We start from the raw sequence: 105,379 nt of genomic DNA, 5'->3' as shown, positions 1-105,379 counted from the left end.
TGGGGCAAGTACATTTTTCCACATTTTCTCAAATCATAAAATTAAATTGGATTCAGTTACTCTTTATGACAGCATATGCCAAAAATTTGGCTTCACAGAAATTAGAAATGGGATTAAAATTTTCTGAATAGTGTATTCATCTTTTGACTACCAAAAATCAATTAATTCTATACTGCTAAATTTTGTTTTAAGAAATTCACTATATAGCTTGGATTATTTTCTATAGCAGTAAATGCAGATAAAATTGCAAAAGTAAATCAATCTTAAATTCAATTGAAATTTTCGATAGCATTTTGAAAATATATTTTTCAATCCAAGAGATAAGCACTTTTCAAAAATGTTGTAAATTATGAAATTGAATTAAAATGTAAATGAAATTGAGAAATGTTAGTTTTCATAATACTTGTAACAGTGAAGATTCCCACAGTTCTTAGATGCATTTTTTGGGAACCACTGTATCAAATAATAGATACTTGTGATTTTGACAGCACTTCTATTGACATATTTTACTTATAATGTAGAATTTATTCTTCATTCCAATCATTCACGTTAAATTTAAAAAAACAAATATTTTGAATTTTTTATTTAATAAATAGTTAATTAAATATTTATATATGACATGCTTGTAAACTTGCCATATGTAAATCTTGTGCTTTATCATAATTATAAAAACTTCATTTTATTCAAAATTTCTTTTGAAATACTTATTTTATAACATAAAATGTAGCACTATTAAATTTATGCAAAATTCAATCAAGAGGAAGTGGTGCTGAATAGATCAGCTTCATTCTATTTAGTATGTTTGTTTGTCTCTTGTTCTACATTTTCAGAAATCACTAAAATTGTCTGAAGATATTGCATTCTATTTCTCAATTTTTGATATAGTTTCATACTCAATACATCTTTGTTAAATATAAAATCTGAAAGAAAAAAAATGGTACATTAAAATGGGAACTATAACACAGTCTTATGTAATAATGCAAGTAGAAATTGTGAAATCTAAACAAGTTTCTTTTTTCTACATCTGAAATTTTCAATTACTTGAGATTTATTGTCTAACACATTAAATAGATTAAAAATTATACAGAATTTTAAAGGAATATATATAATTTTTTTAAATATTACAGTTTATTATGGAGTATATATGTTTTGTGTTTTATTGTAGCATGGCATAGCTTTGAAGTCCCAGAAGGCAATTGCTGTGCAAATTAAATGTAAATATTTTCTGGGATATATTTTTTGTATTATGTTTCTAAATTTTTATTTGTAAAATATTTTTGTATATTGGCATGCTATTGATATCAGGAAAAGATTTATTATACTTTTATGATAAAATATTCTTTAAATAGAAGGATGTGCAATAGAAATAATGTTTGAATTAAAAAAATTTGCAGCTGCTGTTTCTGTATTGTTCAGTATATTAAGAATTAATATTTCCATTGTATATTTAAATGTATTAAAATTGATAAGTATTATTGCTATGATTTTCAGATTTTGCTATTATAATCTATTTATTTTTTTAATTATCATTATCTCAGTGATAAAGTTATTTCTTTGGAACTTACAATTCAGTCATAATAATACAATTTTATACACTCTCCTTTTTATAAAACTTCTACGGTTAAGTAGTTAAATTTTATTTTCACTTGAAATATTACACATTGCTGTTTTTGTTTTTAATACAATCTTACCTATCTCCATAAATATTTAAAATGTAGAGGAATGCTTTTTTTTATTATTATTATTTCTATTATCTATAAGAGTTTATTTCATTTTTATTGTACTCGGCTATTTTCTTAATTCTGTCATTTAAAATAATTTCCCCCACATTTTTTTTTAGAACATTGTTTTAATTTTCCCATTGAAGTTTTAAATCAGTATTTAGCGCAAGTGTTTAAAAAACAAAATTTATTATTTTTGTTTTGTATTTATTGCTATTTAAAGAGTATATCTGCTCTAATTAACTGTGAAAAAAAATCCAGCAGTTTTAGTCAAATTACTTTCAACTGTTTTTAAAGAAAATACTGTTGCTATGTGGTATGTTATTGCTTCCTTTATTTTATATTGCCTATATACTATTACTTAGTATTTATGCTTTGTAAATCCCTAACTTATGTTTACATCCTACTGTTCATCTTAATCTGAAACTATTCTAGCATAACCCTTTTGGAATATAGAGTTCCATTCGATCTGTGTCTGCTGATCATGTTATAAAAGAAAGTTCTTGGTGCTTAAATGCATTGTACATTCCAATTTCACCGAGTGAGTAAGGAGACATGACTTAAAAGTAATCACTCTTTCAGAAATAACCCCTGTGGGGTTTGAAATGTATATAGTTCAAGTTTATTTATATTTAAAGACATTTCTAGTAGAATTTAGTCACTGACTGTTTTTTACTGTCTGTTTATATTTGATTGTTGTATTGATCGGAAACAGATGTATTTCAAAAGCCAACTCCCGTACACATATGTGCTTTTAACTGTATGTAGCCTTTTAAGGATTATTTAGCTAGCGATGCACTGGTTTATGATAGAGTTATGAAAATATACCAAATATTCAGTTTCTATAAAGAGGTTGCAAATAATTAGATTTTTCGTATTGAGATGCCAGTGAATTAAGGGCCCCTGTTTCGGTATTTGTATTAAAAATTCTGGTTTCAAAATTGGATGATCACGAGTTTGCATCAGTTCCAATGAAAATCTGTTGTATTAAAAATGCACCTTGGCTTAGTGTATTTTTAATATGCTAATGAGGGTCAAATGTCTTTTTTGATGGTCTGAGATAGAAGTTTGGAGATTATGTTACTGGCTCAGGTGTATTCGTGGTCATTGGTAATTATAAAGTCCATCATTAAAATGAGTTTTCAAGCCTGCCAAAATTATATGGCAATAAGAGCTGTCCACAACACAACCATAATAACCTTGATGAATAATGTATCTTTGCAACTATTTTTATTGTAAATAGGATTTGAGTTCGATTACTTTAGACAACGTAATGGAATTTCAAATTTTTTTAATAACAGGAGCAGTTATCCTCTGAAATCATTATAATTTCATTGGGATATAAAAATGATGCATAAGAATGTCATAATATGGAATAACCTAAAGATTCTCACGAATTCCTTGGTTTTTCAGATCACTTTAAAAGCATCTTTATTCATTCTCAAACAATTAACACAAAATTATTATTTTGAAAAATTTCAAAATTACATTCATTTGCTGCTTTTTTTCTTTTTTCTAACATGCAATAATAAAATACTTACTGTGCGTGTGTGATGTCTAAATTTGTTGCTAAAGAGACATACAAAAAATAAATGAACAGGAACTGCAAATATTATTTCTTCTTAAAGCCTTTCAAGGACAGTTGTTTCTCATAATAAACACCTTTAAAAAATCTGAGCCAGGCAGTAGACTTTTGATGATTTATTTAAAATATTCAATCATTAATATCTGATAGAAAAAATAAAAAAATGGCAATATCCTGTTTACTTATTTCTTGCAAAATTTACACTTCCATTACCATCATTTGCATGGAGAAATATAATTTGTTTGTGCCCCTGAAAGAGAAAAAGAATTTTCCTTTTCCACTAAAATGTTAATGTACTTTAAAAAAACTCATGGAAATTCATTGCAGTGTGCAAGCAATTTAATGAAATTTGTGTAACTCTATCTGCTCTTAATTCAGTGGCGGTTCCATGAGTGAGTTGTCTTTTCTGCGGTTGTGTTTCATATAAATTGTTACATTTTAAAATTTTGGCTATCTTTGTTTATTATAAACAGTTTTACAGAGTTTTATACTATTTATTTTTGTAGTGCCTTTAAAAATTTTTTGACAATTCTGCTATTTTTATAAAATATATATTAGTTTATGGGTGTTTTTTGAATACTTGAGTATGTAAATAAAAGGAAAAGTTTGTTCTCTGGAAAAATAAGCTTTCACCATATTATAAATTGGTACAAGAAAACTTTTTTTTTATAATCAATCATTAACCCCCCCCCCTCTCCCTTCTTGTTTAGACTTAACTATGAGACATATGAGAATTTATTTTCCAAATGTTACATTTAAATTTATTATAAAGGATTCAGTTTCCAGCGAATCAAAAACAGCATGAAATTTCATCAATCGGTGCATCGCAGCCAATAAATAGCTTTCTTTCAGTCTTCTCTGTGGATGAATTTTGTTTTTTATCTAAGGAAAGAAGTCTTAAAGAAAACACATTGTTATAGAGAAAATGTCATTTTAGTGTACCATTACTGTAAAATAAACAGCTTCAGAGAGAAAAATTTAGTGTATTTTATTGTATTTAACAGAGTGAGTTCATTTGAATGCCTTTTTTTTTTTTTTTTTTTAACCATTTTACTTTTTCAGATTGTTCACATGGGTGAAAAATTTTGAAAAAATTTACTTCACACTAAAAAATTCTAAGCAGTTTAACCGACTTGTTTTGTTTCATGAGCCTTTTTTCACAGGCTACTGAAATGAAACTGGTTGTCAAATTCTATATTCACAGATCCTCTCACTGAGTAGACTCAAAATGTGATGTTAATCTATCATTTTTCTATCAAAAATATAAAAAGATATCACTTGTTAGGTTTGTCAATTATAACATTAATATATGAACAATAGATAGATTTGGACCAGATTTAGATTTATAATTCTAGAGATTCTTAGATCTTTAAATAGATTTATAATTTTTGCTATAAATATTCATAATGAATTTCACTTAATTCGCTTATTGCATTTCAAGTTATCATATTCACATCATTTTAATCTCCTCCCCCTTTTTCTCTCAGCGAATTGAATTTTTTTTTGATGATAAACATACTTTCTGTTCTATAAGATATTTATATTGCCCAGATTATTGGATTTTTATTGAAAAATAGTTTTTAATAAAATTATGTCGAGCATGATGCATTTGGTGTGAGAAAAATACGTCTATTTAAAATCATTATCTATTTATTTATAATTTTTCTTAGTACAACAAAATTTCATGTCTAAAAAAAATTTTTTTTTTTTAATTTATTATCAGCATAAATTTGTCTATTTAATGAAAGCCAATAGTCTATGACGGAAAAAATTAAATTTTTATATACCATAATTTAGCCATTTATGTGTTACCTGCATATTACTATTATCTAAATATTATTTTTTTATTGAAGATGGATTCGAATAAAGATCAAACATGTGCAGAATTTGTATTTTCTATCCATTCAAGAACAATGATATGCAATACTGCAACAAGACTATTCGTGGAGAACATATTTCAGCATGTTACAAGAGTACAAATGCTAATTTTTAACATTTTCTATTTTGTTATTGGAATATTGTAATACTTTAGCATAATACTTTCTTCTACAAAATAAATTACGCTAATTTATTTTAAATTAATCGCCATTGGCGACTGGCTGCTTCGCTAGGGATATTGGTTAGATTTAATTTTAGTCTTTTAATTTCATGTGCACGATTCAGCCAAATTGTCAAGCATTAAAGCTGTGTTCTAATTGTCTTATTCTAATTATGTTTGTCGTGTACATGAACCTTTCTAATAGATATCAATTCCATAGCGCTATTAAAAATCATAATGTCCGGCTCATTTATCTTCTAAATTTTACGATATTATAATTTAACCTTTTTATTCGTCTTGTAAACTAAATACATAGATATTAAACAAAATTCTTCTTTGTCAGTTTTCAATAATGGAAGAAAATCACACGATTAAATATTTCATGAAACAATAACAAATGGTTTGAATTTCAAAATAGCAATGTAATTTGTACTTGAAAATTAAGTAAAAAATATTTTTTAATAAATTGTAAATTTTAGGGAAAAAAATTGCATGTCTATTTAATTGGTAACTTAATTTTTTTATTCTAAATTTTTAAAGATATAAAATTTATTTTTGTGCAATAATATTTTTCTAAGTTAACGCGGAAAAGCGCCGAAATGTAGCATAATTTTCAATTAAAATTTTTTGAAAAAAAACTTTTGTAGCTATACATTTCTATCCTCAAATTTATATATATGTCAAATTTGGCCTGTAAAGCGTCAACACATACACAATTTATTATTAAATTGTGTATGTATTATTAAATGTATGTATGTATAATTGTTATGTATGTATTATTAAATTGTGTAATTGTAAATTTATCTCTATTATTAAATAATAGACTAACTCTGTTTTAAGTTAACTCTGTAACTTCAATAACCAGAAGCGTACCTATATAAAATAGCACCCAGGGCAAATATCAAAGCAGCGCCCGATCCCAATCTTGTAACTGCAATCATCGTCTGAAGTATCAAATATTTTTTTTACCTATAATGGCTCAACAGCTGGTCAATACATCTTCCTCATGTGGTCTTTTCCCAGGTAATAGAGAATTTATATTTCATAAAGATTCAACTCTGTGCCATGTTACCAATGTATGTAAAAACTGCCCCCAAGATAATCTTATTTCACTATTGGAATAGCCCAAACTTTAACTCAATCGAAAACCTATGGAGCAAACTAAAGAAAATCGTAGCAGAGAAGCAAGCCAGCAATAAACCCAATTAAAAGAAGCCATAATTCAATCATGGTATCACATTAAAACAGTTTAGGAATTAAAAGAATAAGTGAAGTGCATAGGACGATGTTGCAACTTGTTGCTCTTTAGTTAATGCTAAAAGTTATCTAAATAAGTATTAACTATCACAGCTGAAAATCTTTATATATGCCAATATAAATACAATTATTTAAATAAATATATAAAATTTGTATACATTTATATACTAAAATTCCTATATAGATCATTCTGTTTCCTTTTACTTCTATATTATTGTTCCAATACAAATATCCATTATAAAAATTAATTAATTTTTTGGTTGAGTTATCTTGAAAATGATATACAACAATGATATCATTTTGATTATGAATAAAAAATGATATAATGATATATTTTCAGTCAATTAAATTGCTGTAACGAGTCATCAAATCTCAGATATGCGTGTGTGTGTGTTTTTAATGTTTTCCATTTTTGGCCACTATTATAGATAACGCTAATATTGCAATATGATGAAAAATTGGACAACTTAACCTAATAAAGACAAATATATTTGCGGAGCCTAGGAAATATCGTTATTTTTATTTTTTAAAGTGAAAAGGCCAGATTTGGCTAGGCTGCATCTGGAGACTGAAAAAAAAATCGCGGGAAAATAACAAGATTGTAATATATAAGACGATTGTAATTCTAATTAATAAAAATAGATTCTTCAGATTTCACGTTATACTTACTTTGCAGCCGTCTTTTAATGACAAATGATTTATAACTAGCAATAATAATAAAAACCACCCACTGAATGCTCAGTGAAAACTGAAAGCTAGAAACTGAAATAAAAACTTAAAAAGACTTAAATTATAGATTTTACTATCAAAATTTAAAAAAGAAAAAACATTCTAGCCAAGGAATTAAGATATTTATCTTTCAATATTTACATCGATTTACATTACTTTTGATGGTACTTTTGACACACAAAACAAAATGCCTAAATTCCAAAAAAACAAGAAATTATATGCACAATAAATACATTATATAAAAATTTATTCTGTGAAAATGAAAAATATATAACCATGATTTTTACAAATTCTTGCATGACATTGAAACAAACAAAAAATTACAATAGGCTGATGAAATGATATGAATTCGAAAAAAGAACAAGCTCTTAGAATATGCTTCATTTATATGAACTAGGTACAAGAAAGAATTATTTATAAGAATGACAAGCATACCAAATCTACAATTAAGTTCAGGATTGGCATACTCCAACGCAAATATCTTTCTTTGGGGAGAAAAGGATCATATTCAAAGTAATGGCACTTCGGTTTTAATTGATTAAGTAAAAAAAAAAAAAAAAAAAAGGAATAATTTACAGATGATATATAGGGAAATTATATTTCACACTTCGTCCATTTTCGACTGTAATGTAAGTTGTGTAACATTAGATCATTCAGTTTTGTTCATTCTTAAAAAAATTAAAAACATTCTTTAAAATTTAAAAACATTGAATATCTTCACTTTCTTTCTTAAGAACTTCTGCATCAAATGCATACAAGTTCACATGTAAAATTATGCCATTTTCTTAACCCTGCATTAAGATTTATAAATTATAATGAAAGGTAGGAGTTAAAATCGAAACGGAATTATTTTTTTAAAAAACTTTTATTCGATTCAATAGAATCTTAAAAAAGGGGGATGAACTTCAGATTTATGTTGTCATAATCACTTTTTACACATTATTTTCCATACTAAACTACTTTCTGCAATATTTTGATTTGATTTCGGAAATACTATTCCATATATTACTGATTCAAGAGAATTTAAGTAACCTGTTCAAAAGTTTTAGTTTAAAAGCTTAAAGAAAATAGATTTTAAGATATTTAATAAATAATAATTAATTTTACATAGTTATAGGAAAAAGAATTTTAAAATTCGGAAAGCTTGAAAGAAGTTTTTCTCTTGGTATAAGTTAATAATATTTAAAAATTTCTTTCCATACAGATTTTTTGAGACAAATATCAATTTTTATTTAAAATAAAATATAAATTTTATAATTCAAAAATATTTTCAGAGATTCATTTTTTTCATATCAATAGCAATTAATAAAGACTTCTCGATAACTTACAATAGAATACAATTATGCAATCAGGAAAATGCTCCAATTTTTTAAATTTCAGTTGAAATATTTTAATTCTCAACTAGAGTGATGAATTAAGTTGCAATACAAAATGAACTAGTCTAGAAAGTTATACAATAAAATATTTTAAAAGCAACGATTCGTTTTAGAATAACGTAGCATTTACTATAATGTTATAGGAAAACAGTTATAATTCAAAATTAGAGAAATGGAGTTGATTTCAATTTGCATAACTTAAAAGATAACTAATTGCATAATTGTAATAGCAAGAATTATAATTTTAAAAAACAAGTTCCTAGTAAAAGTAAAATATAATCGGACATTATTCCATACCACTTACCATAAATACTAATTATAACATATTTTCAGAATATTTAAAAAAAACATCATTCTGCTTTAGAATGTGTTATGTTCTATATTTCCTTTAACAATATTCGATTGCAGCAATAGATCTCATTTTCGCCATTTTTTTTTTTTTTTTTTTTTTTTGTAATTTTTATTATTAAGATTCACCGACGAACTTTAAAGGAATAAGACGTCGCATGCAACTTCGTATCCTTTAATAAAATCCAACTGATTTACAATATCACGAATAATTCTCGTATTGTCTTCATGAGTACTAGATGCCACACTGATTAGCCCACGCAACAAAGACTTGTGATAATTTAGTTGCTCTTTTAAAAATCTATATGACTTAAGCATTTCGTCATTTAAGTCATTCTCATTCTTTTCAATAAGATCAAAATTAACTGTATGTTCACCAAGTCCTCTTACGTGTTTATAATACTGATACAGAACTCCATCCTCCTTAAACAGATCAAAATCTTGGAACAATACGTCGATTTCAGCGGCAGAACACTTTTTTTCATTTTTTATTCGGCAAGTAGTATTAAAAATACATGGTCGGGTATTTTTCGAATTACTGCCATGAAGTGGCTTATTATGCGAAGTGCCACTTTCAGAACAACTTTTTAAAGACATTCCCTTAGAACGAACAGCAACTTTATCAGACTTTTGATATTCTGTAATTGTACACGAACAATCTAAAATATCCGTGTTGTTTTCAATTTTTCTCTTTAATGTATTGTCACTGCTTTCGGGGATTCTTTCCGTTTTCGTCCTACTAGAAATTTCATCAATTTCCTTTAATCTTTTCGGATCAGCCTTACAAGGTACAAATATCTCATCTTTTCCCGAATCAACCTTATAAGATATTGGTTTATTTTGTTCTGGATCAACCTTACAAGATAAAGATGTATTATTTTGCCCACGATCATTCTTACAAAGTTTTGATTTAGTTTGTTCCGGATCAGCCTTATAGGATATCGGTTCCTTATTTTGTTTAAAATATGCATGCAAGTAAACTAAATTTTCCTCAATTATATTAAGATAATAAAAAGTATCGAATTCTTTGATTTTCGCAAACACGGGAATCAAATTATCAGATATCTCAGTTGAAAAATATTTTAAACAAAGATATCTTATCTTAAGGCGTTCATATGACATGTTTAAAAAATGGCAACTTTTACTCATATCAAAATTACTACAAATAAATAAGGTACGAGAATGCATAAAAAAAATTCTACATATTTCTGTAATAAACTTATTTTTAAAATAGCATGCACTATTCATATTTAAAAAGCTAAACTGTTCTAATACAGGAAAAGATATTCCTTTCTTCTTCAGCAGTATTAATATAGATTCAGTATTATAAGATTCAGAGCCAAAATAAGACTTTAGATCAGTAAAATGAAAGAAATCATCCCATAGAGTATTTAAATTTAACCAAAACGTAGAAAACTCACTATTGTTTTCTAAGTTCCCATTTAGTTCTTCTAACTTTTCAAAATTACAGTGTAAATTTGAATCACTTGTGGAATGTGCTTCGGGAAGAACAGGAAGAGAATCCAAACACACATGCACAGATCTATTATCATTATCTCCGATTTTTTCTTCAGTTTCTTCTAATATTTCACTATCAAAACACAAAGTCGAAAATGCATTTAGTGAGACCTCAGCAGAATGCAAACAAACATCTGCATTAGATTCAGATGATATATTTTGCGACGGAACAGAAACAAATGATTTTATTGGTACAGTTGTTGAAATCACATCACTGGCATTTTTATTTATGATGTCATCATTTTGTTCAACTGGGATTTTAACTTCTTCAACGGGCGTAGAGTTATGATTGCTTTCGATTTCTGCTTTACCATTTACCATTTCATAATCACCATATAAAATTGAATCATTAGAAAAAAATGTTTCTGTCAAAGGAGTGGGAAAATTTAAATAAACACGTGCAGTGTTATTCGATTCAGATTGTACATTTTGTAATAGATCAGAATTAATAACTGGATTTAATACTGCAGTGTTTAAATTATTTTTGTTTTCAGTTACTATCTCATTTCTTTGTTGAATATGGATATTATTAATGCTTTTGGTTTCCTCTTCTGTTTTATCTAATATTCCATCGTTATAGCATGAAATTGAATCATCGCGGGATAAGGATTTTAGTAAAGGACGGCAGGAACTGAAGCAAACATGCTCATTATTATTCGATTCAGATGGTATATTCTGAAATACGTTACAATCAACAACTGAATTCACTGGCCCAATAGATGGCTTCACACACTTGGAGTTGACACTTAAAATATCATCATTTTGTGGAATAAAGATTCCAACATTTCCATCTGCTTCAGGTACTGAACACTGTTCTTTACAAGCTTGAAGAAGGAGATGCTTCAAGTCTCCATTCAAGCCATTATTAGAATGCCTGATTAGATGTTTTGCAAATGGATATTTCAAAAACGTTTTAAGAATATTTTCAAAAGAAGGATTCGAGATCGGTTTTTCTTTGGAAATACGCTTATTTATACGCATCACTAAAAAATTCAAATAGTATTTCCAGCATAACTTACTGACCAGCTTAAGAGGTAATTTTAAAGAAATAATGACACGTTTACCTATTTCGACTTGTGAACATACATGAACAATCTTTAGAATACCTAATTCGTTAAAATAATTACATGATGGGACTAGCGAATTAATATTTTGCATCTGAGATGATTGAGCATCAGAAACATCTAATGAGGCATGACTATCTGGATCAGATTGTCCAGTTCTGAAAGAGGCTTTATCACAGGAAATGTCCTTTCTAATGGCAAATTTATTTTCTTGCCTTTTAGATTTTAACTTCAGATACTTTTCACGCCATATCCTCCATTGCAAATTGGACATAGTTCTATATTCTGTTGAATTACTAGCTGGCTCGTCGATTCTTTTCGATTTTTCTGGAGATACAGAATGCAAGCTTTTCATGTCTGAAGAAATTTTTGATGGCAGGTAGTTTTCTTTAGGTTCGTTCTGCCCATTGGCGTTAACAGATCTAAAGATAATTGGATAATTATATTCACTTCTAAGAACTACATCATCTAATGGTAAATGCTGCCCTTCAAGAGTTGAATTCCAGTTCCGAGAAAGAAGCGAATTTCCATTGCGTTCTGTACCACTTCTGCAATTTAGTTGGTTTTCAAAAGAAACTGTCGTTGCTGCATCAGAAATTTGGTCTTGGTAAATGTCACTTTCTGCACTTCGCTTTCTTTTCGCTATCTTACTGTCAGCACAAAAACTGAAGTTTTTTTCCTTATTAGTTAGGCTTTTAGCCGAATTGTGAAGTACATTCATTTCAAAATTGTCACAATTTGATTTTTTGGAAACATTAACGGAGTCACCAATGATTGCACCAAGAATGGTTCCAATTTGTGATTTGCTGATCGATTTATGGCTACTGCGATTTTCCAATAAGTTTACTTCGTCTGATGCACAATTTTTATTGAATTCCATCGATGGTACCGCATCACAGAGAATTTTTCGCTTCTTAAGAGGCAATGTCCGTGAATTCTCATCCATCGAGTTTGGTGAAAATTTGGTTTTACGCTTTTCTAATGGAGAAGTAGATGATGAAATATAATGATGCTGAATGATAATGGATGGCGGAGACAAAGTAGATGAACTAGAAGTAATATCTTTGACAGAAGAAATATTGGTTTGACAAAAGCTAGGCACATTATGTTCAGAAAATATTTTGCTATGTTTCCGACGAGGATCTGAGTTCAATGAAGAATCTTTAGAAAGTACCACATGGTTATTAGGATTTGATCTGATATTATCTTGCCTTTTTATTTTATTTAAAACTACAGGATCACTGGCCCATTTCACTCTCTTGAAGATAATATCTTTCGGATCCTTCATTTTTCGTTTCTTCCTGTTAGGGTTAAGCCTCGGATCATGTAACTTTCCAGCGGAATCCTCACAAAGTTTAACAGAATGTTTCAAAAATTTTCTTGAAATATGTGTATGATTATGGAGTGAAGCAGGGGTGTTTATCGGATTGGAATGTGCCAATTGTGAAAACGAAATATTATTAATGGTTGGAGAATTCAAAAAATTCGACTCGTTTTGAACTATATCATTTTCAAAAAAATTTTGTTGACAGCTTATGATATCTGAATAAGAAGGATGTTTAAAGGTACTTATGCTCGGATGTGGCTCTTTTGAAAATGATGAATTCATAGAGTTCGACAAGCTTTTAAGCGCTCTAGATTCATTAACTTCTAATTGCACACAGTTACCTTCTGCTTCTGAATAAGATTCGTTAAGATGGATTTCATGACTTTTCGTTTTTTCCTGAGGTTTCATATGAAAAGTCTGCCCTGAATTAGATATATAATAGATATCATCGTTAAAATAAGAAATCCTGAAAATTTGAGCACCGTCTTGCTTTTTCACAGTTTGGTCTTCGGTAAGAAAAGAACGCCACTGAGTTTTGCAAGTTTGTATCACATTTTCCAAATCCCCTGAGTGCTCAGAATTTTTAGCTGGAGGATTACGTTTCATTTCAGAAAGCTTTCTTGGATCAAGAATTTTTTGATTATATTGAAGTTCACTACTGAACGTTCCATCAAAATTCGAACTTGAGCTTTGGTCTTTAGAAATTTCAAATAAGTCGTTAAGATCATTTGATTCAGAGAAATTGTCACTGTCTAATGAATCATCGATTGAATTTTTTGCACGTCTTTTAGATGCATCAAAATTATTGAAAGCTGATGAAGATGGATAGTTGATTCTATTTTCATTACAAATTAAAGAATCAACTAATTCGAAGCTTTTTTTCATTGTGTTATGCTCAACAATGTAAGGAACTTCAGAACATTTATTTATCAAAAAACTTCGAAAGTTATTTTTTATAATTTTAAATAAATCACAACAATCAGAAGACACTTACTAAAACATTTTTTCTTTCCTAATGAAGCCACAAGTGGAAAGTCATCTTCATTTCAAAACTATAAATAGAATAGAAAAGAAAAACATTAATATAACGAGTAACATAATGTATAGTAAAAGTAATTTAATATAATTGATAATATATTAAAAGCTATGAAAGACAACATCTTACATTAATTAGGTAATGCGTTTCAGAGATGCAATATATATATATATATTAATACGAGTGACAACAGTAGTAGTATAGGGATGATGGCTCTCATATAAAAAGTACCTTTCACTAGATGATGGCTCTCATATAAAAAGTACCTTTCACTAGATGATGGCTCTCATATAAAAAGTACCTTTCACTAGATGATGGCTCTCATATAAAAAGTACCTTTCACTAGATGATGGCTCTCATATAAAAAGTACCTTTCACTAGATGATGGCTCTCATATAAAAAGTACCTTTCACTAGATGATGGCTCTCATATAAAAACTTTTTATATGAAAACCATCATCTCTATACTACTAAAAGAGCGAGCAATGTTTTCTGCAAGGTTATAAATTTTATTCCCACTCAAAAAAAAGAGGCACAGACTGATAATTGTTGAACGATTTTTATTGTATATATAAGAAAGAAATATATGTATAAAGAAAGGATATGAATACAAATTATTTTCATTTCATTCGAAAAAGCAGTGCAAACAATTAATACAATATTAAGTAAGACAAAACAACAACTTGAATCATATATATATGTACATGCAAAAATAGTATAAAAATTGATTACATTAAAAAATAAAATGTTCTTGGTATTTATTAATAATATCTCATGGAAGATCTTATATTGGTTCGCATTTGCGTTATAGACTGAGAAAACCATGAAAAAACTCAGTCCAACCAGTCGATCTGAGTAAACATTTGATTCACTTACAAAGCATGTGAATATAAGAAAGAAATGTATATAAAGAAAGGATATGAATACAAATTATTTTCATTTCATTCGAAAAACAGTGCAAACAATTAATACAATATTAACTAAGATAAAAACAACAACTTGAATCATATATATATGTACATGCAAAAATAGTATAAAAATTGATTACATTAAAAAATAAAATGTTCTTGGTATTTATTAATAATATCTCATGGAAGATCTTATATTGGTTCGCATTTGCGTTATAGACTGAGAAAACCATGAAAAAACTCAGTCCAACCAGTCGATCTGAGTAAACATTTGATTCACTTACAAAGCATGTGAATATAAGAAAGAAATGTATATAAAGAAAGGATATGAATACAAATTATTTTCATTTCATTCGAAAAACAGTGCAAACAATTAATACAATATTAACTAAGATAAAAACAACAACTTGAATCATATATATATGTACATGCAAAAATAGTATAAAAATTGATTACATTAAAAAATAAAATGTTCTTGGTATTTATTAATAATATCTCATGGAAGATCTTATATTGGTTCGCATTTGCGTTATAGACTGAGAAAACCATGAAAAAACTCAGTCCAACCAGTCGATCTGAGTAAACATTTGATTCACTTACAAAGCATGTGAAATAAAATTGAACTAAGAGACAATTTTCCCCTTAACAGAAGGTAGCTATTGAATGCTTAATAGTTTTTCAAAAAAATTTTTTTTTTGAAGAACATAAAAATAAACGAAAATTTTACTACCATTATTCTTCAAGCAAGGAATAGTGACCAAAGCATTTTCCGGTCACACCATCCTCATTCAAAAATATTTTATCGTAAAACGGAGATAAAGAAATTTTGTTTGATATGGTTGTAGAAAGAATATGTGATTTTGACTGTATAGAATATTGCTCGTGACGATGAATCGTTTCATTAAGTAAAGAGGTTTTAAAATGTTCATGTGTTATGTTTCTTAAACAACTCTGTTTTACACCTTTTGCCTTTTTCGTTTCAGTATTTTCACATTTGTAGCTGTACATTTTGCATCGTAAACCGATAAATTCTGAAATAGGTTTAGATTTCGTTTCGTCTTTTAAAAACCCTAACTTATTTTGGTTCTCCGAATTAAAAAATTCACTTGAAGATGGATAGTTGCTTAGATCCATGATATCAAAAAATTCATTTTTAAAATCTTTGTAAACATTATTTGTAAATATTTGCATGAATAGAGAATCAGTATCTGTGTATAAGAGTTTGCAATTTTCTTTATAATATTTTTTGAACTTAGAGTAATATAAAGTATACATGTGTAATTTAGCTAGCTCAAGCACGCAAAATCCTACATAAATTGGTTTGTCGAGAACTAGATTAATTTTTTTCATCTTAAAGACAGCGAAGTCTTCGTTTATGCTCTCAAAGTATTCAAGTAAAGGACTTGCTAAATGCTTTCTACATTCAGCGGGTGTAAGAGCAGTCTTTAAGTTAATTCTTTTTCTGACGTTTTGGCATGTTTTGCCGAAAAAAGCATTATTCATTTTTTTAAAGAAAGATTTTTCAAACTCGCTTTTGGCTTGTTGGCGTTTTTCATTATTAAAATTTATATAGCTTCGCAACCAGTCTGATTGTGAAAAAGCCAAGATCCGATAAATTTTTTTTAAAGACATCCCATGCTTTAAATAGTATTTTAAGTTCCTGTAGTGTAAAATGTAGCGTTTCTTTGGATAAAAATTTGGTGTTAACTTTTTACACTCGGTGAATGGAATATTTTTTTCAGACAATATTTTTTTTTGATAATCTGATAACATTTGTTTATTTATATTTAAGTGTTCTGCTGCTAAGGGAAAATCATGGAAATCATGAGCTGATTTATCATATAGTAAATCTACCTCTAATAAATATCCCGTTTCTGAGTATCGAGATACATTTGCTAAATCAAAAACAGCTATTTCTTCAGGTGAAAGCCAACGAAAATCCCCCACAGGTAGATATTCAGACATGCAATGTCCGTAAAGATTGTTAACATCTAAATTCACAATATAATTTGTAGGTTCATCGGGGTTATAACAAGAAAGATATGGATTATTTGCCTGGGCATATCTTTGACCGAGAAAGCAAATTCCACCTCTCATTTGAGTCTCAAGTAAGACATAGTCTTCTACATTCGATAACAATTTTAATTCCTGACCTGTGAATTTTAAACCAGAATGCCACGTTAAATCAGCAATAGTTAGGAAATGAGCAGGGTCCAAATGATAGTGCATCATGCTTGTTTGTCGAAACGATTGAAATACTTCAGCTAAAAGAATTGTATCTGTATTTTGATACAATTCAAGGTAATCTTGAAAATTTTTACAATGAAATTCTTGGTAAACCCTCAGTGCGTGTTTGTATTCTTTTTTTGTTATGTTCGAATTCGTCAAAATGTTAAAAAAGGCTTCGTGAGGTGGAAATGTCTTTTGTTTTAAAATATCTTTTGATGAAAAATAGCTATAAGGAAAAAATCCTTTTTGTTTGAGTAAGTTTCTATTTGTTTTATTTTGGAAAAAAGAATCAAAAATGTCAAACCGATGTTCAGAAATTTTCAAAATTTCTACAAGAGAAGATAAGGAAGAATCAAGAAATGCGTACGAATCAATAAATTTAATGTAATTATCGAGGGTGAAACTAGTAAATTTTTGACTATTCGTCGGAATTATATCAATCTGATGCGCGAATTCTGGAGACATATGTTTTAACAATAAGTGGGAATCGTACCCCTTAAGGTTGTGAATGACTACAGGAATGAAATTACTTCTTTTTAAATTTAAATTGCATGAATTGTGACAGAAACCTCTAAATATGCCTAAAACATGGCAATGATCTCTGACAATGCGATCACTCGGTTCAAATTTTAATTTGCATATGTAACATGTGCTAGGCTTTCCCGTTGGTATATTTTCCTCGATCATTGGTTTATTGCATGATAGTCTTTTAAATAAAGATTTTGCTAATTTTTTTATTGTTTTTAAAAATATTTGTACTGGATTTTCTCCGCAATAGAATTTGTGATATATTATTTCATTTTTTATATTAATTGCTATTAATGCGAAACTGATTGGTTCGTGATGCTCTAGGTTGGCTGAAAAACTCTGAGATGTATTTGGTAAAACAGTAGATATATTTTTCGTTATGCATTCAAAATCCGCATACAAAATAAAAGGATGGAACAACATTTTGTAAATGCTAGTAAATTTTACAGTGTTTATTTTAGGCGGTGATAGTTTTTGGGGGGCATTTTGGCAACACACTCGCTTATGATCTACAAGACTATTTCGCCTCTGAAATCCAATCAGGCATCGCGAGCAATAATGATGAATCCCTTTTTTGGAGTTTAATAAACGATTTAGATTTTTAATTAAGAAGTAATGCTCTTTATACAGAAGTAAATTTATTTCCGAACCCAACTTTTTATTACTGATATATATGGGGAAAACTTCTTTGTCATAAGTAAAAATATTTATCTTTAAGCTGTTGATACTTTCAAAATGCTTTATGTTAGAGAGTTTCATGGGGAAGGTTACATTTTTCAATTTTAAGTATTTTAGTTTATTTTGGTAACTGCTTGGAGCATTAGGATTTTTTTCAGGAGGAAAGAGATGAGCTAAGCAACTATATATGAAGCATTTGTGATCATCGCAACGTATATTTAGAAGAGTTCTTTTTTTTTTAAACAGTCAGGTAATTTTATATTACCGCAACCTCCCCGCGGTTCTCTGTACTGTCCGATATTAACATCTAAAAAGTTAATTTTATTAATAACCCAACCACTACCGTTTTGGATATATGTTTCAATGGAATTGAATATTTTCTGAAAACAGCTTTTAACTTTACTTTTTACTTGGTTATATGATATTATGCGTTCAGCAAATGAACAGAAGTAAGCGTTTTGCAGTAAATTGTCAGGATGAGTATCTTTAATAAATTCAATGCTTATGCATATTAAAAGACGGAAAGGTAGGTTTTGCTCTAATAAGAGTAAGAAAATGTTTTCTCGAATTTCGTTATATAAGTTGTAGGGATCAGAGTGTATCGGAGAGTGTCGGTAAGCTGAAATATAACCTCTAAAACTTGATTCTATTCTATTAAACGACATTCTAAGAAGATGAATATAGGGAAAATTGTCAAGTTAGTTCAATTTTTTTACAAAATTTTCATTTAACTCGTGAATGTCAATTTTTCTTTATATGTTCTGCAAACACATTTATAGCTTTTTTTAAAGCTCCCAATTGGTCAAGATTCATGTTGAATCTGTTCTTTGTTTCATCTCCAACATTCTTTTGGAAAGCAAGATAATAGGACTTTCTGTATTCCTTGATGCTGATGTTAATCCCTTTTCCTAGGTAAGCGCTTATTGGGGGTATGAGCTTTTTCTCTTCTGTCGGATCAGAAAAATTATACTCGAAATTCTTTGCTCTTTTGGTGGACTCCTCTTTTTTCTCATCGTTTGATTTTCTTTTAGCTATCAGAAAAGGGATAATATTTTGAAATTAAATCTAAAGATACAAAATGTAAAATGATTTTACATTTTACCGTCATGTTTTTTCTTTGGGAATTTAAAAATCTAAAGTCTAAATTGACTTATAAAATCAAATCTAATTTACCGCTTGTATGCTTTTCCTTGGAAGGAAGGGGAAATAACTGCTCGCCGTCTGAATCGCTATCAGTTAAGCCTATTAGGAAGTGTGAAAACTTAACGTTATTTTTAAAAAATTATGTTACACATGCTTAGCAATCTAAAAAGAATATGAAAATGCAATCACTTACTGACGCTCGCTTTGTGACTGTCCATGATAGCTGAGTAGTACTTAGATACACGCACTCTGAGGAAGACGGAGACAGAGATGAAGATGAAGTCTTCAACAAGATCGGTAGTATATGTACAAAGGCTGATGTAGCTTATATTTATACCCCTGTTTATGTAAGTGGCAATGGAATAATTGTTTATTATCTGTAGAATTTCCCAGGAACGCCTTGTTCTCCCTGAACTGGTGACCTTAAAGTAATTTTAAAATAACTTTATGTGCATTTTCCTACCTTAACCCACTTTCACCACCTTGAGAATAAAACAACGTAATTTTACGGTGATATAGGATATTACAAAAAACATACTGATGTAGCGAAGCAAAATAAGACAGACGCAATTATACAGTTAAATTATATTTTTATTCAGGGATTGTTAAAATATTACATCGAGTGGTACAATCAGTTTCTTCGTGTTGCTTATGCATGTAGAACATCGATTCATTGATGATGTTACATTAAATGACAGTTAGTGCTGCTTAGTATTACAATTTTATATAGAGTTTACAATGCTGAGCTATTCTCAGTATCTTAGCTGTATAGTTTAGTATTTACATTTATTTTCTTTGAAGTTGTCAACAATTCCATTGCAGATCTTTGAATCATGAGTAATTGATTCGCCGAAGTTCGCTTTGTATTACGTTTTACAATCAAATGTCTGTCGATAATTCATAGCAGAACCGTTATGGAGTTCTCTGACAATATCATTATTGTTGAGAACCTTGAAATAGGCAATCTTCAATCTGCAGTCTGAATCGACTGTATCCATTTGATAGGAGTTCGCAGCTTGAACACAGGATATCATATTTTCGTAAAGGGAATCGGTGAAGCAATGAATCATATAAGCTGATCCAGTACGCTTCAAGTACATAAAGCCATATCTCAGTTCGGAAGTCATCGTTTCTGCTGAATCAGTTGAAGCACAATGAGAATTCCACAGTTAGTGTATCTCTTTTATATGCTCTGTATGAAAAGTGACCTCCAAAAAAATATGTTAAATTTATAGAGAGAGCATATATAATTATATTCTGTTGAAACATGTCTAAAGACGTCTATTTCTGAAATCGCGAGCTTCACAAATTTGATTTGAATATGGAGAAAAGCAGCAATTTTGTAAACGAAATTTGCTAGCTACAAATTTTTTAATAAACTTCTCGTTATTTTCAATTTTATTAGAATCTAGAGGTGACAAAGTTTGCTTTCTCACAAAATTGTACAAGAAATGAAGGCAAAAATGACCACAAGTATACGACACTAAGCTTTGATATCTACATTTGTTCCAAGCAAATTTTGCAGCGTTATTTTCTATGAACTTTAAAATATATTTGTTATTCGGCACAGAAGCATAACTACAAAAATAGTAACATTTGTTATTCCGAAATGCTATTGCAACCCAATGACTTCCCGGTTTTGTTTTAGGATCTAAATTTACAATAAAACATGAATAACTATCTATTGTCTTAGGCAATTCATCTGAAGCGTATACGCCTCCAAATTTAGAACGTAGACGGAAGTCGCTGCATGCAAGTCTGCACAAAGTTGTGCTATCCATTTTCAAAAATCTGAAAAAATACTGCGACTTTTGTCGATTTCTATAGTATTTCGATACTCTGAAAAAACTATTAAATTTACAGTTTCAGATAATGCTTTGCTGAATTTTATATCAATAGTTAAATTACCATTGCGTGAAATACTTTCGTGCATTCCGTCCGCGTTGAGATCGGGCGTCAAATCTACAGCGAACAGCGTATACCCATCTTTATATTCAGTGTAACTTATATTAATGTCTTGATCTTTATGATATCTACCCAAATCAGTAAATAGACTCATATAACATCTGCTGTAACTGTTAGAATTATCAAATTTTGGTTGAAAGGGCTTTGACGGAATCATACGATTGCCATCTAATATACAAAGATATGATAAATCATAATGCTTGAAATTGAATGGATTTTTTGAAAAATCCCCATTAAATGCAGCATTAGATACCATACCCATTATAAGTCGTGTCGGTAATTGTCCAATGAACGCATTAGGGATAGTTATTGATTGCATTCCTGAAGAAAGTGCGAATGATTTCACTTCTGTTCTGCGAATAGGCATTTTTATAACTCCCTTGCTTAAAGCTAATTCATGGGCAATCACGACTGAGGGAGCGACTTTAATTTTCCTAACAAATAATGATGCGTGATATATAACTACTTTAAAATCTTGCGTGGCTGACATCAGAGCAAAAGAATCCTTATTTCTTTCTAATTTGATCCGAAGATTCACCGAATTTATAAGACATTTGCTCTGATTGCCTAGATCGAAATGTAATGGACCTATCATATCTATAAGTTTACTATCTTTGCAGATGTTATATCTAGTTTGGTAACCGGAATTTGCATTATCACCAACATTAGCTAGTTCTACTGATTCATGCTTAGAAGCAGCGTCTTTGTAGAAAAGACCCGATGTTAGCATTGATTCTTGAACAGCTCGAGGTGAAAGCAAAGCATCGAAAATACATCTATATGCGTAGTTAGCTTGCGAAGAAACCTGCTTGTCATTTAATGTAACTGAACATTCAGAAAATAGCGTATTAAGGAGATAATTGATAGGAGCCACTTGATCAGGCGTTCCAATTACTGCTCCATTTCTCTTTTTAATTTTCACTTGTAGATGCAGAAGTGTATGGGATAAGTCCAGATAATGTTCACCACTTCCGCTTACGTAAAATTCAATTGGCGTCTTTTCATTCAGAGATGCAACAGGAAAAATCTCAGTGAATGAGCTGTCTTCTGTTGATAATTGTACAGGATTCACGTTAAAAAGGTCTAATTCACTCTGCAAGCAAGCACACGCTCGGGAATCCATTATGAAAATATGTCTGCTTTCTTTAATTTCTTTCGGCTCCGCTTGACACGTTGCGAATGATTTTTCTTCTGTAATTTCTTTCTTTTTATACCCGAACCGCTCTGAATTTTATGAATAATGTCGTCTTTTATTTGTTTTGATGTTTCGCGAAATCGCGATCTTGCCGAGTCTTTAAGAGATGAACCTGAAGCAACATCTGACATTACTTTTGAACCTGCGCTTAGAAGGTGTTTTCCTAAATACTTTCCAGCTTTCAGTGCTATGGGAGAAATAAATCGAAATAAATTTGAAAACATTCCATATCCTCTTTGGTGGCCAACACCCTGAAAATATGGTCCACCGCCAGCCTGCACTTGCGAGCAGTAATAATCTTCACAAGCTTTTTGATCCAAATGCATTCTCTTTCACGATCGGATTTAAAATGATTCATCACAAAATAAGTAATAGTTTTATAGTGTTCTGCGACGGAAGGAGAGAACCAAGAGTGATTTCCCACTGGTAAAAATTATACCATCTCCAGAGCTACTTCTCAATTCGATTTCTATGCAATCGATATAATTTTTGCGCAAAGGAAAATACAGCGGTCTTTGATAATTTATTACTATTTGGTCTTCTTTTTTCGACATAACAGGAATAATACGGAGTAAAGGAGCAATTGTATCCCCTACAAAGTGCGATTCTATGATATCACTATAGACATAAATTTCGGTGATTCCTCCATCTAACTCCAATTGATAGTCAGATATATGAGTTCCGCCATTTAATGTGGATTCTTTGAAACCTAAAAGATCTCTTAATCCTTCTTGTAAAGTCAGAGTTGAATTTTCTGGTATATGAATTTTGATCTTATTGTTCGCTAAATGATTAAAAGCAAGGTGTTTAAAAGATCCAAACAACTGCTCTGAGTTTTTATAAAATCCGACTTGTAGTTCCATATCCTCTGTTTTTTTAATTTTCACAGGAATTGTTGGTTTATCCGTAATGCTCACGCGGAAGTATTCGTTCATAGGAGGCCTTTCAATTTTTTGCAAAACATGTAACGTTCTACCCGTTAAAACAATATCTTTCGTCATGCCCAACATTCGCATAAACAACGGGGCATATAATAACCTAAACTCGAGTTCAACATTCTTTTGAACCGTTATTTCTACTTTATCTTCTTTAAAGTCGAATATAAAATCCGCTGCACCTCCTATACCGGTCTGCATTAGATTATGATTTATATGCTGAAAGAGTTCGTGATGTATGTTGTTCATATCAGTATACTTATGATTAAACCTGGTGACGCGAATTATAAAATGCCTTTTCATATTTCGAGCGATAATTTTGAAAATATTGTCTTTGTTTGTCTTTGATGGTTTTCTGTACATAAAACTTTCCGATGTTTTTATAACTCTATCCTCTCTAGGTAAGTTTAACATAGTTAACAATCTTGGTGAATCAGCAGCTGTCAAGTGTAGTTCATAATTCGGAGCAATAAGTATATTCATATTCTTGTGATCCAATTCGAAAGAGACGAAATGTCCACATATTGCTTCAATACTTTGGTTAATGTTATCGATTATATCCTCATCAGAAGTTCCCTGTTCAATTTTTATTCTGATTGAGTATTCCAGAAAATCCTTTTCCACCAATTTTGTTTCCTCGTAAGTTATCGAATATTTATTATTATGATTTCCGATGTTGAACCAGGTTCGAGGAACGAATATTTCTGATAAACCAACTTCCCATTCACCAGTTAGTATTATTGGACGAGATAATTTCGTTCTGAATGATGCTTGCGTATTTTTTGGAAAGTAATCCATGCTAGAGTTGCTGGGAAGCGTAATGTAAAAATCGTTCACTTCATCCATGCTGCTTTTACCCACGAGTTGAACCGATTATCAAAGCCTTTCCACTTCACGTAATATTCTTTCTTCGTACCTTTGCCCTTTGTTTTAAGCACCTTTTCTATATGCCAATAATCCTCAGGGCGTTTCAATATTTTCTGGAGTTCTTCTGCGTAAAATCGTCCTTTTATAGCTTCTGATTTAAGGTCTTGAAGCTCGAATGTAGTTGGATAAGAGGGATATACTTTTGACACCATAAACACCTCATCGCTCCACCCTGGTAAATATCCTCGTCTGAACGATTTATTCGCTTTCGATATTCTTACTAAATCTCCCTTATTCAAAATCACTCGCGAGTTCTTCAATGTGTAACCATATAATTTTTTGAAGATATGTGGTTCAAAATCACGAGTGACTTTTGAAGGTGCCATGCCAATGCTACGATGTTCACTGTCATTATACGACTTTACTAGTGACTGTAGCACATCATCATATCTATAAGATTTTCTATATGTGAATACCCTGAACATTTTGTTTTTTAAAGTTCTGTTGAACCTCTCAATAACACTAGCTTTATGATCACCTTCAGCTGAATAGTGGTTAATGCTGTACCTCTTAAACAATGACTGAAGTTGCGTATTGTAAAATTCCTTGCCCTTATCGCTTTGAATGTGTTTAGGCTTAACCTGCTGTAACAATTTTTCAAAAGCATTTTTTACAGCCACAGAAGTTTTGCTTTTAAGAGGTATAACATAGGCATACTTCGAAAATACATCAATTACGGTGAGTAAATACTTAAACCCATTATTATGTTCTGCTAAATGCTGTAAATCCACAAGATCGCATTGCCATAAATCATTTATACCATATGAAAGCGTCGACATCCGAGAAAATTTATACCGAACTGGTTTATGTAACGAATAAGTATCTTGGGTCATTAACCAGCGTTTAGCTTTCTCATATGGAACTTTAGAGATTGCTGATAGTTTCTTTATTCCGCCAAATGATGCAGGATTTGCGAAATCGTAATATGCTGCTTCTAATATTCTTTCCATTTTCTTTTCGAGTTTTGCTTCTTCTTCTTTGCTTTTGAATCTGGAGATTTCAGATTAATTTCGTTTTGGATCTCGCCTGCGTCTGTGTCAAACCCGAAATTTTCTACTAGCTTCTGGTTGCCAATCCAACGTGTTGGTATTTTTATCTCTTTAATACCCCTCCAAAACACTGAAAAACCATGTGGTTCATAACCTTTCTTTACATTTCTCATTAAATATGAAAATAAGTCAATAACGTTTGTGTTTTTAACGATTTCGTTATCTTTCATCAATTCACCATATTCATTCCAAGCATAGCTGCGTGTATTCAATTTTTCAGCAATAGGCGAAATAAATTTTTGGAAGTTCGCAGGAACTGAAAGTATGATATCACGTAATATAGAATCTTCCACTGAGTTACTTTTAGGCGATTCTTGAACTTGTTCCTTAGAGTCTTCAATAGTTACACGTATCGGTGGTTTAGGCACATTTATAGCATGCTGATATTTTAAAAGCAGTTGGCTCAACAGTTTTGCTTTTGCATCATCCGAATAGTTTGACTCATGAAGAAGGTTTAATATTTGGTTTTCAATACCATGTACTCCGGTATCTGATGTTTTCGAAAAGTAAGTTGCTGCTAAATCTTCAGGAACGAGAGCCATTCTCCGAGACATTGCTGCGAATATTAAATTCAGCTTCCTATTGCTTTTCCGGCAAGGCCTACTAACGCAGATAGAACTGCGGGAAGAATGAGGGGTAGGAAGCCTCCCGTTTGGTTAATTAATTCTTTTCTCTTTTTTTCTAAAGATAATTTTTTATTAACAATTTTTCTTATGGCCGTTTTATATTTACGTAATTTCTTTACGCTCACCGATAAATTACCACCTAAGACGTTTACACAAATTTCGCATAAGCAATGTAACTGACTTTTGTTAGCAGTCCGTATTATTGCTCTTTTTTGTGCTGGAGATGCGCTGAGTAGTAGTTTCAGTAAGTGATAATGCTTCTTTATATTCTTCATTTTATCGGTAAATATATCCAATAAAATCCATTGGAATCAGGGAACACGCTCTCTCTGAGCCTAAATTTTTCATCCGTTCTCGGGTGTAGGTCCACCAACAAATAGTTAAAATTGCCTTGCGTGCTCTTTTTGTAAGCATCCATAAAATATGCTGCCTTATTTCCGTATACTTGTCTTGCGAAGCACTGGATTTGTCCCACGTCACGATTGTTTTTAAATAATATTACATATTGTGCATTCAGACTTATGTCTCGCATCACTTTATTTCGGGGAAATAGATTCTGCAAAATCAGAATCACACTGATTCTAGAATGGTGTGCTGTAATAGTGAACAATTCCGCATAATCTTGGCAAAGTTGATCCATCTGATCATCAAATACATATAGATTTCCGCTTTCGACTTTTTCTGGAAAACCTTGAACAAATTTCATTTCTTTTTCTTTAGCAAACCATGGCTGAAAAACTTTATAGCACCAGATAATATTTTTAAATTCAAAATCATATGCTTTATGTGCAATCATTTGTCGCACCAATGAGGTTTTACCCGACTGCGATGCTCCTACACATAGTAAACACGAAGGATGTTTCAGTTTGAACATTGTTCACATACTTTCTGAAATTCCTCCTCAGTCATTTGAATTCCTAAAAAGCTTGCTGATAAATATGTTGAATTTACGTTAAAAAAATATCGTATGTCATGAATATTTGCACCCTGTTTTAAACATTCATGATAAAATAATTTCCTTCCTATATGTATCGAACGAAAGCACGTTTTATTATTAATTTTAATTTCGTTGTCAGTCGTCTCAAGGTGGTTTGATATTATAAAAATTAATTCTGCTGTAGCTAGAATTATTAAAACAAGCAAGCTCAACTTTTTTCCATCCATTTCTCGTGTATGCTGACTGACTAAATGACGATTTCGATCGATAAATTTCTTTATATTCTTTTTTTCTTCAGATGTCCCCCATTATAAACAAATGCTTTTTTTTCACCTTGGAAAAAAAATGGAACGCGCATTTCCTCTTCTTCGCAAACTTGTACTTAACCTTTCCTCCCGACCTGAATACACCTGCTTTAACGGATCATTTTCTACCGTGATTTCAATGGTACCAAGGTTCGTATCTGCATACTCTCTTCTCAGCAAACTTCATTTGCAGCGTGCATCATTTCAGATCTGTAATTTATCTGAAGGTTCTTTTAGTTGTTGTGCCTCTTTTTTTTTAGTGGGAATAGAACTTATAACCTTGCAAAAACATTGCTCGCTCATTCTAATCGCCGCGGTTCAATCGAATGAGCCAGCAATGCTTCTCTCACTCATTGTTTTTCATGATTTTATTCTTGATCGTAACGTTTTTTCCCTTCTATCAATTTCCTTTCGGTGAAAAATGAACTTGTAAAGTTATAAAAACAATTCTAGATCAATTTAATCGCTTCGGTTTAAATATATGAGTGAACAATGTTCCTCCGTATACAGATAAAATTTTACTTATTTCTTATTATAATCTAGAGACATTTGTTGTAATTATAATGTTATTCTAAATTTTTAATTCTGAAATGAGATAAAAAAAATTCATTTAGTTGAATATTTCAACTATTTTGAAAGGCACTTTTTATATGAGAGCCATCATCTAGTGAAAGGTACTTTTTATATGAGAGCCATCATCTAGTGAAAGGTACTTTTTATATGAGAGCCATCATCTAGTGAAAGGTACTTTTTATATGAGAGCCATCATCTAGTGAAAGGTACTTTTTATATGAGAGCCATCATCTAGTGAAAGGTACTTTTTATATGAGAGCCATCATCTAGTGAAAGGTACTTTTTATATGAGAGCCATCATCTAGTGAAAGGTACTTTTTATATGAGAGCCATCATCCCTATACTACTAACAGTTAAAGTAAACAAAATATCATCACACGAATTTTAGATTGCTTCGTTGAATGCACTTTGCAAAGTTAACTGATGGCGCTGCAAAATATAATTAAATGTCTTGGAAAGTATTCGCTGTGCCAACAAAATAGTCAATTTAGTTAGGAGAAAGAAGCCAAGAAATAAGTTATAATTATCGAAATAACTGAAAGTTTAATCGAGCACAAAAATTGGCTTAACCGTCACCAAATGGGTAATCGCTGACTTTTTGACGAAAAGTGACGTTAATATCTTCCAAAACAATTATCTCACAAAAATTATCTTTGTATCATTTTAAGATTAAAAAAAAATTACAGAAATGAAACTGATTTCATTAAATAGGTACAGTTAATATCTCTTTAATTTTCACAATATTGTTTAGTTCAATTTGAAACGTTTTTAAATGTTACGTTGTTCAAACTCATGCTTCAAAACATTCAAACGCGTGCTTTTACCAGTCATTAACTCCGTAATAGAATTTTCACTTTCGCTTTTATTTCATAATATATACATTCTTTTAATTCATTACTTTTATATTCATTTCATATTCATATTCATTCATTTAATTACAGAATACATTATTTATTTATTTATTTTAAATAAATAAATTATTTATTTTAAAATGAGATGATAAACGAAGCCGCCAAAACCTGCACAGCCTAAAAACTAATTTGACGCTGCTTTTTACCTTCTTTTATTGTATATACGACTAACATTTAAAGCCTTTGAAAATTCATGCAAGGACTTTAGTGTAAAATAACGTATTCAATCAAAAAAGAAATATTCTTCCCCTTTTAAAAACTAACAACTCTGAACACGTTAACTGTGGAATATATTATTTATTTTGCTATTTTTATAACAGACTTCAAAGGGGTGAATAATATTCGTCATTCAAATTATTCATTATTTATTGAAACTGTTTTAACCCTTTGCAGCGCAGTGTTCCACTACATGGAACATTTAATTCCCGCCCGCTTCTAAAATCGCAAAATCCAACTATAAATGGAAAAAAAAATGTTCCATGTTAATATTAAAATGTTAAGGTATCCCCGAACACGGTAAAAAGGTCGTTATTTTTTTAAATTATAAAATTAAATTATTTATATTAAAAATTTATATTAAAAATTTTTGCTAAAAAAACCGGAAGTGGATATTTAAATTACCGGATGCATCGATTTAAAGGGCCAAAAACATGTTAAAAATTTATATAAACATAAATTTAGTTTTAAATACGGACCCCCCCCCCCCCCTCACACACACACGGGCAAACGCAAAATGCTAATGAGTTTCAACGATGTTTTGTGGAAATTTGTACCTAAAGATGTTTTTGTTGAGCTCCGAATCCTCAGATTAAGGGCATTTATGTCTGTAATACATTTTAATGGAGGTTTTATAGGATTACTGAATATCCTTTAGGTTGTTGGAGTGTATCCTAGTGCAAATTCAGTTAGAGCATTGGCTAAGTTCGACAAAGACAGAAAAATGAATCTAGACGGCATTCACTGTCAAATGCAAAAATTGCTAGAAAAAAAATGATTTAAAAAAGAAAATTATTAAAAGCTGAAGGTCTAATCTATAAATGTGGTGAATTTTAAGTATGTACGCACATAATTTATTATTAAAACATGTTACTGTATACTTTAAATACATTTTTCTCAAAATGGATTTTTACTTATTTTTTGCTCACTTCAAATCAAATAACTCAAAATATAATTATTATATTACTATGAAATTTGGTGAATTTTGTCTTTATACTATTTTCTAGGGAATGAACAAAAAGAATTTAGATTGAGTGAATATTTTTTTTTAATTTACAGCCTATTGTTTGAATAATAACGTCATAAATTTACTAAAAATTTCATAAATCTTCGATTGGATTTATTATTATAACCATACGCTCGTAGTTCATTCTCTAGAGTAAACTATGTATTTTATTTTGGTATAAGTTTTGTTCGGATGAGAGTAACAGTTTTGGATGCAGCCAGTTTGTAGTTTTTTAAGAATTTGCTTAAAATTATGCTAATACATAACAATTTTCAAAAATTATTAATGTTTATTTGAAATATTGACATTCTATTACTAATCCTTCATAGATTTAAACCCAGAAATATGGTTAACGTATGTTTACACCATATTTTTCTAAAAAAGTGTTCCGAACGTGTTCGGATTAACTTTTAACCTTCTTTTTTAATAATAGATAACAATTTAGATCAAGCTGATCCATAATTTTTAGCTATAGCACGTTATGTAAAAACCTATTTTTTTTTTCAAGGAATTTTATTAATTTTTTTTCTAGTAAAAAATAATTGTTAGAAAAATAATTGCAATCTTATTTTGTTGGTTGTATCTTAAACTATTTATTATGTATTTTTTAAAAAAAAATTTTATACAGAAAAAGTACGTATAATCATTGGATAAAATTAGGTGTTCCATTAGCTGGAACATTGCGCCGATAGTATTACTCGGCGGGACGCTATGCCGGGAAAAGAACACCTGTGCCTTCATTTCCTGTTCTCCCTTTTTCGTGGAAAATTAACTCAATTCAAGGAATAGTGTTTGGGAGGGTTAGAATTCTTGGAAATAAATGAAGGGTTCGACGTTTTGCGGGCTTTTTTTTTTTTTTTTTTTTCCTTATTATTATTTGTAGCCTTGCTCATCTTTGCTACTTAGTACTTAGAGCTGCACAGTTTCCGGTTCTTCATTTTGAGTTCGTTTATATAATAGTGTAACGTTCGCTTTATATAACAGTTTAAATATTTTTAATTATTATATTAAATGTTCTATTTTAAATATAATTGTAGCATTAATTAATTAATTGTATTGAAAATGGCACTGAGATCAACTAATTTTTTCCAAAACACGAAAAATGCTTCACAAATTGCTCTCCAATAGCTAATCTAAGCATGCGTCCTTGTGGTGCATATTGGATCATGCTAAATCTGCTATACAAGTATAAAGTCGTTTTATTTTAATTCAAATTCTAGAGATTTTTTTCTAATTTCCGCGCATTACTGCAATGCTTGCCTAGTCGCACTTTTCAGAGCTCTAGGTGATGGAACATCCCCAAAATCAAAACGATCTTCACGAAATTCACGATCTTCACGAACGATTCACGATCTTCACGAATGTATTCCTACAGACCTAAATAGGTTATCTACGTAGTTTTTTTTTTTTTTTTTTTAGTTTAAAATTTAAAAGGTAGTGCGCTGCAAAGTGTTAAAAGTTATTTTTTTAGCCACAATTGATATTATTTCTAATTATTAAAATAATTTGACCATTAATCCATTTATTATGGAATACTTATCAAAACAGTTTGAACACAGGGATACGGTGGGGGAAGTTGCTGACTTAGAACAGTCACCTAGACTGGACCGATTTCGTAAGCCAATTTTATTAAATATTTAGGCCATAAAATAGACAATTTAGATTGCAGCAATAAAATGTGGTTTATGAAATCATTTTTAGAGAGAGCGCAAGGCGAATGCAATTAAAGAAGAACAAGCGTTTACATTTTGATATCACCCCCAAATATGTTTTTAAGAAACTAATAGACCTTACGCAATTTTAAAATAACAAAATATGTTACTATATTTTGAAGACAACAAGATTAGGAATACTTTTCGATGCTGTTCAAATGTTGCTCAGATTAGATACCAGAAATATTAAACTAAACTGGAGTTCTTAAATTAATGGGAATATTTTCTTAAACCAGAGGAATAACTCAATTATAACTACTATTATTTCTAATACATTGGTAGTGAAATAAGAATAAGTTTCAAGGAAGGCTCCATGAAACATTGGAAGTGGAGAGAAAAACAGTAAAGGAACATTTAAGAAATCAAATATTAGTTCAAAAAGAACACAAACTGTATGAATTTGTATAATAAGTAAGGAAACAGAATATGAAAGAATGAGCAAAGCGTTATCTTAACCAGAATTTCTTAGTCAAACCAGACTTAACACCAAATTTCTTTATCTTGATTGTGCCATTTAAGGTCGAATAAAGATTTGCCCTTGGCAACTAAGGAACACTTAGGCAATGTACCCTTTTATATATAGCTACAGATTTTTCCTTCAACAATATTTGAAAATTTTTATCTATCTTAATTTAATTTCTTTATAAGCAGTTTCTATTATAATAAATTGAAATAACGATGAATAAAATTTTGGATCACTTCAAGAGAATCAGTTTCAGCAGGATTAGTTAAAGTTTCATTAGAAAATAATAACAACAGAACGGCAAGCATATTTACAAAACTATTTTAAAACAATCAAATTATTCTAATATAGAGGCTCATAATCTTTGGAACCTGCAAATGTTTCAAAGGTTAAAAGTAATTATGGATAAGTGAAAATAATATTTGTAATGGTAGATAGCACAAGACATACGAAGGATTGAGATTTTAGAAACCTTTTAAAGTTATTTATTTGAAAATTAAAAATTGTTTAAGACTAAAAGCTTATTCACAAAATAAGAAGGGGGAAAAAAAGGAAGAGTCATTGATTAATAATTGATTATCACTAGCTCTAACCATCCATCATGACTTGTTTCAAAAAGTCGAAACTAGTACTTTTGAACTATTCTACTCTGTAAAAAAGTGATAAATGACCTGTAAGAAGAGCACTTTTCTGAAGTTATTTGCTAAGGGTTATAAACAATTGTCCCTCCTTTCGTTTCATACCTATTTTGGTGAAATCAAAGCAGACAAACGCAGGCGCAAAAGCATGGATTCTCTAATCTGAAAATATACAGGACACCATTATGCATTACGCTGATGCTATTATATGTTCTCAGCTAATTCCTACCCCCTCCCTCTTCTTTTATTGTTGTTCAATTAATCTTTAATCTTAATCTTTCATTTTCATCTTAATTATTTAATTTTAAATAATGGCATTTATCGAAAGATAGGTATTATTCCAAAAATGTGTTTTTCGGAGGTTCGAAATGTGAAGATTCGTCGAAATCTCGAATCCAACTTTTTGAACAATACTTTTTCGTTCTGAACTTCGCATACGAGAATGTATACGAAGTTCAGAACGAGAACGAAATATAGAAAATACGAAATCTCAACAAACACAAAGAATTAAATCAGATATAGGATTTTAAGAGAAAAATGGCATATCTATAACAAATTTGTGTGTGTGTGCGTGCGCGTGTGCGTGTGTGAAACAGTAACTCAAAAATACAAGTGGAAAGATTAATTTTAATACGTAACCTTTTACACCAAAATTTGAGAATAGGTTTAAATGTTAGACACAATTAGTCAACCATAAAGTTTAAAATGCATTCGATTGTCCTCACTAAATAATGGAACAGATGTCTTTTCCCCGTATTGTTGAAGAACAGAAAAAATTGCAGAAAGAAAACTTCGGCAGGCTGAATCCAAGAAATAGAACAAAATTTTCCCATTACTAATCCAAGTTAATTATGGATGCCAAAAAGCTAAAACCTTTCTTTTAGTTTGAAATAATTTTAACTCTCTCTATATTTTTTGAATAACTGAATTCCTCGAATTTAATTAAATTAACTCATTAAAGCAGAGCGTTCTATTTATAGTTCAAAAGCAATAACATGTAATAAAGCATTTAATTTATTCTATTTTTCTTTGTCTAACAAGGAGAGGGCGCGAGGTTGAAAATTCAGTTCGGGATGGGATTTACTACAATGGTAGCATACGTTTAGAATGTTCATTAAGCGCAATAGCCAGACAATTTCGGAAAAATGGCCCTCAAACTTTCTGCCTCACTTATATATAGGGCTTGCAATATCGGTATACCGAGATACCGAATACCAGGATTTTGAGCCATTTGTACAATTTTGTAATACCGGTATTCACAAGTTTAAATACCGTTTTTTCGGTATTTACTAAAAATTTCTAAAATTGGCTCCACTATATGTTCAGGGATATAGCAAACCAACATATACCAACATAGCAAAGTAGTATACTTTTTTGTTTTTATGTCTCCCTAACGGACGAAATTAATTAGCTAATTAACGGCTTAATTAATTGCTTAAATCTAAATTAGCGCAACATGGATTATCCCTGAAAGAAGATATTTTATCCATAACAACTGATGGAGCGACAATTATGAAAAAAGTTGAAAAGTTGATTGGTGCAAATCAGCAATTGTGCTATGCTCATGGAATTCACTTAGGAGTAATAGATGTATTGTACCAAAAAAATAAAGAACTCAACAATCCAAATACTGTGGATATAGAAATCAACTTTCCAACTGTGGATTCCAACTTTGAAGAGAATAAGAGTGTGAGTGATATTGACAATGAAGATAATGACAATGTAATTGTTGAAGAAGATATTGCTAGTGAGGATGAAATATTTACCCATCAAGAATTGCTTCCTACAATTTATAAAGTTCAAAAAATTGTTAAGATAATTAAAAGTGCAACTACAAAAAATTCCACATTACAAAAACATATACTAACTGAAAATAAAACAGAATATATATTAATATTAGATTCTAAAACACATTGGAACAGTTTACTCCTAATGATGGGACGATTTTTTAAGCTGGGAAATCCAATCCAAAAAGCAATAATCGACTTAAACCTGTAAGTTAATTTTTCAGATAGTGAATTCGACTTAATATCCCGAACTGTATCAGCTCTACTTCAAATAAAACTAGCTGTTGAGGCATTATGTCGGAGAGATTCTAATTTATTAACAGCTAATGCAACAATAAATTTCATGTTGCAGTCACTGAAAGAACAGCACACATCACTATCTGAAGAATTAATTATATATTACATTGAAAAATCGCACATAAGAAAAGCATACCGAATTAAAAAATGACTTACGGTATTTACATAATTATAATGATTTTAAAAATAAAAAAAACAATTAATTAAAAGAGACTAACCAATTCAAATCTAATCAAGTTTAGAGTAAATTTTCTTAACATTTTTTACCCACAAACCTATCCACATTCAGATGAATTCGGTTAAATTATTGAAGATTATGATGTCGCTACTGTCGATAGTGAAAAGGAATTGTCTCTTGAACAAAAATTAGAATTAGCGATAAATAAAAAAATTTCAACGAACCAAAATACAATACAGAAATCAGCTATATCCAAAACTATCCGACGAGAAATCGATTTATTTGAAAATGAGGGATTTAGAGATAAATACTTGGAAAAAGTATATCGCGCATTGCTAATACTACCACCAACTAGTGTAGATGCCGAAAGAGCGTTTTCGATAGCTGGCAATTTTTGCACAAAATTACTTTTCAGGCTTAATGACAGTACAATGGATGCATTATGTATTTTTAAGATCACATTTCAAAAATTTTATAGTAGTACCGCAGACTGAATAGTGATATTTGCACTTTTTTGTGATTTAAATAAATAAGATGTTCCTTTACTTTTTCGTGATTCTTTATATTCTTTATATACAAGGGAAAACTTAAAGCAATCAATAAAAAGACAAATTTCATTTCCCTTCAAAAAGTATTTGTTTTTCTTCAGAAAATCAGGCAGCACACATAGCATATCGTATGTTACTAAAAATTTTGAACCATCTGTCTGTACATTTCATAACTTAACATCTGCTTTCCAGTTTTTCTTTTCGATTATTAACATTTAGAATGTTTTTCGCTGTAACTATACTTATTTCAGATGCTCTTTTTACTTCCCGATGTAAATACAGCTTCGTTGAGTTAAAACAAATAATTTATCGTTATTAAAATCCAAAAATTTAACTATTTTTATCTTAAAATCATTAAAAGTTTTGTTTTGAAATATTTTTATAGTTAAAATTATGTTTATAATTATTTTAACACTTAAAAATTAAATTATATTTATAATTCAAGAACAATATACATGAACATAATTATTTTTCTTTTAAAAAATAAGTTAACGGTTATGTATTAAGAGAGCATATATTATTATTTTTTTATTCAAAAATGAGTATCATTTTAATCGAAACCATCTTTAAATTGTTAATTTAAATAATTCTGAATATTTAAACAAATGCATACACATTTATAATTGTTTTTCTTCTAAAAATTAAATTATAATCCATGAATTAGGAGAATAAATATTTATTTTTATTTTATAACTAAATTTTCGAAAGTTTTAAACTCGACCAATAAATTCATCGAAATTATAGTCAACTCAAATACGAAGTCACAGAAAAAGGACAGAGAATCACAAGCAAATTTTCTTAGAAACATCAGAGCAGAATGAATGTGGGTGGGGTGCAAACTACAAAAACAGATAATCGATTCAACAGCTTAAACTAACCACGGTTTCTCTCTCTCTCCCTTTCCATATTCATCGACACGCTGTGAGTAACGCAGCAAATAAAAGATATAGCAATCCTGATTACAGAAGTTCGAAGAAAATTGGGTCCCCAACAAATATTTCAATTATACTCGGTAGAATCGCAAGGTCATCAAAATTTCTTTAATCACTCGCTTTCTTTAACTTTCTAGTGCACTTAGAAATTATTGCCACTGGCAAAAAAAAAAAAAAAAAAAAAAAATTCAATTATCAGATTTTGATCAACTTCCATTTTCAATCTCCCTAAGTCAAGAGTTCCCTCCTCCTTTATTAAACGCTTTTCTTAGTTTCATATGTATCGTACTTGCAAAGGAGGATATTTTGCATTCGATTTTACTCTCACTTTCACAAATATTAGAATATTGAAATTGTGTACAGTTATTGATTTTCGATGACAATAGAATATTTCAATGGTTTAAGAGACCTTCATTATTAATTAATATAGCTAAAAACTTATTTCACATCGGTAATTTTTAAGAGTCCATAATATTTGTAACCATCATTTATCAAATACATTAAGGACTAAAATTTAAAAAAGAAGGGGGGAGGAAGTAATTCTAAACACCGTATAATATGTGTCGTAAACAATCATAAATAGTAATTTTTTAAACCAAAAATTAAGTAATATTTTGAATAAAATAAAAGAAATGGTTATTTTTTAATATTCATTGAAAATTAAATAATAAATGTAATTAAAAACCAAAGTTACTTAACCAGAGGATTTCTGTTTGAACCTCAAGCTAGAACATTTTACTTTAACAACCATATATAAGATTAAGAATTTCAAAAATATGATTAGGAATTTCTCAAAAATATAAACATTTCTAGTGCGAATCAGAATATTCATTATTCGAATAGAATATTAAATATAGAATAGTATATACATTTATTCTAAAAAAATCGGAATATTAATATAAAGTCACAAAAATAGAATATTAATATAAGGTAACAAGAATAAAATATTAATAGAAGGTCTTCTTTCAAGAAGAAATTCTATATAACTGTTCAGAATATCGATGTAAACTTAACCATTTAATAGTTAAATAATGAAATGTAGCAAAAACATTTTTGATGAGCACATTCAAGTAGGACATATATAATATATTTACGTGTTCTTTAAAATTTTTAAATTTATTCTTAGATATTTATGTTAATTTATTTTAATTATTACACAGATACCTATGTAAGAAGACATTTTTACAATATCCACTTACAGTATTTGGAACTGTAGATCTTCCATAAGAGCCAAAGAAAACGCCTTGCTTCAGAGCATCCATGCCAAATAACGGGTTAAAAAAACTCAGCTACTTAGGAATTTGCGCACAGCATTGTAGAGCTAAGTGTGCATTCGATTCCTAATTCGATAAGTCTCAGCTATTTTAAGTTTTAAGCCATGGTAAATATTATAAAAAATAAAATTTTAAAATGTGAAATTAATAAATTGTAAGAAACGATTTCATCAAAGTGTTAAAAAAAGAAAATTAATTTTGCGATAAAAATATGGAGAATAAAACAAAAATTGTAAATCACGAGGCACAGAAAACAGAAGAAAATGACCCTGAAGGCACAATGAATATGAAAAAAAAATAATTAATCCTTAATAATCATTCATTAAAAATTAAAATAGTGAATGCCGTCACGATTCCAACCTATTTAAAGCTTTTCGATCTGTAACGTGGCTTTCACAATTTTTGTTTTCATTCTTAGAATTTTATTTTTTTTAAATGTTTTCTATTTAATACACAGGTAAAAATGTCTTCCCCGAAAGGTTATAAAATTATTATTGAAAATTTGCCTATCTGAGAACTCGATATTTAAAGAAGGCATTGAACAAGAAAGATGAAATTCGCGATGTCATCTTAACATCAAATTTGTACATTTCTTTCAAACTAGCAAGAGCTTTTGGCGACCAACTAGTTTGCCATGATTATTGATTTTTTAGGTTGTTAAACGATTAAAATGGAAGACAGTAAAAAAAAATGCACTTTGATACGATTGGAAAAAAAATGAATTTAACCGAATCAGTCTATTAAAAATTACTCCGTGTGCACACTAAAAAGTGTATAATAAAATAAAAACCCAATCTCAAAATTGAAAATTGGCAAAAGTAAGCAATTGAATTTTTCAATTGAATTAATTGGATTTTTTCATAACATTATATACAATATTACAAAATGAATATTAAATTTATTAAAAATACAGAACAAATTAATGCATAAATAAAATTCATATCATTAAAAAAGGTAGTTATTTGACTCAATGACGTTTTAAAGCAAAAATCATTTTTCTGAAATAATCATTGTGAAAGATTTGAGCATTAATTTCTGCAGTAATTATTCATTTGGAAAAGATTAAGTCTATTTTCGCGTTCGATGAAACTTTCTGTTTGATGCCTATTTCTAAGAATATTGTTTTTTTAAGTCTTCTTTCCCCTGATTCAATGGAGTTCTCAGTTGGAAAGCGAGTCCTCAGAAGAGCATTTCTGTTTAAATTTTGAAATCCCATTAATTAGCTAAGTGAAATATTAAATGAAATGAAACTCTTTTTAAACATTCAATGAAACAATTTGAAATCAATACAGTAGTTTGTATTTGACTGTTGCCATTCGTCAATAAGTAACAAAAGCGATTTCTGTGCCACTTAGTTAGTGTTTTATACAGAGAGATTTTGGTTGAAGCACGTCAATAATTCAGCCGCACAAAAAACTAAATAAAAGAAATTTGGTACAAATATCATAAGAAATGAAGATGTATATAAAATTTGGATCATTCAATAGGGAAGGTCATTTATCGGTCAGTATATTCACTTACATGCAAACACGATGATTCATCAGAACGATACGATAAAGGACATTTCGTAAACACTCTTGCGACCGAAATTGCTATATGAAAATTTAAAGCCAACCGGTTTGTTAAGAATTTGCATTTTAGATGCTAAACCTATGAACCGAATTTCATCCATTACGCTCTCTTCGTTTGGTGGTTATCGTGTTAACTTACATTCGAACAGGCGGACAGATAAGACTTCCTCTGAACAGATTTTGCTCAACATTTGACAGAAATCTACTAAAGTGGAGTAAAGAGCGTATACCAAATTTCAAAGGTCTAGCTCAAAGCGTTTTTTAATCATCGTGATTGAGACGGATTGATATAATGCCAAAAATGCGTTTACTGGACCCAGGGAGGTTAGAAACGTGGAGATACACTCGCGTTGTTTTTTTTTTAATTATTATTATTATTTTGATAATTACAATGCTTTTTACAATAAGAATTCTTTCTTATCCTGCCTGTATACTTCGCATACAAGAAAATAAAAATGTTTGACAGAATTATGACTCGATAACTGGAAAAACAAGATTCTCATGGTTACAAACGGCTAGATTGGCATCAATGTTTTGGAAATCACCGCGGTTGGTTTACTTTATTTAGTTTTTTAGGTACACAAAAAATATTCAGTAGGGACAGTGGCAGATGCCCTCAGTCATATTTGCACTACTTCATTAACTAATGCTTTATGCATTGAAGGACTGAAATGGTTCCAAGTTGAAAACTTCATCGAGAAGATCTGGTGTATTGATAACATAACACATTTGGTAATCAATCAATATCAGCTTGAAAATATTTCATGTCCGTGGTGAAAATGCTATTGGCTCCAATTATTGTTCTTTCGAAACAAACACGTGCGTTGACTTCGTAGATGTGTTAGAATTTAATAATCATTTGCAAGAAAAAAACCGAACCATGAGATGGCTGCAGAAAATGTGTACTGACAGCTCCCCCTCTGAGTCATTCATTGATAGATGAGTGTTTTTTCTTTAAGGGATAATTTCCCTTTTTTCCCATGGGAAAATTATAATTATTCTACTTTAACCCATGACCCTGTGCCTTTGGGTAAATTCATTCCAAAAACATATTTATACAAAAAAATGAATTTTTATAGAAATAAAAAAAATGACAAGTATTAATGGATGATTATTTGTATATAGAAATAACATATCATTCTGGTTTGTTGTATACCCATTTCAAATAGATGCTACTTTCGAAGAATTTGTCAAAAAGTAAAATTGATTGATACGATTGAAACGATATTCAAATAAACGATAACAATAAACAATTGAAAATGATATTCAAATAAACAATAATTAACGTCAATAGCATTTTTCTACGGAAGCATCATTCCGTTATAAGAAGTATGGAATGTCACTCTCAAAGTATATTAATTGATAACCAAATGCCAGTTTTCCATGCGTCACATTTTATCGACAAAAATAAAGTTTACAATGTCATAAACCCACCAATGACACACATTACCTCGCCATCACCTTAGATAAGCACTTAATCTTTCAAAAGCATATCAACATAATTAATAACAATTATAAAGAAGCTAAAGCCGAGCTTCAGACTATCCTAAACTACAAGTGAAATTTTATTAGAAGAACAAGCACTTAATTTACAAAACTATAATCCGGCTCCTAATATTTTACTCATCAATTATCTGGGCAATTGCTGCAAAGTCCCACGTCACAGTTCTAGAAAGGTTACAAAATGTGACAGTTCGACAAATTTGTAACATGTCGTAGTTTGTCAGAAACTACTACATTCTCAAAAACCTCAGCCAAGCATTATTGCAAGAATTCCACACAAAAAACTATCAATCAGATTCTGCGAAAACTTAGATCAAAGACAATAGCACCATCAAACAAAACAAATTTGATGATCCCAACATTCCGAAAAACGTCAAGAGATCATTCGTGTTTAACTCTCTCACTTCCAGTGAGGTGGTTTGGGGCGCTTTGGGAATTTTGACTTAACGCCCAAGTGGGTCAGTTTAAGTTTAGGGCACCTGCTTCTTTGGAGGGGAGGTGGGTAAGATAAATTATTGCTTTACCACACCAACGATTCCCGAATGATTTTGATGAAAAAACACCTTATGTAAAAATCTTGCCTTGTGGATTTCCAACTTGATAATCGAATGAGGCCGCTAAACTGAAAGGGGCCGCAAGCAGGCCGATTAGAAAAAAGTTATTTTTCTCTTTACTATAAAAAGAAATTTGCGAAAAATACGAATTATATTTATAAAATTTTAAGATAATATTAACATTTTATATCAAGTATAATACACTAGGATCATATAATGTCATATTTCGTTTACTTAATTATCGTACACTCCCGAGTATCCGACTCGCGACTATCCGGTTTAGTTTTCTTTTATCGTAATTAACTGAGGAAGTAAAGACGTCTATTAAGTCATCTATTAAGATCCTTTTCAAAAACTAAAAACTGTAAATTTTGACTCTTATTTTTGGGTTAACTTTTCATATGTGTAATCCTATATCAATGAACAATAAAATCAGTGTGAGTTAATTTTCTTAAGAACTGGACCTACGATTTACGTTGTTTTGTTTATGTTTCCTGCATTAAGTTGAACATTACAGCATTTATGTTAAAATGTGAAAAGTTTATATTCTTTAACTTACTTTATCCGTAATAAATTCTTGAAAAACGTGCAATGCAGTATATAAATAAATATAAACTATCCGTACAGAGTATCTTCTATTTTAACTCGACATGTTACTGGCAACTGTTTTCATATTGAGATAAATGCAGGGCTTAGTACTCAGTATAAAGTAAGAAAATAACGTATTATAACAGTGAGTTTTGATGTAAAAACTTGGTCTTCTGGTATGGGCCGGCAAAGAAATGAATTCATAGAGTTCCAGTCTATCAGGCTTTTTTATTATCCGGCCAGTCCTTCACCCACATTAGGCCAGATACTCGGGAGTATACTGTATAATATTTATAAACAGCGAGCCTCTGTTTCATTAATATTGCGTACAAACGTAGATGCGTGCAGTTTGAAGTCATAGTAGATAAAATTAAACCATATATGATTTCACAAAATTGATAAAATAAAAATAGCCTAAAAGGAATCATTAACATGCTATGATTTATTATAAAAGTATTAAAACGTGACATTAAAAAAAACGCGTTAAAAACTAAAATTGAATATGTCAGATCTTTCTTTTCCTTCACTAAAATAATGGATATCTTGAGATTTCAACTATTAATTCATAAAATTAAATTGATCAGTATATTAAGAGAGAGATCTCACAATGTGCACTGCCTAAGGTTCCAAAATACCTAAATTCTCCTGTCTTGATTAAAAGCAAAAAACATCGACTCACCGCTATCTGCAAGGATGATCTCTTCCAAATCAGCCGCCTCTGTGAATCCCAATGCAACTGCATCCCCTACCCTAGAGACCGACGATCACTGACCTCTACAAGGTCAGTCGTTTGCAAAACCCATAAACTGGAGTAAACTGTAACCCTCCCCTGAAAGTGTAAACTGCCAAGAGATCTATGTTGGAGAATCTGAGGGGAAAAGAACTACATATCTTTGGATGTCACTATTTACTGATAACAGGAAATGCCATCAGCGAGAATGATACGAAACATGTTTCTAAGTGATGATCCATTAAAAAAAAATAATAATAAGCTTATAAAAAACAAGATGTTCTATAATATCTAGTGGATAAACTGTCAAGAAAGGTGAAAACATGTGTTTCCGTAAAAAAAAAAAAAAAAAAAAAAACGAGATAGTGCATTAAAAATAAAAGCCAATATTTCTTGAAAATTATCCTCGTTAAACCAGCTAATGATGCAGTTTGTCTTCAAAAAAACATACATTATTATTAAAAAATATATATATACCCATGTTAATAAGTGGAAGAAGCCACTCCGATATGTAGAATTCCTTGCTGTCTTAACTGAGATCTTTTTTTAATGGGCTAGGAAATTATAATTAAAAAATAACTCCTTTCTTGCGCAGAATACATCAGAAAGAACATGCGTGAGCTGACGGGTTGAAAAAGTCACCTACTGACATGCATGTCAATCGAGTAAAATTCTTATGAAATATAATAAGTAATGAAGATTTGTAATAAACGCCTTTTTATGCCAGTTCTTTGAAAGATGTATAAATGGTGCTTTAATGAAAATGCAATTTTGCAAGGACCAGAGACAGAGATCATTCCAAGTCAATACTCAAATGAAAAAAAATTAAGGTAATATCCCATTGAATTGATTAAAATTGCCATACTCTAATATTTAAAATCCATTTATGACACAACTTTATCAGCTGCAAATGCCACTTCATCTCTGTCACTTGTAGTCATGCCACTTCATCCCTGCCTCAGAGGCGAAACGCTCTACTTGAGAATGGTTGGACGCGCTCGATTAGGATCGATCGGATCGATTAGGATCTCTTAGACAATGATATTATTAAAGGACCTACAATGACTTATTGTCCAATTTTTACTCGGGTTGCACTGATTTTATAAGTTCAGTTCAGTTATATTAACATCCCATTTCGAAGAAACACTAGGTTTATTTAGGGATGCTCCTCGTCATTCTGAACCGCGGTCAGACGACACCTGAGCTGTTACCCCTCTTTTCAAACTACCGCACCACCCAGCGGAGACGTTTGGCCCCGACGGATTGAGCATGCACCTGGCCCGCTTACACGACGGTTCTTCGGTAGAATCGGGTCTCGAACCTGAAGCCTTCCGGTTCCAAAGCCAAAATCTTACCACAAGGCCAATGCGGCCTCTGATTTTATAAGAGTGAATAAACTTAGGCATTTGTATTAATTGTTGGAAACAATCAAGTACATATAATACGGTCGTTCAGATCAAGAAAAAAAATTAAGAAATATCTATTCAGAATAGCAACAGGTGCTTATTATGCTTTTACTCTTAGGTTTATTATTATATATAAAGAGTCAACTTATTTCTATGAATATGTATGAAAATCCAGTACATCAAAGAAATCCATAAGCATTACTGTTGTCAGTCTGAACGTAATGTTGATTTTCGGGCAACAAACTTTATTCAATAAAATAATTTATTTCATCAATTGGTTTGATAAGGATTGCATAAAAATGATAAACAATTAAATTACTTTTTATAAAGTAGCCATTTCAATCATAAAAATAATGGTTAATAAATCAAAAAACAAAAATGGTTGATTCATAAAGTAATAAAATACAACTTAATATGATAATTGCTAGAATATGTGATTTTTGCTTTATTTTCCTGCATAATTTATAATAAATTCATGGATAAAAGCGTCATTATTTCTTTTCTAATGTCTAATTGGAATCCGAGAGATAAAATGTAAAAGTAGATAATTCATTCTAGACTAATCCAAGCTATATCAATAATATTTATTATGTTATTTTCAATCCTGAAAAACATTATTTGGACAAATATGACTGCAATCAGAAAGGTCAAAAATAATTTTCAAAACTGAAATAAAATTTAAATACAATTCAAATCAATTATTTTAAAATAAGTACTGCTAAAAACTCGGATGAAATCAAAAACATACAATGCAATTTCAATAAATTGAATATTTTCACATTACTGAGAGTTTTTTTAATTAAATTTATATAATGCTATAATTTTTATTGGGGAGATTGAAAACACAAGTTAATACTTCTTGTTTTTCAGGGTTTTTTTAATGATTTTATTTTACTTCTTTCAAGCTTGTAAAGACGAAATTTTGCACATTTGTATCTATACAATGACATAGTTTTACTTTGATACTTTTATAATGTGATAACCAGTTTTAGTCATTTTGAATTTTGATTTCTTACTTATAAGGCCAGCTGCTCCAGATTTTTTTTTGGGGGGGGGGGGGGAGGGGAGTGAACAAAAATATAAGTAAAAAAAAAAATCCCTTGCTAATGTATGAATACAAAAATGCTTTAAAAAACTACTTTCCAAAGATCAAAAAATAAAAAGTTTACAAAATATTTTGCTAATGTATAAATACAAAAATGCTTTAAAAAAAAAAACTACTTTTGTATTAATTTTTTAAAATAAGTTTTGTTATATCATCCTGATTTACATACAGGGTCACTTTTGGCCTATATATTAAGATACTACTGATACTAAAAATACAGGATATAGTGTTAAGTACTCGCAGGGGCAAGCGGTCAAAGGGTGAAATAAGACCATTCTATCGATTCAACAAGTTACAAAAACAGCAAAATGTATAACTACAGATACAAGCATTCAAGGGCGGGGGGGGGGGGGGAGAAATCCTGCACGACAACATTTTTGAACATTTTCAGACCGTATTAGACACAGAACTCTAAAAATAGGTCAAACTTAAAAGCAGAAGAGTCAAACAAAAAAGTTGAAAGGCATGGAGTAATACAGTTGATAATACCAGATGGACGAAGTTACTATATTCAGAGGACCAAAACTGTAAAAAATATTTCAGTGTTACCTCCAATTCTTACATATAAATTGAACATTTTATTTAATGTTCTTCAAAAATAATAAAAACTTTGTGCTCATATCCTTCCGATATGTATGATAGACGTTAGTTCTAATAAAAGCCACACGAAAGCAAAAAAAAAAAAAAAAAAAAAAAAAGCAGATAGTTTTTGAAATTTACTTTTTCATATACGAAAAATATTTCGTATACGAAAAAGTATTATAATCATAATAAATTCGAACTCGACATTTTGGCGAATCTCTACGTTTCAGATCTCACCGAGTTTGAAAAACATTACACAAACACAATAACTCAAAAACGCTTTGAGCTAAGCGGAAGAAATTTGATGCATGAAATTTGGACCAAATTTCTATCAAATTTGGAACTAAATCCAATCAGAGTGTCCGTATCTGACTGCCGGAATATAAGCGAACATGATAACTATATAAAACGAAGACAGCTAGACGGATAAAATTTGGTGCACACATTTAATATCTAAAATATAAACATGAATCAAACCCATCAAGGCATTGACCATCTGTTGGTATTTCTTCTCACAAGCATGTAAACTCGTTCATTTAAATCAATGAAATTCGGTATGTGATTTTGTGATTATAACTGTAACTCCGTATCAATTTTGTGTTGCAATTGGCCGGGGGGGGGGAGATAAAAGGTGTTCCAAATATATATTTGCATCATAGATTCAGTAAAAATGCTAGATTCACGTCAAGTATCTATATTGCGCAAACATTGTTCGCCAAGTAAAGCGTTCGCGGCCTTATCCAAGGTTCACAACTTTATGGGAAAAGTGGGATAAGACTTTAATTGGAAAATATGCGAGAGAGTTTCAGGGAGACCATAGCTTGTATTAATTGCATCCCAGCGATTAATTGCCCCAAAATCTCCAAAGAGAGCACTTTCATTGGCTCTCTTACTTGCCAATGGCATACGGTTAATGATAGTACACAAGGATATATATTTGAGAGTACACGAGAAAGTTTCAGGGAGATTGTTTCTGCTGGTTACGAAATCTATTAAATCTATCAATAGTTCAATTTATCACTTCTCAAAGTATTTTAGAGAGCCGTATTTAAATAAAACAGCGGCTAATGAAAGGATTAATAAATTTTCGGCGAAAGTTATTAACTTTGCCAAAAGATACTTTTTATAGTACTTGTTGGTTGTAACGGCGTCCAAAAAACGCCAATAAAAAATTTCGCCCATTTAAAACTATACAGCATGTGAATCGCATGTTCAAATAGTAAATAATAATGCACTTGAGCATATTTTTATAATCTGGCGACATTTTTTCTTGGCGCTTTTGGATCGCCATTACAACTGAATTGTACATTTTTTATTTATATTGACTTTTTGGGTTTAAAAAATAAACTCCAGGATATTCTGATTTGTTTTATTTAATTTCTCTAAAACTGGAAAGAAATTGCAAGGAAATAATTCAATTTATTGAGTTACATTCATCCAGTGCAGTGGCCTGCAAAAGTTAATATATGCCGATAGCGCTATCTACATTTGTTAAATCATCCATTAAGAATTTCAGAGAACAATCGTATGTTATCACGTACTCTCGTTTGCCGAATATCGAAAAGTGGTATTTAACCCTTTAGATGTGCTCACTAGATGCCATTCGTGTATAAAATAATCATACTTTTAGAGTAATAACGAACTGTTTAACTAATAACGAACGTAACTTTTTTTTTCCAACAATCTTCGCCAAATAGAATAGAATACATTTTCGGTTTTATGCCAACAAATTCCCTGATCGGGTCACAAATTTCATTTTTTAATGTCCCCACTCCACCACGATTAGTTTCATTAAACATAAAATGAGTTGGAGGAAAATGGCTCAAATCCAGTATTCCTGAAAAATGCAGGTACAAGGAGTCTGTGTCCATATATAATAATTCACAAGAATTTTGATAATATATTTTAAAGTATGTATAATACAGGTAGTACATTCGGAGCTTTGATAGTTCTAAAACACAAAAGCCAATGTATATTGGTTTATCCAGAAACAAATTTGGTTTTCGCATTTTAAATAATGCTAAATTTTCATTGATTGGCTCAAAGTAGTCCAAGCATGGCCTTTGACAGGTATCTTGTGTTAATGTATCCTTTACGTTTACTCTTTTGCGTACATTTTGCATCGTTTTACCAAAAACGGCATTGCTCAGTTTTTTAAAGAATAATTTTTCCGTTGGTGTGTTGCTCTCATTCCGTTTTTGATTATTGAAATCAATGTATTCTTTTAACCCAGGTTTTTGGGAAAACACTAGAATTCTATGTATTTTTCTCAAAATCAATCCCCGTTTTAAATAAAATAGTAAGTTTAAATAATGTACAACATAGTTTTTCTTTGGATAAAAATTCGGTGTTAGTTTTATTGCTCGTAAAGTGCTTTTTAACTGAAATTCTTCGCCCAAACGTTTGAAATAAGGCGAGAGCATGTCATATGTAATGGACAGTTTTTCCACCGCAGAAGGTGAATCGTTTAAAAGTGTGTGTAAAGCAGGGGGAATTTCTAAATCAACCTCAAATACGTAGGCTTGAGGCGAATCCGGTGTTGTCGCAAAAATATCAAATGTCTCAATTTCATCAGAAGTCACCCACGCAAAATGATCGTACAGCAAAGACATGCACATAGCATGGCCATACAGATTTACACAATCGAGAGTTAATATATAGCTATGATTAACAGAGCTATCATAGCTGTCTGACAAATAAGGGTTATTTGCTTGTGCGAATTTTTTATCCACCAAACAAATACCGCCTCTCATATGACGCTCAAAAAACAAATAATAATTAACGTCAGAGAGCAATTTAAGTTCAATTTTGCAGCATTTGAGTCCTACATCAAATGTGAGTTCACTTAGTGATATATAATGAACTGGATCGAGCTCATAATTTGGAAAACGTAACTTTTTAAAATTATTAAAAACCTCTACTAACAGGAGAACATCTGTGTATTGGTAGAATTTCAAATACTCTTCTGCAGCCAAAGGTATCGTAAACCAGTTTAGTGTGCGAATATTATGTATGATTGAGTAAAAAATTCTCCTTAGAAGAAAAAGTAGTTGTAGAGAGTTTAGACAAATGATCCAAAAACGAATAAAGGAAAATACCCTTGCGTTTAAGCAAATAACGGTACTCCGTATCTGCAAAAAACGCATCCAAAATCTTAAAACTGTGATTTGTCGCGTTCCAATTCTGAACCAATGTATCTAATGATGCGTCCAGGAATTGATATGAGTGGATGCATTTTAAGTGGTCAAGGCTGAACATTGCGAAACACTCCATATTCATTGGAATGATTGGAATATCCTTAGCAACGTTTGAAGTCAAATGCTTTAAAAGAAGATGCGTGTCGTAATGACGCGCATTATGAATTATAACGGGAAGAAAAAATGTTTTTCTGCGTAAGAAATGACATAGTTAATGAGCCAAACCAATGAACATGGTTAAAATCATGTGAATGATGTCGTACACGAATTGAATCAACATCAAGAAATGACGACAAAATATGCAACGATATGGGCTGTAAGAAGTGATGTCATCTACCTCCATTTTGCTGAATGATTTAAATTCTGTGGAATTCAATATTTGTGTTCAAATTTCAATATTTGTGGAATAAAATATCATTCTCATGATCGACCACCACAAAGGCGAAACTTACAGGTATATGTTTCTCTAAGGTTGTTGTAAATAAATTTTTAGGATTGGGAAAAGTTGTTGAAACTTTTGAGAGTAAAACTCAAAGTCGACAAAGACCGTAAAGCGATGTTCAGCACATCTGTTAAAACTTTAAAGTTAGTTCAGAAGGTATTGACAGCCTTTGAGGTTTGTTATGCAAACAAAGTTGTTGATGCAAGTGCAATGTGGTTTCTGGAGTGAATATGCTTAAACAGTTCAGGCAAAAATAATTTGCGTTCTTTTTATGTTTCAGTAAGCGATTGAAATTTCTAATCGCAAAATAATGATCTTCATAGAATAAAAGATGAACCTCTTTCGCATTTGGATTACCAATGTAAAGGGGATATAAGTTCATCAGCATAATCGAAGACATTCACTCGAAGACTATTCGCCTTCTCAAATGATCTCATGTTGGAAAATGTAACATGGAATAATCAAGATGGTATAGAAATTGTTTATATATAGAAACTCTGAGCGTTCGATCGCTGAAGAAAAAGTACTGCCAAGACGGCAGACAGGAAACATTGGTTATTTGAGCATTGCAAGTTCAGCAATGCGTGCTTATTTTTGAGTTTGGGTGGAAGAACTGCATTTAAGCAACCTCCTGCAATGTCTCGAAAATTGCCTTCGTAAACGTCTAGGCATCGATAGAGTTCTGAATTTTTGTATACGCTCGATTAATAGCAGGCATAATTTGTGAAACTGCTAAGAGTCCAGCTGCATCACTGCAGAAATAAAGACTTTGTGTTAATACATCGCCGTCTATTATTTGTCGAAAAATAATGCGAAAGCAGAGCACGAGACGTATTCTTAATACTAGTCCGTCTCGACTCAAAAGATCATAGAGAGTTGTTCCACTTTGATCGAAAATGCTTTCTAGATCTGTCGAATGAATTTCCGCTATCCAACTGCGCACTGCTCCACGAAATGAAGAATTAAATGTATGGAAAATCATAGTTCAAGAAAGCAATATATACATATAAATATAATTGTTTTCTCCCGACTACTTCTAAAAATTACATCGATTTCAGATGATCGCGAATATGTTCAATACCTTCCAAAAGTACAGGGATTTGATCGACTTGAACATTAAATCGGTTTTTGATTTCCAATTTTTCGCTAGTTTTCACGAAACCAAGATAAAGGGTTTTGCGAAAGTCTTTCAGTTCAAGACAAATTCCTTTCCCGATGTAGACAGAATATGGGGTGGCCAATTTGTTGGGTAGGCTATCTGTCTCTTTAGATAAATCGATATTAAATTTTCGCTTTTTGGCAGAAACCATTTCAAAGGTTGTTTCTAAAATACAATAGAATCTAATAATAACATACACACGAAAAATTCCCTACTTATGAAACAAAGAGACATGGTAGCCACATAAGTACGACTCACCATTTTCCATAGCGATCAATACGGACTGTTGCAATCCGCTCAGATAACACTGGAGAGAAGGAAAACACAGAATACACACAATTCGACAACATACAAATTCTGGACTAGAAGTACTCATAGTCAAATAGGATAGACTTTGAGATTTCATATTCGTGAGTGCAAGGTCAATGTATGTAAGAAACGCAGTTGTTTTTTTTTTTTCTTAATCTACGCATACGAGTGGAAAAAACGACGTATATTTGTAATTCCCAAGGCCAACAAAAGCCGCCTCTTCTGGTCTAATTTATACAAAGACGCAATAATATGACCACGCAAATAAAACAGATGCATATGTAAGGTTAAATGAAATATTTTTATTCAGGGACTATAACAATATTACTTTGAGTATTACAATCCATTTCAGTCGATGGTTCAAACGTTTGTCGATGGTTCACGGAAGAACTATGGAGTTCTCTGACAATATCATTATTGTTGAGGACTTTGAAATATGCAATCTCCATTTTGCAATCCGGATCGACTGTATCCATTTGATAGCAGTTAGCTGCTTGAACACAGGATATCATATTTTCATAAAGTGAGTCGTTGAAGCAATGGATCACATAGGAGTTGGATGATCCAGCTAAATCTCCCTTATTCAGAGTCACTTTCGAATTCGTTAATGTATAACCGTAAAGTGTTTTTGAAGATTTGAGGTCCTAAATCCTTAGTGACTTTTGAAGGTGCCATACCTATACTACGGGGTTCACCATCATTATATGATTTTACCAGTGATTGGAGAACATCGTCATACTTGTAAGATTTTCTATAAGTGAAAACTCTAAACATTTTGTTCTTTAGCGTTCTGTTGAACCTCTCAACAACGCTAGCCTTATGATCCCCATCTGCTGAATAGTGGTTAAATAAAGATTGCAGTTGTAAAATTCTTTGCCCTTATCGGTTTGAATGTTTCTGGACATCACTTGCTGAAACAACTTCTCAAATGCAGTTTTTACAGTCACAGAAGTCTTGCTCTTAAGAAGTATAACATAAGCATACTTTGAAAATACATCAATTATAGTGAGTAAAACCTAAACTCATTATTGTATTCTGCTAAATGTTGCAAGTCCACCAAATCACATTGCCATAAATCGTTTATATCATATGAAAGTGTAGCCCTTCAAGAAAATTTATAACGAACTCCTTTGTTGTATGGATCTTGAGTTCAAAGCCACCTTTCCACTTTCTGGTAGGGTACTTGGTGATTTTTGACAGTTTTTTTAACTCCACGGAATGATGCAGGATTTGCATAATCATAATATGCTTCTTTCCATTTCCTTTTTGCGTTTTGTTTTTTCTTCTTGACTATAGGGGTTGCATCTTTTTCTAGAGATTCATTACTGTAATCGTCTTGAAACTCATATGCGCTCATGTCCTTGCCGAGATTTCCCACGAGCTTCTGATTACCGATTCATCGCGTTGGGATTTTTATCTCATTTATGCCCTTCCAAAACACTGAGAAACCATGTGGTTCATAGCCTTTTTTGACGTTCCTCATCAAATATGAAAATAAATCAATAACGTTAGTCCTTTTGACGATTTCGTTATCTTTCATCCATTCACCGTCTTCATTCCAAAAATAGTGACGTGTTTTCAGTTTCTCCACAATGGGTGGAATAAATTTCTGAAAATTTGCAGGAACAGAAATAATTATGTTGCGTAAGATAGGATCTTCATTTGCGTCACTTTTTGGTGAATCTTGGACTTGTTCCTTGGATTCTTCCATCGTTACACGCACTGGTGGCTTAGGCTCATTTATAACTCGCTGATACTTCAATAGGAGTTGGTTTAATAATTTTGCTTTTGCATCATCTGTGTAGTTTGATTCATATAGAAGGTTTATGATTTGGTTTTTGGTGATTCACCTGAACGCCAACAGATGGCGCAATGAAAAATCCAGAACTTCGAACTCTTGTTTTTGTTCAGGGACTGGCATTCGTAGGGGATGCTTGGAGGAAACGGGTGCTTCCTGTAAACGTGCTACAAAATGTGTAGTTTGAATCTGTATACAAAAAAATCTATTCGCTGTAATAAATATCGAGACTTGGATGAGGTGAGTCATTCCTTTATTTGTTATCATAATCCTTAATTAAATCAACAGTTTTCGATATCATACACTCCTGCATCGGATGTTTTCCAAAAGTAGGATGCTGCTAAATCTTCAGGCACGAGCGCCACTTTTCAAGCCATATTAAATTCGGTTTCCTATTGCTTTTCCGGCAAAACCAGCTAGAGCAGATAAAACTGCAGGTAGAATGATAGGGAGAAAGCCTCCTGTTTGATTAATTATTTTTTTTTTCTAATGGTACTTTTTTATTGGCAATTTTTCTTAAGACTGTTTTGTATTTGCGTAATTTCTTTACATTCGCTGATACGTTACCGCCTAAAATATTTAAACAAATTTCACACAAGCAATATAGCTGACTTTTGTTCGCAGTTCGTATGATAGCTCTTTTCTGAGTCAGGGAGGCACTGATCAGTAGTTTCAATAAATGATAGTGTTTCTTTATATTCTTCATTTTTCGGTACGTAAATCCAATACAATCCATTGGCATCAGGAAACAAGCTTTCCCTGGGCCTCTATTTGACGTCCGTTCTCGGGTGAAGATCCACCAACAAATAGTTAAAATTGCCTTGCGTACTCTTTTTGTAAGCATCCATAATTGATGCTGCTGTGTTTCCGTAAACTTGTCTTGCGAAACATTGAATTTGTCCAACGTCCATTGAATTTGTTTTTAAACAATATTATATATTGTGCATTCAGGCTTATGTCTCGCATCACTTTATTTCGGGGAAATAGATTTTGCAAAATCAGGATCACACTGATTCTCGAATGGTGTACTGTGATAGTAAACAATTCGGCGCTTTTTGCGTTTAGGTCATTTATTAAATCGTTTATTATCACTAGGCATCCACTTTCAAACTTTTCTGGTAGGCCTTGAACAAACTGAATTCCTTTTTCTTCAACGAACCATTGTTGAAACACTTTATAGCACCATAAAATATTTTTGAATTCATAATCGTAAACTTTATGGGCAATCATTTGTCGAACCAATAACGTTTCTCCGAACTGTGACACTCCCACACATAGTAAACAAGATGTTTCAGTTTGAACATTGTTCACAAACTTTACGAAATTCCTTTTCCGACAACTGCACCCCTAAAAAGCTAGCTAAAACATGTGTCGAATTTACATTAAAGAAATATGGTACGTCATGCACGTTTCTCCCGTTTTTTATACACTCATGATAAAATATTTTCCTCCCTATAAGCATGGAACGAAAGCACGTCGTGTTATTAATGTCAATATCATTTTCAGTTACCTCAATATGGCGCGATATTATATAAATTAATTCAATGACAGCCAGAGTGATTTAAAGAAACAAACACAGATTTTTTCTGTCCATTTCACATATGTGCCGAGTTGCCAAATGAAACTTTCGACCGATAATTTTCTTTTTATTCCTTTTTACTTTCCACCTTCTCCTAATTGTGCGATAGGTGTTTTTAGGAATATTTCGCCCTTGGAAGAAAAAGGAACGCGCACTATTAGGCCCTCGATCAAAGCTCACGCTCGTGATCTCTTCACCCCCCCCCCAACGATTAGATATTAATTTTGCTTCGTCGTTCGGTACAAATAAATGACTTGCACTGTCCTTCGAGAGTTTTTTCTTCTTTTGTTTACACTTTCATTTCTTTGCAATGCGTGTGTTTTTATTCGGCACTTTCTTTGTTTATCATTGTTTCTTAAGTTACAGGTGAATTACGTTAATTCGGCTGACGCTGTTTTGAAAAATATTGCTAACCTCATCTTGGCTTCAGCGGTCTAACCAACTGAGCTAGCAATGCTTCTCCGCTTTGCCATCAGACAACATGTTCTCTTCGTTGAATCACACGAATTTGGCTAACGCTGTTTCAGACGCATTTGTTTCACGTCTTGAGGACTGTTTTATAAATTTTGTTTCAGAAGCTTGCATACATAACTACTCTCAAGGACATTTATTTGAGAGTATACGAGAAAGTTTCAGGGAGATTACTTCTGCTGGTGACGAAATCTATTAAATCTATCAATAGTTCAATTTTTCACTTCTCAGAGTATTTTAGAGAGCCGTATTTGAATAAAACAGCGGCTAATGAAAGGATTAATACATTTTTGACGAAAATTATTAACTTTGCCAAAATATACTTTTTATGGTACTTGTTGGTTGTAACGGCGTCCAAAAGGCGCCAAGAAAAAATTTCGCCCATTGAAAACTATATAGCATGTGAATCGCATGTTCAAAATTTTTATAGTAAATAATAATGCACTTGAGTATATTTTTATAATCCGGCGTAATGTTTTTCTTGGCGCTTTTTGGTCACCGCTACAACTGAATTGTACCTTCTTTTTTTATTTTATTTATATTGACTTTTTGGGTTTAAAAAATAAATTAAAGGATATTCTGATTTGTTTTATTTAAATTCTCCAAAACTGGAAAAAAATGACACGGAAATAATTCAATTTATTAAGTTACAAATGCAGATTCATTAAGTGGCGTAGCGACGAGCCTGCAAAAGTTTATATATGTCCATAGCGCCATCTACATTTGTTAAATCATCCATTAAGAATTTCAGGAGAACAATCATATGTTATCACTTACTCTCTTTTGCCGAATATCGAAAAGTGGTATTTAACCCTTTAGATGTGCTCACTAGATGCCATTCGTGCATAGAATAATCATACTTTTAGAGTAATAACGAAAATTAAGTCGACTACTGATGTAATAATTCGATACGAAAATGGCGAAGAATCCATAAACGTATCAAGTATTTCACGGGCTCCTAGTGAGAATGAGGTAAAGGGAAAATAATACAATTAAAGGGTTAAAATCTGTTCGAACACATGAGAATTTCAAACAGAAAAATCCAATTACAAAAGCTAACAGAAAGCGTACAAAAATAAGCATAAAAACGAACAATCTGCATTGCAAATTGCCAATTAGAGACTCCCCGATGCCAACTAATAGGTGACTACGTCAAAAAAGTCGATTTTTTGGGGGAAATTACAATTTTTTTAATTTAATATTCTTAATGTCTGAACAGGTTTCTGCACAAAACCATTAGAATTTTGTTTCTGATTCTAATGTTTGAGAAATTACACTCATTTTTATATTTGCATTTGTATACGTTTCGTTTTAATGCTACTATTTTACTTTTATAGATACTATTTTCTCAAATTCGAATCTTTGACAGAATTTTTTTACGATGAACCTCATAATTTAAAACCTAATTCATATGATTGGTTCAAATTTGGCATGATAATTTCTCAATATGATCTGTAGTTCCTGAACTACGGAATATGTAATCTACTTATTTACATATATTTTATAATTCTTTTAATTATATTGAAAATTTCTCATTATTTATCAATAGAATCCCAATATTCAAAGAATGGATAGAAACACAGCTCATTTTTTAGTTTAGGAACTAGATAATATATTTCTTAAGCTATTTTCAAAATTTTAAGCACATCATTTGATAAACTTCTAAAGTAGATTTTTGCTTTATACCTCTCTTCAGAAAATCTATTTTACACTTTAATTTTTAAAACACTTTTGCCACATAACAAGTGTATTTTGGTTCCAAAGATGTTTCTTCAATCTTTTTATAAAAATATTCAAAAATATAACTATTTTCAAATGTTCTTATAAAACTTCATCCCAAACGTAGTCGCATTACGTCAAGTAACGGTCCTTCGGCATTGAAAGTCTTTTACCTTCCCAATTCCGCCTTCCACTATCCAAAAAAACAGACTTGTTTATATATATATATGTAACATATTTTGATTGAAGTAGAATGCAGGTTTGAAACAGTGAAGAGGCTTGGTATTTTTAATTATGCTTTATTCTATTCCGAGTGTCAAGCATGATTATATACAAGAAAACGCAGCGCGGCACACACAGAAGTAAGAAAAGGAGGAAAAAAAGGGCCAAAACAGATGATCACTAGCCTTATATAACATTGGATTTCTGGCCAGGCGCCAATTCAATACACTTGTGACCTTTGACACCTTTTGAAGGGTAAAAGTATCACTTTCATTTAAAACGTAGTACGGATGGCGCATTATTTTTACAAAGGGATTAATTAAACCGAAAGTGGAATTGGATCACGAAATAAGAGAATATTTTAGAATGAAGTTACTATGGGCTAAATTAAGATAAAATCTTGGAAATTAATTAAATTGAAATTAGAATTAAAATATCATTACATATATGTGTGTGTGTGTGTGTGTGTGTAACATATTTTGATTGAAGTAGAATGCAGGTTCGAAACAGTGAAGAGACTTGGTATTTTTAATTACGCTTTATTCTATTCCGATTGGCAGGCATGATTATATACAAGAAAACGCAGCGCAGCACAAACCCTGAAGGAAGCAAAGAGGCAAAAAGGGACGAACAGATGATGACTTGCCTTATATAACATAGGATTTCCGGCCACGCGACGAGGGAATGACCTTTGACATCTGTTCAAGGGTACCGAAGTATCATCTCATTTGAAACGTAGTTCTTGATGGCGCATTATTTTTACAAAGGGATTAATTAAACTGAAAGTGGAATTGGATTACAAAATAAGAGAATATTTTAGAATGAAGTTAAAGGTAAAGTTTTGGAAATTAATTACATTTATATATATATTATTTTCTGTCATTTTTAACTGAGGTGAATTAAATACATCTTGTACTATAGCAAGATTTTGCCGAGAAAGTGGAAGTGGCGTGAAATGCTTATGAATGACCGGCCTAAAATAAAGAGAATGAAAAGAATGGAATGGTGTGGAGAAGAGTAATTGAGGCTGACTGTTCTAAGAAAACAGAAAAAGCAGTGACAACATACCAATCGAGCAAAAGACATCTTCTTGGAAAAGGCTTAAGATACGTTTGCATTTGCCGAAGACGAAATTGTTATACAGCGAAACTTCAGCATATTGAATTCCGAGCAAAATAGGCTGCTCTCAAATCGTTGTTGTTTTTTTTATCGGAAGAAAAAACAGTATTAAAATAAGCCACGATTCATTATTTTTGACACAGTGAACATTAAGATTCAACGATTTTTCAAATAATAATAAATAAATAAATAAGATACAAATGTGTTTACTTTAAACATAGTGCCATTCTCTAAAAGGGAAACTTCATTTTGCGCGTAACAGAGAACTTAATGCAGGCGAGACGCCAGCGACGATCGTGTCATTATTGGCTAATAACGTTAGTTACTCACCAACGCATTGAAGTAAAAATTTGATTCATTCATGCCTGCGCCAATACATTTTTTTTTTCTGATATAACATTTTTTTAAAAATATTGTTTAATGAAAAATTATATTTACAATTGATTGCAGAGCAATGTTCAAAAATACAATTTCATTTTTTTTCCCCGATTTCGCAGAAAACTGCGACATAGTGATTTAAATTTTGCAGCTTTAAAGCCATCACCTATCAAACCAATTCAACCTAACGATGGCCGAAACGCCAACAATTTTCGTTCTTTTCATGTCTAAGGGGACGGTCGACTCCAATAGACACTTTTTCGAATTATTTATTCATTTAGGGTTATGACATTTTTTATGCATATATGGTTAAAATGTAAATACATCAGATTTTTTTTAAAAAAATTAACAAAATACATTATTTTTTAAAAAAATTGAAAAATTATGTAATTTTTTAAAAGTTTCAAAATATTCCAGGCAAATTAATTTTTATTTTTTTTATTACCTAATATAAATTTATTTGGGATAAAACTGCATATGATTTTGTAATTCCTATTAATTTTTTAGAAATATTTTTATGCAGACCAATTCAATTTTCCTAGGAATTTTATGTTTTTCTGAACGAAAATTGACTTGTAATTATCTAAAAAAATTCGAAATATGAAATAGATACCTATTTTCTTTTAATGTTTAATAGGCATTTTTATCAATTCTATTTAATAATTTCTTCAAAAATTAAGACACCTGGAACATTTTAAAGATATTTCAATCTAATTACAATATCATTTTGAAAAAAGTCATAAGATGAACTTTTTCTTCCTTCAAGCATCCAGATATTTATTTTAATGAGCAATACATTTTATACTATTTTAGTTGAATATAAACATATATTAAGGTGATGAAACGATAAAAGTAAAATTTCATGTTACCGTGCATTTTTGCTTATTTCAAAGTCCTCCGTCCATTTTTGCTTATTTCATAGTCTACTGTCCCCTTAAATATTGTTTTATTAACAGAAATTTTCCTTACTTCAGCGAATCATTCTAAAAGAATTTCACATATATTCATTTTCTTTAAGCTACGAAATAAAAAAGTCCATGCTCTTAAAATGCTTATTTCCTCTTCAATGATTTTATTCACTCAACTGAGCGATTTAGTTTATTTATTTATTACCGCTTTTTCGTTATCATACTGTCGCAAGATTTCTATATACTGGTCTAGATTGAGAAAAAAAACAAGCTTGGACATCATTCAAAGTAAATGCTAGCGTCGAGGGTAATTTTTTTTTTATACGTGATCATGGACGACTGAACCCCCCACCACCACCACCAAAGCAGAAGCCGAAGTTTATCTTCTCTCTACACTGGGAAAGTGATATTTAATGACAGCCGTCTCTCGACAGCCATGATTTAATACGGATTTGACTTCCGGTGTTGCTTTTGCATCCAAGCACTTTTTATTCTGTTGTCCCTCCCTTCAGACAGTAAAACACTCAAGGTCACGGAAATTAAAGGAAAGCGTTTGATGCTGTCAAACGTGCGACCACTTCTGGATCTCTGGATGAGTTGGTTCTGTTCATAGATCATATGTTTCTGGATCCATTTTTCCATCTTTCAACGTTCAGATAACCGCTCTACAAAAATGGCTACTTCGGCAGATTTTACAGCATTTGATTATGATGTAATATTTTTTCAAAATGTAGAAAACATTAAGTATAATTCCTGTGTAGTGCAATGAAATATTATTTGATCGAAGTCTGACGAAATTGCTGCTCATCTTAAGCAAGAACAATTGGATGATTCCAATTTATCAGATAAGGCCAAAAGTCTAACTTCAAGAAGTGTGTGCAGAATCAAAAAAACTTGGTTCAATTTGCTCTCAACTCACCCAAAACGTTACAAAAATGTTATATCATTGCAAGGTTAGCATCACCGCGAGGCACACATTCCCGTCCTTTAAAGTACATAAGTGCATAGTTTGGTTAACTCCAGGTCAAATGGTCTGGCTTTAGAACGCCCACACAGACACAGACTTACACACACCTCCATCTTCATCATTAGAAGAGTAATTAATTACTGAAAGTTAATTAGAAAAGGCAAAGTTTACATAACAGAAACTCCGCTACCATAAGGAGACAGTAAGTATTGAATGAATCAAATGCTATTTTTGTTTCAAGGCGATGGTGAGTAACTAACATTATTAACCCATTAACTGCCATGATACCAATTTGGGGACTTTGCGTACACCACCCGGCGCCAAAACTGTTTAGATCTATTTTATATATATCAGTTAACATTGGGTGTAACAGAAAGTGTGTATTCTGTGCTTCGTTTCTTCACAACAAGCGAACAAATGTGAAACTCATCTGTAAGTTGAATGGAATAGAATTGTCATTTTTGAAGCATTGTATTTTTAGTTTGGTTTTTATATTATAATGAAATATCGTACACATGCAATTTAGAGATTACAGTAACTGCTTACTCAAGTCTTTTGTTTTTTATTATTATTATTGATCATTTTATTGCGACACCCTTTTTCAAAAATATCAAATATATTTTAAAACAAAATATAATTACAGTACACTCCCGAGTATCCGGTTCGCTATTATCCAGCTTCCGCACCATGCCGCTTCATTTCCTATTATCGTAATTAAATGAGGAAGGCAAGGAGGTGTTGCAACACTGCCAAAACATTGGGAGCGGACGTCAGCTACGATCCTCCTATGTGTCGTGCTCAAAATATAAATTGTTACAGGAAAAGAGCAGCGTTCTGCTCGTTGTTCATTGTTTTGTAAGTGTGTATCGAACCTCATTTGTTGCCGCTGTTCCTGATTATAACTGCACAGTACATACAATATTCGTAAATTGTTCTTGGAATGCTTAGTGTGTGTGTGTGTGTTTTTAATAAACAAAAAAAAAGTTGTAATGACTATGGAGGAGAAATTACGCGCTATACAGCGATTACTCTTTATACTCTGGTGTAACAGCAAAAAACATAGCTTTGGAGTTAGGAAAAGTACAGCGGGGGAATGGGAAAAAAAAGCTCCTTGATTATTATCTTAGGGTTACTTTATATCTGTTTAACCATTTATCGGTGAAAAATAAAATGTTTGGTTCAATTTTCTTAAGAACCAGGCCTACGATTTACGTCAATGTTTTGTTTATGTTTCCTACATTCAAATAGGCATAACAGAATTTATGTTAAAATGTGAACATTTATATCCTTTAACTTACCTTTCTCTAATAAATTCTTGAAACGTGCAGTGCCGTATATACACATACCTAGACTACCAGGACAGAGCCTTCTATTTTAACTCCACACGTTACCGGCAAATGCTTCTATGATTCACCGGGTCGCGGTCGTGTTCACATTGAAATAAATCGAGGGCTAGAATTATAAGAAATGGGAAATTACGCATTATAACAGTGAGTTTTAGCTTAAATTTTTTTTTTTTCTTCTGGTGGGCAAAGAAATGAATTCACAGAACTCCGGGTTTTTTTTTTTTTTTTTTTTTTTTTTTTTGCTTTCCGTTCAGTCCTTTTGCCACATTAGGCCGGATACTCGGGAAAATACTGTATACTGTTACACAATTTTTTGTGCATACATATAACTTATCCGGCCAAAAATTTCAACAAAAAAATGGTAGTAAATGGGTTAAAATTATCCACGTAAAGTTGGGGGAGGGAATGCCACAAAATAAATGAATGCGTAACAAAAAATGAATATCTTTCCTTTTTTTTAATTTGAAGTAGTTCACGAAAGAATAATAATAGAATTAAAGCCTTCCAATTCCTGCTATTAGGTTGGAAACTATGAAACGGGCGTTTTAATTTAGTCTATGTTCAGCTGCGATTGAGAGAGAGATTCATTGCAACGTACGTTCGATATTTTTATTTATAAATTTTGAAGGTATTCTTCTTTCTCATTTCGAAAAAAAATTTTCGTATTTGTATCTCATTTTTATTTATTTTTCTTCGAAACGCGATTTCCAACTACTTTTCTTGTACGAGTTCAAATTCAATCATCGTGCAGCTCACGCTTTCAGAAACATTAATCACGAAGTCAGCGATTTTAAGCCAAGTTTGTGCAGTAGCTTTTAAGTGTTATTAAGGCCCCTGAGCACCCGAGGGCAGGCACTTTCTAGCTCATATGAAGATGACACTCAGACACTCGCTTGCACGGCCCCTTTTTACAGGGAGGCTCTTTCCCACATCTACAATGGTAAAGAAAAACCATGCCCGAAACAAAACGCCCAGATCAGGGGTCGCCCCTAAGCGAGGACGCCGACAAAAATTTCGTACTGGCAATTTGAGTATCGTCAACGAGCCTCGAGGAAGACCACTGGCCCATTTTGATGATGAAGAATTATGGACGACTGTGGAATCCAATCCATACACAATTATTCGTGAACTTGGGTCAAAACTAGGGATTAGCCTTACGGCTGTATTAAAACATGTGCGTAATAAAGACATACCACTGACTCTCTGACCAGCCCGAAGGCACCCAGATAAAATAACTGAATGACCGGACCGCCGCAACAGCACCACTGGCGGGAACTGCGGTTGAATCCTAAGGGCCATCACCGGCCATGGTACAATCCTCCCTTCAGGAAGTACGTCCCGTCATCGATGGAAAGAGCCAGATCTCCACCTTTTCGCGTACCCTCCACAGCGGCGAAAACCAACCACCATGCCGGAAGCTTCTCATCTTCTTTTATTTTATTTTTCAAGGTGCCTCCAGCGGGGGGGGGCACTAAAAAAATAAAGTAAAAAAAATGGAAACAAATGTGCTGTACGAACTCAAGTAACTGCAGATGATCGACCGCAAGAGCAAGTGTTTTGTTGCTTCGCAATAAACGATTGTCGTTTTTACTCCAAATTATCACTTGAGATGAAAAGTGGATTTCGTATGATAATCGAAAATGATCAAGCAAATGGGTAGATAAGAATATACCCCCAGGACATACCCCTAAGACGAAATTTCATCAAAAAAAATATGGTTACCACATGGTGGAATGCCAAAGGAATGATTCATTATTCTTTCCTACAACCAGGCGAAATCAAACAGCGGAATCCTACTGCTGTGAAATTGATGTCATGCAAAACAACTAACATTGTTCAATCAGAACGGTGTGATAACGCACAACCACATAAAGCACGATTATTGTAACCATTTTTTATTATCATATCTTCAATAATTTATATAAAAAAATGATTAAATTTCATTTAGCATACAAAGGAGTTAGGAACTTATTATTGGCTCGTTCACTTACCTTTTTTACGATATCCTTAACAAAAGAAATAAAATCATTCAATTGAAAATTCAATGAAGGTAACAAATGTTATTGCCGTACAACTTTTTTCTTAGTAAACAGTCAGATAAAGAATCGGAATTCATTGAAAACGAAAAGTAATAATTATCCGTGTGCACCTCCAAGTATTTTTCCAAACTTCTTTATAATTAAAAAAAGCAGAATTTTAGTATGTTATATTAATCAGTGATCCGTTAAAACGTTTGTAATTAATCATTTTCAAATAAAATATCTTATTTCTGAGAATTGCCACCGTGCACAGTGATACAAAATTCAAACATAAGATCGCGATACTTTATCCGTTGCAACGTATCAAATTTATTGTATGCATTAAAAAATAATTGGTGAAAATGATATCTTATTCCTGAGAAACGTTTTCGGATAGGATCATAAATAATTCGAACATTCGGATTCGAAACGTAACGCAAATGCGTGAGTTTTTCTACGCCGGTTGGGGTAACGCTATGCAGATTAGAAATTTTTAATTTCCTTTATTTTGTTTTATTTTAATTCAAAAGTACTTAAGAATGAATCTGAAAGATCAATTAATTACCAATGTTTAATTTTAAATGCATGAAACATTAAGAAAATAAATAGAATCGTTTCAAATAATCAGCCGAAAAATCTTAAGCCTAGCCTCATGACTGTTGGGGGAAAAAACTGAAGCCGTACTCATTTGGCGGTGGGAAAAATGATTTTTGGCGGGAAAGTTAGTTTTTGATTAATAATTAAAATTCTAATTAAAAATTCAAAAAAAGGGCTATCCTATCTTTTAAGTTAGATCAAACTGCACACGGAGTGCAAATTTGATTAAAATCGGTTAAGTAGTTTAGGAGTCCATCGCGGACAAACAACGTGACACGTAATTTATATATATTAAGATTGTAGCTTAAAATTTTATACAATATCAATTTTTAAGAAATATCATTATTCATATTGTATATTACTAATTCCAAACCACTTTTAAAATACTCGAGTATTAAGTCTCACAGCTAAATTTGCTTTACGGAATTCTGAATTTCATACAGAAATTAGATTTTTAAAATTAACATCACCATTAGAATACGATTAAACAATGAAACAAAATTTAATGGAATAATTAAAATAAAAATTTTTATAATATACTAAAAAAAGAAGAAAAATGTGTGATTAAAAATATGGGTATGAAAATTAATGTAAAAGCTTGTGGAGCAAATCAAAAATTTTATTCGTTGTGATATTATAGTACTGTTACATTAGCCCCGTTTGGTAGTAGCACGAGGGCTTCCATTTTCCATATTCATAGAAGCTTAACTTCCTTTTCGTATCGTTTTCAGCGCCTCTAGCTTTTTTCTATATTCGTTTTGATCTCGCATTTTAATATTGTACTTGATAATTTTTTTATTCCTTTCAGTTCACGGATAAATGCGGGTTTATTGACTATTTTCTAGTTTTAAAGTCTATATTATTTTTTATTTTAATTTCTAAGGATAAATATTCTAACTCACCCTTTCGAATTTTTCACTATTTTACAATACTTTAAGTTTGTTATCTTAGAAAATACAGAAAGATCTATAGCAATTGATTTTTTTTTATCCTTGGCAATTTTTTTTTATTTTCTGTCAAAACAGCATAACCGTTAGCGGCTATAGGAATTATATATATATATGTAATAATATTTTAATTCTAATTTCAATTTAATTAATTTCCAAGATTTTATCTTAATTTAGCCCATAGTAACTTCATTCTAAAATATTCTCTTATTTCGTGATCCAATTCCACTTTCGGTTTAATTAATTCCTTTGTAAAAATAATGCGCCATCAAGAACTACGTTTCAAATGAGAGTGATACTTCGGTACCTTTGAACAGGTGTCAAAGATCATTCATTCCCTCGGCGCGTGGCCGGAAATCCTATGCTATATAAGGCGAGCGATCATTTGTTCGGCCCTTTTTGCCTTCTGTTTTTGTGCTGCGTTGTGCCTTTTTGTAAATAATCATGCTTGCCTCCCTAGAGAGAATAAAACGGAATTAAAAATACAACGTCTCGTCTATGTCTTCAAACCTGCATTCTACTTAAACCAAAATATGTTACATATTATTTAGTCGACAGGATTAAAAATCTATTATATATTTCTAAAATCAAAACTTCAATAAAAATAATTCATATTTGATCTGAAAATGTAAAAATATCACTATTTGTATCAAATGTTGTATATAATTGCATAATATTTAAGAATTCCAGTATACAACGAAGAAAGTATAAGAAGGCATGCTAAACTCTAAAAAAAAGAAAAGAAATCTTATAATCCAAAGATATATAATCTATAATTCTTACTTCAAGTTTGATTTCCACAGGACATTCCAAATTTTTTTGATGCAATGCTATTTCAAATAAAACTAATTAATAGCAATGCATAGTACTAAATAATTTTTTTAAATGAGGTTAATATTCATAATTTTCACTAAATTATCTGTTACAAACCTTAGTAATAGAAACCAATTTGAAAAACTGATCGTCGAGAGTACTGCAAATGAAACAGACGCCGAGTAGAAATTGGATTACGAGTCAAAATAACAAAGCGCAGCTGCTTTTTAATATTCATATGACGCATTAAAAATATCCGCTAGACTAAATTAAAATAAAAAATGATCAAACAATGAATCATAAGTGATACCAGTGGAAAAATAAAAAAAAATCTCACGAGCATATGAATGAATAGTTTTTTTTTCTTTCTTTATGAATACGCCATTAAAAATTGCATTGCGTTGTTTTGAATTACTGAATATAAATTCTTCAGAGATTCCAAATGACAAAGGCAAGTAAAAAAAAAAAAAAATCACAAGAAACAAAACAATTCTAGGAAAGTCTAATGTTCCTGAATTTTTAGCCGAAAAAAATGTATTTCCAAGAGATCTTCTAGAACTATACAGCATTGATTCTTCTCTTATGGCTTTAAAAAAATTATTTACTACCTTCATTTAAATTTGTTTCAACTCATTCTCTGGTAACTTTAATCTCAACTAATAATAAAAATGAAGATTAGTCTACATGTTAATGCTATACACAACAGGCAGGTAGTTAGACCTACAGCGACCAACATTTGCATGAAGTGTGGAGAGTGGAAATATAATCCTCGTAATAGTTTTTAAAAAATGTAATTAAATATCAAGCAAAGAAAAAAAACGCACTACACCCATTTCCTTGGTAAAACGTTTTAGAACTTATCTGTCATAAATTCTAAAAATACAGGGTGTTCTGTCAATGGACCGACAAACAGCGCTATAAACGACTTGCATTTAAAATATGTGCCATGCATGTCAAAATGCTTTTGTCACAAAATCACCAACGAGTTGCTGTACACGACGGCAGGCAATTGTTACCGAAGTCAAAAGAAGTTCACGACCCGTCCACTGAGATTATTTGCCGGAACACAATTTACAGGTGCACAGTCTTAGATCGGAAATTAATTTATTAGAAGATATAAATCTTTTCCCGATTTTTCGATAAGGCATCAATACTTTGTGTAGCTTTGCTGTGAGCTTTACACCCGTTTCGAAGGCCCCTGCACATCTTGAGTCCAACGTATTTTGCCCTCTTTCTCCTCATTTGTGGTTATCCGGGGCTTTTTAATGTCTGTTCATTTTATCACCTATTTGTGGGAAGCTCCCGATTGACGCAAACAGGCGGGAGTGAACCTACAATGGATCAGATGGCAGATTCCGTATAGATGACAGACAGTAACCGTAAAAGAATGGGCTGAAAATTTTGCCAGCGCAAATGGTTAATAGACATCAACAGGAACAAATATCGCAATGGAGCATAGTGTCGTAAACTATATTGGGAGAGCGAAACTTGCGAACATCAAGCAGGACCAGCAAAAAATAATAATAACGTAAAAATGATTTTCGATTGCGCTCAGAAGATACTAATTACGATTTTGGTGTCTGCCGCAGCGACACCTTGCAATCCGCGCAATGAGATTTGTTTTGAAGAAGAAGAAAATCATACAGATTAAGATCAGGCGAACGTGGAGAATAAACAATGGGTCCTACACTTAAAGTCCACCTCTTTGGGTACGTAGTATCGAAGCGATAATGCACCTCGCAAAAAAAATATATTAAGGGCACATTACCATGCATGGATCACTTGCCTCGCTGCACTGTGGTCAAGCACATTTAGCAACATTTCCAGAAGGCTCCTTGTAGTAAAACAAGGCAGATTGTTCCATTCAGACATTTGGACAGCAAGTATAAGGCATCAAGAGTTAATCACTGAGGATTCCAGCCCAAACGTTTACACTAAACCTATATTGAGATTTCTATGACACACTGGCATGAGGATTATCCATCACCCACATGTGCGCTGACATACTCGTTGTGGTAGCTCAGTCGATACCAAATAGGATGAGATGAAATAAAAAGACGTTTACTTCTTCATTAGTAACATTTTGTTTTCATTTATTTATCTGCTTTAATTTTGGAAATTTTTAAAAGGATTAGAAGTTACTTTTTCTATGTCTAGACATTTCTGTGAGGGTATTAAAAAGTAGTGGCGCAGCAAAACGTGAATATAAATGACCCGAGTGATTATTTTGAAGGGCAGCCAAGAAGACGATATTTCTGAATTGAATTAATAACTTTTATAATTAAAAATCGATGAATGAATCATGAGACATTAAGAAGTGGCAGCAAAAATTAAATTATGTATTCCGGACGATATTTACCTTCGAGGCTACAGCGAGAACATAACGATGGAATGTTTAGTTCATTTTTGAAGTTAATCATAGTTGAAGATGGAGAAAAAAGAAATATTATATACCGCATGTAATTTACCATTCCTGTGCCCACTTACAACAAAATTTAACTCCTCCTCTCAACAACAACAAATACCGTTATACAAACAAATTTTTAGACCACTCCTCAACTAAGCAAATCACATATCGGACCAAAATGCGAAAAATCGACAAAAATAAAATCAAAATCGAATAAAATAAAGAGATTTATTAATTATGGAAAACATCTCAAGAAACATTAAGAGTGACGTCATTCATAAATATTTGACCTTCTGTTTGTTGCAATTATTTTCATTATTAAACAGTCGCAATGCTTATCCGATACAAAAATTATTTTATAATACATGGCATCTGATTTCGAAAATTTCTTCTTTCCAAGTATGATAATTAATTCTAATGAGAACGTAACAGATTATTCTGTAAGGAGAAAAAAATCAAATTGTAACTCCTTAAAACTGTTAGCTGAAATTTAACTGAATTTCATCCTAGAAATGACCCCATGGATTTACGAAATACAGATTTTTTGTGTTCATACGATAGATAAATGAAGAAGCTAACATAAAACTGACGAATTTTATACTGTTTTAAAAAAGTTATTAAAGAAGGAAACGTAAAATAAACTTTCTATTCCATTTAGGGGGGGGGGCTCTGATGTGGGGGCCCGGGGCAACTGCCCCATAGCCTTAGTCAGGTTCTGCTTAAAAGTAGAATAATTAATAGAAAATGGATCAGTCTAAACTGGCATGCCAATCGAATAAATAATGCAGTACATGGGTGGTTAAAAAAAAATATTTAGTTGAACATTTCATCTCGAATTAAGCAGGTTAATTTCCTATCCATACTGCGAAACACAAAAACGAATTCGCCAGCTCTTTAGCTCCCACCCTACCCACACTCCAATACAAAGCGTACCCATTTTCTCAAACCTCCATAATGGTATTTCATCAATTCCTCTTATGCAATTCACCATCCATTCCAAAAACCAAGAAATAAACATAAAGTACTTACTCTAATCTTAAATAAAGCTACGTTCCACACTGCTTTCAGTATCAGATTAATATTTTAAAAAATAATGGCTTTCGAACTAAGAAATCCACAGGCACTGGAAATTCTAGCAGCAAGTATTTCAACCCGAATTCGACCTCCACCGTCTGACCTCCTGCTGCTTCCTTTTTATGATTGGAAGAGGTCGAATAAAGCCCAGGGATGTACAATGGCCCTTCCTTTTAGCAGTCACAGCGGAAAACCCCTTGAAATTGAATACCACGAACCGAACCCCAAAATCCTCCCCGCCCACATTATTCACGGCCATGTGTTTTCAATCGAACTGCAGAGGAATTTTTTAGGCTTTCTGAAAAGACCGGCTGAATTCCCCAGCCATCTTTACCTATCAACAGGTCGCCCTTAATATAAATAACATTAAATTTTAAATAAATTAATAAATTTCGGTTCGTCAATTTCATTACAATAGGTAAAATGTCATGCAATAGGTAAAATGTCAAAATTAAGAACTTAAATAAGAGACAAACTAATGATTAAATATTTTTAACTGCTTTTCATTCAATACAAAAAAAAAAAAAAGAATATTAAAAAATTTACACTTTAGTTTCAGATTCAGTCGAAAAAAATTAGTAAAGCAATGAAATGGAGCTGCATTTTATTACATCAAAATAATATATTGCTATACTTGTTAGATGCCAGTGCTCATTTTCCCTTCATATATCTATCTTCTTACATGCAATTTGCTATGTAAACTGTCAAAGCTGCGCATGTATCAGGTACTAGTCATTTACGCCATTTATTCTTCATGATGGAAGAATCGTTCCGATGCTGCTCTTAAACTTTCTTCATATTCTTTTTAATTCGGTCTTGGCGATGGCGTTGCTTATATAAATAAGTGTTTTTGATGTTTTGCAATATTCGTAGTGTAAATCTCCGGCATACTTTACATTTCAAATTTAATTTTGGAAATTAATAAAAATTAGAGATAACATATTATAAGACAAGGAGAAAATGAAAAAATTAATAAAATGTTCAATTAATTACTAAGAAATTAATAGAAATTGTTCCTTTTTTTCACTTTCTCGTATGCGAAGTATTGATAAAATATTGTAATCGACAAAAAAACTATAGATTTTGGCGAAACCTTCGCGTTTTAGACTTCTCAAAGTTCGAAAAGTATATTTTTGCATTATGTCTATTTGCGAACACGATAACTCTAAAACGCTTTGAGCTAGATAGATGAAATTCAGAATATGGTATTACAATCAAACTTGTAGATTTCTGACAAATTTTGAACGAAATTAATTCATAGGAAATCTGTCTGTTCGAGAACAGACTGACTTTATGCGTTTTGTCACTCAATAGTTACAAAACGCAAAAGGTTAGGCAGATAAAATTTAGTATCTAAAATATATATTATCATCAAATTTTGAATCAAATCTCCCCAAAAGTTACCTTTCTGTACTTTTGCATAAATACAAATCCAATAATTCCTAAATGCAAAGATTTAATTTAATGAATATGAATATGTTATCTAGTGACTACAACTGTAGTTCCATCTCAAATTTTGATTCCAATTAGGGATTGCAATACCGGACCAAAATTTCAATACCGGTATTCGGTATTTTTTGAATCTTAATACCGGGATACCGGTTTTAATACCGGTGTTAGAAATTTTAGAAAAAGAAAGAAAACACAGGTGTTTATTTGTTTTATTTGCCAGTTTTGTTAGAGAGTGCAAATATCACAAAAAATAATTTGTAACTTATAAATTATAACAGTATATAATCACAAAAAAAGTAAAGAAACATCTTATTTATTTAAATCACAAAAAAGTGTAAATATCACTATTCAGTTTGTGGTACTATTACAAATTTTTGAAATGTGATCTAAAAAAACATAATGCGTCTATTGTACTGTCATTAAGCCTGAAAAGTAATTTTGTGTAAAAATTACCAGCTGTCGAAAACGCTCTTTCGGCAGTGGGTGGTACTGTTAGCAATGCGCGATATACTTTTTCCAAGTATTTACCTCTAAATCCCTCATCTTCAAATAAATCGATTTCTCGTCGGATGGTTTTGGATACAGCTGATTTCTGTATTGTATTTTGGTTCGTTGAATTTTTTTAAAATTCAAAACTTCTATTCTATTATTATTATATTATCACTAATTCTAATTTTTGTTCAAGAGACAATTTCTTTTCACTATCGACAGTAGTGACATAATCTTCGATAATTGAACCGAATTCTGAATGTAGATAGGTTTGTGGGGAAAAAAGTTTAAGAAACTTTACTCTAACTTAATCAGATTTGAATTGGTTATTTTCTTTTCTTCTTTTCATTTTCAGTTTTAAAATCATTAGAATTATGTAAATACCATAAGACATTTTCTATTTCGGTATGCCTTTCTTCTGTGCGATTTTTCAATGTAATATATAATTCTTCAGATACTAATGTGTGCTGTTCTTTCAGTGACTGCAACATGAAATTTATTGTTGCATTAGCTGTTAATAAATTAGAATCTCTCCGACATAATGCCTCAATAGTCAGTTTTATTAGAAGTAGAGATGATATAGTTCTGGATATTAAGTCGAATTCACTATCTGAAAAATTAATTTACAGGTTTAAGTCGATTATTGCTTTTTGGATTGGATTTCTCAGTTTCAAAAATCGTTCCATCATTAGGAGTAAACTGTTCCAACGTGTTTTTTAAATCTAATATTAACATATATTCTGTTCTATTTTCAGTTAGTATATATTTTAGTAATATATCCTTTTTATAGGGGAACGTTTAAATATTTTAACAATTTTTCGAACTTTATAAACTATAGGAAGCAATTCTTGATAGGTTAAAAGTTGGAATCCGAAGTTTCTATATCCACAGTATTTGGATTCTTCTGTTCTTTATATTTTTGATATAATATATCTATTACTCCTAACTGAATTCCATGTGCATAACACAACTGCTGATTTGCACCAATCAACTTTCCAACTTTTTTCATAATTGTTGCTCCATCAGTCGTTATGGATACAATATTTTCTTTCAGGGATAATCCATATTTCGCTAATTTAGGTTTAAGCAATTAATTAAGCCATTAATTAGCTAATTAATTTCGCCCGCTAGGGATACATAAAAACAAAAACGTATACTATATTGCTATGTTCGCGATACCTGAGCATATAGTGGAGACAATTTTGAAAATTTCTAGTAAATACCGAAAAACCGGTATTTAAACTTGTGAATACCGGTATTACGAAATTGTACAAATGGCTCAAAATACCGGTATTCGGTATCCCGGTATTGCAATCCCTAATTGCAGTGCACAGTTTTATGCAGTGGGATGCTTATAAAAATTTTATCGGAGAGTGTACGAGAAAGTTTCGGGGAGACCCGATGGTTTACACTTTGAACTGCACTATCATTATTTTTTTTTTTTTTTTCAGCTTCTCTTTGCTTTACAATGTTTTCTGACAATGCACTTTATGGGCTTTAAAGAGGTCATCAAAGCAAGTTTAAGTCGGTTGGTCAGACGAAGACACAATCTTTTTGCTTTTTTTTTTTTTTTTTTTTTTTTTTCTGCTTTAACATCTGTACAGAAAATTGGTGGTGGTGGTGCTGTTTCTGATCCCAGGTAGTACAGCTGCACTATACCACCTCCATAAAACCAAAGATCTCTAAAAAATCTAAAAAAAAAAAAAAAAAAAAAAAGCGGATCCCTTAAAATCTCAAAAATAGTAACAGTTAAACATTTAGGAATATCATTGGGGAAGGCTTGATCTGCTTTGCACCAAGGACATTCAGCAAAGATCTTCCGGCCATGTTGGAAGAACAAACTTGGTAGTACTAATATAACTACCAATGTACGTATACGAACAGATTTAATACTCGAGAACAATTATAGACAAGATATTTTTAAATTATAAGATTTGATTTCGAATTAGATAAAAATAGATGTTATTTATAGATGATATTCTATGACAGTAGGAAAGTCACGCGGCGGGAAAAAGAACAAAAATGAATTAAAATCTGATTCCACGCTACCGCCATTTAAAACTCTGGCAAGCAATTAATGCGAGGTTTCATGCCTATTCCTCTGCAAATTGGGCAAATTAAATTTTAAAATCTTAGTGCCTTAATCCAATTTTCCACCGAACTTCATACAAATTTAAAAATAAAATTAGATGGGTGTTTTTTTCATCATTCAAAATGTTTGATATATTTAGACTCTTTTTCAAAAAGAATAATGACACTTCCGATTATGACTAGAATTAAGTATATTTGGCACTAGCCATCAACAAGCATTGCCAGATTCAAAGTATTCGTCAACCTTGTCTTGCAAAAAGCGGGTAATAATATTTAGATATGTATAAATTCGGATTAAAAAAAAACGATGGCATTCTCTTTTTGCAAAATGTGTCAATAGTACGTCATGTGATCGCAACATTTTTAAGACCAGTCCTGTCTAGAATCTTTAGTCTATATTTCTTTTAAAATTATAAATTTAAATTAAATTAGAATGCTGCTTTTTAACCGATATAATAAAAAATAGATGGTAAATTTCGGAATATGAAAATTTTTCACATTCTTCTGAAACTAACACGGTTTCATTTTTACCCTGTAGGTAAATGAGAGTTCATCATCTTTGATATATTTAGCGTAAAAATAGTATGTCAACACAAAATAATTTTTTTTAAATAAGTCTCACCTTATTCGTTATAAGATATTTTTTTCAATGAAGGATTACTACTTTGCTAAACCTTATATTTCCACCGGCCAGTTTTAGAACTCCAATACCAACTTTAAATGACGACATTTTTCAAAATACTTCAAAACTGAACACTCCCTGGCTGAAAAATCGAAAAATTAATAGGATATTTCCTTTTATAATGATAATTAAAAAATATGTCCATCTAAACATGCTGTTATTCAGTTATAAGTATTTTTATTTAGATTGTAACAAATTAACGAAAGTCTAAATAGAAAATCTCATGCACAGCTGCAGAGTGCTTAAGAAATAAAAAAAATATATTATTTATAGCACAATTAAGATATATATACTAAAATTAAAAGCAAACAATAAGGGTCTAGAATAAAATGGTTAAAAAATTTCACGATAACTCAAATTAAAAGTAATCTCTAAAAACGGACCGAAACAAATAATGATCCACTAAATAGAAAAAAAAAAAAAAATACTAAATACAAAAGAAAAATAAGGCTGAAAGGAAATATTAACAATAACCTCCAAATGAAGAGAGAATAGTATGAATCATCACAATTATAACATAATAAACATTGCATCCATCAGTTCTTTTAATAATTATTAAGTAATAAAATTTATTTAATAAATATTAAGTAATAAAATATACTTACAAATTAGTATTTCTATAATTAATTTGTTTTCATGCTTGGCAATATTCGTACACAGATAATTGTCAATTTAAACAGTTAAAAAAAAACTATCCGAGTTGCTAAATATCCAAACAGAAGTTGGGAATTCAGATCCAAAGAGCAGGGATATTTTTAACTCCGATTTCCTAATATAATTTTTCCACATATTCTAATTTTTTTATTTATTTCAGGACCGTACTCTGCCCAATAATTAGGAAACAAAGAAAAATTATTCCTTCATATCCCATTAAACAACATTAATGCATCTCTGTTTATCTGCTTATATAAGTGAGCTGTAAACAAAAGTTTATAAGTGAGTTGTAAACAAAAGTGAAACATATCATGTTAAATAAAAGACTTTCATGTATGGCATATAAATCATTGTAGTAATCCTCCATTCATCCAAGCAGAAGGACTGTCGTTCAATTCTCTTGATACAATGATTTTGAAGGATGTCTTTTTTTAATTATTTTTACTATATGTTTAATTATTTATCCAACATAATTAAAAGTTTTGCCTTTAAATTTACAAATTTCATTTTTTACTTTCATACGCCAATAAAAGTGTTTTAAAAACTTTCCTATTTCTTTTGTTAAATTTATTTTTAAATACAACTGACAAGAACACATTAAAGTATTTACTTTGAAAATAATATCAAGTTATAGTGTATATATATTTTTAAAGATTGAAAAATACAGAATCATATGTAGACTGAAATATTATACACTTTCTTATTAAAAATAAAATTATTTTGCTTAATTATTAACAATAGTCAATTTCTAACAAATATTGTTCTAGCAAATGAAATGAACAATAATTGAGTTTCAAATTTATTTGTAATATTTACTTTTAATTTTTGATATTCATTTTTAAAAAAATGCAATATTTACTTTTAATTTTTGATATTCATTTTTAAAAAAATGCAATATTTACTTTTAATTTTTGATATTCATTTTTAAAAAAATGCAATATTTACTTTTAAACGTAAAACATATACAGATTCCCCATTTAAGATGCTTTCTCCACAAATTTCTGTGACAAACTGCATATTTTGGGGCTTATTTGAAATGTTCAAAGAAAACTAAGACTGAATTTTAAAAGAAGAATATTTAAGATGTCAACAATATTTAATTTTAGTAATTATTTCATATACTTTAAAGGTTTTAATTCATAATATCTTTCAGATTATAACTATGCCCAGGATGATAAAACAAGTAAGATACTGGATTATAATTATTCACAATTGAATAGTTTTGAACATAATCCTAAAATATTTAAAAATAACTTATATATTTGAATAGACAATAAATATTAATACTATACTTTACAAAACTACCTATTTGAAATAATCTCATAAGTATATATATATATATATATTTATAGCCTGAAGACACATAGAAATATGTCAATTATAGGTGATGCTTACACCTTTTAACACATTGTCAAGACATCACTGACCAAAGTAATATTCAGATTTATAATGATTACTTGATAATTCTTATATTATCTGGTATTAAAAGGAGAACTACAACAACTTTTAAAATAAGTACAACTTAAATCCAAATCAAAATAGTTTTTCTCACATAGTAAAATAATATCTATTCAAAAACATATATTCCAATTAATCCTTTATTAAAAATAAACAATTACTCAAAGAAATAAATTCGACAAGTTAAGAACAATAAATCGAAGCAAAGTTGCTATACAAAATTAGAACAATAAGTATTAAAAACACAAAAAAAAAAATACCAAAAAAGTATAAAAAGTAATATTTTCAATATATAAAAACTGACTTAAAAATAAAAACTGGTATACCAACCGAATTAAGATCAATCAAAATCAGCAAATTCTTGTAGAGATAAATCATATACTGACAAGAAATTTACTTTCAAGAAAATTTTAAAATTCTACATTTTATAATTTAAATTTTCTTAGAAGGTTAAGTTTTGTAATTTAATTTTATGACATAATGAGTTCTGCACAATTTTTCTATTTCATTTGAAAAGCATAGAGGAAAAATTAACATACCATAAAACAAGTCACAGTTGAAGCACATATAACATTATAAAAAAAGTAATCTTAATGAAAATTTTAAAAAGATTAAAGCAAATAAACTCACTCTAAACATAATATAACTATAAGAAGAAAGTATTTAATGCAATAAAATACTATCTGGTAGAGAAAGAAGAAATAAATTTACCTTTCAAATCTTTCCAAACACAAACATTGCGCGTAAACAGCCCTCCCGCAAAATACTATCCGATTTGTTTTCATTACGTCATCGTTCATTTCATCGTTACAGACAGAACTGAACAGAAGACTATCCAAAGGAAATCTGACTGTTCCATTGGCTAGTAGCGAAATTGGAATACTTTACAGAATCGTTTCGAATTCTAATTATAGGGAAAGGGAAAGAAATGTTTTATGCACAGATCATACAAATGAAATGCAACGTAATTTTATCACGATGTTTTTTTCTTTTTGCAAGAAATATGTTAGTTTTTTTAATATAAAGTTCAAAGTAATTGTTATTATTATTTTATCACGCAGGACTTTTAATTAAATAAATAATTGCTATTGAGTTCTAAGTTAAGATAAATGCCTACATATGAAAATTAAATATTTTTTATATAAAATTTATTTAACAGATTGTAATTTATAGATATAGAATATGATAATAAGAAAAGTACAAGAAACCGAAGACAATTTATTTTCAAGGAAGGATCCGGATAAACTGTTCTGGGTGTAACAGCATTACTTCACTTTCGAGCAATCTCAGCGAAATATGAATTGTTTATGTTTGAAAACGGAAGTTAGGAGGGAAAAGAGTACAAGAAGACAAAACAATTAGACTATTTATCACAAAAAGACAAGACAATTTATCGGAAGAAGGATGAAAATAATTCCTATGTGCTTTTTAACCTTATTTCTCAAGGTTTGGGATATGCCGCAAATACATTAGTAGTAAAATTCTTGTGAAATAACCTTTAAGGATAAAAACAAACTTAATGAACAATTTTTTCAGAAAAAAATTAGAGTCTGAGATCTGAATTAGCGTAGTTATAACACAACAGCTTTAGTGATTATTAATGGTTGTTCAATTAATTATATTACGTAAGAAATCTTAAGAGCACATAAATATCAATTTATTATCCTTACAGCGCCATCTAGTGATTGTTAATAGAATCTTACATTTTATTTCACTACTGAAATATTATGGAAAATAAATGCTCTGTATAAAATTTAATATTCATTGTTTGTTCGAGCTTATAGATAATGGTGGTGTTGTACATGTTTAATTTGATTAATTATAAAAAATAATTTTATTTGCAAGTAATAATATGAAATAATAATTTAAAAAATTAGAAGCATCATGGCAGACAAACGACAAAGGAATAATAAATGCATACAATTATATCAATGAATACTACATTGAGTTGTTTCAATCTTTCACCACAAACTTAATACATTTCCAAGATCCTCGACAGATTTGAACGAAATTTGGAATGCGTGTTTATCAATATTTAGAAGAATTCATTGGATCATAAAAAAGTTTCGATGCTCTCTAAAGGGATTAAATGAACTTCAATAGAATCAATTTTGAATTAATAATTCTAAACAAATTCCCCGCGCAAAAAAAAAAAAAAAAATTACATTATTCTAAAAAAAACATAGCTTGTAGTAATACTAATTTCATTACCCTACTATTTTTCTCTGATTTTTATTTAAATTTCAAAGGTAATTTAAATATAATTTTTATCATTTTTTGGATTTGCTTTAAATTTGTTGAAATATCGTCAAATTTACTGTCAATCACATCCATCACAAACGCTTTTTTCAGGGTTAAAGCTAATTTACTTTCTTCGAACATTTTTGCTTTTGCTACTAATGTTTTTTTTTTTAATTCAGTTTGGGTTGAATTTGTTAGTACCTTTTATCATGCGAACAGAGTAATTTACCTTTTAAAGCTTATGCAGTTTCTTTACCTGTTTCATCTAATTTTATCTTATAGTTTAGTACTTTTAAAATATCAAGGCATTCATTTAGAATAACATATGTTGTTGTTGTTTTTACCCTTCTGCTGTTTTTAGTTTGAATTTATTAAATATGGTTTTATTTCACCGATAAGTTGTATTTAAAAGTTCACAAGCCAAACATTAGATTTTCAATATTTAATTAAATATTACAGAAAATATGGAATGCAGATCATAAAAGTTGCACCCAGTCAAAAATATTTTCAAAAATAAATAAATAAACAAATACAACCAAAATTGTTTTTAAAATATATATTTATTTATAAATGCTCTGACATTCCCAGAACTCGTCTTTCATGAAACATCTCATTCTTAAAAAAAAAAAAAAAATTGCGGATTATTTAAATTTTGCAATTAATGTACTTCTGTTATAATTCTGTTAAAATTTCTGTTAAAATTTTATTATTGCAATTAAAAGTCTTATTATTACAATCCTTCACTTATCGAATTCATGCCCATTAATTCCATAGAAATTTTGGTGATCTTTTGTCACCTGTTTTTTTAGTCAAGCTTTTGATCACTTTTTAGTTCTAGAAAAAAACTTTTATGTTAATGACAGGCAATTTATCTGTTCTTCAAGCCTTAAAAAGTTTCAAATCACCGGGAGTTATTCATAGAATAGCTAAAAATTAAAAAAAATACTAATTGAAGTAAAATTAAATCAAAATATCGTTTTGGGTTGAATACCAGAGCATCCAAATATTTCTTGGAATGAAAAGACAAATTTCCTCACAAAACTAATCACGGAATCGAACTCAGAACAAACTGACGTTGAAAATATTAGCATAAAATCTTACTTTTAAATATATATCAAACTATAAAAAAAATAAATTCTTTTGGGGATTGTCATTCCATTTTGTTTTTTTAAGAATGAAAAATTCCGAATTTAATTTGAGAAAGAATGACTGAAATAAAATTAAGAATAACGAGAAGATATTCCTACTTCGGAACTGTGGAATTCTGGAAAGGAAGAATGAAAAATTCAGAATTTAATTTCAGAAATTGAAGATTAATTTGGAAAAAAACATAATTAATGAGTTTGATTTTTCACGAATACGAAGAAAGACTGAGAGTATTTATTCTTTATTTTATCAAAAATTCCGCCGTTTATGTTAAATTTCTCAGAATAAAAATCTGGCCAATCATACTACTTAAAATATTAATAAAGACGTTACATAATATTTTAATTCTATAGAATATATAAATTTTAACATTACATTTAATTTACATATTCAATATTTACATTCTTTACAAATTTATTTATTTGGAAATCAGGATAATAACATCTTTTTAATCCATCTACAGTGGCTCCCAAAAGTGTTCGTACACCAACAAGAATCAATTAAAGAAAGTAAAAATAAGAATATATTATTTACCATTATATATTCTTATTTTTACATGAAAATTTTTTCATAGCATATTTTTACAGTTCTTAATGAAGCAGTGAAGAATAAATTTTAATTACGATGCAAATTATTTTTTTAAAAATGACAATAAATAAAATTGCACAAAAATAGGACACAAAAGTGATCATACACTTTAAAAAAAATCACTAAATATGAAATTTTCTAAATTTTTATAAATGTTTAGTATTTAGTAAGATATCCTTTATTCTTTATAACAGCTTTTAAACGTTTGTGCATAGATTTAACTAAACGGTCGGTTACTTCTGCACCGATCTTGTTCCATTCTTCGATCATTACTGCTTTCAGTTGAATTTTCGATTTAATGTCGTGACTTCTTATTCGCACCTCTAATTCTTTCCAAATATGTTCTATAGGGTTTAAATCCGGAGATTGAGCTGGTGTTTTAAGGGTTTGAGGGCAATGATAGAGGCAAAAAAGACGCACATTCATGGCCGTGTGCTTAGGATAGTTGTCTTGGTAATACACAAAATTGTTTAAAATGCCCAATTTTTGTGCTGACACTTTTAAATTATTATTGAGAATATTTATATAAACTCTATGATCCATTATACCATCCATGAATACTAAATTGCCTACTCCAGCCGCTGACATACACCCCCAAACCATGACACCTCCACCGCCTTGTTTTACTGTTCCAACTAAATTGTTGGGATTAAGTTATTCGGTGTTTTTTTTTTTTTTTTTTTTTTTTCTTTTTTTCTCCATACAATGATTCTCCCATCCGACCCAAAGATGTTAAACTTACTTTCATCTGCAAATAAGACACGATTCCAATAGCTCTCTGGCTGGTTTATCATAGATTTGGCAAATTTAAGCCTAGCAATTCTGTTCTTCTGACTTGCAAAGAATTTTCTTCGTGCAGAGCGGCCATGTATACCAGCATTCCGAATTCTACGAATAGTTTCACAGTAAATAGAAGTTCCATTTGATTCATTATATTGTGAAGTAAACTTTATTGCACTCAGACGTGGATTTTTTAGAAATTTACTCACAATATTTCTTTGACTTCTAGCTGACAGAATTTGAGGGCGACCATTACGAGGCTTGTTTGCAATCCTTTTTCCCTCTCTGTAACGTTTTATTATGCTTTGCACCGTTGAATGAGGTAGATTAGTTATAGTTGCAATGCCTCTAATTGATTTTCCAGCTTTAAAATGAAATATAATTAATTTTCGTACGTTCTAAACTCGTTTCTTTACGAATGCGCGTCATATCTAAGAATAAAGTAAATAAAATAAATAATTGTGATATTAAATACTGAAATCAAACGATTTTAGTGTATTTTTCAATTAGAAGAAAAATAAGCCGCAAAAGATATTTTTATGATGAATTTAAATAAATAATGTTTGGATGTACGAAGACTTTTGTGTTCTAATTTTGTGACATTTTTTATTTATTTATTTTTTAGAACAATACTACTTGATTTTTTATAAAAATATTTGTTCGGTTTTATTAAGAACTATTTAAAGATGCTAATTAAAAAAAACCAACTAATAAAATGCTTTATTAAGAAGCATAGAACACAATTTCTGCAAATTTCCTTGGTGTACGAACACTTTTGGGAGCCACTGTATCTGCTGTCCCTCTCGACCCAGTGGTCATAGACAGCTGCCAGATCGAAAATCTGCCATTTTGTGCATTCTAATTCAAAACCACCAGCATGTATGGAATACTCAACTAAAATGTTCCTTATAAAAAAAAATAGGTGAGGGAGCAGTTATTTATCAAAAGGTTAAGTAACCCTTGCTTAATGGCTTTGTTATCTTTAATGGTACGAATGGCAGATTTATTGTAATGTTATTTTACTTCGCTATCCTGGCATGAAAATTTCGAAAGAGACAGGAGTTTTTGTTAGCTTCCTTTCCCGCTGAAAGGTTGTTCCACAACATTCAAGATATTCCATAACACATACTGGTAATGATTTAGTAACAAATAGTTGGAATGAAGCGAGTGAACTATTTTTTTTTTCCCGAGTAGGTTAAAATAATGTTAAATAAAAGACTGATGCATTACATATAAATCATTGTAGTAATCCTCCATTCATACAAGCAGAAGGACTTTCGTTCAATTCTCTTGACACAATGATTTCGAAGGATATCATTTTTTAATTATTTTTACTATACATTTAATTATTTATCCAACATAATTAAAAGTTTTGCTTTTAAATTTATAAATTTCATTTTTTACTTTCATACACCAATAAAAGTGCTTTAAAAACTTTCCTATTTCTTTTGATAAATTTATTTTTAAATACAACTGACAAGAATACATTAAAGTATTTACTTTGAAAATAATATCAAGTTATAGTGTATATATTTTTTTTAAACATTGAAAAATACAGAATCATATGTAGATTGAAATATTATACACTTCCTTATTAAAAATAAAATTATTTGCTTAGTTATTACCAATACCCAATTTGCGGACAGATTTCCTCACAATGCATTTTGCTTAAAATCTGATTGAAATTGACGAATTTGGTGTAAAAACTGCATACCAAATTTCATCCATCCAACTCAAAACGACTCTGAGTATTGTTGTCACTGATAGACAGACATTTCCCAAAAATGTATTTTTCGAGCTCTTGGAGGTCTGAAACTTGAAGATTCATCAAAATCTTGAGTTCAAATTTTTTGACGACTACAGTACTTTCTTTATACGAGCAAAAACCTTAAAAATCAACAGGACATTAAAGATTTTATGAATACATTATAATGTCTCCGAATGTTTTTAAGGCTTTAAAAATTGTTTTCCTACTATCACCGAGGGCAAAAGACATGGACGTATTGAACTAAAAGGAACAAACTAGAAATAATTTATTTATTTATTGTAGTTTTGACATCGAATTAATTTCGAATAATCGAATCATTTTAATATTTTCAAAAGACTCAAGAAAATAATCACGAATTACTAATAAATTCGAACTACCTAACTTCTACCGTACAACTGAAACTCTCATTTTTTACCCCTAAATTTTTTCACACTTGAAATTGTTAATTTGTCCTTAAAAATTAGGAATTTCCATAATTGGAGAAATGTAAACTTAATCACAAAAGAGTTTTCAAAAGTTTTATTTATAAAACAAAAGCCTCAAACAAGGGGGGGTGGGGGTGGAGCTCAGATTATCAAGGTACAAACTCAATAGATTTTAGCAAAGGATATAAAATTTGAACGAAACATTTTGTTTAAAACAAAGGTTACAAAATCGCACACACACATATAAAAAAAAATAGCAGAATTATTTTTTTATATATAACGCTTTCATACAATATGAATTCATTTCGAGGCAGTTAATAAAACCCTATCCAGTAAATGATTCAACACTCGAAAACGCTTTGAGCTAGAGGGATGAGATTTGGTATGGGTTTGAACAAAACCCATTCAGAGAAAGTCTGTTTGTCCGGCCGTTTCGAATATAAGTTAACCCTTTATAGGGCTATTTTTTTCTAGTCGTATTATATTAAAGATTTTTAGGCTTGAAATTAGAATAAAAAAAGGGATTCATTTAGCTTATTAGTTAAATTTAATTTGATTCATTAATTAATTTGGTTAATTAATAATTAAGTAACAAATCAAGACACATCATTTTGTGTAAGATAAAGAACTGAAGCATCTAAGTTTCTGACTTACTAAACAAATTTGTCAGAACTTATGCCAACCTACATAATTTCATACAAAGATTGATAAATTTGGTAGGAAGCATACTTCCTACGGCCCTAGAAAAGGTAAACAGGGCAACTACAAAAGAATAGAGCTAGATGGATAAAATTCGGTGCACAGATTTAACATCTATAGTGTAGATACCTGTAAAATTTTGATCCAAATCCTACTACGGATTGTACTTTTAAAAACATGTAATTGCGATAATTCAAGAACGAAAGGACTTAAATATATTAAATTTGGCATGCAAATTTCTGAATGTAAATGTAGTTCTGCGTTGAATTACGATTTCTACCAAAAAACGCGTTAACATTAAAAAACGCGTCTAAAACACAAATTCACCTTTATTAGAAAATATGCGAGGAAGTTTTGGAGAGACCACACCAGTTAGTTATAGTTATTATAATCAGTTTAATATAAAACTATGTTTAAAAAGAGTCGAAATTCATGTAAATTTTATAAAAAAGAAGGAGGAAGAGTGTCATGGCCATAGCAAGATGGCGGGAGCTCTATACCTTTGAGGCGTAGATTGCTGTCGCATAAATTTCACTCCAAATTGGTCTGAAATCATGTTGGGATTTCATTTACAGGAACAGGCTGTAATGCCAATCTCTTTCTTCGGATTGCATGGAATAATAAATGCAGTAGGCTTTGCAATCTCTTTCTAATGACTCTATATTGCTAATATGTTTGCAGATTTTCATGCAGTCTTCATTTTTCGAGCATAATATGTGAATAAAGTCATTGCTGTTGCAGATTTATTTTATTGTTATAGTCAGATATAACTTTAAATTTCTTTCAACTTAAATTTTGAAAAACAATGAGTTTTAACCGAGTATGTTGCACCAAAAGTCTATAATGAAATATATTCACAAGTAACTTTATCCATCTCTCTAAGCATTGTAATTAATTAAGAAAAAATGCTGTTGGCAATAAAAATAATATATACTAGAGTTTAAAATCTAAAGAGCAGAAAGTATTTGAAATAAAGAAGTTTCTTTTTCTTTTAGTGTATTAAGTTAAGCTTTTACTTTCATGTATACGCTGTATAGAGAAAGAATAGAAACGGTCGAAAAATTCGGACACGAGATTTTGACGAATCTTCACATTTTAGATAGATCTCTCTGAATTCAAAAAACATATTTTTGAAAAATATCCGTCTGTCTGTGACAAATATAACTCAAAAACACTTTGAGCTAGATGGATGAAATTTGGTATCCTGTCTTTAAACCAAATTTGTAGATTTTCATCAAATTTTGAGCAAATTCATTCAGCGGAAGTATGTCTGTCCGGCTGCTCGGATATAAGTTAAAATTTTGAGTTTGCTACAAATTTTGAGTCAAATCCAATGAGGGGTTGATCGTCTATCTGGCTGTACTTTCAGAAACATTTTTTAAAAATGTAATTCAAATACGCAATGAGTTAAATATATTAAATTTGTTATAGGAAATTGTGATTACAAGCGTAACTTTTTAACAAATTTTTGTGGCTATTGATTGGGAAAAATGCATCTAAAATACAGATTCGATTTTCAGACACTATTGACAGCATGGCAGGGATTAATTGTCAAATAAATCACCAAGGATGACACGCTCGATTTTAAAAACACACCCAAAGCTTAATATTTCGTAACTATTGTACGCCAATGCCATGCAAGACGTACTCTGGTATAACATCCTTATCAGAGAGTGTGGGAGAAAGTTGTGGGAATAGTACTTTCGCTGGGTTTTTCTTTTAATTTGCTTTTTATTAATTTTGTTTATTTATTTTATTTAAGTCTTTTTCTAGTTATATGTCTATATATTTGTTAAATCTGTACCATTTTTAGGCATATTTCCTAAATAGGTAATAAAATTATGAAAATTTATGATGAAGTCTCAAAAAATAGCACTGCAATGCAAGGGCTGTTGGAAACTTTAGTTAAATAACGATTGTTGGCATGGTTTGCAAAAATGTAAACTTAGGAGTTTTTATACGCGTTCGGCTTGGTTTTATATGACTTGACGGGCCGATGATTGACCGACAAGTGGCCGATCCTAGTAAAAGAAAAAATTGAAGAGCACTGCAAATTCATAAATATCAACATCACGTTCATCTCGTTTTCAAGTAAGGAATGGAAATATTGCAAAGGGTTTCTAATTAACTATTTTTAACAAAGAGTTGATTCCACTCCTTTATTTAAGAGATTATGTACTTATTAAAAAATTGATTAAAAAAACTTACCTTATAATCGTTTAGTTTTTAAATTTAAAAAAATAAATAAAAGAAAATAACTGGAAACACCATCAGGAGGCTGTTTAAATCTGATCAAGAATTCAAACTGAGCATTATTCGTGAGGTCATTTTTTTTTCTCCTTTCACCAGCGCAGACAGCAGATGTTTTTTATTCGTTAGCCCAACTCCTACTATTGAAGGGGGAGGGGACTCGTTTCGCTCATGCATTTTAAAAATGGGCAATTTAAAATAAACGACACACCCTTGAAATCCCTAGACGGGGTCCTGGAGTTTTTTTAATCTCTTTTTATACCTATTCACGTAATAGTCTGAGCATAGGATATTCAGGATAAATATAAGAAAAAGATATAAGCATTCAATTAGGACTATATACGTAGTTCTATTTTTATCCTAGTTAGTATCAAAAAATTGCAATGATTAATTAGTACAGAGAACAAAAACAGATAACAGAATGCTTGGGTAATTGGAAGTTTATAAAACCATATAAAAAATTCGATTAAGTCCAAAAATTTGAATTTAGAATAATTGGTGAAAAAAATCAGAAAAAACAGCAATAAGAGAAGTAAAAATATCAGTCAAAATTTATCTATTAATTAGCAGTGAAACAGGAATAGTTGGTACGTTATAAAAGTCCCAATTATTGGATATATTTTTTAAAAGTTTTGTTCAGAAATATAATGCAGCAAATAGAAGGTACAGTGAAGGTATTTAAGGCAAATAATTAAAAAGTTAATTTCTTATTAATTAAAAACTATTTTACTACATAAAGAAAAATGTATTTTATCTTTAATGTTGCCATTTACATTAAATGAATGAATGAAATAATTTATATCATTTCACTTTGTTGCCCTTCACAGAAAAATTTATTTTATCTTTACTTTTGCCATTTACATTAAATGAAAATGCTATAGAAAGTTTAAATCATTTCACTTCGCTGACCATTCGTAATACAATCATGTATCATTCTTCAAAAATTATTAATAATTTATAGGAAAAATAAACCGTTCGAATTTTTTAAGAATCGTTTTGTATGAAGGGACGTGCTTCCCACAGGAAGGGTGGTACAGTGACCGGTGATGGTCCTTATGACTCAACCATACTTCCCGCTAGAGTTGCTCTCTCAGCGATCCGGTCAATCAGATTTAATCCGAATGCCTAAATAGGCGGTGCGGAGTAGCCAGTGGGGATATCTAAACGTTACAATCTGCTGTATGAATTAAAGAAAATGGCGAAATAAGTATAAAGTTTGGGGCCTCAGAAGTCTATTGTGGTTATTAGAAAAGAAATGTTAGAAAATATATTAAAAATGCATAGTAAAGTAATGCTTTTGAAAGTTCTTTGGAAATGGGAAATGACAGGCAACCATTGACAAGATATCGACAAAACATAAGCTTTCACATCAAACAAAGCTTTGCGAAATCAAACCAGTGGTTAAAGATGGGAGATTTAATTAAATAAATTTTACTTACTTCTGTTCAAAGTCATTGAAGCCAAATCATATAATCACAAATAATAAGACAAGAGCAAAGTTCTTTTTGGTAAGCAATAAAAATTAATCCAAGAGAAATAAATAGAAAATTAAACTTTATATGCTCTGAGAGCAATGCTAATCAAACTCAACTTCATGACGCAGTTCGGAATATTATTAGGATATAAAGTTAGGGCATGAACTACAATCCACCCTTTACCCCTAAAATTAATTACAAACACAGCTGGTGAACTACTCGACATGCTTGAACGAAAGTGCTTCGTGCATTTGTAATAATAGCAACAGCTGTATACATGTGCAGCTGCAAAAGCAGTCACTTCCATTTTTTTTTTCACAAATGCATTTTTTTTCGAAGATATTAAATCCATTTTATCTATTTTATCACTTAGTAACACGAAAATGTTTGAAAACTAGATATATTCAAAATTCATACAGAATTGGCTATTTCCAGTACTGGATGCGGAATCGAAACCGATCATCTCCAAATCCTAAGATAACTAAGGTAAGGCCTTTCTATACGAGAGTACAAGAAAATATAAACGAAACTTGCTTACGGAAAAAAAAAAAAAAAAGCAGTTCTTTATTTGAATAAGATTTAACTTCTTCTAATCGACCACCCCACTACCACTGAATGTAGCAATATCGTCAGGATTTGTTGTGACCAATTGCTATTGTTAGCATAGTCCATCCATGAATAAGATGTAACTATATAGCAAATCATAAATACGATAATTGCATATAATTATGAAATTTCGGTAAATATTTTAAAGGGAATCTATATAAACTTCATTCATTTGCGCAGCATAAAAGAAAATTGGAAAATCAAATAAAACAAATCAATGCTATGCGTTTCTAATTTTTACGACGTTTTATTAAAACTCTAAAAAATAAGTTTTTAGAACTAAGGGAGCTCTAAAATGAGGAGATGCGAGAAAATTTCGAGTTCGAATGATTTTTTATGAATTATAATACTTCTTTCATACTTCGTATACGAAAAAGTAAAAAGAGAGGAGCTACTTACCTTCAATCTTGAAACTTTCAAGCCAAAAAGAAATTATCTTGCCAAAAAATCCCTAAGTAATATCGAGAAGATGGCTGACATAAATATAAGTGTGTTGCGCAAGAGTAGAATATCAATAACACATAAATTGAAAAGCAGGGTTGTTATCAAACTGAAAACAAGATTTTTTTTTCCCTCTTCAATTAAGGCATTGCACCTTCCAGATGACCTTGAAACAGGTAGAACAAAGTATTACTATCACGGTCAAGTTTTTCTTTTTTATAAATATATACATACATCCACTCAAAAGATGCATAAAGATGAAATTCACTTCGGTCCGAAGTTAAGGACGAAATTCGTCATAAAAATAATCGAAGAAAAAAAAAATCATCGTAGGTTTAAATCATGTGTAACTCATCATTTTACTTATACGTAGTATAGAGAAAGTATAGTAATCATTGAAAAAATCAAAATCGAGATTTTGACGAATCTCCACGTTTCAGATCTGCCTGAGTTCGAAAAACACATTTTTTGGAAACTGTCCGTGATAAAAAAAAAAAAAAAAAAAAAAAAAGCTTGGATCCAGATGGAGGAAATTCGGTGCATCGTATTTACACCAAATTCAAAGATTTCTATCAAATTTGGAGTAAAATTCGCTCAGAAGAAGTCTGTTCGTCCCGCTGTTTGAATACGAGTTAACATGATAATTACAAAACGAAGAGAACTAGAGGGATACACTTCAGTACACACATCTAACATCTATAGTCTAGACACCTACTAAATTTTGAACCAAATCCAACTAGGAATTGAATCCCTATCGAGATGCTCTTCTATAAGCATATAAATACGATAACTCATAGACGCAATGACGTAAATATAGAAAATTTGGTATGTGATTTTGTGACTACAATTGTAGCTTTTAACAAATTTTTGTTTCAGTCGTTTGGGAAAAACGCAGATAAAATCCGAAATTCGATTCTCGGGCCCCTCCGGGGCATATCTTCTTTAGGTGTGACAAGCTTCACGACCCCGAGTGATCTGGTTTGGTTCCCTAGTGATCTGGTTTGCCTTCCAGATTCCCCTCCCTTCAGTCTGCTTCTGTATCCTTTTTTTTCTTCTTTTCATCGAGGGTAGGCGAGGGAGCTTGCATTCAATGAGAAGTTGTCGCCGCTCTGTTTGCTTCCTACTTCTTTTGGATGGCAAATATAGTTCAGCAATGGATTGTAAAACCCACTGTGTTTTTGCGCATGCGTTAGGATGGGTTTAATTCTTCAAAATAGGGGTGAAAGGAAACATGAAAGGAGGAGATGTTTACATTTACTAGTAAGTAATAGAGAAAATCCAAGGTCAAAGGGAATACCGGAAATGCACTCGTCGTTCCGCGTCTCACCCCTTAATGAGTGGAGTCGTCGAAATGTGGTCGTCTCAGAATCCGTTGTCGAACTATACCCCCACGTGTTTGCCATGCGTGGCGATCCATTAGACGGGTGGTGCACTATGTTACCTGATGTATCAATCGGCTGGTAGCTATTTTTTTTTATATATATATAGCCGCCTAAGTGGTTAGTCTACTAGGGATCAAGCGAAGGGGTTACTTTGCGTTAAGGGTGGTCACTATCCCCTGGGTTAACTCTGAGCGTAAAGGTTCCGGCTAGCACTAAGGTAAGCTCTGAAGCTGGGAATGGGCAGAGCCAGTGGCTGCCTTCCCTTGCTGGGCTCCGAGGTGGGCAGTGCTGTCGGGCCTGAAGCTGTCTTCATATCATATGGGGTCTAAACCAAATTCTCCCTTCAGTGGGCAAAAAATAATTCAAAGAAATTTTTAGAAAAGTATTTCGATTATTATTTTATTATCGAAAGGGTATCAGAATGTAAAGAAACATTCCAAACAGTTTCGCCTTTTCTTTTTAAAAAAGGCCGTCGTTGGTACACTTGGTGAAGTTTCTCCTATTTGCAAACTTCGTTCTGAAGACTTGTTGATTGAAGTAAACTCCCGACAACAAGTACATCAGATTCTTAAGTTGAAAGCTTTGGTAACTGTTCCTGTATCCGTTACCACTCACATATCTTTAAATACGTCTAAAGGTGTGATAACTTGTGGAGTTATTTAAGGCTTCCATTGAAGAAATTATAAAAAAATTGAAATCTGAAGGAGTAATTCATGTACGTAGCATCTCAATTTGGCGAGACGAAAGATTCCTTCCCATAAAGCGCCTTGTTCTTACCTTTCAGACACCAACAATACCAGAAAAGGTTAAAGATGGTTACATGAGTCTAGCTGCCCGACTATTTATCCCAAATCCTCTTAGAAGCTACCAATGCCAACATTTTGGACATTCTAAGATTGTTTGCCGCAGGACACTCACACGCGCCCGTTGTGCAGAGAAAGGGCATGATAGTCAGCAGTGTGCGGCACCTGAAAAGTACGTCAACTGCGATAGCGAACACACTTCATTTTCAAAATCATGTCCAGGTAGGAAATCAGAAAAAGAAATCATAACTGTGAAAACAATGGAATAAATTCAGTATCAGGAGGCAAAAAAGAAAATCCTTGCACAAACACCTCCCCAGGCAAAAATTATGCATCTGCTATTAAAAAAACATTCTGTAAAAACTGTACATGTAAAAGCTGCGTTCAGATTTTAACACAGAAGCAAACCCCTGTAAAATCATCCGATTCTGACACTGAACACAATTCTGACACAAACAGTGCTCCAGAAACTCATGAAACCAAAAAACGGAAACCAAAACGAAAACCAAAATCCCAACGTTCTCTAAAGCTAAAACTTTCCAAACGTAGTCTGTCACAAGAAAGGATATCAGAAAAACTGATTGCAAAATTAAAGTCTAAAACCCAGAAATCTATAGCTCTAGAATTTGCCACACAGGGCATAGCCACAAAGATTTAAAGTCTATTTTCGGTGACCCGCCCAAAACTCCCGATCTCATCGCCCCCCCCCCATCCGTCTGAAGGGGATGGTGACTTTGAAATGAGTTGCAATGTTTCGCTAACTCAAACTATTGTTTCCAAACATTCTTAACTTACAAAACTCTCTTAATGGGTACCTCCCTTTCATGGAATTGTCGCGGCATTCGGTCTAAACTTCCTGACATAAAAACAATTTTCAACAAATTTCATCCAATTTGTTTAGATGTTCAATAAACCTTCTTGAAACTAAACACCCTCTTAAATTATGCGGTTATAATTGTGTTCGGAAAGACGCAGACGCAGAACCTCGCAGTCCTGGAGATGTCAGTATCTTCACTTCAAATCTTTATACGAGCATACCTCTTACTTTACATACGTTTCTACAGGCTGTGGCAGTACAAGTTCACAACGAATATTATTCACGGTCTGTAGTATCCATTTATCGCCTCATGATGTCATTAGTCAACATATTGACAACTCAGTGGACTGGCTTCCTAAACCATTTATTATACTAGGCGATTTCAACGGACATAGTGCTTTGTGGGGTTCGGAAAGTACTCGTGGGTGACCGATCGAGCAATTTATTTCAAATAACTGTCTCTGCCTCCTCAATAATGCCGAGAAGACTTACTTCCAAGAACCCATGAGCAGCTTCCACAGTATTGATCTGGCTATATGTTTTCCTGAGCTGATGCCGTTCCTGACTTTTGCAGTAAGTGAGGATCTTTACAATAGTGATCACTTCCTTATTATAGTCTTCCACGCTGATAGCGGCGGTGCGGCATCTTGTCCTCCACGTCTTCTATTCCAGGGGGCAGATTGGGATTCTTTCAAGCATTTGGAAGAAATCACAGAAAGCATGGTCAATACTTACGACATTACGGAAGCAGTGCAACATGTCATTGAATCCAAGGGGGATAAGCAGGAACAACAACAAAACTTGGAAAACATAAAATACAGGTCACGAATTTAATCTCGTTTAAAGCCATCTGTTACCGGTAGATCATGACATGGTGTTTTCGTGTATATTTTACTACTGTGTATAATGTTTACGAATTAGCATACTATCCATAAATTGTATAATAATGATACAAAAAAGATAATGATACATAAATGTTAATGATACAAAAAAGATAATGATACATAAATGTTAATGATGCAAAAAAGAAAGAAAAAGTTCAAACCACTTGAACAAGGCAGACCGTTTCATCCCGAGATACCAAATTTGGCGCATAATTGATTCTAGGGTAATAAGTATTCATTAAAAAAGTGTTTTGCAAAATTTTAATTATATGCTTATTTAAAATTGAAATTTTAACTTTTTTTTGTCAATAACTTTGAATTATATTACTACTCTAAACACATTTTAACAACACTGAAATCTACAAGATATAAAATTGTGCTCTTCAGTAAAGGCAAATTTCTTTCCGTATAATTTTTTTTCTTGAAAATCATGAATTAATTTTCACAAATTTTTTACAACGGTAATTTATTATTTCAGTTGTAGATTTTATACTCTCTTCTATTGCGACAATACTTCTTTCAAGCAGGACATTGGGATTCATAGCATCAATAGCTGTTGTCCCCTGTTTCCAGATGAAGAGAGCAAATAATTTATTTCACTAAACACACGAGCGCGCACAAAACAAATTGAAGTTTCAGTCAGTTAGCAGTTACAAATGCGATGATTGATGCTGATGCGATTTAGTGAAACTCTAGTGAAAAGAAGAGGTACAATTAGACGGACAGTTCCCTCAACACGGAATGGTGATAAAGGAAAGAGACTCAAAAAGGCCTCAACAAAATGTGGTCAATAAAATTAATAGATATTGAAATGCTTCAGTGCTTGAAGAGAAATTTGCAGATTTGGTTTTGTTTGCAGTTATTTTAGCCAAAACATTTTTGAAGGAGATATCTTGTTTGTCTAACTGTAGAAAAGTCCACAGCTTATCTCTATAATATGCATACTTTTTGCACCAGAGAATCATGTGTTTAATATCATTAGTGCTATTGCATTCATGACAAAGTGGATCATTTTGGAGATTAAAACGATTCAACAGTCCTGGTGTTATAATTGTTTTGCTGATTAGTCTGGCCAAAGCAACATCTTCCCTCCGATTTTTGGACCAGGAAGAGAGTGCTTCACTGCTAGGGATGTCTCCTAAGGAGATGAAATATTTACTGTTTCTATAATTATTGATTGTGATCTGATGTGATGCGTTTTTGAGGCTTGAAATTATACCTTCAGGAGGGATCCATTCAATCCAAGGTGTTTTTTCTGTAACTTCTTTAGCTAAGCGATCTGCAAGTTCGTTCCAGATTTTATTCGAGTGACCAAGTACCACAGGAAGAATATTTTTTGATTTAGTTTAGTTATAGTTTCAACTTTTTCGACAATATGTTTCTTTGCATGCACTATCATTGCCATATAATAACGAATAAATTTTAATGAAATAAAGGGATGAATCAAAATATTATGATACTTTGTTTCAAATTAGAGGCTCAATTTAATACAATTTTTGTTTCCAACTTACATTTGATCCATTCGCAATATATTAAGAAAGCATGCCCTACTGAGAAAAATTTCAGAAATTTTCTATAAAATAAGAACAGATTGTAATAAGTAACTTCTAGTAAGAAAAATTCATCATTTATCTGTCATTATTAATTTAAGGCAAATTAAATTAAATAAATACTTTTTTAAATATCACGGAACCTAATACCTATGTAACTTTACAAATTATTATTAAAAAACACCGACAAATTTTAACAAAAATTTTAAAAGATATTTTTTTATGAGAATAAATAGTTTTATTATGCAAATCAGGTTGATGTTCTGAATTATTTGAAAATTTTGTTTGGTTTTATTCCCCACATTAGTTCTAGAATAGTTAAAAGGAGGTGATAATCACCTCGTATCTATTTCTTAAATATTTCTACTAACTTCAAATTGCAATAAATATGTCTACATTCATTTTTGATCTTTCATGACCTTCTTTTGACCTGGAAAAATAGAGTAAAAATGAAATTAATCTTTATCTGATTTGTTTATTTATTAAAATTATTTAATGAACATCAGATTATCTATGACAATCACCACTGAAATTGCAAATGACAATAAACACAGATTTTCTTTTCAAATAGTTTATTTTTTTAACAAAAATTTATATTTATTTATTATTTAACAATTTCAATAATGTTAGAATTTTATAATTATACAATAATTCATTGTCTGAAGAACATTTTAATGTCGAAGCAACAAAAATTGCTTTTAGAGTGGAAATTAAGTATTACCATTATAAAATTGTAATATTATAATGCTAGTAAACTTTAGTAACATTACCCTTTTAAAATTATTTAATGAACATTTTAACTAAATTTTAGCCATTAATATACTAATTTAGAAATAAAAATTTCCTATTTGAATTCTAATATAAAATTTTAATCTAGAAACATGGATTTTAATTTTGTTATGCTTACTCCAAGAATAATAGTGCTTTGTAAAGGATTTATAAATATTTAAACCAGTTATTGCACATACATTTAGCATACAATACATAGGCTGTATGCTGAAATCTTAAATTATCAAACAGCAAATTAGGAACGTAACTAACATTGTGAAATAATATTATTGCAAGTGATCAGGATGCTTTTTCAAGTGAATTTTCAAATCCAATTTTCTTGAAAATGCTTTATAGCATTTAGAACATGCGATTGATTTCACTTGAGGTTCATGGATTGATCTGCAATGTCGCTTGAGGTTCCCTTTCGTCTGGAATACTTTACGACAGATTTTGCAAGCATGTCGTTCTAAACTATGCAAGATGCTGTGCCTTTTAACATTGTATTTAGAAAAAAATGACTTCAAACAAACATCACAGCGAAAAGATTTGCATTCTGAATTATTTTGATTGATGGTTTGAATTGGATTCAATGAATTATGTTTCTTAACTTGAGACGAATTCTTGACTGGGATTTTCACGTTTGATTTCCCATCTTCAACGGCAGATCTTTGTGCCTCTCCTGAGTTCGAAAGCTCTTCGAGCTTTTCAATTTTGGGACATTCTTTCACAAAACTTGAGGATTCGGAAAGCTTATTCTTACTTTTCGAGTTTTTTAAATTTTGGTCATTCTTACTAGAGGTTTCTCGATTGTTTTTTGTCATATTTCCGGAGTTTTTTGCAGGGTATTTTGAGACAGAAGTGTCTTTAGTGGAAGCTAAAACTAGTCCGTCAATCAGATTCACATTCAATTGAAAAGTTTTTCGATTGCAGATTAGAGACGATTCATAACTTTTTGTGGAAAAGCTTTTCACTGAAAATGAATGTCTTAATTTCAACATCATATTCTTGCAAGACATATCGTTTGTTTATATCGTTCAACCTTTCCTCGATTTCTCAGATATTTACACTCTTAAAAAAATTAGTTGGAATTTTGAAATGAAGTCCTTTAAATATCTTTGTCTATTTCTTCTATTATTTATTTCAAGATTTATTCCAAAGAAAGTCAATGATTTTACTTCGTCAAAACAAAATTCTCATGAGGTTTTATCAACCGCCTTATCAAACAAATTAACAGAAGTGATCGCTCCGGAAATGATCACCAATAAATGTGTTTTTCTTCTCAAGTAAATGTTGATAAATATTTATAACAATAGTTACACAACTAAGTTGAGAACCGATTAGAAAAATTCATTTAGTGAAAGTTTTTGAAGTAGACGACGTCTATCTACTTACATTTAAAAGTAAATAATTTAATCTGACGAGTTTCATCACTGTACAGTGAACACAGCCTAAGCACTGCTGTATTGACGGGGTGCTAATCGAAAGCTTTCTTGAGATTTTGAAATAAATTCTGCTTAAATGATTCTTGAATACTTGACGAATGATTTATGCTTAGATTTTTTATTAGCCTAATAAAACACCAATTCAAAAAACATGACTCAATGAATTCAAGCCTTCTCTTGACTAACTGTATAAAGATGGATACATCTAGCCACAAATTATAAGGACTTAAGAATCTTTGTCGAATGGATTCCAAATAGATTCTATCACTGACCTTTAGTGCAGTTACTTTATACCACTTTTTCTATGCCATAATGCTGAATTCTAAGTCTTTTAGAACAAACATCGTCTATCTGCAATGCAATTAAATGAGATGTAGTACAAAAATATACGAATTTCCGCATTATATTAAATACAAAATCATTTAAACCACATGACAAAAGTCAGATTACTTCATTGATTTTATGGTCGTTAGATTAACGACCATTTAGAAGCTCTACAAGGATTATTTTAAGATGAAACTTTAAAATGAGTCTAGAAAGATACGTCCGAGTTGGTATTCTGTTTCAATATGAGAATTCTTGGCACACAATAACGGTTTTAATATGAATAAGGCTCTAATATACAGAAAATCTTCCGTGCAGGCCGATTTCAAACAGGATATTTCGATTACTAGGAAGAAATGCTACCACTTCGGCTTAGCGGTCCGATTAAAGTGAGTATGCGCCCAATCCCATTCATGTTATCCAAGTACAAACTAAGAAAGAAAAAAAAACGAATTTAGTATGCAATAAAAATAGAAAGATGCTATAAATATAGAAATTCTATGTAGTCATTTCATCTTGATCGACGATTTGATGGCTGTATTTAGGAGAACTCAAGAATTTCTTATCTGAAGGAAATAATTTCGGAATCGATTACTTTAATCGTATCCAGTTTAAGTAAAGATCTTAAATAAAATTTGGTTTGGTTCACATAATCCACAAACCCTGAAGGTTTAAACTCTGTCATGCATCTAACCTCCACGTAGCTTTTCCAACCTCAAGTCTGAAACGAGATGAAGTGAAAGGAGAGAAAGTGTGGCACGGGAGAGCGTAAAAGTGTGTGTTAGTAGAAGAACAGACGTGATCGCCGAGAAATGAGCTTACATTTTAATCGCAATTTAATTTTACATATATAAATAGCCATCAATTATTTAATTCATAAGATATAATCATAATAATCCATTCATAATAAATTTGTGTTGTTAAGAAAAGTGTCATCACTTAAATTCATTGAGTTAAACACCCATTGAAATCCAGTACTCACATAAGGTGTACTGCTGGATTTCCAACACGGCAGACACTTGCTTAGAGCTGTTATGTAGCGAAGGGGGTGCAAGCAGGTTTATTAAAAAAAGTATGTTCCTAATTGCCAAATAAGCACGTTTTTAAAAATACAAGTTCTTTGAAGGATTAAGATAATATTAACATTTTATTCCGTATTGGTGTCTGGTTCCTATATGTTTTATTACGTTCAAATAGCTGTTAAAATATTTATAAAAATAGCAATCTACTTTGATAATATTTTGTGAAACATGGATGAAAGGCAACTTTGATATCATAATAGATAAATGAAAATAAATATATATTCACAAAGTTAACGAAAATGAAATATATAAATAAACAAATCAGGAATAGGTTTAAAATGTTCTGAAATGACCGCCCCGCAACAGATTGCATTATTTGTATCTATTTTCTATGAGATTTAATTCAAGAAAAATTATGTTTATGTTCCATTCTAGATTGCAATCTGTATCCCAAGTAATAGTCGATGAATAATTATTTTAATCTCCCAATTTAGCAGAAGATTTAGTTTCTGTTTAATGTACACCCTGAAAAATATTTAATTTACAGGTTAAAACATTAGTATCATTAAAAATATAATTTTTTGATCTTCATTACGATGTCAAAATCAATTTTGTGCTATAATTTTCATAAGTTATAGCAGAAAAAAATGACACAATTTCGCTTCATTTTTAATTAATTAAAATTCTAATTAAAAAGTCGAAAAAATCGCTTCGAGATGCTCATTCCCGACTTTCAAGGTATACATGTGCCAAATTTGGCAGCTGTAGGTCAAACGGTCTGACCTGTTGTGTGGAAACACACACTTATAATAAAGCTCAATGCGTGTGTGTGTTGGCGCTCCACAGTCTATACTTTCGACCTACAGCTACCAAATTTGGTATGTGTATACACGCGTGGATTGCTGATAGAACATGTTATAAAATTAATTGTCATTCAGAGAGGCGTGTATTTTATAAAATATTGTAAAACATTCAACTTCCGGTTTCGTTTCCATCTAAAGTGGTTTATAAAAAATATTACATATCTTGATTTCTATTTATCGTAGAATTGAAACCAGCACAGACTTAGAGACCTAAATAAATTGATTTTAAAATAAAAAAAATGAAAAAAAAAATTGTGCATTTTGACCAAAAACTGCCTTTTAAACGTACACAGATACCTTAAGACACTTTGCAAGCCCGCTGACAGATCTATCAGCGATTTAAGCCATGAGTGCGTCTCTTGTTTTTTCAGTAGCGCCAACTAGGTTCAAGAGTACGTTTTGGCTACTTCAAGCGTCATATTTCCTTGTACAACCACGACCCCCGTTAGACAAGGCCGGAAAACTTACGTCACAGAAAGTAATGACGTCGCTCCAAGAGGTTACACGAGTGGGTGCGAATTGGGGGACCGAGGGAGGAATTTCACCCTCTTCAAGTTTACTGATAAGAAACGAACTCTTTTCCTCCCACTCCATGTTTTAGCCAGTGGCCCTCCTGTGTTTGAGTAGACAGGAAGCGCCATTTCTTATTTGCAAGAAAAATCATTTGGATTACTAAAAATAAGGAATATAAATGCCTTTGATCTGTTGTGTTCCAAACTGTAATGGAAATTGCAGGAATGGCCCAAGAGTAAGTGTTTTTGCCTTTCCTAAAAATGAAGAGCTTAAAAAGAAATGGTTAAGTGCCATACATCGTGAAGGATTTTATCCGACGCAGCATAGTAGGGTAAGCTTATTTAATTATTTTAAACTAATGCTTAATGTTTCTAAATGAAAAATCATTTATTCTCACATTAGAAATTGAACAGTTCAGTAATATCCATTATTCGTGATTTTAATCAAGTGCATTATGAAAAGAATTATTTTATAAAATGCTGTAATACAGGTAATAATGTCTGTAATTATTGTCAATAATAATTATAATATTTGCCGTAATTATGTTTACATGCTTTATTTACTATTATATCTATATTTACGTTTATATAGGTAAATTTTATTATATAACATAACGATAAAAGCATGAGAGTAAACAATAATAATTATATATTGTTTTATGTTGTATATTTGTTACTGTATTTAAGTTAAACATTAAAGGAAGTCAATATTTACGAATAATTTCCTTTACTGTAGGTCTGTGAATTACATTTAAAAAAAATGATATTGAAAGAGAAACTAGTCTATTTGATTCGAAGTCAGGAAAATTATTAAGTGCCCCTCTTAAATATCCGAGACTAGTGATTGGAGCAATTCCATATATTTATCATGTAATAACCTTTCATTTCGTGGAAACCATGAAAATAATAGAAACTCCTAATAATAGAAATTTTTGTATGTTTAATCGAATAATTCAGTAAATACAAACTGTGCTAATAAATCATATAAACAGAATTAAAAATTAGAATTGGGCATCATTTAGCACTGCGATCAAATGAACAAAATATTCCTGCATTATGAAATGAAATACTTAGCAAAATTTAAGTCTATTCAAAATCATCCAAGTACAGCAGTAACCAAATGGAATATAATCTTGATTTTTCCCCATTAAGAACAAACGCACTTCAGTCATTATTAGGTATGAAAATATTGAAGAGAAAAGATTAATTATAAATGCGTCGTTTATAGGGGTTATTAAATTAATCATTGTGACTGGAGAAGGATTAGCAAAACCTCTGTTGAAAAGATTAAGTGAGCTGGATTTAAATATTATGAATTGTAGAGGATAGGCGTAAGGCAAAGATAGCAACACGAAACGGAAGTACAAAGTTTTGCAATTTAGAATAGTTGCTCTAAATCCACATGCAATTTATATGTCTTGCACATCATACTTTTTAAATTTATTAATTTGTAATACCATTTCCAGCAGTATATATTGTTTTTTTTTTTTTTTTGGATATTACAACTTCTATATGCTTTTTTATACCCTTTGGGAAGCCAGAATGGATTCAGTTAAAGCAATGTATACACAGTTTGAAAAAATTTGTAATGTCCTAGAAGAATTTATTGAGGTAAATAGAGATAGTACAGCGGTATGCGAAGTAAAAATATTGGAATCAATAAAAGAAATGCCATTTATTTTATACTTAATAGTATAGTTTTCTATATTGCCCAAAATTAACACTACCAATGAACTATTTCAACTAAAAACAGTTGTTTTTTATTCGGCTTTTAAATTGATCCGTAAAATTAAAACTGAAGTTCAAAATTTAAGTACAAAATTCAACATATTTTTAGATGAATCAAAAGTGATAGAATGCAATTTGAATAGTTCAGAAAATTTTCTTAAAACACGAATTTGAAAAAGAAAAAGATCATATTCCGAAATAAAAGAAGATGAAGTTAAAGAATTTGGGTATTAAAAATATCACAGCAATTGATACTGTTATTGTACAGAGAGAAGGTAGATTTAAAAATGTGTCAATTTAATCACTAATATAAAAAATTTCAAATTTAATTCAGCAAATTAAAAGTAAGGAAGAAGTGTAGTTGGTCAAGGCGTGAAGAAGCTTACAAGCATTTGCTATACAAATCATCGAAAAAAAATGGTGATTTTTCTGAAGTAATTAAAAGCAAAAACAAATTCATTTAACAAATATACACGCAATAGCATTATATATAATGTTTGTAATTTTTTTTTTTTTTACTTTAAAAAAAATTGTGGCTCCAAATGGTTTCTTGCACCCAATCTCTTTTATATTTAAGGCCGGCTCCGATTATAATTCAGAACTTCTGTACCTTATGTGAATAAGAAATTTTGAAATTTTCTAATCAAAAATATTTCGCAACAGATATAATTTTTAATGATGTAGTGAATGAAGAAGAAGTACATCATTATGGCAAAGGCATTTCAGGACATAAACCGGAAAATGTTTATAGATTGGCAATCTGGTCTGCAGTCAATATGATAGTTTGAAAAGCTCTTCTAAAACCGAAAAGGAAAGAAAATTTGATAAATTTAGTAAAGATATTTCTAACAAAGTAATGATAAAATATATAGTTAAATAAGAAAGCTCTTCTAATGTTTCAAAGATTTATTGGATATTTTTTTGAATAGAATACTGTTTCGTGAAATATTGTTTTTATTGCTTTCTTGGAGTTGACGCCACGGCAAATATTCATAAAACCATTATTGTATGGAATTGTTTTGAAATTAATCAACAAAAGCATTGCAAATGTATTTTTTATATTATAATTTAAAAATTTATGTACTATATATGAAGAAGAAATTTTGAAATTTTCTAATCAAAAATATTTTGCAACAGATATAATTTTTAATGATGCAGTGAATGAAGAAAATAGTTTTAAATCTAAGGGAGATACACCTACTGGGAAACCTGCCCTGCACTTAATGCAAAAAAGGTAATGCATACCAAGCACCGTACCTCCAGGGTGATGTGGAAAGCGGCTGCATTTTAATTATTAATGAATTCTACAATATATGTGTGTTGAATTGCATGATATGGAAGTATATGAAATGATATTAACAAGTGAAAAGTAATTTCTCTTCACTCTCTAGCGCGCAGAGACTTGACGTTAAGGGAATGGAGTGTGCCGTCTCGTCGTGACGTCACGGAAACCCGCAGAGGCCTTGTCTATCGGGGGTTGTGGTACAACCCCTTTTAACAGGAGGGCACATTCGCACACCTCACAGATAGAACACACAAAAAGAACAACCATGGCTGAACCGGGATTCGAACCCGGGACTCCCAGATCACGGGAAAAACGCGCTATTCCTAGGCCAGGACGCCGGCTCAAGAATCCTAAATTTGTTAACAGGTGCATCTGTTAGTCTTTAACAAATGATGTATTTGCTACACGGTGTTTAATTTTATTCTAAAATTTGATGACGAAGAGTTTAAAAATATGAATCTCATCCGAAAGAAAATCGTTGATTAAGTCAATAAAAATGAATTTCATAAAAATAGTTTGCTAATCCAGTCTGTAATTTCAAATCGATTGTATAAATGTTAAAACTTGATGGTTTTGAATTTTATTTAATAATATTTGACTACAATAATTTTTTTTTCTTACCTAAGCCGTTGATTTTGGAATAAAGTAGTAAAAATAATCACAAGTCGGTGAGAATTAGTAAGAGGAATTTTTTTTTCGATAATTACTATCTCTTCGTTATTAGTCTAAAATTGAAAATATTAAAGTGTAGAAAAAGACATAGCTCGTCTGCAATTTTACTCTTAAATATATGATGTGTAACAGAAACTAATTAGTATATTTTGAAAATAATTAGTAATCCTATCTCCCTAAAAATTTGTTTCCTATGTAAAACCGAACTACTTCATTAAAAAAAACATATAAAATTTCTGTAAACAATATTTTCACTATTAATCTAGGATGTTTCAGTCACTTTTTGTTAAAAAAAATATTAAAAAAACCCTCACAATAATCATATATACTACATTTTTTAAAACTGTAAAGCCTTTTAAAATTGTTTTCTCAACAAGAACTATGTTTTTGATTCATTTAAACATTCAAAAATTAAAAATACAATATGAGAATTATATAATCCTTTTAACCCTTTAAACCAATTTTTGTGTCGACTTAAAGCGATTTAGAATGTTTTGATGTCAACTTGTATGTTACGAAAGCGATGATGCCCGTATGACATACGGGTCGACGGTTGAGTTATTAATTCAAAAGACAAACTATAGTTTTATAAATATTATTTCAACGCTAATTGAAAAGAAAAAAAGTCAAAAAATACAAACCCTTTTCATTGAGGTATGAAAGCAGGAATTTTTTGGCAGCGTCTATGTTCATTAAAGTAATAATCAGAAGATCACAATGAGAATATGAACAGTGCATTTTTATATATTTAGTTCATTATCTCTTAGTAATTCTGTTTCTATTGTTTTCTAGAATGGTTACCCTCAAGCTTTGTTACATATGCAATGGAATTTCTAGTGAAGATATTTAGTGGACATAGATTTAGTGTTCACCAGAATTTCTAGAAATATAGATTTATTATCTCAAAAACGATTTTTTAAATCCAGTTGAAGGGAGTTAATTATCTTGATTTAAGGGAGAAAATTATAATATTTTGTTAATGTATTATTATAAGCTAAAAAGAATAAAGCGCAAAATTAAAAAAATTAATTCCTCGTTGAGATCTGAAATGGAAGTACCAAGTGCAGAAATAACGCTGCATGCAGTAATAGGAAGCTGCTTTTTGAATAATAAGTGCTCGCAAGGAAATGTTTTCAAAATTTATATTAGATTTTTAATTAGAAATTAATCAATATTTGATTGCTTTTTCACAGTGACTTCGGAATATATCAGAGCGCAAAAACGATTTTTTACCTCTTTGAAATTTTGAAAATGAGATTTTATTTTGGTACGATACTTTTCTCTTATTTTAAAATTTTTAACTACATTTTACGCATATTTTTCTAAAATACTATTCATTCTTTTAGTTGCATACGTGTTCTATGATAATATTAAATATATATTTTGTGTGCATCTATTGTGATCAGATGCATTATATAATTAAACGAATCTGAAAAATAAAATTCAGATAGGCAATAAAATATTTAACAAAATAAAAATTAAATTAAATGTTTTCATCCTATAATGTTTCAAGTTAGAAGTTCGAATTCCATTTAAAATTGTATAGCAAGAAATTTTTGGTCTATATATATACATAAAAATAACTCCAATGTTTTTCACAAAAGCAAATCTGCCTTCCTATTGAAAAATCGCAACCTTTATGCAATCGCGCAGAATAAATGTTGTTGTTGTGACTTATGGCACTTTATAAGTCCGCTGACAGTTATCTGTCGGCGATTTAAGCCTAGTGAGCGTCTCTTATTTTTTCAGTAGCGCCAAGAGTACGACTTGGCTACTTCATGCGTCACATTCGCTTGCACAACCCCTTTTTACAGGGGGGCACATTCACACACCTCACAGTTAGAACACAGAAGAAGAACAACCGTGCACGAAACGGGACTCGAACTCTGTACGCCCAGATCACGGGGGAGACACGCTACCCCTATGCGCGCAATCAGGTTTACCTTTTCTTCACGTTTTGTAGAAACTTCCTTACGAAAAATAAATTAGTTTTCCTCTCTTTTTCGCAGAGAACTTTCCATTCCTTTCTGCAGAGTACTTTTCATTTCGGTTAAATATTACTGCCATTAAAATTTATAACACTTAGAAAGTTTTAGTTTTGTTATATTAACGTCCCGTTTTAAAGCAACACAAGTGCTATTTTGGGACGGACCCCGTAATTTTGTACCTCGAACAGATGACGAGCACGGCACATGAATTGGCACCAACCTTTCCACACCACACCAGACCAGCGGGAAGACGTTTGGTCCGGTCATTTTTTTGAAGAAATTTATTTTCACACATCAGTTTCTTATAAAATGTATTTCATTATTTTTATAACGTACCCTTTTTTTCATATTGTATATTATGAAGAAATAACATTATTATCTTAAACAAATATATAAAAGTAGATTTTTTATCTTCCCATACAAATATAAAAAAAACTTCATACATTTAGGCTAGAATTTGATTTATTTTTTTAAAATAAATATCTCAAGTATTTATGGTTCTTTTAATCCTAAAACACTTTTGTCCGTAGAACTGAATTACAAATGAGTATAAAATATCAATTGTGTTAAAAGCAATGGTCAGATCGGTATGATAATTTTAGATTATGAGACATGATATTGCTT

General features: G+C 30.9%; 3 protein-coding genes across 6 annotated transcripts; all 3 read right to left on the bottom strand.

Annotated features, from left to right (window-relative positions):
• Window positions 1–9,154: 9,154 nt before the first annotated feature.
• LOC129975163 (uncharacterized) lies at window positions 9,155–87,693 on the bottom strand. Of its 2 annotated transcripts, none has more exons than XM_056088127.1 (2): window positions 87,630–87,693; window positions 9,155–14,015 (listed from the first exon to the last, which is right to left on the bottom strand). In XM_056088127.1, exon 2 carries the CDS (start codon window positions 13,846–13,848, stop codon window positions 9,193–9,195), a length of 4,656 nt encoding a protein of 1,551 aa, XP_055944102.1. In that variant the 5' UTR covers window positions 13,849–14,015; window positions 87,630–87,693; the 3' UTR covers window positions 9,155–9,192. The 2 variants fall into 2 exon arrangements, with proteins under 2 accessions (XP_055944102.1, XP_055944103.1); XM_056088128.1 differs by lacking the exon at window positions 87,630–87,693 and adding an exon at window positions 74,122–74,210.
• Window positions 14,552–20,607, bottom strand: LOC129975164 (uncharacterized). Of its 3 annotated transcripts, none has more exons than XM_056088130.1 (3): window positions 19,678–20,607; window positions 19,515–19,602; window positions 14,552–19,372 (listed from the first exon to the last, which is right to left on the bottom strand). In XM_056088130.1, exon 3 carries the CDS (start codon window positions 18,420–18,422, stop codon window positions 15,639–15,641), a length of 2,784 nt encoding a protein of 927 aa, XP_055944105.1. In that variant the 5' UTR covers window positions 18,423–19,372; window positions 19,515–19,602; window positions 19,678–20,607; the 3' UTR covers window positions 14,552–15,638. The 3 variants fall into 3 exon arrangements, with proteins under 3 accessions (XP_055944105.1, XP_055944104.1, XP_055944106.1); XM_056088129.1 differs by having other exon boundaries at window positions 19,515–19,583; XM_056088131.1 differs by lacking the exon at window positions 19,515–19,602.
• Window positions 21,268–22,572, bottom strand: LOC129975550 (uncharacterized protein F54H12.2-like). The gene has a single exon (XM_056088611.1). It carries the CDS (start codon window positions 22,570–22,572, stop codon window positions 21,268–21,270), a length of 1,305 nt encoding a protein of 434 aa, XP_055944586.1.
• Window positions 87,694–105,379: the final 17,686 nt, after the last annotated feature.

Source organism: Argiope bruennichi, chromosome 7 (assembly GCF_947563725.1).
Source record: "Argiope bruennichi chromosome 7, qqArgBrue1.1, whole genome shotgun sequence".
Lineage (NCBI taxonomy): Eukaryota > Metazoa > Arthropoda > Arachnida > Araneae > Araneidae > Argiope > Argiope bruennichi.
Note: the sequence above shows the minus strand (reverse complement) of the source record. Positions and strands in the feature narration are given on the sequence as shown.

Bases quoted from the DNA above. Each gene is read 5' to 3' on its own strand.
- LOC129975164 (XM_056088130.1), bottom strand. From the start codon at position 18,422: ATGAAACTCTCTAACATAAAGCATTTTGAAAGTATCAACAGCTTAAAG.
- LOC129975550 (XM_056088611.1), bottom strand. From the start codon at position 22,572: ATGGATTCCCGAGCGTGTGCTTGCTTGCAGAGTGAATTAGACCTTTTT.
- LOC129975163 (XM_056088127.1), bottom strand. From the start codon at position 13,848: ATGAAAAAAAGCTTCGAATTAGTTGATTCTTTAATTTGTAATGAAAAT.